Consider the following 144179-nt stretch of genomic DNA (forward strand, 5'->3'; position numbering starts at 1 on the left):
GGTTTAACATCAGTAACAAAATTCTTATCCCAAAACTTAACATTAATACCAAATTTTTTTTATCATAGATGGGTGTTTACAAGTATCTTTATAATACCACACCCTCTGTTCAGATACTGTAGTTTGAGGTTAGTTTGTTCATTACCCATGGTGTCCTCTGATTTTCTCCCATGTAATCAGTCACTGGCTTGTCTTTCCCTCCAGTGTTCCCATCTGTGTGACTCTTAATTTAATCATGTTTCTGGAATTTTGGTGCCTCAGGTCTGGCAAGATAGGTGTTCATGGGGATCCTTTGGGGAGCGGTCTCCCAACCCCAGAACTGTACATATGCAGAAAATCCAGCTGCCCTTTTAAGGTTACCCTGTGTTTTCCCCCTCCCAGCACTGAGACCTTCCCTGCCCCCTAGAGGGCTGTGATCTGTACTCTGTGGGCTAGGTGTGTTTACCTTTTGATCCAATTCACCTTTTCCCAGCAGCTTTCCCATAACTGCTCTCTGTGTCTCACCAGCCTGGGGGAAAACACCTCCTTCTCTGTCAGTTGGGTCACTTGTATTCTGGCAAACTACTACCACCTGGCAATTTCCTGGTCCCAACTCCCTTTTATTACAGGCATTGGGGCTGCATCTTGATTTAAAGAGACAGTTACATTCCAAAAACTTATCAGAAATAGCATCCTGAAAAATTGGGACCTGGATTTGGGTACCCTCCGCCACCCCTTTCTCTGTCCCTGAGAAGTCAGCTGTGTGACTGCTCCCCTCTAGAAGGTCAGTTACACAGTTCCTTCTCAAAACCTGGGTCACAGGCTGAGTGACCCAGTGCACAGATGCTGACCCAGCCATCCTCCTAGTGTCCTGGGCATTCTGCCCCAAGTGACTAGTGAGGAGACATTCCTGTACGCCCACTATTCCTTCCCCAGTTTCCTCCTCTGGCCCCCTCCTAAGACACATTTCTCTGTGCTCCCTAGGAAGGGTTCTATCCAGGGCCGGCTCTAGGTTTTTTGCAAAAAAAATTTTGGCTGCTCCCCCTGGCTTTTTTTTTTTTTTTTTTGGCTTTTACACATGTTTGCACTTTGCAGTTTTGATTTGACTGTTTGAAATTAAAAAAAATGAAAACAGAGAATTTGTAGTTAGTGAAATAAAACAATTTCCTACTAGTAAAAAGAACAGGAGTACTTGTGGCACCTTAGAGACTAACAAAGTTATTTCAGCATAAGCTTTCGTGGGCTACAGCCCACTTCATCGGATGAGCTGTAGCCCACAAAAGCTTATGCTGAAATAAATGTGTTAGTCTCTAAGGTGCCACAAGGACTCCTGTTCTTTTTGCGGATACAGACTAACATGGCTGCTACTCTGAAACCTTTCCTACTAGTAGTGCCGCCTTCCCCTCCAGTAGTCAGCCCCAACTGAGCAGCTCTGCAGGCTTTTATACCTGTTCTTCAGTTGGAGCATGCCCAGCAGAGCCTCAGGGGCGGGGCTTCCACTGCTAGGAAGGAAGGGTTAGCCCCTGCGTGCCGCTCCGCCCCGTCACACACCCTTCCCCTTAAAATGACCACCAGGGCCTGCTGATCATTGACTGTTCCCTCCCCTTCCTCTTCCCCGACTTGGGAAAAGAAGTCTGCATTCCCATGGACCTTCCCTCGCCGATGTACCACGTGGAAGGAATAGGGTTGTACCACAGCATGATCCGTGCATTCGTTTCCTTCATGCTATTAATTCATCTGAGGGGTGCATGGTCAGTCGCCAAGGAGAAGGGGTTCCCTAATACATAGTACCTCAGGGTGTCGACTGCTCATTTAACTGCAAGGCCCTCCCACTCTATGGTGGAATACCGGGCTTCTCGGGGGAACAGCTTGCGGCTTAGGTACAAAACGGAGTGCTCTTCTCCCGCCATTTCTTGCAATAGCACGGGTTCCAGCCCTACCTGTGAGGCATCAGTCTGGAGGATAAAGGGCTTTGTGAAGTCAGGCTGTGTCAGTATTGGCTCCTGGGTCAACCATTCCCGCAGGGTGCAGAAGGCATTCTCACAGTCTTCCGACCACTGGACCTTCCGTGGCTGGGAGCTTCTCATCAGGTCTGTCAAGGGGGCAGTGAGTGTAGCAAAATGGAAGTACAAATCATCGATAGTATTCGTCCAGCTCTATGAACTGCTGTACTTACCTTTTTGTCATGAGGGTAGGGTCATTCTTCAAGGGTTCCACCTTAACTACCAAAGGGCATAGTTTCCCCTGGCCCATGGTATGGCCCAGGTAGGTCACTTCCCGTTGGCCCAAGTGACATTTGGCTGGGTTTGCGGTGAGGCCTGCCTCACCCAGAGCTCGTAGCACATTGGCGAGGTGCCGAAGATGTTCCTCCTAGTTGGCACTGTAAATGACGATGTCATCAATGTATGCTGCGGTGTACGAACTGTGGGGGCTCAGCAGTTGATTCATGAGCTGCTGGAAGGTAGCTGCGGGCCCATGCAACCCAAAAGGCATCATTGTGAATTGGTAGAGGCCGAATGGTGTTGGAAAAGCTGTCTTTTCTCTGGAGGTGGGTGTCAAAGGTATTTGCCAATATCCCTTGGTTAGGTCTAGGGTGGAGATTAATTCTGCCTTGCATAGTTGCTCCAGCAGCTTGTCCACCCTCAGCATGGGATAGGCATCACAGCGAGAGATGGTGTTCACCTTATGGAAATCAATTCAGAACCTGACTGTTCTGTCTGGCTTTGGAACTAGCACTATTGGGCTCCACCATTCGCTCCTTGACTCTTCAACCACGCCCAGGGCCAACATCACCTCAAGCCCTTTCTGCACAGTCTCCCACATCTTCTTGGGGAGCAGGTGGTGGTTCTCCCTCACTTTGTGGCTGGGGATGGTGGCGTTATGATGGCTGGTCAACATGGTTTTCCCTGGCCGGGCTGACAAGACAGTGGGGAAGGGTGAGATCAACTGTCGTACCTGTTCCTGCTGTACCGGGCTGAGCGCTTGGCCTATGGCTGTCGCCTCTGGCTCCACCAGTTCACCGGCCAACGGCCCCAATTCAGGTTCTGGAGGCATAGGCGCCGACTCCATGGGTGCTCTGGGGCTGGAGCACCCATGGGGAAAAATTGATGGGTGCTCAGCACCCACCAGTAGCTCCCCGCCCAGTTCACCTCTGCCTTTGCTCCACCTCCTCCCCTGAGCTCGCCCTGTGCCCGCTTTTTCCCCCAGCTCCCAGCACTTGCGCCGTGAAACAGCTGTTTCATGTGGCTGGGAGGGAGGGGGGGAACGTGGCATGCTCAGGGAAGAGGCAGGGCTGGGATTTGGGGAAGGGGTCCAATAGGGGTAGGGAGGGGGTAGAGTTGAGGCGGGGATTTTGGTGAAGAGGTTGGAATGGGGGTGGGACAGGGGTGGGGAAAGGGTGCAGTCGGGGTGGGGCCGGGGGGGCGCCTATGTCTGGACGGTATGGGGCAATCATCAGGCCTTCCCGGTCTCTCCAGGCCTTCAGGAGGTTCACGTGGTATACCTGAGTGTCTTTCCTTCGCCCTGACACCTGAACTTCGTAGTTGACAGGCCCTATTCATCTGGTCACCTCAAAGGGACCTTGTCACTTTGCTAACAGCTTAGATTCGGAGGAAGGTAACAACAAAAGGACACGGTCCCCAGGCTCAAAACTCCTCATCTTCGCCCTTTATTATATTGAACCTCTTGATGACATTGGGCATGCACCAGGTTCTCTCGTGCCAAGGCTCCCAACTGCTGGAGCTGCTCTCGTAAGTGGAGGATATATTGAACAGATCCTCTGACCTGGTCTCCTGTTCTTCCCGTGTTTCTTTTAGGAGATCTAAGATTCCCCAGGGTTTCCTCCCGTAAATTAGTTAGAAGGTGGAAAACCCTGTGGAAGCCTGTGGCACCTCTCACATCACGAAGAGGAGCGCTGGGAGCAACTTACTCCAATGCCAAGGGTCATCTTCCATGAACTTTCTCAGCATGGCTTTTAGGGTGCTGTTAAATCTCTCTAACAACCCATCCATCTGAGGGTGGTAAACTGAGGTCTTTGGAGCGTGGTTATTTAACAACCGGCATAGCTCCACCATCAACCTAGAAGTTACATTAGTCCCTTGGTCCATCAGTATCTCCCGTGGCAGACCAACACGAACAAAGATCTGCAGAAGCTTGTTAGTGATGACCGGGGCTGTGGCGGTTCATAAAGGTACTGCCTCTGGGTACCGCGTGGCATAGCCTACCATGACTAGGATGTACTTGTGGCCCAAGCTGCTCTTTTCCAAAGGCCCTACCAAGTCCAGGCCAATCCGCTCGAAGGGCGTCCCAATCACTGGCAAGAGCACAAGGGGGGCTTTCAGTACCCCATTTGGGCTGGCCTTCTGGCACTCGGCCCAGTAATCCTGCACCTCTTGATGGATGCCTGGCCAGAAAAACCTCTGGGCCATCCATTGCAGCATTTTCTCCCTCCCCAGATGTCCAAGGCACTGAGTGAGCCAAGTGGAGTAAGTTCCGCTGGAACCACCACAGGACCAACAGTTGGTGCAGGTCTTCTTTTGTTTGTGATTCCTGGACCACCTGATAGAGTACGTCATTATGGATCTCAAAATGGGGGCCTTGCTGTCAGTGTCAGGGCAGGTCTTCCTCCTGCGGGGAGCCCATCACCTGCTCCCAGGTGTGGCTGAGGGTGGTGTCCCTCTTTTGCTCTTCTAGGAAATCAGCATCTACATCCAGCTATCCCTAGCCCTCCCTTGTCGGTGCCTTGGCCGGGGCTTGGCCTCCTTCGGCTATCTCAGGATTCTCCAGGAGGCCATCCAGTGCTGGCTGGCCTAGTAATCCATGCCTCTTGGCCCACACCCGCCTTTTCATCGCAGGCTCCTACAGGAGCTCAGTGAAGCCCGGCCAATTGCATCCCAGAATCACTGGGTAAGCTAACTTTAGGGCTATCACTACTAGGCACTGCCAGCCTTGCTGAGCAGCCTCAAGCTGCACCCAGATGGTGGGGTAGGGTTTCATGTCCCCATTAATACACCACAGGCATACGGGAGCCACGATGAGGCCGGTGGGTTCTACCAGCCCAGCCCAGATCACTGTCTGGCTACATCCTGAGTCCACTTTCACTGGCACAACTATCTTACCCGGCTCCCACTTCCAGGCATGTTGACTGGTGGCCCAAACCTATCCATAATTACAATCCAGGTATGGGCAATCCCTCTGGAAATGCCCTATCTGTCTGCACTCGTAACACTGGTCTCGCTTTCCTTCTCTGGGTGGGGTGTTTTGGGGTGTCTGCCTTCCCACCAAGTCTTCTTGGCCCTGCATGAGGTTTGCCCCTGTTGAGTCCCTTACACTGAGGGCTGGTGGGGTCCCTGATGGCAGGGTATATTCCCCCCTCTACCTTGCACGCCCCCCATGCTGGGGTTGGGTTCTGTTCACCCAAGTTCCCCAATTTGGAGCCAATCTCCTCCCCTCCCTCTGCTGCCATGTAATCCTCCATTAGAGAGGTCGTATCAGCAAGGGTCCTCGGGTGGTGCCGCTGCACCCACTCCTTCCCACTGGTAGGTAGGGTCTGGAGGAACTGCTCTAGGGCAACAGTCTCGGCTACTTGAACGCTTGTCTGGCATTCTGGTTCTAGCCACCTCCAACAGAGGTCGCAGATTCGCTGCGCCACGGCTTGTGGCCTGGCCCCCGGCGGGTACTGCTTTCGGCGGAGTCGTTGGTGATAAGTCTCAGGGTTGACGCCCATTTGGTCCAAGATGTCTGCCTTGACTTTAAAGTACTCCAGTGCCTCCTGTGGATTGAGGTTGCAATATGCAGATTGAGGGGACCAGTTAAGTTATGGGCTAAGATAGTGGCCCGATATGCGGTAGGCCATTGGATGGCGGTTGCAACACGCTCGAAAGTCACGAGAAAGGCCTCGGGGTCATCCCCAGGCCCTATCTTTGTTAGGTGTACTGGTAGTCCTCCGAGGCCATCCCCGGCCTGCCCCTGGCCGAGCCTGCGGGAGGACTTGGTGCGTGTCTTAGCAAAGTTGCCATCTGTTGAAATAGTTGCTCCTGATTTGCTTGTTGTTGGACAGTCAGCTCCTGAATCAGCTGCTGCTGCTGCTGTTCTTACTGCTGCGCCACCTGCAGTTCCTGTTGTGCTGCAAGCTGCTGGAACAACAGCAGTAGGAGCAACAACTTGCTCCTACTGCTGTTGGTTGTCCAGCAGCCATTTCAGGAGCTTCTGTGGCTCCATCTTGGGTGTCTGGGTCCTTCTTTCAGGCCCTGATTGTTGCCTGCATTCTCCACCAGTTGCAGCGGGCCTGGCACCTTACTACCCCCTTGGGGCAGAGGGGGAAATGGGGTGTCGGGACCTTGCCACTCCCAAGTTCGCAGGCTCATCTCTCTGTAGGTGGCCTGATGCGGACTGATGGCCTCCCTCCCCGCAATCACCCCTTGGTCAGGGTAGTGGGCCCTAGCGGCCGGAGTCCATATAACTCACTCCCAGTGTCGGAGCCGTGCGGCCCAGTGGCCAGAGTCCATATGAACCCCCCTCGAAGGCAGGGTAGCGTGGCCTCGTGGCCGGAGTCCATGGCTTGCCTCAAGCGTCAGGGCAGTGTGGTCCAATGGCCAGAGTCCATATAAATCGCCCCCAGCGTTTGAGTAGCATGGCCCAATAGCCAGAGTCCATATAATCCCCCTCGCAAGCAGGGTAGTGTGGCCTAGGAGCCGCAGTTCATATAATCACCCCTCACTGGTGGGGTAGCACGGCCTAGTGGCCAGAGTCCATATGATTCCCGTTCTGAACCACCTCCCTGACCTGGTGTTGGCCGAACACCAGGTCACTACCAAAGCCCCATCCTGCACCCTGAACCCCTCATCCCTGGCCTCCTCCTAGAGCCTGCAAACCCAGCCTGGAGCCCCCTCTCACACTCTGAACCCCTAATTTCTGGCCTCACTCTGAAGCCCACACCCCCAGCCAGAGCCCACACCCCCTCCTGTACCCCAACCTCTTACCCCATCCCAGAGTTCCCTCCCACACTCCAACCTCCTTGGCTCCACCCCAGAGCCCGCATCCCAACCCCCTGCCCCAGCCCTGTGAAAATGAGCAAGTGAGGGTAGGGGAGAGCGAGTGAAAGAGGGAGGGGGATGCAATGAGTGGGGGGAACAGCTCAGAGAAGAGGTGGGGACTCAGGGCAGGTGCTAGAACAAGGCTGTTCGGTTTTCTGCAATCAGAAAGTTGGCAACCCTATCAGGGCGCTTGTACCAGATGCAATCGTGATTTTAATCTCCGGGCTGTGCTGGGCACTGCCGGCAGTTTCCCAAGGGATAAGGTTGGTGTTGCAGACCAGCCAGGCCTCTCCTGCCAGCTGGAGGCCGGGGAAGGGCCTTGATACCCTTTACTAAAGATTACTTCCCCCCAGGCCCAGAACCAGGCCCTAGAACATTCCAGCTAACGGTTTCCTCATTTAATTTCACCCCCACGTGATCAATCCCATTTGGCCGGTCTTAGTGCCCGAATCCAAAATGGCCGCTGACGAGACCACTCCAGGACTGGGCAATCTGCCCGACTTCAAGATGGCAGTAAACGGGGGCTCGCTAGAGCGGTTCTAGCGGGGCCCGTACAAACGCAGCGCTCCTATAGGCTGGATGTGGCCTCTACTCTAGTCCTGTACTGTTCCTATTGGTCCTCTGAAAGTACAGGTCCCCTGTGATTGGCTGCGGCGTTGTCACTCCCCCATCCTTCTCCGCCCGGGGAGCTATTTCCCATTCGGTGGGGGTTCTGGACGGGGCTGCGCCGTCCCTGCGAGGCAGCGGGAGCCGGGTGGGCCCGGGAGCGGATGATGCTGGGGCCCCGGGAGGAGCCGGGACGGGGCTGAGATGCGCCGGCCCCGCCGCAGCTGAACGGTAGGAGTCTCCCGGCCGGGGCTTGGGCTCCCCCGGGCTGAGGAGCGGGGCGCTGGGGGCCTGCCCCGCTCCCGGCCGCAGAGAGGCGCCCCCACCCCCACCTCGCGGGCTCGCTCTCCTCGGCCTGTCGGAGGCCCGGTCCCCGCCAGGGGAGGCGGGGAGCAGCCGCGGCGGCCGTCTCCATTCCGCCGCGAGCAGTGAGAGCTCGGGGGAGCGGGGTGGGTGGGGGGGGGGGGGCGCGGGGCAAGGGGGCTGCAGGGGAGTGAGAGGAGACAGCGTGGGGTCAAGCGCCACTTCCAGGTACGGTGCCCAGCCCCGTCCGTGCGCGGAGGGGTTACTGCAGGGCGAGCGGATCCGGGAGGCGCCCTCAGAGCCCGGCGCTGACGGGAAGGGTACCTGGCTTGCAGCGTCTGCTGGAGGAAGAGGGGCCTGCTGGAAAATGTTATAGTTCAGAGAGTGGCCACTCTTGCAGAGGTGGGGAAACTCGGAATTGACACTTCCAGCGAAAACTCAGAGCATATCTTCTCTTGTCGTTAACTTTCAGATTAACCCACAAACTCAGTCAGACAAGAATGATATAACTCAAATTTTAAATGTCTAGGCAGAAAGGGAGAATTGACTTGCTAATACCATATTGTTAGATTTAGCATCATTTGGAAGCTAACTGATAGCATTTAGAAATTTTATATATATGTCTGTGTGTAATATATACACATATATTACACAATTTTGCAAAATTGTGTGTCTCGGATGTTTATTACAATCTACTTGCACGAATGGTTATAATGGGGGGAAAAAGATGGTTACTTGCCCCAGGCATGTGGATGAGAGAAATTTTGAAAGGCTGATTTATGTGTGCATTATTGTGAATACTCTCTTGGAATTAAAGAGGTAATAAATAGCTCTATTTCTGCTGTGACAAGCTTTGTAATTTAATACTTGAACTGAACCACAATAGCTTGCTCCTGTGGTGTACACTTGTATCTGTGCTGTCCATGTTTATTTCAGGGTTTTGTGTTTCAGCTAATCATTTATTTTATATATATAGATAGATAGATATTCATACATGTAACAGTCAAGGTGTGGGCAGTTTCATCCCATCATTCACTTAACTGCAGAAGGCTGCTCTTTTCATCTGTTCATTGAATTTTTTAATATGCTATGTTTCAGAGTAGCAGTCCTGTTAGTCTGTATCTGCAAAAAGAACAGGAGTACTTGTGGCACCTTAGAGACTAACAAATTTATTTGAGCATAAGCTTTTGTGGGCTACAGCTCACTTCATCAGATGCATGCAGTGGAAAATACAGTAGGAAGGGGTGTGTGTATTTTCTCCTACTGTATTTTCCACTGCATACATCCGATCGATATATATATATATATATATATATATATATATATATATATATATATATATATATATATATATACTATATATATATATATATACACACACACACACACAACAATGGGTGTTACCGTACACACTTTAAGGAGAGTGATCAGTTAAGGTGAGCTATTACCAGCAGGGGAGAGAGAGAATTTTTGTAGTGGTAATCAAAATGGTCCATTTGCAGCAGTTGACAAGAGGGTGTGAGGAACTGTGTGTGTGTGGGGTGGGGGGGGAATAAACATGGGGGAAATACCACGCGATCCATTGTCTACAGCCAAGCTCTGTGATACAATCACATTTGCTCCAACCCCTCAGACAGAGACAAACACCTACAAGATCTCTATCAAGCATTCTTACAACTACAGTACCCACCTGCTGAAGTGAAGAAACAGATTGACAGAGCCAGAAGAGTACCCAGAAGTCACCTACTACAGGACAGACCCAACAAAGAAAGTAACAGAACGCCACTAGCCATCACCTTCAGCCCCCAACTAAAACCTCTCCAGCGCATCATCAAGGATCTATAACCTATCCTAAAGGACGATCCATCACTCTCACAGATCTTGGGAGACAGGCCAGTCCTTGCTTACAGACAGCCCCCCCAACCTGAAGCAAATACTCACCAGCAACCACAGACCACACAACCAAAACACTAACCCATGAACCTATCCTTGCAACAAAGCCTGTTGCCAACTCTGCCCACATATCTTTTCGGGGGACACCATTGTAGGACCTAATCACATCAGCCACACTATCAGAGGCTCATTAACTTGCACATCTACCAATGTGATATATGCCGTCATGTGCCAGCAATGTCCCTCTGCCATGTACATTGGCCAAACTGGACAGTCTCTACACAAAAAAATAAATGGCCACAAATCGGATGTCAAGAATTATAACATTCAAAAACCAGTCAGAGAACACTTCAGTCTCCCTGGTCACTCAATTACAGACCTAAAAGTTGCAATATTACAACAAAAAAACTTCAAAAACAGACTCCAATGAGAGACTGCTGAATTGGAATTAATTTGCAAAATGGGCACCATTAAATTAGGCTTGCCTAAAGACTGGAAACTCTTTCCCCCCACCCACCTCCGACTGTTCCTCACACCTTCTTGTCAACTGCTTCAAATGGACCATTTTGATTACCACTGCAAAAATTTTTTTTCTCTCCTGCTGGTAATAGCTCACCTTAACTGATCACTGTCCTTAGAGTGTGTATGGTAACACCCATTGTTTCATGTTCTGTGTGTGTATGTATATTTATAATACATCTTCCTACTGTATTTTCCACTGCATGCATCCGATGAAGTGGGCTGTAGCCCACGAAAACTTATACTCAAATAAATTTGTTAGTCTCTAAGGTGCCAGAAGTACCCCTGTTCTTAATATGCTATGTAGCCTTTGAAGGAAATTGTAAACCTACAGATTAAATAACTGTTTTAATGGTAGATGATTTGAATGGAGAGTAACTTAATCTTGTATTTATGTAACTTTATTTTAAATATAAATAAATAAACCCCTGAAAAATTGCACAGATGGCTTGGTCTCATTTTTTACATTGATCCATGGAAGCCAGAAGCATGGTGAGCTAGGGATGTGCTCTGAATAGTGAAAAGAGTAGTGAAAGTCCTGTGACCTTTTTCATGACTTTTGAATGTAATACACAAAGCGTCATTTTCTACCTTGAGTTCTGCAAAGCCATAAAATGTATGTAAATATTATCTACTGTTCTTTAATTGATATTTAATCCTAGTTAAAGACAGCCTTTGTTAATTTCTTCTTTACAGTTGGCATGTTTAATTTAAACTCTCTACAAGACAAGTTCTGTGTATTTCTGGCATTCATCCTATAAGACCCACAGTTACATACAGTACCGTATTTCATTAGATTGGTAGCATTTGAAATGTACCATGTACAAAATATATAATTTTTTTCACTAATCAGATACATCTTAAGCTTGGAATTCTCTTCTGTTTATATATAGAGAAACCTTTTCTGATTTTTATTCTGCTGGTAGGAAAGGAGTGATTAAGATGTCAGTATTTCATTGTTTGTTTAAATGCTCAAAAATATACCTGGGACCTGAACCTGGAATGAAATATGCCTGGGCACAGGAATGCACTAGCATGAAACTCATTGCAGGATGAGGTTAAGCCATCTCCTAAAAAAACCTCAGAACTTGTGTGTGGGTTTTTTCTTAATATCAAGAGATTTTATAATCAGAACTATGGTTCTCACTTTCTTTTCATGTAAAATTAGTTACAGTCAAGTATAAGGACCTTGCATAAGATATAGTACTTGATAAAGCAAAAAGAGCCTTCTGGCCACCTTTTCTTTTCCCCTGCAATCTGTTTTCGCACAACATTGTCCTAGTAACTTACAGTCATCAAAATTTCTAAGTTGAACAACTTCTTGTTAGAAAGATACTCCTGGGAGCATTCTGTGCCAAAAAATTAAAAATTCTGTAAATTGTATTTGTCAAAATAACACTACATAATCATACCAGCTTCAATTTTTTTGGTAATTTATTTAAAAATACCAGTCAGCAACTATGTTTGTAACAATACAGACATGCACAAAAATCCCCCCATGAGTAGAGTTAAAGAAATCCCTGTGACAACCCAGTTCCTGTTTCTCTGCCCTCTCCCACACAGAGCCCAGTGGGGGGAGACACTCTTGCCTCATAGAATCTCAGGGTTGGAAGGGACCTCAGGAGGTGATCTAGTCCAACCCCCTGCTCAAAGCAGGACCAATTCCCAACTAAACCATCCCAGTCAGGGTTTTGTCAAGCCTGATCTTAAAAACCTCTAAGGAAGGAGATTCCACCACCTCCCTAGATAACCCATTCCAGTGCTTCATCCTCCTCCTAGTGAAAAAGTTTTTCCTAATATCCAACCTAAACCACCCCCATTGCAACTTGAGACCATTACTCCTTGTTCTGTCATCAGGTACCACTGAGAACAGTCTAGATCCATCCTCTTTGGAACCCCCTTTCAGGTAGTTAAAAGCAGCTATCAAATCCCCCCTCATTCTTCTCTTCTGCAGACTAAACAATCCCAGTTCCCTCAGCCTCTCCTCATAAGTCATGTGCTCCAGCCCCCTAATCATTTTTTGTTGCCCTTCGCTGGACACTCTCCAATTTTTCCACATCCTTCTTGTAGTATGGGGCCAAAAACTGGACACAGTACTCCAGATGAGGCCTCACCAGTGCTGAATAGAGGGGAATGATCACATCCCTTGATCTGCTGGCAATGCCCCTTCTTATACAGCCCAAAATGCCATTAGCCTTCTTAGCCTCCTTCCCCCAGAGGCCAGCTGTGTGGTCTGCCCAGCCCTGACCACTCCCAGCCCAGACACTGTCACTCCCTATAAGGTGACCAGATAGCAACTGTGGGGAAAAAATGGGATGGGGGTGGGGGGTAATAGGCACCTATATAAGGTTCAATTATTTTGGTAACTTATTTAAACTACAATACAGTGGATGGAGAATCGGAGTGGGGAGCATTGGAGGAAATCACCAAACCCCTTCTGCCTAATAGCAATGGAGCTAGGTTTGACCCTTTATTTCTATTATTAGTCAATAAATATTCAGCCATCTGCTCAGTGTTGCATCACAGGCAACTGAAGAGCAAGTGAGGGCTGGGGATTCAAACTCACAAATTTATACTGGCTACTGACCATCTCCAGGAAGGTCAGTAGCAAATAGTTCATGGAGCACATTTTGATAGGACATTTTTTCGGTCCAAACATCTAGACCTGTTCTAATCACTAAAGCACCATAAGCATTTTTAAGACCATACTGTCCTTTACAATAAGGCTCCTTTACACCACTCTGGCAATGTAAAGGAGCCTTAACTTTTGTATACTTCTGGGGGAATTCACTCAGAACAATGGGAACAATCCACTAAGCAGGCAGGCTGCTACATTCTCCTCCACCTGAGAGAACAGAGCCTGCCCTGTGCCTACCTCTTCAGAAACACCCCCCACCCCCACCCCATGCCAAGCATGCCACAATAGCTAGCAAGAGGGACAGCGTCTCTCACACTCATGACTTCCTAGTTCCTCCCCCTCCCCCACCCCGGCGATTTACATCTCTACCAGCTGCTCTGGGTGCCCAAACTGACCTGTCTGCACTGCCAGGAAGGAGGCACGTGACTGCTCTTGTGACTTTCCTTTGCTTTCCCATCAGAAGTCATTTTTCTGCGGTGAAACACAGAAATCTGCAGGGGCCATGTATTCTGTGCACATGTAATGACACAGAATTCCCCCAGGAGTAAGATATAGCCTGAGTAAAGCTGTCACAATGGAGTGTAAAGAGACAGCCTCCAGGTTAACTAGGCCCTAGCCCATTCAGGAGTGTATAGATAAACATCAGGACATTGAAATGAACCCAGAATTTCAGTGGTAACCTATGTGGGTCTTGACGCAATGGTGTAATGTGCTTTCTGATCTCATGGTAGGCTAGAAGGTAGAGTGTTGCATGTCCGTCTCTCAAGTTTCTGGATGCCTTCTTTGCACTCTGCTTTGGACTGACACAGAGCAGATTCTGGGGTATAACAGACTCAGCTGCTGAAATTCTGTGACTTTTGGCAAATTATACCCACAATGTTCTGTTCCATCTGGAAAACTCATCTTTTTTTTTTTTTAAAGAGGATTTCCCTGTAAACTACCTAGTACTGCTGAGTTTTGTTGGACAAATGTATTGAAAACATGAGAGATGACATCTGTGATCACAGCCTTTGGAGACATCAGTTACTAGGTATTCTAAGATCTTGCTCATCGTGGGTGCCAAAGATGTTGATTCGGGGACAGAAACTTAATGGACACAATTTTACCATGAATAAAAGTATTTAAATCACTAAATGTTACAGTTCTGCCCAGGGGCCTCACTCACACTGGGCACTGTTCAGACACCTAGAAGGCCTGGCTCCTGCCCCATAAAGCTTACAGTTTAAGAAACCAAGTGACATGAGCAACAACATTTAGGTTATTTGAAATGAAAGGGTAATGGGAGTTGCATACCATTGTTCATTATCAGAATGTGGCTCAATGTTTCAGCCATATATCTTTGACCAAAGTTTCTAAACAAATCTATAAACTTATCCTCAGCTTGCTTCGTTATGCTTTGGTATTGCAACACATATACAGTAGCAATAGCATCTTTGGATGAAATGACTTAACTTTCTAGAATTTGCTGTAATATCACTTTGTATTGTCAGTAATGCTGAGTAGAAGTCATTCTGCGCCACTGCACAATGCAGAATTTTTCAGAAATTAATGTGCACATAGAATTTCCTTTCACTCATAGAAATTGGCTGCAGTGCTGCTGGCTGCCACTAGGGGCCACTGGACCCAGCAGAGCCTAGCTCACACATAGAAGACATTGCCGTGGGGAAGGGAGGAAGCTAGAGGATTCCTGGCAGCTGCAGTTCCCTGCATGCCCTGAGGGAAGGAGACAGTGATGTGCAGGAAACTCCACACAAGCTCGAGACTCGGCATCACACTGTTTCTCCCTCTGGATCCCTGGGCTCTGACGGGTAGAGGGGTGGGTATCTGCGCAAGGGGGAGCCTGTGGCTGGGCTCTGGAGGACGGGTGTCTGGCCTTGGGGGCCACAGCTAGGCTCTGTGTGGGAGGGAACATAAGAATGGCCATACTGGTCAGACCAAAAGTCCATCTAGCCCAGTGTCCTGTCTGCCGACAGTGGCCAATGCCAGGTGCCCCAGAGGGAGTGAACCTAACAGGTAATGATCAAGTGCTCTCTCTCCTGCCATCCATCTCCACCCTCTGACAAACAGAGGCTAGGGACACCATTCTTACCCATCCTGGCTAATAGCCATTAATGGACTTAACCTCCATGAATTTATCCAGTTCTCTTTTAAACCCTGTTATAGTTCTAGCCTTTACAACCTCCTCAGGCAAGGAGTTTCACAGGTTGACTGTGCGCAAGTAGAGGCTGGGCTCTGGGGGGAGGGTGCAGTTATCTAGGCAAGTGGGGGCTGGGGGCCCTCGGCTGGGCGTGTGTGTGTGTGCATGCTGTTATCTGAGCTCAGGGGGACCCCGCAGCTGGGCTCTGAGGGGGTTTGGGTGTATTGGCTGAGGGGGGGGCCCTTTGGCTGGGTTATTGAGGGCGGGGAGAAGGGTTCTGGGTGTCTAGCCCCCGGGTTGGGCTCTGCAGGGGGCATGGAGGCAGAGGAACAGAACCTGGGGTGTCATAGGGATTTCTTTAACTCTCCTGGGGGGATTTTTGTATGTGTCTGTTTTGTTACAGACATACTTGCTGACAGGTATTTTGAAAAAAATTAGCAAAATAATTGAAACTGGTGTGATCGGGTAGTGTTGTTTTGACAAATACAATTTGCAGAATTTTAAAATATTGTGTGCAAAATGTTTAATTTTTTGGTGCAGAATGCTCCGCAGGAGCAAGAAGTTTAAAGTGAGTACAGTTTGCAAATATGATCAGAAACAAGCTTAATTCTGTGAAGCACTTACTTTTAGTAGCCTCCGGCTAAGGAAGTTTTGATTAACGTCAGAAGTGAGTAACACTTTAAGGGTCAGATTGTGCCACCCTTACACTGAGCAAGACTTTAACACCACAAATAACACCATTGAAATGCAGTGTATTGAAATGAGTGAGACTTCTTGTACTGGCAAGGCACTATTCAACATAAGGCTGGCACAAACAGGCCCTAATCAAGCATGTTTAAACATAAATACTAGGCATTTGGGTTTTGTTTTTTGTTTTTCCTTAAATGTAGAAACTAGCCTTGAGTTCTTTCCCCCTCTCTTCTCAGTAGAGGGTGTATGTGTCTGTCTCTCTCTGAGACAGACAGAGGCTATTAACCTGCCTTGAAAACAAATTTAATTTAAAACTGGAAAAAAAACTTTTGGGGATTCTGAAATCATAAACTTGGATGGATAATTGATACTTCATTTGCACAGCTCCCAATTTAAAGTATTGGCAACACTAAATGGCATTGAAGGGGGGGGGAGAGAGAGAGGGAAAAAAAACAACCACAAACACACACACTCTCTCTCTCTCTCTTTTGGAATTTTTTCGTGGGCACTGTTGTATAAAATATTGATGTAAACAGGTTAGAAATTATCTGTTGCTTGTTTACACTTAAAATTGTGTGTTGGAATAGTCATTGTGTAAATAAAACAGCTTCTCCGTATTTTCTAACTGGTCTAAATGTCTTAAATCTATTTTTTGTTTTCAGAATTGCAGTAGTAGTTTCGCTTCTTGGCATATCTAGTAGTGTACAACTGCTTATCATGGCTTCATACACCTGATGACATTAGATATGTGACTGTTCCAGTCCCTGGAGGGTTACCTAGGGTTTCACTGTTACAGCCATCTAATGGCTACAAGCACAGCTAAGAAGACCTGATCGGGGTAGGGAGCAGAGGGTTTGGAAGAAACCATTCCCTATTTGCAAGTTCCTGCATAACTGTCAATTATGGGTATTTTCACCTTTCTCTGAAACACTGCTACTTCTTGCTTTTGGTGACAGGATGTAGATGATCATTAATCTGGCGAGGTATAGTTGTTGCTATGTTCCTTTAACCCAGGGGTAGTCAATAGGTGGACTGTGGGCCAAATCCAGATTGCCAGATGCTTTTGAACAGACTGCAACATCTTAAATAAATAAATTTATTTATTGTGGTGTGAAAAATGTTTCTCCGGAGTCTGGACCTTGACTATACCTTGACCAAGAAATTTGGACCTTGACAAAAGACTACCCCTGCTTTAGCCTGTGAATAGTCCAGTTAACATTTTCTGATCTCATACATTCTATTTGGATTTTATGTAAGGTTCATATTTTATGTATCCCTAGTCAAAAGACTAAGAAAATGAGTATGAGGGTAGCTTACTGTGAATGATGCAATCCTATTAAAAGGAAAAGCCATAAATCTTGCTACCTCTGTCCATCATGCCCTGATACTTAGCTACTTAACGATCTGAAGTCTTTGAAGCTTTTGTCTGTGTCTTAGTTGATTTCATGTAGCTTTCACATAAGACAGAGGGCTTTTCTGCACTTAAAATGCTACAGTGGTGCAGTTGCGCCACTATAGCGCTTCAGCATAGATGCTGTCTTTGCCATTGGCATTGGTAACTTATCTCCCTGAGAGGCAGTAGCTAGATTGACAGAAGAATTCTTCCATCAACCTTGTGCTGCCTACCTGAGGACTCAGGTCAGCTTAACTATGTCACTTGGGTGTAGATTGTTTTACACCCCTGAGCAATGTAGCTGGCTTAACCTAATCATAATAGACCGGCCCATATGCAAATGTATTTGTCATCTGTTCTTCCACTTAATTATTAAACTGGTGAGGTTTACTTTTTTTTTTTTAATATGACTTTCCAGATAGTGGAGTGAAGCATCAAATCTAGAAGTTCTATTTCCCCCCCGGAAAGCTTGGAGTCACTTAAGTTCCTATGTCTGATAAGTAATTTTGGAGAATGATGAAAATAACACTTGACATACAGCTTGGTCATAAACTCCTAAAAACCTTGATTAATTGTACTAGGATTAATGGCTTCACAAATTCCTACTTACTAAGCAAATAGTCATAGCGTGGCATGATTAATACACATTTCTGCTTCACGCACTCCCCACCAGTGCTATGCTTGGTGTCTCTCTCCGCAAAGGTCAGTCTCTAAAAGAAAGATGACTCTTTTTTTTTTTTAATTACTTTGAATTACTATTGTAGTAGTGCCTAGAGACCTCAACTAGACCATGTGTCCTGTTGTTTGTTGTATAGTTTGAAGTACACCTCTACCTCGATATAACACAGTCCTCGGGAGCCAAAAAATTTTACTGCGTTATAGGTGAAACCACATTATATCAAACTTGATTTGCTCCACCGGAGTGCACATCCCCGCTCCCCCAGAGCACTGCTTTACCGCGTTATATCCTAATTTATGGTATATCAGGTCGCGTTATATCAAGGTAGAGGTGTACATCCTTTCTAAATATTTTAAGTGATATTGGCATGCACAGATTGTTCTCAAAGACTAGTTAGCAATGCTTCCCTGTCAAACTGAGGTTGTATCAAGTAGGATCCTAGAGAGGTCTGTCCTATATCTGGTACCATTTCATGTTTTCATTAATGATTAGGACGATGGAGTGGACAGCATACTAAAAATAAACAAACAAAAAAACTTGCAGGTGACACCAAACTGGGAGGGATTGCAAGCATTTTGGAGCACAGGATTAGAATGCCAAGTGCTCTGGATAAATTGGAAAATTGGTTTGAAATCAATAAAATGAAATTCAGTAAAAATATGTGCAAAGCTCTTTAGTTAGGAGGGAAAAATCAAACCCACAAATACAAAGGGGGGAAGTAATTGGCTAGGTGGAAAAGGATGGAGGTTGTAGCGGCTCACAAATTGAAGGAGTCAATAGTGTGATTCTGTTGCGCAAAAACAAAAAAAGTCAAGCTGCAATTCTGTGACCATTATATGTAAGACGTGGGAGGTAATTGTCCCTCTGTATTTGGCACTGAGGAGGCCTCAATTGTAGTAATGTATCCAGATTTGGGCACCACACTTTGAGAAGGATATGAAAAATTGGAGAACTCCATAGAAGAGCAACAAAAGCAAGAGGTTTGGAAAACCATGGCCTTTGAGGAGAGGCTGAAATAATTTGGCATATTTAATCAAGAGAGGGCTCAGGTTGGACATATTTCTTCAAATATGTGAAAGTTGTTATAAAGAGGACAGTGATCAATTGTTCTTCATATCCACTGAAGGTAAGATAAGCGTTAATCATCTCCGTTTGCAGCAAGAGAGATCTAGGTTGTATATTAGAAAACTTTTTTTCTAATTATAGTAATAGTTAAGCACTAGAACAGGTTACCCAGTGAGGCTGTGGAAACCACCTCATTGGAGGCTTTTAAGAATGGGTTATACAAATATCTAGCAGAAATTGTGCTGATATACTTAATCCTGCCTTAGCATACAGTGATAGACTAGATGACCTCTTGAGGTCCCACCCTGCCCTACATTTCTGTGATTCTGTTAACTGAGATGCATAACTCATGCATAACTGGAGGTATGTTTCTGTGATGGTATAGATGTGAGGGGGGGAAAAAAGCTTGCTTAGTACAGGAAGCTGAATTGTGACACGATGGTAGTATGTTTCGTGAACGTGTGTGTAATTTGGGTGGGGTTAAGTTATGGTATTAGAAGTTGCTGGAAGTTTTTATTACTTTCTGCTGGCAGATCGCTGTAGTTTGTTTACTGTAAGCTTTTCAAATAAAAAGAAATGGATAAAGTTTTAAGGATATCTATTTTAATAGAAGCAGCATTTTGACTTGTATACCTTATCTGAAAAGACATAGTGGTAAGTTCTCTAACAGTACCATGATGCACTATTAGCTTTCAGACTAACATGTCATTCTCCTGTTAAACTGAAAAATTAAAAGTGTGAATAGTTAAAATGGCTACTTTACTTTATGTAGAATTGCATTTTAAAGCATCCAACCTTCTGGTGAGATTTAAAGTATAAATAGCTTTAGGATAGTATTCAGTTATCTAATTTTGTGGCTTCAGTTATTGGATGGGTTGCTTTAGCTTTTGAGCTATATCTTGTTAAAATGTTACATTTGAAGTTTGGTAAATGCACACTATCCCTTCAGGAACTTACTCTTAACACTTGACAGCTGTATAAATTAATAGTGACAACTGCACACATCTTTCATCAGCTAGTGTAGGTGGTACCTGAGTGAAACAGAGAGAGAAATTATGTACACTGTGTGTAAAGCTGGACACTTGTAAATTTTTTTACAATACTGAAATTTTAACATTTTGGGTTTTAAAGCCTAGTGAATATGCTAATGAGTAACTCACTTAACATGCAGTTTAGTTTCAGGAAATATGAAATGACACACTAGCTTGATGGTTATAAGATTATGTAGACTTTTGAAAACCTCGGTGAGAAAATGTATGTAGTGTCTTTAATAGCTGGCCAAAACTCTGTGTAGCTTTACATCAGTGGTCCCCAACCTTTTTTGACTGGCAGGCGCCAGATGACAAGCCATGGAGGACTGTGGTGGTGGACGAGCATCTGCTGAAATGCTGCCAACGAGTGGCGTCATCCAGAGGCGTCGCCACTGAAATTTGGCGGCATTTCGGCGGCGACGCCTCTGGATGACGTTGTTTGTCAGCTCGTCCGCCGGCCAGTACGTGGGTGCGCTTAGATGCCCCGGGGCGCGCCATGGTGCCCGCAGGCACCACATTGGGGACCCCTGCTTTACAAATTCCTGTTAATTTCACGGTGGATTAAAATGGATAACTTTTAAAAATCAGATTTTTATTTTGTTTTAAATTATAATTTCTTATTAAAAATAAACCTCTTTAAAATGAAATCTGAATTTAATATAAAATATATTAAGGCCTAAACTTATTGTAATCTCTTAAAACATTTAAATAAAAAATGTGCTGAATCCATAAGCCTCTATCAAACTCGAAGTTAGCATTAAATGTTGCTTTTCTGAATAAAGAGAGATTCCTCCCCAAGCCCACCTAGAGTCTAACTTTTGAGATCAAGTTTTATAAGTATGGCACAATAGTTCAGCCTAAGTATCTTTGGGTATGCATACTCTAGAAATGCTGCGGCTTTCTTTCGTCGCTGTAATAAATCTACCTCTCCGAGAGGCAGTGACTAGATTGATGGACGAATTCTTCCATTGACCTAGCAGTGTCTACACCTGGGCTTAGGTTGGCTTAATTTACCCTCAGGGGAATTCTGCGCCACTGCACATGCAGATTTCTTTGCTTCCCTGCAGAAAAAGGGGGAAGGGGAAGCAAAGGGAAGCCACAAGAGCGGTCATGTGCCCCTCCCCAGCAGTATGTTTCAGGTGCCCAGGGCAGCCAGCAGAGAGGTAGATCACTGTGGGGCAGGGGTCTGGGGAAGACCTGGCTAGTGGCTCCAACCCTGCGCTGGGCTAGGCGAGGAGGATAGGACGACTTCTTCCCCGTACGGCATCCGGGACCAGGTCAGACCCACCTCCAGATTTCTCTCCCAGTTGTAGGAAGCTCTGCAAACTCCCCTCCCCACTATGCTTCCTGCACCCATTGTTCCTCAGATCCTGTACAGGGATCCCTGTACAGGTAGCTGTTCCCCCCCCATCCGCCCAACCCCCTTGCATCCAGACTCCCTCATACTCAGACCCCCCTGCTGAGCGTCCCCCCACACCCATACTACCCCCCCAATGAGCCACACTCCCCCTGCAGCATCCCAGTGAGCCACCTGTACCTGGATCCCCATCCCACTGAGCCCCAACCAGCTGCACCGGGATCCCTCACCCCACTGAGACCCACATTTTCAGCATCTGGACCCCCCAATCTGTCCACACCCAGACTCCCTCAGCTGAGCCCCAGCCACCTTCACTTGGACCCCCCCCCCGCAGAGTCCCATTACCATTGCACCCAGAACCCCCAATAAGCCCCATGCATCCAGATCCTCCCCCCCCCCACACACACACAGATCCCCCACTGAGTCACCCGCACCCAGATTGCCCCACACAGAACCCTCTCAACCCGCACCTGGATCCCCCCACGCTAAGCCCCTCCCTACTTGGATCCTGCCTTGCTTGTGTACCTGGCATAGAGGGGCAGGGCCCTGGTGTGTTTCTGGGGCAGGCCTGGTCCATGTGCTGTGTCAGGTTTGAGTTCAGCCTCACAGCTGAGTCCGTGTCTCAGACAGGAGCTGCACAGTGATCTTCCCACCTCTGTGCAGCCAGTGGCCTGTGCTCCCCAATGTCACGCTGGAGCCTCCACATTTATTTGACAAATAAAATCTGCAGAATTTTAAAATGTGTGCAGAATTTTTGTTTTTTGGTGCAGACTGCCCTCAGGAATACTTATGTTCCATGAAGTGTGAAATTTTTCACAGCCCGGAGCTATGTAGTTCAGCCAACCTAACTTTGTATAGTGTAGATAGCTGTTAAGAGAGTGTCTCATTTTCAAGAGACTTAGGCCTGGTCTGCACTACAAAGTAAGGTTCATATAAACTGCCTGGCGTTGAGCTAGTTGTGCATGTGTCTAGGATTACAATTTGTCCCCCACCAATGTAAGTCCCCTGATACGGTGATGCGGTAGCACCATCTTCCCGAATGGCATTGAACCATGCTTGATGATGTAGTGCAAGGGTAGACACTGTTACCTATGTTGACCCTAACAGTACTTCAGCAGATGTCCCACACTGCCAGACACTGACTGCTCTGGTCACAATTGTGAACTTCACTGCCCAGGGGTCCCGAAGACCAGAAGTGTGCCTTTTAGAACCCTGCAAAGTTTTGAAATGCCATTTCCTGACTGATCAGCTTGACGAGCATACCTAGCAGTTTTCCATTGTTATGTGCAACTGCCCAGCTGACCGTGCTGGCTATATGTTCCAGATGCGCTCTGGCTCAGAGTAGACAGGAGATGTTGGATCTCCTGGGCCTGAGGGTAGAAGAGGCTGTACAAACAGCGCTATGGACCAGCTGTAGAAATACAGACATCTGTGAGCAGATTGCATGGAGGATGCAGGAGAAGAGATATGACACTGATGAGCAGCAGTGTCACATGAAAGCAAAGGAACTGTGGTAGGCATACTAGCAGAATAGGGAGGTCAACAGTGAGTCCTGTGTCAAGCCAAAGACCTGCTGCTTTTACGAATAGCAGCACGCAACCTTAGAGACTGCAGCACCACCCCACAGACCACTGAGGATCCCTCTGAAGAGCCCAAGAGACAGACCACTAGTATGAACAGTAAGGTCGAGGAGGATGGGGGACATGTGCCCATAGGTCCAGCTAATGCTGCAAGCCAGAATCTTTTTGAGACTCCACTGCAGTCCAGTCAGTCAAGCATAAGCAAGCCCAATGCAGGGGAAGGAACCCCAGGTAAGTGTAAATATTTCCCATTACAATGAAGTACTGATTGTACACCCAACTTAGCAAGATGCACTTATTGTCTTTTTGTTACACTACCTCTTTTAGACAGTAAATTATCTGCTTTTCATTCACCTGTAGAGTTAAGCAGGGATGGACATGTGGAGCAGTTTATGTATCTAGAAGGGGATTCAAGGGACATCCCTGAGAGCCTGATGAAACATTCATGGAGGTACTCTACAATCTTTTCTTGAAGGTCGTTGGGGCTGGCAGCCTTATTTTTTTTTCCTTCACAGTAGGACACTTTCCCACGTCAGTCTGTGATAACTTTGGCAGGTACCATTGCAGAAAACAGGCTAGTGGTATATGGGCCCAAGCAGATTCAGCACACCAGCAGCAGCTGTGCTCTCTGGACCTTTTTTACCCTTAGAAGTGAGATATTGGCGAAAATCATCACTGCCTGTGGAAAATGGTGCCAGTATTCAGTGCCATTGCCTTACACTCATAGTTTCACACAACCAAGCAATTCCCTTCTCATTTCCCTTGCCCCTGGTGGGCCATACCCATTGGGTGGGCATCTTTCATTCTGGTGTCCCTGTACAGGAGGTCGGGGTGAACTCAGCACACAGGGATGTGGCCTTACGCATCTGAAAGTTCTGTAGCCACTTCTCGTCCCAAACTTATTTTACGATGTGATCCCATCAGTCAGTGCTCGTATCTCAGGCCCAGACATGGTTCTTCACCATCTGCAGGTGCTCTGTGAGCTCCAACAACAACCCTGAATTGCTTTGTGCTATGTCCCACAGCAGTCAGTCCTACACAAAATTGTCACATTCTCTGCTAATGCAGTTCTGCAAATACCAGAGGCTCGAGTGATGCATGCTTGCAATGTTCATGACAGTAGTGCAGAAATGTGCTGGTTCCATGCTTCTGCTAGAGATAATGGACACTGGGGTGGAGGGGCTCTGTGAGTTTGTGGGATTTTTTAAAAAAGATGCAGAAATGATCATATACAGATGACATGGGATGGAGTAAGTTGCATGCTGGGAATTTGACACCTTGCTCCCAGTCACTCCTGCATGATTCGTTTCTGCCCCACCATGTATTGCCACAACTTCCCAAAAGACAGTGCACTGGACAGTGGTGAGTTGCTTGCAGGGATAACCCTACCTGCAGGGATAATTCTATCACATTGTGCATCAACACAAGCACTTCTGGTGTGTGCGCACACTGCTGATGCAAGGAACCAGGTGTGCATGAGCAATATTCTAAATATGCCTGCCAGAGTGTTTGGTTTAGACATGGCCTTAGGCAAATAGGAACTCAAGTTCCAGCTTTTGCTTAAGCATATTTGAAAACTTTCCCTGGCTGATCACAAATAATCAGTTTAATTCACTGACTACAGTTAATCCCTCTGTTTAATAAGCCTTTTAGTTTTAAATGTGAAACATGTTTTGATAAGTATCCAAAACATTTGTTTTTGTTTTAATAAAAATATATTTTATATGGTATTTTGTGTTTTGTTTAAATTCCAGTTAGCTTGACCCCAAGTCATGGCTAAAAATTTAATTATTTAGTAAATAAGCAATATATCATTTACCATTTTCTAACATACTGAAAATGTACAACTAAAAATCTGAAAATATTAACCTGCATAATTGCTTCAATGAATGTATATAGTTATAGCGTATCCCTCAAGTAGCAAAAAGATGCACCAAATCTAGTGGAAGGGCTCTGTTTAGTTGTAAGTCAACCTGTTTTAAGGGTTATATTAGCCATTGCAGATTTCTTTAGAAACTAACTAAAGTGCAAATGGACAAGTTTATTAAAATGGATTTAAATCTAGGCTTTCCACTTGATGATTTAAATCAGTGAATTAAATCATCTTGACTTTTAAATCAATCCACCCTGTTTAGTGTGTATAGTTGAAACTCTCCTAAAGAGTCCTCAAAATATTATCTTTTTTCCCCAAAAAGACTGAATTGTTTGGTTTATCTGCAGTCAAGGGACTCCTGGTTCCCCAGCTGCTCCAGAATTCCTAAGTAACAGTAGCCACTGCTTTCCTGCCAGTACTTTTACCTAGCTAATGTCATTAAACTGGTCCAGCCTATAGCTTGAATAACTGCAAAGCGTTTTATTTTTGGGTCTACTTTTAAAAGTCCACTCTGAGGCTTCTGCTAGCTAAGAATAGGGGAGCTCTAAACTTAGCTTTAGAGGCCATATGAAATGTCTCATTCATTCTCTCTCTCACGCACACGCATGCATGCACGCACGCAACGGTACTCTAGCTAGAGATGGTGTCCCTTAGCCTCTGTTTGCCGGAAGCTGGGAATGAACGACAGGGAATGGATCACTTGATTACCTGTTCATTCCCTCTAGGGCACCTGGCATTGACCACTGTCAGAAGACAGGATACTGGGCTAGATGGACCTTTGGTCTGACCCAGTATGGTCATTCTTATGTACCAATAGGCATGTTGTTCAAGTTATTCTTAATCAATACAGCCATGTATGGTCTGGTCCTGACTTTTCTTCTGTCTGTTACCTCCGTGTGTACCACTTTGCTAGCTGATACTCCCTTGATTTGAATTTTTGGGATTGCACGATAGCTGGTGAAGGATCACCAATTCTGGAATCTGCTTTTCTTGTTGGGCTGCTAGAGGAAGAACTTAGATCTTTCACCATGCCTTGAAGCTCATCACTTTTTTTTTTAAAAGAGCTTCTTACCCTTTTTGAAGTTGGATGGAGGACAGCTGTCAGATATAACAGCATGCAGGCAGTGACTTCTTATAACTGATGGTTTTAATTATGTTTCATCTTTGGAAATGTACCCAGAGACTGCAATATGTGCATATTTATAAATTCTCAAATATTTTGAGGTTAAATACACAGGTCAGATTATGGGGAAAAAAATTTTTTTTTAATAATTCAGAGCTGAGCAAATGAAGGAGTGAATGGCAAACATGAGACTGTGTGGCCTTAATGGGCGGACAAGGATGGGCAGACCCCCAGTAGGGATCTATTTCCAGTGAGACTGCGTGAAACTGAGTCTGAGGGGGTTCTGTCCTTGGTAGATTGACAAGTCTCTATCTTGCTGAATACTTAGCAGAGATAGTGCTTAATCAGTGTCAAGCCAAAAGATCTGACCAGGCACCCCCCTTGGATATTCCTCAGCCGTCAGCTGCATGTTATTCTGTTGCTGCTGCTTGCCAGACTAAGACTACCGATTTCATAATCTCTCATAAAATTGGTGAGGGGGTCCTGCAGAGGTACAGACAGTATCTCCTATGGAATATTTTATAGGCCCTTGTACACCAGTTTCTACTTCTTCACTTTTGGGACAGGGGCTTATGGAGGATGACCTATCTGATGGACTTTGTCACCAGTACTACTGTAAGGCACTTGCCCTGCCCCAGTTTGAGCTCCTTGGATGAGTATGTGGCTCCAGTAACAAACAGCAATTGGTACAGTCTCTTCATGATGATGTGACTAATAGGTAGCCTGACTTCACATTTGTATGTGCGCCAAAAATGTGTTCTGTATTGCCCTTGTGATGGAGTGCACCCCTGTGTTCACACCCGATACACTATTGTAATAATTTTGGTACAAAACATGCGTTTTGCGGTATAATTTGAAAACTCATAACTTGCTGATCAGTATTCTCATGGTAAAATGCGTGTAGCGACATTGTGTAAAGTTATTAACAGAAGCTGAAATCATGCCTGAAGTGTTTCCCAATAAACCTGGAGAGTGGCTAAACCAATTTCTCAAAGACAAAGGGCAAGTTGATGCCCTGCCAGGTGTCAACAAAGCTGATGGGCCATTACCTATCAAGTAGTCATTCTTTAGCAAGAAAGGGGGCAGGGACAAAGATCTGCATCTTAGCATGAGGTCTCCTTCCTCCACCAGACCCTGTATCTCTTGGTTCTCAGCTGGAAATGTTTTTTCAAAAAGAGGAACTGCAACTATAAACTAGAGGGACAAACCAATGAGCTGGGAGCTGCCCCTTGGATAGAGGCAGCAGCAAACAGCTGCTCCCTCTCTAAGGGCTAGTCTACACTTACCTGCCGGGTCGACGCGGTGAGTTCGACTTCTCGGAGTTCAAACTATCGCGTCTAATCTGGACGCGATAGTTCGACCTCCCCACGCGCTCCGGTCGACTCCGGTACTCCACCACTGCAAACGGCGGTGGCGGAGTCGACCTTGGAGCCGCGGACTTTGATCCCGCGGCGTCTGGACGGGTAAGTAGTTCGAACTAGGGTACTTTGAGTTCAGCTACGCTATTCACGTAGCTGAACTTGCGTACCCTAGTTCGACCCCCGCCCTTAGTGTAGACCTGCCCTAAGGAACTAAAGCAGAAGCCCCTCCCTGCAGCTCCCACCTCTTTGCCACTGTCCCTCCAGGCAGAGCTAATACCTGGTTGCTGAAGGGAGGGGCTGTTGAGGGAAGGGTGGGGAGGAGTGCTTCCAAGAGACCCCCTATCTCCCTGCCCATCTCATTCTCCACACCTGAGAAGATAAAGGAAACAGCCATTGGACTCTGGCGGATGGGTCCTGACCTGAAAGTTTAGTTAGGAATGCTGTTGGAAGCATGTGGTGAGAAACTTAGCTTTGAATCCAAATAATTTGTTAAGCCAGGCACTAGAAAGTGTTTTTATCTGTATTTTCTTGTAACCATTTCTGACTTTTGTGCCTAATTGCTTGTACTCACTTAAAACTCTATCTTTGTAGTTAATAAACTAGTTTTGATCTAATCCAGTGTGTTTAAGGTAATGTCTGGTTAACTCTATTTGGGGTAACAAGCTAGAGCAGGGGTTGCCAAACTGTGGCTCGTGAGTCACATGCAGCTCTTTTACAGTTAAAGTGCAGCTCCAAGAGCCCCTTCCCCCATTCATAGCCTACTACACTGTGGGGGAGCTTGGTGCTCCTGCCCTGCAGCAGAGTGGTCGGGCTAGGGGCTTCAGTCATCTCTGGCAGGTGCCTGCTGAGAGTGGGGGCGGGGGGGTGCACAATTTAATGGTCTGCCTCCCCCCCCCCCAACAGTTTGAGTCACACTCACCCAGACACACTCCTCCCCGCCCTTCCCTCAACAGCCCCTCCCTTCAGCTACCAGGTATTAGCTCTGCCTGGAGAGACAGTGGCAAAGAGCTGGGAGCTGCAGGGAGGGGCTTCTGCTTTAGTTCCTTGGAGAGGGGGAGCAGCTGTTTGCTGCTGCCTCTATCCAAGGGGCAGCTCCCAGCTCACTGGCTCCAGCAGCTGCCATGGAGGGAGGAGGTCTGGTGACATCATGTGTCACCAGCAAACCCTGGAAAAAATCTGGGGGGAATGACACCCCATGTGTCCCCTCCACTCATTCCCTCTGGCTTCTGCCCAGTGTGGAGGGAGGTCTCAGAGCTTCAGCCCAGTGGGAGGTGCCTGCCAGAGCTTCAGCCCCATGGGGTGTTTGCACCAGGGCTCAGGGCTTCTGCAGGAACGGGACAAGCACCTCCCTGCAGGGCTGAACCCTGAGCCCAGGCAGGTGCCTCCCGGAGGGCTGAAGCCCTGAACCCCGGCAGGCGCTTCCTATCTCTCGAAGTTCTGAAGATTGTCGTATGCGACTCGGAGGGTCAGTAAGCTTGGCCACATCTGAGCTAGAGTATATCATTCCCTTAAAGGAATAACGGACTTGATATATTTGAACTCTCCCCTGATACATTTTTGTGGGGAAACCTGGGGCTGGGAGTGTTTTGGGATCACCCTGCAGTATAACCAAGGCTGGTAAGAGCCAGAGTGTAACCCAAGTGTGACTGGCAGGGTGCAGTTACTCAGACTTGCATTCTGGAAGGCTGTCTGTAAGCATCCCAGGTGGAAGCTAGTACCAACAAGGTATTGTAAGGCACCCAACGTTGCAAGGCCCAGGGAATGCAGCCCCCACTGGTCTAGATTGCATCCCAGTATGTCACACCCCTCCTCTTAGTTTATCATTGGAGCGTGTACTTTGTTGCCTTCAGTGTTTGACTCTACGGAAGTTAATGGAAATGGTGTTCAAAGACACTTCAAAAATCATGGAAACTTTTTATCATTTTAAGGTTGAGGTTATGTAGGGGTGGCTGGTCAGTCAATAGTTCCTCAAGATTTTGAGAGAAATTACCCCCTTTGTATCTGCTAACTCAAATAGAGTATTTGGTATTCCTTTGGATTCAGAAGAGCTGGACTATTCTCTGTTATGGTTCCACACCTAATGCAGAGTCTGGTATGGTGGTGGGCAACCTGCACCCCCCGCGGGCTGCACGTGGCCCGTCAGGGTAATCCGCTGGCAGGCTGCGAGACTATTTGTTTACATTGACTGTCCGCAAGCACGGCCGCCCGCAGCTCCTGGTGGCTGTGATTTGCCGTTCCCGGCCAATGGCCACCACGTCCCAGCAGCCCGTGCTGCTTCCTGCAGCTCCCATTGGCCGGGAATGCCAAACCGCTGCCACAGGGAGCTGCGGACGGTCAATGTAAACAAACTGTCTTGCAGCCCGCCAGTGGATTACCCTGATGGGCCGCAGGTTGTCCACCACTGGTATGTTCCAGAAAGGTAATCGGTACTCAGACCTCTTCTGCTATTGCCTCCCATACTTGTGAGGTTAGAGAGCAGCCTCATGTTTCCCCACAAGTTTTTCCAACCTTGTTTAATTGAAAGTATTATGGTGGTTTCAAGATTAAGGAATCCAAATCATATGGCCATATAATATATTATAGAATATAAATTTAAAATTATGACCACCTAACTCTCTTTTTTTTAAAAAAAAAAAATTGAAATGTATACTGATTTAAATCTGATTCTCTTTTAAATCAGATAGTGATGATCAACCCCTTCACCTGAACTTTTTGTTGGCTGCCACCTCTCTATGGGGTGATATAGGCTCAGGCAGACAGTGTTCCATCCCTGAACTTGAAGCTGTAATTTCAAGGCAAATTAGTGGAATCTTTAGTCAAGCTTAAAATTAAAGAGAAACCTGCCGCTAATGACCTGTTAGTCTTGAAGAACCACTACTGGACCTTAAGGATGCATTTCAGGTCCATATAATATATACTGGTTAATTTTTTATGATTATTATTATTATTATTTTATTTTTAAATTACAGGATGACTTGGCTACTGATGGGATATTTTCATTCCCCCCCCAATAATAATTTGGTATGATGTCGATTGTTTTGGTTATAAATAAGAGTTTTGGATTATGGCAAGGGCTGTTAGATATAAGGGTTCACCATATTTCACAAGGAAACTAGTTATTTTTGGAAAGAAGATCAAACAAATTGATAAATAAGAAAGTTTGATCATCAGAGCACCCCTGGGATGGAATTTGAACTTAGTGCTGCTTGGGAGAGAGGGGGGAGAGAGAACTTCTTATTTGGGAAGTTGGTGGTAATGGGCAATGGTAAGGTTTAATGTAGATAGATATTGAAGCTCTTACCCCAAATACTCCTGGGTGAGAGATTTTTTTTTTTTTTGCTCTTTATAATATTATAACCACGAGGTCAGTGGTATGGAATGTTCCAATAGACCAGGGGTCAGCAACCTTTCAGAAGTGGTCTGCTAAACCTTCATTTATTCACTCTGATTTAAGGTTTTGCGTGCCAGTAATACATTTTAACGTTTTTAGAAGGTCTCTTTCTATAAGTCTATAATATATAACTAAATGGTTATATGTAAAGTAACTAAGGTTTTTAAAATGTTTAAGTAGCTTCATTTAAAATTAAATTAAAATGCAGAGCCCCCTGGACTGGTGGCCAGGACCTAGGCAGTGTGAGTGCCACTGAGAATCAGCTTGCGTGCTGCCTTTGGCACGTGTGCCATAGGTTGCCTACCCCTGCAATAGTCTTTAGCTGTTGTGCTGTTGGTCATTCTGGAGGTTAAAACTTGAATAAATCAAAAACTTCAAAGCTTCTGGTGAAGACTTTATGCTACCAGAAGTTTTATCCTGAATTATTTAACTAATGAGGTTCTTTGGCTCTCCGTCTTCTGACAATACAGTCAGTGTATTTGGAAGGGAGGTATATTGGCACTGAAAGGAGTAACTGTTTATGTACATGAAGTTTTGGCCATGTTGAAGACTTGCCACAGTATGTACTGTCTTATAACTTTTTTAAAGAAGTAGTGGCTGTCTCTAATCTTAGAAGCCTTTTACCTCATTGGCTTAAAAATTAGAATATTTGTTATGTAGCCACAATGTTTTGGTTATACAGGCTGTTGCCGTTTGCCGGGGGCAAAAATAAGAAAAGAACTAGGTGAAATTAATTTTCTTTAACTTAAGTTGATTCATTTCTTAACTCTGCAACTTCATTTTTCACACTTTTTTAAAGTATAAATTGAGTTTAAGAGAAGGATTGACTGTTTTATCTCATTGTGGTTTTAAAACTTTGTACTTAACACATTGTCAACATCATATTTCAAAATATACCAAGTAAATTCTCTTAAATCAAACTCTGAGTTCTCAAGCAGCACTTTTCTTTCTTTACCTATCTATAAACTTCGATTTATCATAAATTGATTTTGTGTGTGTGTAGTGAAACTGATGTTTATTGACTTTTACTATTTAAAAACCTAATTGTTACTATGGCTAGGCTTGGCAGATTTCAATTTTTGTGTGTGTAATTTTGGCTATTCATTTTTATTTTATTTTATTTTTTTTAATTTTTAACTATTTTAACTTTTACAGTTGTGGGAAATTAAGGGGGTGTTGGGGTCAGGGTAGCATTTACAAATGGGCTGCAGGGAGTCCCTAGTGCTGTCAGTGGCTTTTGGGGACTGCCTCCATAGCCATGAGGCCCAAGATACCTAGGTGAAAGGTGTGGGGGAAGCTAGAGTCCTAGCCTGGTGGGGAGAGATGCCAGGCCAATACTTCAAGGTGGAGAACAAGCACCTGGTTGCAGGGGAGGCCACTGCATGGCCAGACAGTTCCTGCCTGGACACCACTCCTATGCTTCTGGCTGGTGGGGAAGTGAGCAGAGCCTTGACAGCGGAGTTGCAAAAGGTTCCATGGATGGCCACGGGGCAGCTAACACCTAATCCCTGCAGACACAAGGTGCAAAGGGAGACTACACTCCTACTGATTGTTAGAGCTTGTCTTCACTACCAGGAGATCGATGCTGCAACAATTGATGCAGTGGGTGTTGATTTAGCGGGTCTAGTGAAGACCTGCTAAATCGATGGCAGAGCGGTCTCGGGTTGAGTTGGTACTCCAGCTCCCCAAGAAGAGTAAGGTAAGTCAACCAGAGAGCGTCTTCCATCACAGTGAAGACACTGGGGTAAGTCAACCTGAGTTGCATCCACTCCAGTTACATTATTCACATAGCTGGAGTAGCGTAACTTAGGTCAATTTACTCTGGTAGTTGAAGATAAGCCCTTAGTGATGGATATTTTTTGTCTATTTTAGTGTGTCTGCTGAAATAGACATTTACTGACATCTATGGATTTAAATTAAATCCTGCTGAGCCTAACTATGCTATATACACATTTATTTAAACAACTATATAGCTTAACTTACAGTTGATTCAAATTCCTGTTTTTTACAATTAATATGTTAGAAAAAGGTGAATGATGCTTTTCTTATTTACTAGATTAACTTTTTTACTCCTGATTTGTGACAAGAACTATTTGGATGGAAATGGGAATTCAGTTTAAATTGCACAAACAGAATTTGAAATCTCTTTAATTAGTAAATTAAACCACCTTAAGGCTGGATACATAAGAAGACTTTTGCATTTAAAGCTAAGTTAATTTAACTAATTGTTTCTGATCACCATGTTCTTCAAGATTTTAGAACTAGAACATGTCATCCTCTTGCGCTTAGTTTTTTTTTCATAGCTTGGAAGAAGGAAAACAAATTCTCCTGCTGTTTCAATTTCCAGTTGGTTTCTTAACTTTGAGCAGTCATTGAACTGTATCAGCTGAATAAACTGTAATAAAGAAAATATTGTGTCTGCACCTGCAGAAGAAGCTACTGCCATGAGAAGATGGTTAAAACTTCCACAGACCGATTCCAAGTGCTCAGCCAGTGCCTTCCACCAATTCAGTGGTTAAACTTCCTTTAAAATTTGGCAGTAAACTTGTGTTGCTTAGTGTATTTATATTTAAATTAAACAGTTAACATATTAGAATAATTTAGGCATTAATGTAGGCTGTCCATTTCAAATTTAATTTTAAGTAGGTTTATTTAAAAAAAAATTTTATCATTGAATTTTATCCACCGTACAAAACAGTTACCCCATAAAACCTCTATTTTCACATGCGCTTAATTCTGAAGCAGTCATCTTTTTGACTGAAATGTACTTAAAACATTTCCTTTCAGGTACAGACTAATAGAAAACTGAGCAATATATCTAGTCACTCCTCAGTTATGAGAATACTTAACACTTTGTACAATTAAAATTATGTGCATATAGCAGTGGCTCCCAAACTTGTTCTGCTGCTTGTGCAGGGAAAGCCCCTGGCGGGCCGGGCTGGTTTGTTTACCTGCCATGTCTGCAGGTTCGGCCGATCGCGGCTCCCAGTGGCCGCGGTTTGCTGCTCCAAGCCAATGGAAGCTGCTGGAAGCAGCGCGGGCCGAGGGACGTACTGTCCCGCTGCTTCCAGAAGCTCCCATTGGCCTGGAGCAGCGAACCGCGGCCACTGGGAGCCACAACCATCCAAACCTGCGGACGCGGCAGGTAAACAGACCGGCCCAGCCCGCCAGGGGCTTTCCCTGCACAAGTGGTGGAACAAGTTTGGGAACCACTGGCATATAGGCTTAAACAAAACTGCTTAACTTTGAAAGTTGGCATGAATAAAGTCTTTGAGCACTAGTCCTTGGTTTGGTTTTAAGAACACGTGTTTTGACTTACTAGCCTTGAGCATTTGAAAGCTGGAAGCAAACACAATTAAAAATAAATAAATCCTGACGTACTGATATGCAGTTAGGTGCACATTTGTTGCTTTAAATGATGTACAAGTTCTGCCAGCAAAACTAACAAGCCGATTATCTCTGGACTCCTAAGTTATGTCTACACAGGGATTAAAAAAAAAAAAAACCTCTCAACTTGCCTGGGTCAGCTGATTCAGGCTCAGGGCTAAACAAAAATTGGTGTGTAGATGTTCAGGCTTGGGGGTCCCAGGTCTCTGGCTCCAGCCCAAGCCTGAATGTCTACACAGCAATTTTTAAAGCCTTGTAAGCCCGAGCCAGCTGACTTGGGCCAGCTGTGGCTGTGCCATGGGTCTTTTAGCCCTGAGTAGATATACCCGGAGTTGTCTTCTCTTAAAACCTAACACCTGCCCTCCCCAAACAAAAGCTCAAAGAAATGCACCTTGCATTAATACATAGAAACTTCCTCACTTGAATGCTTGATTTGCCACCAAATACTGAAGGGTGGTATTTTCAAAAGCACCTAAATGATTTAGGAGTACAAAGTCAATGGAACTTGCGCTTTTAACCCTCTTGAGTCTTCTGAATGGTCATTCCTATAATGTTAATTTAACTGTTTTCCATGTGTTTTCTATTCGTCTTCCTCTTGTTAAATGTGAACTATATCTTATTCTGGGTTATTCATTCTGGCACACTGCATATTCTGTATATTTTATATTGTGCATTACCATTTCCAGAGCAATTTCAGCTTCTCGAATTTCCCATCTTTAAGGCTTTAAAATGAAGCATTTGATTGTTGCATTGATGTTAGCTTACTCTTGTAATAGTGGGGTGGGTGTGGTTGGTGCTACAGTGTAAAATGAACCTGCTACAACAGGGTTTCGCTTGAGCACTGTGTACAAAACAGTAAAGTGCAGCTTCCTTTCAGCTGCAGTGTTCAAACATAGCGAAGAGTGCCTCTTGTATCTTCAGCTCTCTATAGTCTAGGACAGAGCTGCCTGCAGGTCAGAGTAAAGGCATGAAACAAGTTAGACCAGGTTGCAGCCTCCCAGCTCTTTCTTCCCTGCAGGATTTATATTCTTCTACCTAGCCATGCCACTCTGTGGAATGAGGTTGTGTTTGTCAATTAGTAAGGCAGCCAGAGCTGCTTCTGACAAGCTTGACTGCTCTTTGCTGTAGGTCTTCTGTCTCAGACAGGGTTTTAACCCCCTGTTTGCCAGGTAATATGCATGTTAAATTCCTAGTCTCATTCTAAAACCATTCAAACATCCTGCTATTTGATAGCATCATTAGACATGTGGTGTGTATGAGATGGCATTCAGCAGGAGAGAACTGATGATGGTTTGAGATCTGTCCAGTTGAGATCTCTCTAAGAATTGGTGCTCAGGCTTATGCTCCCCTGCCTTAAAAGTGTAGGGGTTATTGGAGGGGAAATTCTGAGAAACATTCTCAATTTAGGAGCTTGCATGTGGGCATGTGCACACACCTAGGAGGTCTGGTCCATCTGAGCCTGGATTTGTTAACTTTTCAGGCACACTGAAGCATTTAATTTTTAGCATTGAGGAGGGCATACCTGAGATTATTACGGGTAAATACAAACAGCTCACTGGATATATTTATATTTTTATATAAATGCACAGACCTTGAAGTGTTTACTAAAGTGAAATTTTCAGGAATTAAGTAACTTCTGCTGTATTGCATAATACATCCCTCCCCTGCCTCCCATCACTAAGGTTTTTCCCAAACTTTCATGCCAATAGTGTAGGAGGGTTTGCCATTTTTCAATGTGAAGAAATTGACAGTCTTCACTGATAGCATCTATTCTGTTCACTGTTATCTGTAAGACACTATTGGGTTTCTAGACTGCTCACAACACATAAGCAGAAGTTTCTGAACTGAAGAACTTTAACCATTGCTGTTTAAAGAGACAAATTGAACCTGTGTAATGGTTTTTGCGGATGTATGTTAATGTCGTGCTGTGTGTTACAAATGGTGACTGGTTTTAATTTTCATTACCTTGTTTTTGTGTTGTGATCGTATTGAAAAGTGAAAAAATAACAGCATTATTAAAAATGAAACTAAGCTCCACTTCACTGCATCCATCAGAACAGCTGAAATCTTACCGTTTTCTGACTGGAAAATGTTATTTAATTTTTCATATTTTTTTAAAGATGTGCTTACCAAACTTCTCATCTAAGAGTTTTCCCAAAGCTGTGCCCTGCACAATCCTGCTTCCTCGCAATCTTTTTAAATTTGTGCTAGCGGAAGGAAGTATTTCCTCATAATTCTGCAATCAGTATTACAGAAGAGGGACTAGATCAAATATCTGATTTGAAACTAGCTTTCTGTTGCCTTGTCAAAACATGTTATACCTCCATCGGGTTACTGACACATGTTAGCTAGTGGACCATTCTGACATTGAATAGAAGATTTCAGACACTTGTATGTAAAAGTTGACACTTCTACTGATCTAGTCCGTGAAATGCAATAGGAAGCTGACCTACTTCTTCCATTTCCCTTCTCACCCCCAACTCTGGGTTGTTAAGGAACAGGCATTAAGATATCTAGCCTCTTTTTTTGTGGGGGGGAGGACAGGGTAAGCAAGTTCTTGGATTTAATAAATATGAGCAAACCATTGTTGCAGATAACCTGAGGCAAAAAAAGTTATGAAACATATTTATATTTTATCTTCTCGGTAAAAGAATAAACTTTCTTGGTGACCTTAATGGAAATAGAATAAATTCTACCCTGCTATGAGAACTCCAGTAGATAGTTATCCTCAGAATAGTTGTGACTTTTGAAAAGGTCATCAAAAGGGCTTCCATACTTGATTTGCACTGTGTTCCCCCTCCCTCCCCTCGGCCCCAATTTTTTAAAAATTTGGCAGTTTAAATGCTAGGAAACCTTAAACATAGCAGTACACACAAAATTATTTGAGTCCTGTACCCCTCTTTTCCATATTAAGTACCTTACTATGCTCTACTGCATGATCCAATAAAAAATCATAACTAGCTGCAAAAACTGGTGCGTTAACACAATCACAGGATGTGAAACTTTTTGCTATGGTGTGTTTTTGATTGGCCTACTCCACCTGGCAGAAGGGTTACATTAGTACAGACTTAAGTGACTGCTTGCAGTAGACTGAGGTGCAGTGGTAAGAAGGACCTAGATAAAACACAAGAATTTCTTAGGAAAGTCTGTAGTGGCCAGAGATCATCCCCTGAACCATGATTAAGGCTATGATTTAGTCATGGATATTTTTAGTAAGTGTCCTGTCCAGGACTTATACTATAAATATCCTTGACTAAATCTTGGGGGCGGGTGAGGGGTGGCGCAAGAGGCCACAGAGTGGCTGCTCCTGCTGGAGGCCACCTGAACGGCGGCCGCTGCGAATGGCCCTGGGTATGCTCCAGCAGCAGCCAGTGTGGCTGGCTGTGGGGCCGCCCGAGAGGCTGGCAGCAGAGTCGCTCCAGCAGCAGCAGGTGGGGCTGTCCCTCACCGCACCCCACTCACTGTAGATGTCTTTGGTCAGTGAGGACCAACGGTTCAGAGGTGCATCTATGTGAGCTCAGCTCCCACCCAGGGAAGAAGGCACCTTGCTTGCTCCACTCTCTGTGCACTTTCTCTGGCCAGCTGCTCCACCGGCTGGCTGCTCGCTTGCTGCTCCTGCTGGTTGCCCTCTGCTGTCACCTGACTCTGACTTCTGCAAGTCAATCTCTTAAGATTCCACCCAGCTCTTAGTGATTGTCAGCTCTTGGGGGAACCTGAAGCAGGCTGGGCAGAAATGCTGTCCCACCACAAGTGATTTCAGCTCTAGTAAGCACTTAACATAACAAAAGACTCAAAAGATAGAGCTAAATGGCTAGGCTCTATTAGAACAGTGGGGAGGAACAGGTTAAACCAGACCAGGGACTCTTAGGCAGAGTCCACACCTTCTAGCTGAGACACCTGTCCCCACCCCTCTTACTTTCACAGGCATTCGAGCCCCTGGCTTATCAAAGTCTTTTCAGCTGAGGGTGACCTCAATCAGGACAGGTTAAACACCGTTTTGCTCTCCTTTAGTCATACAATAAAGACAACAATATTGATAACATTTCACTACTCCGGCATTCAGTATTAAAGTGATTTGTAACTCAACACCAGCCAAAGTTCATCACTTTGAGCAACTTAGTTCTAGCTGCTGGATATCTAAGCAGAGTAGGTGTGTTCATGTAAATATGGTTTGCTCCTGAAGGCTCTCCACCTCCCAGATAGCTGTCAGGGGAGAACTCACTCAGACCCTGCTTACACTAAAAAAAATCAATGGAGTCTCAAACTGGCCCTATAAGGCCCTCATGAAACCGCTGTAAGAACCTAAGACATCTCCCCTCTGTTTTATAGCAGCTATGGTTGGCTAGGAGAGTATGTGAGTTGGGAAATTTGTCGGTTTAAAGAACCCGATCTTCAGAGACTATTTTTGGTACAAAGTTTCACTTTTCAAGTAAACCAGAGAGTTCCTCTTAAAACAGGGGTCACCAACCAGTAGATCACAGACGACTGGTCAATTGTCGATCTCAGTCTAGGGTTGCCAACCTTCCTGTAGCTAAACTGGGAGATTGGCTGCTAACAGTCTTGTGGGACAGCGGGGCTAAGGCAAGCTCCCTGCCTGCCCTGGCCCCACGCCACTCCCAGAAGCAGCTGGCACATTCCTGCGGCCCCTGCAGGGGGAGACAGGAGGTCTCCACGTTCTGCCTTCATAGGCACCACCCCTGCAGCTCCCATTGCCCGGGAATGGGGATATGTGACCAATGGGAGCTATGGGGCTGCTGCCTGCAGACAGGGGCAGTGCATGATGCCACCTGCCCCCACACCCAGGAGCTGCTTTCAGACATGCTAGCTGCTTCTGGGAGTGGTGCAGGGCCAAGGCAGGCAGAGAGCCTGCCTTAGCCCCGTTGCCTGGGAGCCTCGTCAGGTAAGCGGCACCTGCACCCCAAACCCCTCCTGTGCCCCAGCCCTGAACTCCCCCCCATACGCAAACTCCCTCCCAGAGCCCACATCCCCTCCCAGAGCCTGCATCCTGCACTCAAACCCTGCTGCCCGAGCCCTGAGTCCCCTCCCAGAGCCTGCACCCTGAACCTCCTCCTCCCAACCCTCTTCCCCAGGCTCAGCCTGGAGCCCCTCCCACACTCCGAACCCCTCGGCCCCAGCCCAGAGCCTGCACCCCAACCCCCTGTCCCAGCCCGCTGAAAGTGAGTGAGGGTGGGGGAGAGTGAGCTATGGAGGGAGGGGGGATGGAGTGAGGGGAATGGGGCCTTGGAGAAGGGGTGGGGCAAGGTGTTTAGGTTTGTGTGATTACTGTTTCTGCATTTTCTTTGAGATGGATCCTGGGTTGCATTTAAATTCAAAAAGTGATCTTGTGCTTAAAAAGGTTGGAGATCACTGCTCTTAAAACAACCAATTCTTTGTTTTTGCATTTGTTTGTCATTGTATCACCAATATTGCAATAGTGATTAATTATTTTTGGAATTTGAGAGTGGGGAGGGAACTTGCTGCTTCATAAGTTTCAATTTCAGCCTCTTCCTCCTTTCTTCAGTCACACTTTGGGTACCCTTCTGTTTCTTCCTTTATTTACCTTTCTACTCTCCTGGTTACCCAAAGTTGGAGGGGTGCTTGAGACAAATCATGTGAAGGCTTTTTCAAGCAGCCTAGCCATACAGGCCAAAATTTTCTAAGTAAAGCGCCTAAATAAAAGTGGACTGATGCACACCGCCCACCCCGTGCTCCCCATCTTCCCCCCCCCCCAAAATAAAAAAAAGGCTTGAGTCCTAGATTGTTTCTTTCAGGTTTCTGCCATATGAATGCAATCAAGGTTTTGGTTGCAGCTTAATTTTTATACAATTGGGATACTGCCAAGGATAGCCATATAACTCCCATATAGTGCTTTATTTTTTTTTAAAAATCACACTGGATAAAGTAGGGAGCATGCTAATGCCTTTTCTCATTTCTTGACTGGGAATTTGCAAACTAAAGTAAAAATTTGGTAAAATTCTGCAAGGACTAATTTTTTAATCTGTATGAGGGAACAAAATCTGTGGTCATCTGCATTGTCTGCTATGGAAAAACTAAAGATGAAAGTAGTTAAGAAGGGAATTTTTATTTCATCTTGAATACTGAGCATTGACATTCTTTGTAGTGTCCCCAGTTCAGGCAAATCCTTGGGAAGTAATTGCGCACCAGCAATCTCCGAAGAGGTTAGCCCATTTTTCATATCTCAGATCTTACTGTGTGTGGTTTTTACTACTGGGTTTTTGAGTTCCTCCATATCAAACACTTTGCTTTGTTTTGGTATCATTATACTTTTTCAGCTATTACTTGTCAACACATTCACTGGGGAGCATAGTTGAGCCATACTATTTCATCCTTGCCTTGCCAACCCTAAAATGATTTTCTGTGGTGTAGTTAAGCATTTTACTCCACTTGGCATACTTTTGTATTGAACCATTTGAAAAAAGTACAATTTTTTTTGAAGATTAATTTTGCTGATGCAACAAAGCCATAAGAATCTGTCACTTGTAACCTGATCCATGTTTAGTGTAAATATAGATATGTTTTTAGGATTGACTTATGAAAAGTTGCTTTCCCAAAGTTTGAAATAGTTGTCATGTGACTAAGAAATACTAGAACTAAAACACTGCCTTTTTTCAATATGCACCGTTCTCTAATAAACCTATTTGGGGATTACATTGAGGTAAGTTATTTTGGCTTTTGTGGACATGATACAGTATACGACCTTAGTACTATCAGTTCAAATTTTACTTCTCATCTCAACTAATTTGAGTCAGATAAACTTGTTCTTCTTCGAGTGATTGCTCCTATGCATTCCAGTTAGGTGCGCGCGCTGCACGTGCACGGCTCTTCGGAAGATTTTTACCCTAGCAACACTCGGTGGGTCAGCTGGGCGCCCCCTGGAGTGGCGCCGCTATGGCGCAGGATATATACCCCTGCCGACCCATCCGCCCCTCAGTTCCTTCTTCCCGCCCGTGACGGCCGTTGGAACAGTGGAGCGCGGCTTAGCTGATCTCCACTTCCCTAGCTACTCGTAGTTTCTCTCGTTTAGTATATAGTTCAGATGTTTATAGTTGTAGTTTAACTTTGTTTGTTTGTAGTATAGTATTTATTTTCAGGGGTTCGAGGTTTATCCCCTTCCCCTCACCCGGTGCCGGGTCCGATGCCCGGTCCACAGGGTTTTACACTGCTCGGCCGGCCACAAGCCGATGCCGACACAAGATCCTCTCCTAAGTGCCTCGAGGAATCTCAACTAACAGATAATTGCCGCATTTGTGAGGCCTTTAATCCGAGAACAAAGGGGAGCGGGACTTTCGTCTCAAGCAGCTCCTGAGGGAGGCAGCTCTTGCTCCTCCGCTCTCGGCGCCGAGCGCTGGTTAGTCTTCAAGGAGCGCTCCCTCGGCACCGGATCGCCGGTACCGCCAAGGCCTCCTGGCACTGGCCCTTGCTGGCTCCGACGTCCACTCGGCATGGATCCCTCTCTTGGAGGATGAAGAGGCACAATATACTTGCTGCGTCCGAGCCGCCCGCTCCGCAGCCGAGCGCTATGCTCAGTCAGCGCGCCCGGCACCGATGTCTGCCGCGGTACCGACAATATCCGCACCATTAACTCCGGCCAGGCAAGAGCCGTTGAGTCCGGTGCTGGAAAGCTCCCCGGTACGAACCGTGGTCGAGCTCGCTTTTAAGTTGCGTCCGAGCCGCCTGCTCCGCAGCCCGAGCGCTCCACTACGTCGTGCTGCCCGGCACAGGTACCTGCTGCGGCACCGACAGTATCAGCACCGTAGACTCCGGACACGCAAGAGCCGTCGAGTCCAGCACCTGAACGCTCCCCGGTGCGAGCTGTGGTCGAGCTCGCTATTCCCTCCACGCTGGAAACATTTCCACAGCGAGGGAGTTGATGGCAAGGACAGAGCCTGCGCTGCTTTAACCCCCGACACCGCCGGTGCGGGTTATATTGTCTATCGGCGAGCCTGTCTTGTTCATGCCACCCTGCGTCGGTACCGCAGAGCGGCACCGTTCCCGATCGCGGTCCCGCAGACGTTCTCGGTCCCGTCACCGATCGAGGTTCCGACGCCGCTCGCAGTCTCGGCACCGTTCTCTATTTCGGTACCTTTAGTACTCGCGGCACCGGTCAGCGTCCCGTTCGCTGGCCCGGTACACTCGGCACTGATCCCGCTCCCGGCACCGCCCCAGGCACCGAGACTCCCGTAGCCACTCCTAAACATTGAGCCTCGCGTTCTCGGTCGACCGCCCGGCACAGCTCCGGTGGCAGGTCCCGTTCTTGGTACCGGTATGTCTCCCGGTACCGATCCCCGGTGCCGTGTCAAGCGACGTCAGTTAGAGAAGGAGACTCTACCAAAGGCTCTTCAGCTCCTTCAGGGCCATCCAGCCACGCATCAGTGTTGCCACGTGCGGACACTTCACATGCACAGTACTCTGTTTTCCGATGTGCTCTCCAGAGTCTTCCAGGAGACCTATCAGTGGTCCTTCTAGTCACCTTGGGCGTACTACCACTCCAGAGGCATACCGGTGCTCCCATCTCGCTCCGTTCCGTCGGAGCTCTGGGTGCCAGAGGCGACAATTAGCCGTTCCCCTCCGACCGGTACGGAGCAAGCCCCGGTTCAGCCACTGGGCTCCCAGATCCCACCGGATCAGGAGGTCATCCAGGAGCGCGAGCCCACCCAGGACCCGCTTGTCCCTGGCCTTTCTTCTGCCTCCTCCCCAGATGAGGCGGGGGCAGGAACATACTCCTCGGGCCCTCCTCTGATCGGAACGCAAGTACATGATATCATCCAGGGGGTACGAGTACCTATAGGTACATCTACCCCCCCCCCCCCCCCGGTCCCTTGTCATCCAGTCCCTTAATGGGATGGAATGCCATGGCCAGCAGGCACCAGCCCCTAAAGCCAAGGAGGCTAGGCGAATGGTCTTGCTGGGCCATAAGATGTACTCGGCGGGGGCCCTGCCACTTTGTGTAGCAAACTAGCAAGCCCTGCTTAGCCGCTACTATGGGTGGCGGTGGGCAAATGTACAGAGTCGGTTCTTCAGAACTCCTCTCATGAGTTCGATGCCCTCCTGGAACGAAGGAAGAAGCTGGCTAGAGCTTCCCTCCAGGCCTCGTTGGATGCAGCTGACTCCGCTGCCACGACCCTGGCCTCGGGTGTTGCCACGAGGCGCATTTCATGGCTCCAGTTATCGAGCCTTCCCTCGCAGCTGCTGTACACTATACAGGACTTGCCCTTCAATGGCAAAGGCCTGTTCTCTGGAAAAACGGGCCCTAGGCTGCAAAGCCTGAAGGGCAGCAGGGTCACTTTGCGTTCTCTCTCGGCATGCACACGCCGGTGCTTTAGCGCCGACCTTTCCGTTCCCAGCCTCACCGCTCTTACCCTGCGCCTAGACAAAGACAGGACTTTGCCAGCAGGCGTCACTTACGCGGTCGTAGGCGTCAATCAGGCCCCCAAAGGAGCCAAAATTAAGGTCCTTCTAACCACCAATGGGGCAAAAGCCTACCCATCTTCGTCCCTCTTAGGGACCCCTCTCACGAGCGATTCCTCTTGCAACAGGTGCAGACGCTCCTCTTCATTGGAGCTATACAGGAGGTACCTAAGGACGAAACCTAATCCCCTAGGCAAAGGGAGGTCTCAGACCTATCCTAGACCTGCGAGACCTCAACAAGTTCACGATGCAGATAAGTTCCGCATGGTACCCATGGGGACCGTCATCCCATCCTTGGATCCCGGAGACTGTATGCCGCCCTCGATATGAAGGGCGCGTATTTTCACGTCGCCATTTCTCTTCCACACAGAAGGTACCCCCGGTTGGGGGCCTACCGTCGTTTCCAGTATACGGCCCTCCCGGTTGGCCTCTATACAGCCCAAGTGTAGTCGAAGTGCATGGCTATAGTCGCCACCTCTCTTTTTGCCACCGTCAGATACACGTTCTAGACAATCTAGACAATTGGCCCATTCGAGGGACTCTCGGGCCCAAGTTACCAGTCATGTGGGCATCGACACGGACCTATTCCTGTGTCTAGGCCTGATGATCAATAGTAAAGTCCACTCTGGTTCCCACGCAGGGAATAGAATTCATTGGGGCCATCCTGGACTCCAGTCTCACCAGAGCCTGCTTACCTCAGCCTTGGTTTCATGCGATGGTAACAATTGTACAAGGTCTACGGACCTTCCCGACAACTTTGGCTCGCACTTGCCTAGGTTTCCTGGGTCACATGGCTGTCTGCACGTTTGTTTCCAAACATGCCACGCTTCGCCTCCGTCCACTTCAATCGTGGCTCACCTTGGTGTACCACCCGGGCAGATATAGCATACTCCTGGTCATCTCGTTCCCCTGACCATCCTAGGCTCCCTCGACCGGGAGTCAGCGCCCTCCCTGGTGTATCCAGGCAGGCTGTTCCATTAACCCCTCGGGGACCCTCATGACAGACACCCCATCTCTCGGCTGGGTGCTCACCTGAGTCAGTTTCGCACTCACGGCCTTCGGTCGGCTCAAGAGCTGGCCTTACACATCAATGTCCGAAGCTGAGAGCAGTCTGCCTTGTATACCAGGCGTTTCAGCTGGCGGATCACCTCAGCAGATTCTTCCTGTCTCACAAGTGTTCGTTTCCTCCGGACATTATCAATTCCGTTTTTTGGAAGTCGGTCTTTCCCCGCATAGCCCTCTTCGCTCCCGCGAGAGTGAAAAGAGAGAGAAGTTCTCCTCATTCCAAAGCCTCTCCCCGGGCTCAGTCTTGGAGGGGTTTTCTGCTGCCGTGGATGAGCCATCGGCTGTACGATTTCCCACCGTTCCCGCTGGTTCACAGGGTCCTGCTAAAACTCCGCAGGGACGGAGCGCACCTGATCATGATCGGTCCAGTGCAACCCAGGCAGCACTGGTACACCAGGTTGCTACCCCTGTCGGTAGCCAACCCTATTTCCCTACCTCTTTGCCCAGACCCCATAACGCGGGATCACGGCAAGCTTCACCACCCAGACTTGTAATCCCTGCACCTCACAGCATGGCTGCTGCGTGGCTAAACCGATCCGAATTACATTGTTCTGCCTCGGTTCTACAGGATTCTCCTGGGTGGTAGGAAATCTTCCACTCGGTTAACGTATCTGGCAGAGTGGAAGCGTTTCTCCTGCTGCTACGAAACGCACAATGTTTCTTCCGCCGAGGTCCTGATCCATTCCGTCTTGGACTACCTCTGGTCTCTCAAACAGCAGCACCTGGCGCGGTCCTCATTAAGGGCACTCTTGGCAGCCATCTCTCACTTCCACCCAGCGGAGAGTGGCCGCTCCGTATTCTTACACCTTGTGGTTTCTAGGTTCCTCAAGGGCTTGGAGCATTATACCCCCCCCCCCCCCGTTGGCCCCTGCCAAAACCTGGGTCTTCGACCTGGTTCTAACCAGTTTTATGATTGCCCATTTGAGCCACTGACGACATGCTCGCTGACATACCTGTCCTGGAAGACAGTTTTTCCTTGTAGCCTTTCCATCGGCCAGACGAGTCTCCGAGCTTCAAGCGCTCACGATGGAACCACGGTATACTGTGTCTCTCAAGGACAAGGGCAGTTGTGACCACGTCCGGCCTTCCTCCCTAAAGGTGGTGTCAGCCTCTCATATCATCCAGGATATCTTCCTTCCGGTCTTCTTTCCGAAGCCTCACTTATAGCAAGGAGAGCAACAATTGCCCTCCCTAGACATCCGTAGGGCATCCACAATCTATATCGAGCGGACAAAGCCCTTTCGTAACGCCCCCAATTCTTCGTCATGCTGGCGTGCCGGACGAGGGGCATGCCTGTCTCCTCCTAGAGGTTTTCGTCTTCGATGACGTCGTGCATCCGCACCTCCTCTGTTTTGGCCCATGTTCCATAGAGCCACCTTACTTCACATTCCACCAGGGCTCAGGCTTCTCTGCTGCCTTCCTGGCTCACGTACCCTTTCAGGGGATGTGTCGTGCAACTACGTGGCCCTCGGTCCACACCTTTGCCTCATTGGCCCAAGAGTCCTGAGATGAGGCAGCCTTTGGCTCAGCAGTTTTGCATTCTGCAACATCTAACTCCGACCCCACCGCCTACGTAAGGCTTGGGAATCACCTAACTGGAATGCATAGGAGCAATCACTCGAAGAAGAAAAGACAGTTACTCACCGTTGTAACTGTTGTTCTTCGAGATGTGTTGCTCCTATCCATTCCAGACCCGCCCTCCTTCCCCGCTGTCAGAGTAGCTGGCAAGAAGGAACTGAGGGGCGGATGGGTCGGCAGGGGTATATATCCTGCGCCATGGCGGCGCCACTCCAGGGGGCGCCCAGCCGACCCACCGAGTGTTGCTAGGGTAAAAATGTTCCGAAGAGCCGTGCACGCGCGGCGCGCACACCTAACTGGAATGGATAGGAGCAACACATCTCGAAGAACAACAGTTACAACGGTGAGTAACCGTCTTTTCCTCTCTGTCAGACAACGGGATAAACAAACTTAGCAGAGAATTTTCATAGTAGTAGGAAATCCTATATCAAAAAGTTCCAGCTGGTGCAGCAACTAATTACAGAAAAGGATTGTGAAAGAACTCAATCCATAAGAATTAGGACATGATCTGGTAGGCTCCTAACTTTTGTCTTTATTTACTGTTAACATTTGGGTGATGTTGAACTAATGGCTGTCCTAAACTTCACTAATTCTATGCGGAGTTTTCATCTCTCCAGGCGCTGTTATCACTCAGTACAATTGCATGTGAACCCCACACCCAGATACAGGGCCAGCTTTAGCAAGTGTGGGGCCCAATTCATACTCACCTGGTGGCGCTCTGGGTCTTTGGCGGTACTTCGGCTGCGGGTCCTTCACTCACTCCGGGTCTTCAGTGTCACTCAAGGACCCGCTGCCAAAATGCCGCCGAAGACCTGGAGCAAGTGAAAGGCCTGCTGCTGAAATGCCACTGAAGACCCCTCAGAGCGCCATCGGGTGAGTAAAAATTAAAAAGGCATTGGCGCGGGACCCTCTTAGGCGCCGGCGCGGGGCCCAATTCCAGGGAATCAGGCAAATTGGCCTAAAGCCGGCCCTGCCCAGCTATATTGCATGATTGCTCCCAGAGCCACTCATGACTCACATAAGGCAAGGCACCAGCCAAATCCCTCCCAGCACTGTACCTCAGGAATATACTGTCTTCCACTGCTCAAGATAGGCAATGCAAATCTATTAACTGGTTCACCACTTCATCAATGGAAAATAGATATACACCAGCCTTTTTACAAACCTGAGCAGTTTTGCCACACACTTCGTACAAACTCACTGGTAAAGATAAACAGTTAAACAAATATATTGACTTCAAAAGATAGATTTTAAGTGATTATAAGTGACAGGCAAAAAGTCAGTTAGTTACCAAAATAAAATAAAATAGAAGTACGCAGTCTAAACTCTCAACCCTATTAGACTGGGCAACATCTAGATTAAGCAGTTTTTCTCACCCCACTGCATATTGCAGTCCTTAATATTCAGGTTTTGTTCCTTAAACCTGGACCAATTTCTTCTGTTGGAGTCTTCAGTCTTCTTCTGAGAGTCTTGGTTGCTTGCAGCATAGGTGAGAGCAGGAGAAAGGCAAATCATGGGCCTGCTGTGTTCTGTTTTATACCCTTAGTCCATGTGCTTGGAGAATACAAGTCCAGGCATGTCACATGGGCATTGCTGAGTCCCAAGGCAAGGTTGAGCAATTCCCCTGGTGTAGTCTCATGCATGTGAGTCGTTGTATTGTAGCTCCCTTGCTGGACAATGGCTGGCGATGGGTTGTTTTGACACCCTGCCCGGGCGTTGGTTACTTTGTTGTTGCCTCTGGGAGAATCAGCCAGATATTAACTCCCAACTTACAGCATGTTTTAGTGACAACCATACAACACAATTCTCATAATTTCATATGCATTAATGATGTACATATATGGATAGAAAAATAACTTTCAGCACATCATAACCTTTCCCCTGATACCTCACATGGCCTGCTTTATGTACAAGATCACAATTTTTTATATAATATAATATAATATATATATATATATATATATATATATAATATGGGGGTTACAGGGCGCTCCCCCCAAGGTATAGAATGTCACACTTACATCTGTGTGCACTTGTGCAAAGTGGGAGTAAAACATGACATTACAGTGAAACATTATGATACTAGCATTTTACACTCACTGTGTGCTCATTTTACACAGGTGTAAATGACTACATGTAACAGGTAATGAAAACTCAAGAACGTTTAGTAGAAATAATTCTCTTGCTTATCTATTTTATAAAAGGTATTTGAGGGTTGTTTAAAAACTGTACTGCACTGCAGTGAAGATCACTGATAGCAAATACATTCCAGAACATTAGCAAATTCTGGCAAATTGTAGGGTGCTGTTTTACATCCACGCACAAAAACAAAAACAAAAACTACTGGCAATGTTAACTTTTTATGGAGATGGCTCTTGAGCTGCTGCAGAAGTAATCCATGTTTTGTCAATGTAGTGCCACCCCAAGAAACCCTGGAAACAGAAAACCTGTTGAACTTCAAGCATCTGAAATTATTTGAATCAGGCTTTAAATACTAATTTGAAAAATAATTTTGAGCCTTCTTCCAATATGGGACATAAAACTTTAACTCTGACAAGTGCTCGAGTTCCAAAAACTCTCTTCCATTAGCTAAGATGGGTTACCAAAGTAGCCATTCTGCATGGTGGTCTCAGAAAGGCTTGCATGCAGGCCTACATCAAAGCAGCTAATAGTGTTGACAAATTATAGGAAATGAGTTGCTTCTTCACTTTCTGGAGCAGGTTTGAAGAATGAAGGGGAGACAGGTAAGGTTTAAATAAAAATATTGTTAAATCGAAAGCTTCAAGATAAGATGCCATGCATTTTTTTTAGGTTTTAATGAATTAAAACAGCGTGTAATTAGCCTCTCTGCCAAATGTATTCAGTAGAGCAAATGTTTTAAGTAACATAGGACTTTCATTTGTGTAAGGCAGATATGCATTCCCTCTAAAAATCATAACCTGTCTAGCACTTTTTTGATAGTTTTATATTTAAACAGGTTTTCTGCCCCCCAGTTTAATCCAGGAGGGGTTGTTTTGGGGAAAGGATGTGTTGGAAAGCCTTTGATTTTCACTGGTGGCCTGACTTTCAGATGTGCTGAGCAACCTCAGTTCCCACTCAAGTAAATGGGAAGTGAAGATGCTTGGAGCTTTTGAAAATCAGGTCTTTTTAATCACTCTGGTCTTGTTCAGTAGCTCCATCTATGAATATTCATATCTTTTTTTTTTTTTTATTCCTTAGCTGTTATGCCACATTCCTTATTCTGAAAAATCTGCCTTTTAGTCACATAATTTCCTTGTAATTCAGTAACATTTCAAGCTCACTCTTACTACTACAGGCTGGGGGTTTGGGGTAAGGAAGCAGTAGATTAAATCATTCAATTGTTACTCCTGCCTGTTGCCATTAAAATTCTAACTAGCAGCTGAGAGAATTGTGAGTACTGTTTTCTCCTCCTGAAATTCTCTTACCTATTCTTGGATGCCTGAAATGAAACATATGCCATCATTTTGGAGAACCCACCCCTAAACTTTCATAGTATAGTGTGACCTCATCTTAAGTAGATTTTCTTGTGGCTAACCTTCCTTCCCATATTTTAAGTGCATGGGTCAACCCCCCCTCCCCCGCTTTACAACGAATAACACCCCTGTGGCAGCTACAGCAGTTGCTTACCTGGAAGTGTAATAGTAGGAAAATATATATTTTTAGCTGCCTTTTGATGTGATGTAGCAGCTGGAGATAAGGAGAGCCAGCATCAAGTGATCAGCTAGCTCTTCAGGCCACCAGTGCTTCTGCAGACCAGAGCTTGGAAACCACTGCTTTTAGATGTGAGACCAAATATATAGCAACATTTTCCACAAGGTCTATACAAGTATGTCCATAGCTTCAGCAGCCTCAAGGGATCCAGATGCTTCTCATCTTGATCTGTTTAAAAAGATCCATTTTGGGATCTTCTGCAAAGTCCTGTCTCACCGCCAGTATTAACAGACTTAAAAAAGGAAAAGCCTTCAAGGTTTTTGTTTGGTATGATAAACTGTCTGAACATAAACCATTGCATATATAAATTAAATATACTTTATTGTAAAGTCTCTTGATAGTCAGGTGGCAAATCTTAAATTTCTAGGTAAAGATATATATTTTAACTTACTAAAAATATCATTTAACTGTCTTTATTTTTATAGTAATCATGTTATCCGCAGCTTGGGAAAGGAGTCCAGAACATACATGGTGAGATACAGTCTCAAGACAGGACATAGTGGTTTATATGTCTTTTCTGAGTAAGACATATAAACACCACTATATTTATATTTAACACCACTTAGGGTACGTCTTCGCTACCCGCCGATACGGCGGGTAGCAATCGATTTCTCGGGGATCAATATATCGCGTCTTATCTAGATGTGATATATCGATCCCCGAATGTGCTCATGTCGACTCCGTAACTGCACCAACGCGAACGGCGGTAGCGGAGCCGACATGGGGAGCCGCGGACGTCGATCCCGCGCCATGAGGACGGTAAGTAATTCGATATCAGATACTTCGACTTCAGCTACGTTATTCACGTAGCTGAAGTTGCATATCTTATATCGATTTTCCCCCATAGTGTAAACCTGCCCTTAGAAGCAACTAATCTCTGGGCCTAATTCTCAGAGCACCAATTTAAAAGAGTACACTTTCTGCATACCTGCAATCACTTCAGGGATAGCTATAGGGAGGAACTTGCAGCCCACATACTAGTTACAAGAAATTTGAAACACATCAGACGTATCCATTTTAGTTTACATGACTTAACTAATAGCCTTACAGGAAGTAGAAGAGGTCACTCTCTAGGTCTGTATCGTTTTGAATCCTGGACAACATCCCATATGGTATCTTCGTAAATCAACTTGCTTAGAAAATGCAATTCTGAGTTCATTGCACCCTCATAAACATTTATTTTGTATGCTTGGCCTGAAGTTAAGGGAAAAAGCCTTGCTATTTTTAAAGGCTTTCCAAAAAGGGACCTATTCCCTCCTCTTTGTGTTTTATCCTGTTAAGCTTAAATAAGGGAAGAAGTTTTATAGGATTGTCTTTAGGTTAGGTTCCAAAGAGGATGGAGCTAGGCTGTTCTCAATGGTAGCAGATGACAGAACAAGGAGCAGTGGTCTCAAGTTGCAGTGAGGGAGTTCTAGGTTGGATATTAGGAAAAACTATTTCACTCGGAGGGTGGTGAAGCACTGGAATGGGTTACCTAGGGAGGTGGTGGAATCTCCGTCCTTGGAGATTTTTAAGGCCCGGCTTGACAAAGCCCTGGCTGGGATGATTTAGGTGGGAATTGGTCCTGCTTTGAGCCGGGGGTTGGACTAGATGACCTTCTGAGGTCTCTTCCAACCCTAATCTATGATTCTTAATAAACTTTCTCTTTGTTTTCCTAGCAGCTGCTAAAATTGTCATCCATGTCCATAATGATAAACAATAATATCTCTCCTTTCTCAGTGATCTTTGTTTTCTCTCCTTTTTTTAATCTTATATGCTCTTTTACTAGGTTGGATCTTTAGCACTGTGTAATTGCCAAGCATTGTGGACCCAGTGTTTTAGATAGTTTGGTCCAGCAATTTCAGGGAGCCTAATAAATATTAACATTTTAGCTCTAATTTGATTTTTCCAGAATCTCCACTCAATGCTTATATTTTTCTTTTTATGAAGTTGTATGAAGACTACTGGCTTGCTCTTTTTATTCCTTCTCAAGATGTTTTAGCAGAAGCTTCTGTTGCTTGGGACTCCCACAGCAACCAGTAGGGTGCTCCAAGTTTGTTACTCTGGAACTGTGACACAAGGTTAAACTATACATTTGATCCCTGACTCAATGTCTCTGTGAGCAACTCTTTCAAGTGGGAGGCCCATGCCTGCACTTCTCTGAGGAGAATCCCTTGACTCATCCCATTCTTAGACTGGGTCTCCAGGCAACAAACACCCCTGTTTACCAATCTTGTTACCTACTGGGTCCAATTGGATTTGGCTCCTGCTAAAGACTTCCCTCAGGGAGCTGTGAACAGTATCAAAATGTAGTGGCAGAGAGTGGCTTGTTTGCCAAGTTCCTATAGATTATTATCTTTTTAATGAGAGAGAGAGAGAGAGAGAGAGGTTTAAAACAACAAGCCTAAATACCCATTGACTTAGCTAAGTTTAGCATTTTCCTCAAAACGTAGGTAGGCCCAGCTTAGCATTTGTATAACAACTTCCCCTCTTTGCACCCCAAACCCCCAATTCTCTTGTGGACCAAGTTAGTCTTTCTCCGCAGACCCTGTGTCTCAAGGCTGCTATTTCTAGGACCTGGTCTACACTATACAGTTAGGTCGCTATAAAGCAGCTTACCTCGACCTAATTACATCAGAGTTTACGCTACAGTCTTGTCCCACCAATGTAAGTGCCCTACTACACAGACATCATAACTCCTCCTCCACAAGAGGGTTACATCTGTGTAGTTAGGGCCATGCAATGTCTGGGTGGACACAGTGTTACTTACTTTGGCTGTTAGCTTTCTTGTCAATTTCACAGCACCAGTGGAGCCCTGAAATTGACAAGAAAGCAAGCCAGGCAGGGAGAGCCCAGCTGCCCCCTGCTCCCCTGGAGAGTTGGACGGCCTGAATCTGCTTCTGGCGGGGAGCAGTAGGCAGCCCAAGCCAAGGAGGGTAATGTGGACATGCACTACCTGTAAGTCGACCTAATATAGGTCAACTTAAGTTTTTAGTGTAGACATACCCTAACAATTCTCAAGTCCTTTGTTCCCATTTTCTTCCACCTTGATTCCTCCTTTCCTTGAAGTCACCAGAGAGACTTGATACTTGTATTATCTTTTGAATAAAGCCATTGTCTTTCTGCCCAGTGTGGCAGAAATTAACTCTTTGGTAGCAAACAATACAATAGCAATCAAACTAGATGAACATATGATTCATTAAAATATTCCAGGCACTCCCATGTTCTTCGTGCCTTGATTCTAGGTTATCAAGTTTGGCTTTTAAAGCAGCAACTGCAGTGTGGATGCTGCTAATATTTGTATTAGTTTTTGACAATGTTTTGGAGAATGAGTGGCTGTGTCCTCTTGCTCCCTCTGCAGAGCTGGTTCTGTATAATGCTACAGGTAAAAACAGAAGTTCCATGGTCTTCCCCCTTGTTTTTGATTTTGTTTTTTTAAATAATCACTGAGAAATGTTGTTTTTTGTTAGGCATTTCATAGTTGAGGCTTTTCTTAAGAGTCAACTTCTAACTATAAGCTTTTGTGAGCATCTTACTGCTTCTCCTGGGAATTGACTCGTCAGCTTTGTATTCTTACTATCAAAACTTTGAATTTTGAAGTCTGAGTTCTCACGTCTGTTAAATACAGCTTGAAACTTTCTGTACCATGGCCTGACTTTTCAGTTTAGTTTGTGAATCTAACTATTTTTGCAGAGAGGGCCACTGCTCTTTCTGGGATGGAAAGTGTGTGTTTGCCTGATTTCATAACTGCTCTGCTGGAGTCTGCTCAATGGCTTTATCCTTAATTTTTCATTATTTGTTTTGCTACAGTTTCTTGGAAACTCCCTCAGGGAGACAATTACCTAATATATGACACTCAAAATGAAGACTTGGAAACTTTAAATATATTGTAATTAAAAAATGTAAATAACAAACTTTAGGTTTGAATACACAGTTAACCTCTGCAATAGTGGCTTTATATAGTTCTTTTATGGTTTTCTGTATGGATGTTTAAGTACCCATCAAATATAAATACCAAAATGGAAAACTTACCATTATGTTTGTTTCCTCCATTAATGCTTTTGTGGGCTTTTGGCTATTTTGTGGCGAGGTAGGGGGCCTTTTTGTAAGGTGAGATGTTATTTATTATATATATTTTTTGGAAACAAGTCACTTGTGCTTGACTGCATTCTTTTCTATGATTGTTTCCTAATATGTGAATACTGCAACACGTATAGCACCACAGAACTATGCAGGCACTATAATTTTCCTAGCTTTCAGCTAACTGTATCTTCTCCATACCTCTAACTTACTCATTTGAATATTTTTGTTTTAGTAATTGAATAAGTATCTTTATTTTTAATTTTTTTTAACTTTTTGATTAAAATCTCTTCATCCCCTCTTTGAATTTAGGTAACATAATCCATGGATCAAATGGGAAAGATGTGGAACAACTTCAAATACAGATGCCAGAATCTCTTCAATCATGAAGGTGGAAACCGAAATGAAAACATAGATGTAGACTCCACTCGATGTTCATCTGTTAAAGACAGAAGTATCCATGTACCCGATTTGGCTCCGCAGCAACCAAGCAGCCCTTTAAGAGAGAACATTGCCTTACAACTGGGTTTAAGTCCTTCAAAGAATTCAGTGAGGAGAAATCAGAATTGTGTCACTGACATCCCTCAGATTGTCGAAATAAGCATTGAGAAAGATAATGACTCGTGTGTTGCCACAGGAACGAGAGTTGCACAAAGGGATTCCTACTCTCGGCATGCTCCTTGGGGTGGGAAGAAGAAACATTCCTGTTCTACGAAAACCCAAAGCTCCTTGGATAATGATAAAAGATTTGGTCGAACACGAAGCGGCTTGCAAAGGCGGGAGCGAAGATATGGTGTGAGCTCCGTTCATGATACGGACAGCGTATCAAACAGGACTGTAGGTAGCCGTACTCTGCGACAGCGGCTTCAGGATACCGTTGGGTTATGTTTTCCCATGAGAACTTATAGCAAACAGTCCAAACCTCTCTTTTCTAATAAAAGAAAGATTCATCTCTCTGAATTAATGCTTGAGAAATGTCCTTTCCCTGCTGGATCTGATCTTGCCCAAAAGTGGCATCTGATTAAGCAACATACAGCTCCTGTGAGCCCTCATTCAACTTTTTTTGATACATTTGATCCTTCCTTGATTTCTGCAGAAGATGAAGAAGACCGACTTAGAGAGAGACGTAGGCTTAGTATTGAAGAAGGGGTTGATCCCCCTCCTAATGCCCAAATACATACTTTTGAAGCTACAGCACAGGTTAATCCATTATATAAACTGGGACCAAAGTTAGCCCCGGGCATGACTGAGCTGACTGGGGACAATAGTGCAACACTACAGGGAAACTGTGATTCTGAAGAGGACACAACAACCCTCTGCTTGCAGTCACGCAGGCAAAAGCAACGTCAGGTATCTGGAGAGAGCCATGGCCATAGCAGCAGACAAGGGGCTTGGAAAGTACATACTCAGATTGATTACATACACTGCCTTGTGCCAGACTTACTTCAAATAACAGGTAACCCATGTTATTGGGGTGTGATGGACCGTTATGAGGCAGAGGCACTTCTGGAAGGCAAACCTGAAGGCACTTTTTTGCTCAGGGATTCTGCACAAGAGGACTACCTCTTCTCTGTGAGCTTCCGTCGTTACAACAGATCCCTCCATGCACGTATTGAGCAATGGAATCACAATTTTAGTTTTGATGCTCATGATCCCTGTGTATTTCACTCCTCCACTGTTACAGGACTTCTAGAACACTATAAAGACCCTAGTTCTTGCATGTTTTTTGAACCATTACTTACTGTATCTCTGAACAGGACTTTTCCTTTTAGTCTGCAGTATATCTGCCGGGCAGTAATCTGCAGGTGCACTACGTATGATGGAATTGATGGCCTCCCTTTACCATCAATGTTGCAAGACTTTCTAAAGGAATATCACTATAAACAAAAAGTCAGGGTGCGATGGTTGGAACGGGAACCTATTAAGACAAAGTAAACAGAATCTAGAGTCCCCAGTAGGCTTACTAGGTTATGCATATTTTTTTGTGCATTAGTTTAACTCAGCAAGCACATCAGCTTTTTTGCAATACCGTATTTAATCTTGATGTTTAGTATCATGTCAGATGCTGTCTGCCGTTACATAAATCAAGTTGTGATGCCTCTTGAAACAATAAGCAGAGACAAAGCGACGTGTCTTTCATTAAGACGTACGTAAAAATTATTTGCTAACTTCTAAATGTTTTCCTTTTCCTTTTTTGTAACTGTAGTAATTGGATGAAGCAACTATGGGGCATTTCATCTAATGCTAAAGAACAAAAATAATTTTTTTTTATTGGTTGAACATTTTAATGATTTGAGTAGTGTTAAAAATTTTCAACAAAATCTTTCCTCCTTTGAAAAGTTTAATTATTCCTTTCAAACAAGTTTCCAAATGTTAATAAATAAAACATTTCAAAATGCATTTTTTTTAGCTGCATGGGAATCCTGTGTTCCATTAAGAGTTTTTTTTATACTAAAAATCAATCACAGTTAGTGCACCAGGTTTCCTAAAGATGAGGGCTTGAATATGTCTGATCAGAAGTGGACTTCTATTTAAAACATTCATGGGTTTAAGTGATATTATTAGCAAGATTAATACTATCTTGGACCGACAGTTAAATACCTGCTATTTGAAATTTAAAAAAAATGAAAACTTGCTTGAATTTGATTATTGCCATTAGTTAACCAGTCTGTAAACTTTGCTAAAAACTAAATATAAGAATTAGTGACCTGACAGCTACCTGTCACAGTTGCAAATGATGATGAGAAATGTTAATTTAAAACACTATTTAACATTGTTTATGCTGAAAGTGTTCATAGCTGAATTATAACTTAAATACCATTTCTAAAAAAATAAATAGCACGTTTCAAAGGTACTATTTTTATTCATAAATAACATTTTTCCATTTAGCACCTTTTCGTGATATTTAGACTATGTGCTGATACCGTTCAAACAAACTACTTAGAATTGAAATTCTAAGTTTGATTCCATTATTTAATATTGGACGGAAGTTTCCAATATTAAATAAGTGAATCAAACTTATTTTAATCAAACCATTTCCAACTGTTCTGTCCTTGACATTTTTGCACTAAAATGGTTTTGGAATCTCCAGTCACCTTTTTAAATGTATTTTGTACCACTTAAGTGCTCCCTAGTTTCTTTATCAGCTGCTACAGTATGTTGTTACTTTTCTATGGCAGTGACTGTGAGAGTTAGGAAACCTTTTGGCTGCAAATACAAGAAAATTTATTCTTGTATGCAACACTAACCCTTCTATCAGTGTATTTTTCTGCTTGCTGTGCCTTGTTATGGCTTTTTTGTGCTAATAAAGTACAGTATGTTCAGTGTTATACTTGTATATCTGATCTGTTTTATATTTGCATAGCTTCTCTTGTAGTAGTTAACTGAATTTTTTTAATAGCCTTTACCTAGTACATATTGTAGATGATGCACAAGTACATGCAGTTAAATATTGGTTCATCTTTGACTCTGTTAGGTGACTTTTCAGAATCCTAACAATGTTTCTATAGTCACTGCAAAATAATAGACTGGCTGAAGTTCAAGTATTTACAACATAAAAGATAAGTGATAGAAAAACAAGGTTTTTTCAGAAGTGTTATTGATCCCCTGTAGTAGTTGCAGATGCTGTCTCAGCCAATTATAGTTGATTACTAAATTAACTGAATATTTTGATTATTCCTCGCTAAATCAGGAATAGCTATTGAGTGCTGCAAATTGACAGTACATCAGTATCACCGAGACCACTTTTTGATAAACGCACATACATACAAAATGCCCCAACCATATTTTTACCAAAGAATGCTGTTAATGTCTTCATTTCTTCAGCAAAGTTAGGGTGGAGGATGGGATTTCTGTTGTATCAAATATTTATCCCCAACTAAGATTAAACCAAAGTATTTGAGAACTTCATCTGAACTTGTTAAAGTATTGTATGCAATTACGTTGATGGAGCATAAAAATTGTGTACTAGTAAGTTCATCGTTTTTGTGAATTGACAATGCACATGCAAATAGATAAGTAAATGATTAAAACAGTTTTGTAATGACTGAAAGAATGCTGCGTAAAATCATATTGAAAGGAGCTAATTTGAAATACCCAGAAAGTACTTTAAAATGTGTTTATGCTTGTGGAAAACTGTTCCCATTATGCATTTTTTGTAGTAGCTAATATGCTTTCATATGTTAAACTTCAACTGTTAAAATGAAACTTTGTTTGAACATGTAAATACTTCTCACTAAGGTTATGTAAGCATGTGTACAAATGTGCTAAGTCACTTACGTTCTGAGTCGTGTGTATCAATGAATATGCAACTTTTGGTTTAAAATCTGCTCTAAGACTAACTGCTTACATTAAACAAAAAATCACCAGCATGAAATTTCACCCAAGTGTACCTTCACTGTGTCTCTCTGTATTCCCTCATTTGGGTTTAGATTCCAGATGAGCTTACTTTATAGTTCTTGTAATAATAGAGTTCTAATGTTAAGTCCCATCCAAGTTTTGTTCCAAAATAGGGACCTGGTCTTTGCTTTATATCTACTGCAGTCTCTACATGCTGTGAATTTTAAAAACTAACATTGGAAAACTTGTCCTTACGTTTGTGTAAACGGTTGTTAGTGCTACCTGCATGGAGACGATTTATTGCGCCCCTTCTCTCCCCTCCCCCCAATAAATCATATTAGAGTGAGGGTTTTTTAAAGTACAGAATGGTTTATTTTATTGGAAATAAATGGCAGAGTTATTTCCAAACCTGAAGTTTCTAAAACAATCTTAAAATCAAGTTTAATTTTGAAGCGTTACAGTAGATTTAACTATTAACTATGCTCTGAAAAGTAGTCATGTTTCAAATTTTTCAGTAACATTGAGTTCCTTTATTTTCATTATAAAGGGGCAAAATATTTGATGCATTGAATGCTACAAAATTAGGCTGACTTTGTAGCTGACAAGTTAAATTAAAACGTAAGGATAAAAGTGCCTACTTGATCTTTAACTTTCTGGATTTTGTTTTTATAACTTTTTAAAATTTCCCTCTTTAAAGATGTGCACAACCTACTTCTGTAACATTAAAGAACATCTTTCTTTAGGTTAATAACATGCCCTGGCATAATTTCAGTCCTATTGGGCAGATATGTATTTGGGCCTCAATTCTGTAAAAAGATCCGCGCCTCTGAGACTAGTTGAAGGATTCATCCATGAGGTTTGCTTCTTAGGATCTTGGCCATAGTTGAAAAAGAACATGATAATGAAGCATTAGTGAAAATCTTTGAACATTTAAGAAGAATTCAGAGAGTGTGTAAAATATATTTGTCACAATTCTTCAATTATGTAAATTGGAATACTTCTAATGAGATTAGCATGTCTAACGTTTGAGAGATGGAAATTTTATAGTGAACACCACAGTGGTTACATATATAGAATATATAACATTTCTTATGAAAGATTGTTCCCTCTATGTTTAGCAACAATGTCTATTAAACAGAAATATATTAGCTGGCCTTCATGTTACACAATGTCAATGGATATGTCTACACTGCAACTAGATACCCACAGCTGGCCTGTGCCAGCCAGCTCAGGCTGCAGGGCTATTCCACTGCTGCGTAGACTTCCAGGCTCAGGTTGGAGCCAGGTCTTGCAGGGTCCTAGAGCACAGGCTCCAGCCCGAGCCGGGAAGTCCACACAACAGTGAAACAAACCTGCAGCCCATGCCTGAGTCAGTTGGGATGGGCCAGCCGTGGGTGTTCAGTGGCTGTGTAGACCTACCCAAAGTGGATAATTGCTTGCCGAATATCATTGCAGTCAGAACTTTCATGGCAAAAATAGTATTTAAACAATTTTAATTGTTCCGGTGTTTTGATTATGTATAACTTTCAGATTGACTTTCCATGAAGAACTCCTGAAAATACTCTTCTTGTAGAAAATATGGGACAAAGTGCTTCTATCAGAAGAAACTCCTTTTAGAACTTTATTTTTTTTTAAAGATGACTTGCTGATCATGTTTTGAAATTAATGTGCTTTAAACTCCAGTCATGTATATTTGAAGTGTTCCTATTACATGTTTCATGATAACAGGTAATGTTGCATATTTTTATTGTTTGCTGCATTAAGTTTTGAATTAAACATTTCAATGTTTCCTCCCATTTTTAGCAAATAACTAACATGTTTACTTGCCATCGTGTCATCTTTTTATTTAAATCAGTGGTCTCCAACCTTTTTACGCCCAAGATCACTTTTTGAATTTAAGGGCAACCCAGTATCTACCCTTCCCTGAGGCCCCACCCCACTTACTCCGTCCCCCTCTCCCGTCATTCCATCCCCCACCCTCACTCACTTTCACTGGGCTGGGGTAAGGAATTGTGGTTTGGGAGGGGGTGTGGGCTCTGGGCTGGAGTCGAAGGGTTCGCAGTGTGGGAGGAGGTTCTGGGCTGAGCCTGGGGCAGGGGGTTGGGGTGCAGGAGGGGGCTTCAGGCTGGGGCAGAATGTTGTGCAGGAGGGGATATGGGGTGCTGGCTCTGGGGGTGGGGCTGGGTTGGGGGGGTGCTGGCTCTGGGAGGGGGGTCAGGGCTGGGGTTTGGGGTGCAGGAGGGGACTTGGGGTGCTGGCTCTGGCTCCCTGCCTGCCCCACGCTGCTCCCGGAAGGCACCAATGCACCCCTGCAGCTCCCATTGGCCACAGCTCCTCATTCCCAGCCAATGGGAGCTGTGGGGCTGGTGCTTGCAGGTAGGAGCAGTGTGTGGAGGGAGACCCCTGTCTCCCCACCACCGGGGCCACATTGGCCACTTCTGGGAGTGGCATGGGGCCAAGGCAGACAGGGAGCCTGTCTTAGCAGCAGCCCCGCTGTGCTGCCGGAGATCGCAATTGACTGGTTGGTGACCGCTGTTTTAAATAGTAATTGCCAGTATTTAATAACTTCTTCAAGAAAATTTTAAGTGCTGTAAAGTCCACCATTTGGTTCCACATGGCTAGGGCTGTATTGCTAGTTGCTGTAATAGAGGCAACTGAAAGATCCAAATGGAGAACTCTTAATAGCAATTTAGACTATAATGGATGAATAGTGTCAAAGAGCTTGCCAAGTAATATTCTTTGATTTCAGAAGTAGTTCATCTTTTAAAAGGCCTACTTGTTTAATCTTACCATCTGGTAAGAGGAGTTGTTCAAGATAGCACTAAACATCATCCTGATCTGCATATACATAGATCATCAAATCAATATTTTAACTGTCTGATTCTGCACCATTTGGGAACAAGCAAAGATTCTGAATGTAGCTTCATGAATCAAGCTCTTCTTGGGTGCTTTATCCTCCTTCATGATTCTTATTAAGGATTTGCAGAAAATTTGGGAGCCTTTATCTGATATTAAACCTGCACATAGGGCTCAATCCTACAAGGTGCTGAGTAACTCCTAGATGTACTGAGCACTTTACAAGGTTGAACCCCTAGTGAGCATGCTTAGCTTAGGGGAAAAAAGTACCAGGTTCCATTATTAGTAGATAACTGCAAATTATTTATAATTTCATCTATAAAGGCCATGACTGCATATGCTTTAAGTCCACCACAAGACTGTGTCCCTTTTTATAATCCAAAATTTTAGACAACTCAAATTTAAGTTTTGAAAGTATGTGCTTTCGTTTTGGCTTGGGTTTCTCATTTCTCTAATTCTTTTAAAGTAAACCACAATGTTTGGCACAGCTGATTGTGAAAATCAAAATGGACCATATATAAACCAATCAGATGCTATCTACAAACAAGCTAGTACATAGAATAAGTTTCAAAAAAAGGCCAGTTTTAAGCCAGGCCCCTGTAGACTAGCAAAAGATTCCAGTATGTAACAGTCTCATCTCTTAACCTTGTCTTTTATTTCCCTTGATTCCCCACATTGACAAAATGGGGAGAGGAGACCATTTTATTTTATTGTAAGCTACAATTATGTTCTATAGGTAGTCGTTCTTTTGCTATGGCCAAATTTGTATCTTAACTAGTCTGTTTTCTGTCAATGATTATCAGAGAAATCTGAATGTGTTATAAAATGAATAATTTCACTACAGTGATTTAATAGTGTTGTAGGAATAATATATAAAAACAGTACTGCTGTGGTGATGCAGTATTTGGCACATGTCCAAAGAAGTGGCACCCATGTGGTCTTTTTGGACATAGTCCCAACATTCCAGCTGAAGGTTCCTACCACTGGAAACCTCATGTGGTGCTCCAGGAGTTGTCTAAAAAGTATGTAGTACATAGTTGGCTGGAGTTAGCCAGAGTCCTCGAATGCACTGCTCTAAGCCAATAATGGGACTTGCTTAATGCCAGAAGCCCGTAACTTCATGCCTTGTTAGTCTAAGATGTCACTGGCATCCATTGTTTTAACCCACTGCAGCTTAAATGTTTCTCTACCCTGACTACCTTTTGTATTTGTAACTGGCTGCCAAACTATATTTTGCAACTTAATAGAGTAAGGAAAATAATGACTGTTAGATCACATTGATTATGGCTATACAAGTGTCAGACACAACTACCCCATTTTAAGAAATGGTGGTGGATTGTGCCCTATTTTTTCTACATATTTTATATATCCTAATATTTGAACAAATTGTGTATTTTAAAGAGTTTGCCCCCAAATCAGTTTGGAAATATAATTGACATTCAGTTGGCAAACATTTTTATTTGAAGTAGATAACTACTTGGCTTTTTAAGCAGAGATTATCTAATTTACTGCAGATTTTTTACAACTATATTTAAAAATCTGTTGGGAAATCCAGTTCCCAGTAATCTGATTTATCCTATTTAGATACTTTATCATATTCTGAAATAATTGGGCATCTTTTGCCCTTGGAATTTAAGCTGAAACAGAAGGTTGGTATTGTGTCCATATCAGGATTGTGGACTGAATACACAACTTTATTTGCTATACCATCTTTCTTATAGGCTTCCCGCCACCCTCTCCCCCCATGCTTTAGGATACAGCATTTAAATAGCTTTGCCTACCTTATTTTAATGTTATCTTCCTCTGAATCATAATTTTTTTTCCTGCTGATAGTACCTATTTTTAGTATGTTTGGTGTCTTTTAAAAAGCCTAGAGCAGAGTAACTCGATCCTGGAGGCATGCATCTTGCTGAAGATCTGAATCAGTTGCTTTCCACCTGTCCTCAGTTTTCCTGTTGCCTAGAAAAAGTTGATACAAGCCCAAATTGAAATGACTGCCTTTTTTATTGCAATGAAGTGTTCTAAAAAGGCAGTGTGTAATTGTTTGTTTTCATTTTTCACTGATTTCTATATCAAGTTTTTACTTGGCAAATAGAAATTTGCTTGAATATTATTCAGCCTAGGTTCTGCTACTCAGTCTCTGTTAAATGCATCATCACCAGTAGAAGATACTGTGGATCAAATTATACCTTTAGCTATCTCTCTGCATATTTCTCCTCATATTTAGTGATTCGGACAAACTCACTAAAAGCTAATATAAGTGTACAGGGGTCTGTGAGGGCATAATTTGACCTACAGAAACTGTGTTGGGGGAGCAAAGTATGGGTTCTATCACTAGCCAATGTGAGTTGGGGAGCTGTGTTTTAGGCCTGGTCTACACTACGAGTTTATCTCGAATTTAGCAGCGTTAATCTGAATTAACCCTGCACCTGTCCACACAACGAAGCCCTTTACTTCGATATAAAGGGCTCTTAATATTGATATCTGTACTCCTCCCCGACGAGGGGAGCTGAAATCGGTATTGCCATTTCGAATTAGGGTTAGTGTGGCCGCAATTTGACGGTATTGGCCTCCGGGCGCTATCCCACAGTGCACCATTGTGACCGCTCTGGACAGCAATCTGAACTCGGATGCACTGGCCAGGTAGCTGGGAAAAGCCCCGCAAACTTTTGAATTTCATTTCCTATTTGCCCAGCATGGAGCGCTGTTCAGCACAGGTGACCATGCAGTCCTAGAATCAAAAAAGAGCTCCAGCATGGACTGTACGGGAGATACTGAATCTGATCTCTGTATGGGGAGATGAATCTGTTCTATCAGAACTCTGTTCCAAAAGACAAAATGCCAAAACGTTTGAAAAAATCTCCAAGGCCATGATGGACAGAGACCACAACAGGGGCTCAACACAGTGCTGCGTGAAACTTAAGGAGCTGAGACAAGCATACCAGAAAGCCAAAGAATTAAATGGACGCTCACGGAGGGAGGGGCGATTGACGACTGTAGCTATCCCACAGTTGCCCCACTCTCCAAAAACCATTTGAATTCTTGGCTGAGCTCCCAAAGCCTGAAGGGTCAAAAACATTGTCGTGGGTGGTTCAGGGTATATGTTATCAGCCCCCCATGCCGTGAAAGCAAAGGGAAAAAAATCGTTTCTTGCCTTTTTTTCAATGTCAGCGTATGTCTACTGGATGCTGCAGCGCTACACAGCAGTATCCCCTTGCCTTGCCTTGCCTTGCCTTGCGGATGGCAGACGGTACACTATGAGTGGTAGCCGTCATTGTCATCCAGTGGGTGCTCCTGGCTGGCCTTGGTGAGGTCGGTCAGGGGAGCCTGGGCAAAAAAGGGAATGACTCCAGGTCATGCCCGTCTTTAAGTTTTGTCTAATGGAGATTCAGTCCTGCCTGGAATATCATGGCAGCTGGAGGCTTCTGCCTCAGGCTGCTCTCTCAGTCAGCAGCACTGCGTGGTCATGCCTACCCCAGCCTACTCCTTGCCACCAGGGCTCACAATCAGATACTTGGACCTCTACATTTTGCTGCAAATAAAAAAATTAAGCTGCCATTTAGAACTGTGCCCCAACATACATATCCTGGGACATTTTGTATTTTACCAGTGTCAACCAAAAAGGCCCACACGCAAATGCAGATTCAGTCCTGCCTGTGCTTCTATCCTAGTGCTTCTATCGCAGATTCCCATTTTCAGCTATAGGCTGAGCAAGTGCAGAATGGTGGTTCACTCTACTTCACTGTAAGCCAACCACCCTCCCCACCCCCTTTGATCTCTGCTTGCAATAAAGTCAGTGTTGTTTTTTATTCATGCATTCTTTATTACTTCACACAAATGGGGGGATAACTGCCACAGTAGCCCAGGAGGGGTGGGGGAGGAGGAGGGAAACTGGGTGGGGTTATTGCTGGGGCACCCCCCTAGAATGGCATGCAGCTCATCATTTCTGTGGGATGTCTGGGGCTCTGACCCAGAGCAGCCATGTGCCTCTCTGGTTCTTTAGTAGGCTTGCCTGATATTCTAGGCAGGACTGACTCTCCATTAGACAAAACTTAAAGAAGGGAATGACCTGGGGAGTCATTCCCATTTTTGTCCATGCGCCCCCGGCTAACCTCACCGAGGCCAGCCAGGAGCACCCATGACAGCAGCAGACGGTACAATATGACTGGTAACCATCATTGCCAACTTGCAAAGCAGCAGACGGTACAGTATGGCTGGTACCCATCTTTGCTAACTTGCAAAAGGCAAGGGGATGCTGCTGTTTAGCACTGCAGTACCGCGTCTGTCAGCAGCATCCAGTAGACATACAGTGACAGTGGAAAAAAAGGCTGAATGGGCTCCATGGTTGCCGTGCTATGGCATCTGCCAGGGCAATCGAGGGAAAAGGGTGTGAAATGATTGTCTGCTGTTGCTTTCACGGAGGGAGAATTGACTGACATTTACTCATAACCACCCGTGACAAATTTTTGGCACCATCAGGCATTGGGATCTCAACCCAGAATTCCAGTGGGTGGGGGAGACTGCGGGAACTATGGGATAGCTACGCACAGTATAATGCTCTGGAAGTCCACGCTAGCCTCGGTACATGGACGCACACCACAGAATTAATGTGCTTAGTGTGGCCGCGTGCACTCGACTTTATACAATCTGTTTCCAAAAATCGATTTCTATAAAATCGGAATAATCCCATAGTGTAGACGTACCCATAGTAAAAATATCTCTATTTGCCAACTGCTGATGCTTTCAATGCTGATATCCTAGCCCTATAGTAGTGATTATGGGGTGCTTCTGCTCTTCAGTGTGCTTTAACAATGTAATCCTAAGGGTCTTGTGAGGAGTAAGAGGATGCATGATCTGCTGCATAGAGCACTGGACTGGTGTTCAGGTTCTGTTGTTAGCTCTGCTCTGTCTCTTTAGGGTGACCTTAGGCAAGTCACTTCCCTTTTTTGTGCCACAGTTTCTCAATCTGTTAAATACGGGTAGAGATACTGACCACATTGGTAAAGCACTTCGAGCGCTGCCATCAAACACTGCTCAATAAAAGTGTACAGGGAAGGGAGCTGACACAGATTTGTCAAAAGTCCATGGAGTGAGTCACTTACAACCAGGACAGGCATTCTGGAATACCTACTTCAGAAATCAATCATTCTACAGCAACTTTTGGGAAGTGCTTTAACATTCAAACAGGTGTGTTAAGTAAGATGGTCACCCAGGGGCTTTTCCTAAGTTATAGTTAAGTTAAATTGATGTATTTTGGTAAAATACATTCACTATGCATCTAATAAAACTTCCCTCCTCAAAAAACAATCGGTCCAGGTGAGAGATGGAGGTCTGGATGACCTAACCCAGCTGCAAGCAGAGCAAAAAGGAAAACATACTAGAGCATTGCTGACAATATACTCATTACTCTGCTACTGAAGCATACAATTTGCTTTCTCGGGACAAATGAACTAAAGCAACTGGTATGTCTCAAGAAGGCAGTGAGCCAGGATGGATTACCTTCCCTCTTACCAGGCAACTGCCTGTATCAGTAGAAAATTAGAACAACCTAGTCACCTTTACATTCTTTTGCATGTTCCTTATTGGCCTGGGCTTGAGAATAGCCTCATTCTCTCTATCCTCTATGTTAACATAAGAATGGCCATTGGGGTCAGACCAAAGGTCCATCTAGCCCAGTATCCTGTCTTCTGACAGTGCCCAATGTCAGGTCCTCCAGAGGGAATGAACAGCACAGGTAACCATCAAGTGATCCATTCCCTGCTGCTCGTTCCCAGCTTCTGGGAAACAGAAGCTAGGGACATCACCCCTGCCCATCCTGGCTGATAGCTATTGATGGACCTATCCTCCATGAACTGATCTAGTTCTTTTTTGAACCCTGTTATAGTCTTGGCCTTCACAACATCCTCTGGCAAAGAGTTCCACAGGTTGACTGTGCATTCTATGAAGAAATACTTCCTTGTGTTTGTTTTAAACCTGCTGCCTATTAATTTCATTTGATGACCCCTAGTTTTTGTATTATGAGGAGTAAATAATACTTACTTTCTCCACACCAGTCATAATTGTATAGACCACTATCATATCCCACCTTAGCTGCCTCTTTTCCAAGGTGATAAGTCCCAGTCTTATTAATCTCTCCTCATACGGAAGCCGTTCCATACCCCTATTGTTGCACTTTTCTGAACCTTTTCCAATTCCAATATATCTTTTTTGAGATAGGGCAACCACATCTGCACACAGTATTCAAGATTTGGCCATACCATGGATGTATATAGCGGCAATATGATATTTTCTGACTTATTTTCTAACCCTTTCTTAATGATTCCCCACATTCTGTTAGCTTTTTTGACTGCCGCTGCACAGTGAGTGGATGTTTTCAGAGAACTATCCATAATGACTCCAAGAGCTCTTTCTTGAGTGTTAAGAGCTAATTTAGACCCCATCATTTTGTCTGTATAGTTGGGATTATGTTTTCCAATGTGCATTACTTTGCATTTATCAACATGGAATTTCATCTGCCATTTGTTGCTCAGTCACCCAGTTTTGAGAGAACCTTTTGTAGCTCTTCGCAATCTGTCTGGGACTTAACTATCTTGGAGCCAGAAATGGTGGTAATATAGGAGCCATTAGGTTGGTCCTCTGCTACCTTGAGGGAATCCTCAATGTACCGTCCCTCAGATTAGTGCCTGTCCTATTGTTCCCAGGGAAAGAAGTCCATGAAGACTTCCTCCTTCACTGGGTTAGATTCCTCTGCTGCTGGGATGTGGAGACAATGCTTACCAGCTGCTCCCATACCTCCTTCCTTGAATGGTCTGGGATCGGACGGTTGGTGGTATAGAGCTACGTTGATGAAAACATTAACTCCCTTCCAGCTTCCTTGAAGTACACACACTCCCCATTAACATGGGAAACAAGGTGTCACTGGAATTAAATATAGATGGGGGGGTTAGGGAACATGTTGGTCCAATCTTCATAGCCCCATGAGCACAATGTGCACACATAATTTGTGCAAATATTGCATTTGGGCATGGCCCAATAGACATCTGACTGGCTATTTGCATATGTAGTATCCATAACTGCATATATATTAATAGCATATGCAAATTATGTGCAGTTACGGCTTTCTGGGTCTTAAAATCAAGCAGGAAACTTGAACAGGACACTCAACAGGCCATCATCCAAATGGAGTGGAAGAATCTTCTGTATCCACCCAGCACCTCCATTTTGCTCCCCATATCATTTGAAGGGATTGTGGGCGTGAACGAACCCTGCATAGCAGTGCCTCCTGGCTGCCTTTGTGGGAATGCTGGGAATTAAACTCCTTTTTCTGCAGCCCGAGCCTACAGAGGACTTCCAGGGATTGAAAACCCCCTCTCAGCTCTCCCTGTTCTCCTCTGTGGTACTCCTCCTCCCTGCACTCTGAAGAGGTTTACTGGCTGCTTCAGCCTCCTGTCAAGCCTACAGGGCTGGGTCCAGACACCAGCTTAGCAAGCAGGTGCTTGGGGCGGCCACTCCAGAGGGGGGCGGCATGTCCAGGTAATCGGCGGAGGGTTCCTCACTCCCACTCGGAGCGAAGGACCTCCTGCTGAATTGCCGCAGATCGCAATCGCTTTTTTTTGTTTTTGGCTGCTTGGGGCGGCAAAACCCCTGGAGCTGGCTCTGCAAGCCTAGTAAGGTTTGCAGAGTAGCTGATGTGGTTAAAGAACCTACTAAGGCTCCCAGAGCCTGGGGTATTGAGCACAGTGAAGGGGGAACTCTTTATGAGCTGGAGAGCAGGAGGCAGACAGGCACATTAAGTAGTGAACAGTGGCATGCCTGTTGGAAGGCATCCTGCATGCCTGTCAAGAGTATTCCCTAACTGCATTTTCCTGTATTGGCACTAGTGCCATTCCCGAAGCCATGCCCCTCCATTGGTTTTCCTCACACATGAGAGGTGGGTGAGTCAACTAGGAGACCGCATTTTTTAAATATATATTTGAATTTGAAATCACAGTTGCGGTCCAAGGTTCTCTCCGTTTCAATGGCATTTTTCACAATAGAAGCATCACCAGAAGCAGTTGTACAGACCAGATTTAAAAACAAACAAACTAGTCAACCTTCCAGTACAAGGTTATAATTCCAGCAGGGAGTTTTGTTGTTGTTGTACATTAGAAAGAGAGGGAACTGTCTGGTTTAAGGTATTGATAAATGATGCTTTTTGTAACTATGTTGCTGGTCTGAATCTAATCCAAGCTGCTAATGACTGAAAGTTATCAAATTACATCCATGATGGCTTCTGGGTTGAGTGTCCTGTTCAAGTTTCCTGCTTGATTTTTAAGACCCAGATAGCCATAACTACACATGATGTGCCTATGGGTCTTTTAGTACTTACTAGAGTTTTAACAAAGCAAGTGTTGGCCCTAATACATCACTTACATTTTATACAAACTTGTACAGTTGTTGTAATTAAAAAGTCAATATTTGCCAACCTTTGCCATGCAGTGGTATCAGAAATAACACATTTCCCCTTTCTATAACCAGAATATTAAATAATTATACCCTAGATCCAGATTGGAGACAGTTACTAAACACTGACTGTCAGTGACAGTAAATGTTATGCATAGTTCTATCTTTGAACAGTAGACGCTAGAAGTCATAAAATAGTGAAATCTGTACAAAGACAGCCCTTCTTCTGTCATAAAAGACTGTTGCAAAGTATCTTCAAATGCCCTCTGCTCCATCCTTAACAGGAAGACTACTGCAGTCCAGTGGCATAGCCAGATTCTAAGAGCAGGGGGAGTGAATACATAAAAAAAGGTGCCACCCGCTGCAAAGCAGCGAAGAGAAAAAAAGAAAAACAAAAGAAAAACCCAAGCCTTGCCGCCAAAGACTGAAGAACCAGCCGCTGAATTACCCACTGACCTAGTTGCCGCCGAAGACCCAGAGCGACTGAAGCACCCGCCGCCGAATTGCTGCCAAAGACCTGGAGCGACTGAAGAAACCTGCGGCTGAAGTGAGGGCCTGAGTGCCCCTGAAGACCCGGACATGCTGGGAAGTGCCCCTGAGTGAGTGCTCAGGGGAGTGGCAGCTCCCCCAGTAGCTATGCTACTGCTGCAGTCCCAACAGCTTATTTGACTATGAAAATGTGATAACTGTCTGCAAACAGGAAGCTAAGCACTCAGTTCTGTGCTTTAGCCTAAATTTTCCAGATGCCTTAAATTTTGGGTGCAACTTTGTAAAGGGGCCTGCTTTTTCAAAAGGCAGGGGAGTAATCAACAGTTTCTGAATATCAGGTCCCTTTAAGGTACCACAAATTTGATACCTAATAATTGAGGAACCCAAAAAACACTAGTTACTCTTCAAAATGTATGTCTTTTGCAATTACTTATTTGCATATGCAAAGATAGGTTTCTTCATGCACACCTCTGCATCACACACTCCACCCATGGCTGAAAACTTCAGCCAATAAGTCTTTCTGGACAATGAAATTTCATAAATCATAACAATATTGGAACCAATTCTCAGGTTTGTGCAGATGCAAAATATGTGCTTGTATTTTGACAGACAATTACTGTGGTGGCACATGCAGATTATACAGGTCTATATGCAGTTCTAGAAATCTACTGCAATTTCCAAAAGATCAGCAGGCAGGCAATACAGGAGGGCTTGCCTTTTTCTTTTTTTAACTTTTCATCTGAAAGTGATGCAGAACAGGATGTGGTTTCTCAGACAGAACAAGACATTCTTATAGCAAACGTGGGCAGAGACTGTCTTTTTACTTATTGACCATGGGGTTATTTATGTGCTTGTGTAAGACTCCATTCAAAAGCATATGAGAGCTTGCAGGTTCTCCACAATCCTTTTAGCTGAGACCAATCAACTTTAGCTATCCTTCAGTTACCTGGTTAAGTAATGAGCTTCATGTGAGCAGCAAGAATTAAGTGCAGGGTAGAAATTATACAAACTCAGAATCTGGGCCTGAGCTTGTGCCTCTGACTTTCAAATGGAGTGTACATCCTAGTACTTTAATGTTGCAAGGTAGTGCAGTCTGCTCTGTCTCAGATGTTATTTTTCTGTCTGATTAGAAATTGTATAGCAAATGGTGTGACAAGATCCTGTCCAGGACAAAAATGGGCTGCTGATGATTAACATTTTAAAATATCTATCAATCATCGTACTATTAAAAACATCTTGTTAAAGATGACTGCTCCCAAAGAAGGGAGGTTTTAATCTACCTCTCGGCTGTGTGATTTTCTTCCTCACGTTTCAGCCCAAGTACATGGTTCTGTGAGACGCATCAACGTTGTCACGTTGGGTAGTAGAGCACATATAAACCAAAAAGAATAACATTGACTAAAGATCTCCTATAAAAATCAGTGGTCAATTCTTGTTGAACCAGTCAATTTTATAGACATATAAAAGGGGGTTCAGGAGACCTGGATTCTACTCCCAGCTCTGACATGGGCCTGCTGGGTGACCTTGGAGAAAACACTTCACTTCTCTGTTCTTCAGTTCCCCCATCTGTAAAACAATACTGGCTTCCTTGCTAAAGCACTTTGAAATCTACTGATGAAAAAATGTTATATAAGAGCTAGTCATTACTAGGCAGCCTTTAGGCTCAGCTGTGTAAGGGCTTCACCAGCCCTAGGAGAGCCCGGAGGAAGAAATTGTGACAGAGGCATTTGTTCCTGAGAGGAAATAACTTACTGAAGCCTTTCACTTACTTTTCACTCTATTCTCATTGGTGCCCCTGATTCCCTGCCCACCTGCTCACAGGTATGCAGCACCTGCTCCTCCTTCCCGTTTACCTGAGCTGCAGTGCAAAGGGCGTAACGTGGGTGAACCGGGTGGCTTATTCCCCTGCATGTGTGAGGAGAGCTGAAGCATGACCTAGCCCATGAAGGTGTTATTTGATCACTTGCTTTGTTTCCTCACAGACTTACCCAACAGCCCTCACCTTCTCTAGTAGGAACTGCTCTTCTCACAAGGGAATGGAATATTTTACATGCTAACAGATTTCAGATCTGTTGCTGCCTTCACTCTCTAGGGTGGACAAACTTTTGAGAAAAATAAACAGGTAAGAAAATTTATTTTCCTCTCCTGCCTTATATCATGGCCAGCAGTCCTACTGTATGTAAGTGCCAGCAGTGACCCTTTAATAAAGGGGTGGAGTGAGATTAGATAACTATCCTTCCAAAGTGATAAAATATTTCAGCTATGTACACTGATGATCTATTTCTAATAAGAGATCCATCTGGGATGGACTCTGTGCCCAAACACTGTATCTCCAAGAAACGGTAGAAAATAGACATTTTGCAAGAGGTATCATCCTTCAGTCTATTCATAGATTCCAAGGCCAGAATGGCCTATTGTGATCTAGTCTGACCTCCTGTACATCATAGGTCATAGAACTTCCCCAAAATAATACCTACAGTATATTTTAGGTAAACAGCCAATCTTGATTTTAAAATTGCCAGTGATGGCGAATATACCACAACCCTTGGTCAATTGTTCCAAGGGTTGGTTATCCTCACTGTTAAACATTTATGCCTTGTTTCCAGTCAGAATTTGTCTCACATCAGCTTCCAGCTATTGGATTGGGATTGAAGAAGAAGAAATGGATTGCTTTACATATTTCCTCCTCTGATGATCAAACTCATTTGGCCTGTATTGATGCCATTGGTATGATGGGCTGTAATTCCTTCCAGAGGATGTACACCATTATTTGTATAACCCTCTGATATACATACTTATCCAACTGGAGACTGACTGATTTTCATGACCTGTCTTCATACTTGAGGATGAAAAATTACCGATACCCTACACCACTATCTAAAGTATAATACTTCTACTGTGTAACACATCTACCGATGTGATATATGCCATCATGTGCCAGCATGTTGGGAATGGGCCACATCCACCCTCATTGAATTGGCCTCATTAGCACTTGGTAAGGCAACTCCGATCTTTTCAGGTGCTGTATATTTATAGCTACCTACTGTATTTCTCACTCCTTGCATCTGATGAAGTGGGTTATAGCCCACAAAAGCTTATGCCCAAATAAGTATCAGAGGGGTAGCCGTGTTAGTCTGGTTCTGTAGAAGCAGCAAAGAATCCTGTGGCACCTTATAGACTAACAGATGTTTTGCAAACATGAGCTTTCGTGGGTGAATACCCACTTCTTCGGATGCAAGCCGAATTCACCCACGAAAGCTCATGTTTGCAAAACATCTGTTAGTCTATAAGGTGCCACAGGATTCTTTGCTGCTATGCCCAAATAAATTTGTTAATCTCTAAGGTGCCACAAGGACGCCTCATTTTTTAATAACCAGTATCTCCTTGGTGATGTGACTGATATAAGAAGGGCTGTTTGAATAACTGAATAAGAAAGTAAAACCAACTACATTAGTTCAAATGGATGTGTTTGTCAGTGATTTCAAAATGATGGCCCTGATTCTGCAGTGAAGTCAGAGAGTCTGACTGCATGGAGCTGTTTGCAGGGTCAGAAGCTATGTTCATATTTCTTTTAGGACATCTTTTTACATGAGTCAACGTTTGGAATCTAGCAACTTGATGATTAGAAATCTCTCCATTCTATATAGGTTCTTTGCAGTTATAGTGCTCATACACTGTTCAAATAATAGCCTTAAACCCTCTCAGAGCCAATAGTGAGATCCATGGCAGAGTCAGTCTTGCAGGAAGTATAGAATTGCAAAGTACAGTATCTTGGGATGCCTAATTGCCCTTTGTGCCTTTAAAATCTCCCCCTTAGTGTTTTGGGATTAAGGTCTGGTGTACACATTAAAGTTGTACTGGTATGTCAGTTACAGGTGTGATCTCTCCCCTCCAAAAATAGATATAGTGGTACCAGCTCTACTAAGGATAGATTTCAGAGTGGTAGCCGTGTTAATCTGTATCAGCAAAAAGAACAGGAGTACTCGTGGCACCTTAGAGACTAACAAATTTATTTGGGCATAAGCTTTTGTGGGCTACAGCCCACTTCATCGGATGCATGCAGTAGAAAATACAGTAGGAAGATATATATACACAGAGGACATGAAAAAATGGGTGTTGCCATACCAACTCTAATGAGACTAATCAATTAACGTGGACTATTATCAGCAGGAGAGAAAAAAAAACTTTTGTAGTGATAATCAGGATGGCCCATTTCCAACAGTTGACAAGAAGGTGTGAATAACAGTAGGAAATTCAAGCCTAATTTAATGGTGTCCAGTTTGCAAATTAATTCCAATTCTGCAATTTCTCATTTGTCTCTGTCTGAGGATTGTACCTACAAGATCTCTATCAAGCATTCTTAAAACTACAATACCCACTGCTGAAGTGAAGAAACAGATTGACAGAGCCAGAATACCACCCAGAAGTCACCTACTCCAGGACAGGCCCAACAAAGAAAGTAACAGAATGCCACTAGCCCCCAACTAAAACCTCTCCAGCGCATCATCAAGAATCTACAACCTATCCTGAAGGATGATCCATCACTCTCACAGATCTTGGGAGACAGGCCAGTCCTCACTTACAGACAACCTCCCAACTTGAAGCAAATACTCACCAGCAACCACACAACAAAAGCAATAACCCAGGAACCTATCCTTGCAACAAAGCCTGTTGCCAACTCTGTCTGCATATCTATTCAAGGGACACCGTCATAGGACCTAATCACATCAGCCACACCACCAGAGGCTCGTTCACCTGCACATCTGCCAATGTGATATATGCCATCATGTGCCAGCAATACCCCTCTGCCATGTTCATTGGCCAACCGATGTTCTTTTTACTAAGGATAGAGTTGCTTATTCCACTTTCTGTACAGGAATAGCTATATCACTATAAAGCACCCTTATACCAATATAACATATCCACACTAGGGGTTGTACTGTTTTAACTATACAGGTATAAGCAACAAAGAATCCTGTGGCACCTTATAGACTAACAGACGTTTTGCAGCATGAGCTTTCGTGGGTGAATACCCACTTCTTCGGATGCAAGTGGTGGAAATTTCCAGGGGCAGGTTTATATATGCAAGCAAGAAGCAAGCTAGAGATAACGAGGTTAGTTCAATCAGGGAGGATGAGGCCCTGTTCTAGCAGTTGAGGTGTGAAAACCAAGGGAGGAGAAACTGGTTCTGTAATTGGCAAGCCATTCACAGTCTTTGTTTAATCCTGAGCTGATGGTGTCAAATTTGCAGATGAACTGGAGCTCAGCAGTTTCTCTTTGAAGTCTGGTCCTGAAGTTTTTTTGCTGCAGGATGGCCACCTTAAGATCTGCTATTGTGTGGCCAGGGAGGTTGAAGTGTTCTCCTACAGGTTTTTGTATATTGCCATTCCTAATATCTGAACAGGTATAGTTATATCATATATATATCATAATATATCATATATTCCTAATAACTATACAGGTATAGTTATATCAGGCCAGCTTTCTAGAATAGACAAGACCCAAGTCTCCCACTCCTACTCTCCCCCTCTCACGCCCCCATGCACTAGTTTCAGAACCTTGGACATGTCACATATGACTGCTGGCCTCTATCCCTGCTGTGGGCGCATTTCAGCACTTTGGTATATATATATAAAGGCTGAAATGCTTATAGTTTGGACTGCTGTGTGTATCTGTGTTTTATTTCAAATGGCTGTGCTATTTAAGTTTTAAAGCTTATGCAATATAGCTGCTTTACATATCACTCCCTATCAGTTTTCTAGAACAATAGGAACACCATGGCACTTGCATAAGCACTTTTACTGTCTACAAAGGTGTAAATGTTCCTGTTTATTTGCACAGCGGTAGCCCATTGGGGCCTTGCTGAGGCCTCTAGGCTTTCACCAGTAATAAATTGATAGTAATTTGAGAATCCACTTACCTTCCTCTGGGGAGCAGTTCATTTCCTTGGAATTTGGACATGCATCTAACCCAGAACCCAACTACATTTTGTAAATAACATAAGGTGCATCTTTGTTCAGGCATTCTATCACCTCACTGCTCTGCCTAGCCTGCTTGCTATCCAGCTTCTCTATGTTCTTTAAGGTTAGTGAATGTTGTGCTGCAGACAGTTGTAGTGTACATGCTTCTTCAATGTGGAAAAATATTATTTGATTTTAACTTAAATAAGGTGAAGGGCACGCAGCAACTGGGGTGATGGGCAACTTATAAATCTATGTTGTAGTAATTTAACTGGAGGATATTAAAGCACTTTACAAGACTAAGCTTTTTGTGGCAGGGACTGTTTTTGTGTGTATACAATGCCTAGCACAATGGACCCCGATCCCTGAGGGGAACTAAGCACTACTGCAATACAAATAACTAATTAGTGCAAGAATTACAAACCAGCTTAATTGCTTATTTATTAAACCAATTCAAACGTATATAAGCTGAACTGCAGAATAACTAAATTACTTGTCAAAGGTCAAAGAGTCAGTAGCAGAGCAAATGAGAGAACCCAACAGTCCTAGCTCCCAGTTCTACGGTCTAGCTACTGGATAACACTTCTTTTCCTATACCAGGATTTATCTGTGCAGCATACATGTCATGCAAAATTCATTTGTCAGTGGAACTTTGTGTTAATATTCATATTGTAATGATGCCACTCGTCTCTTTACTGTAAATAGAGGCATCATTTGTCAACGTGTATTATTCCTCATGTGCAAATCCCTATTTGTCAGTGTAAAATAAAAATACACAACAGCTTGACAGTGATTCCCATTACATGTCAATCAAACAATGCTAAGGACTTCATTATCATTGTAGTATATATGAATACTCTGCTAGCCCAATATACCACAAAGTTATTGCCCCTTCCCTCCTCCCCTCCCCCAACACCTAACATAAATAGCCACTAACAGAATATGTCAAATAGTGGAGAGGGAAATTACTTTAACAGCGACGATAACCGAGTTCTCTTGCTTTTGTGGGTTGGAGACATTCCAAACGTAACTCACCACATTATGCTATTATATTACGGCATTTATGGTAGAGGAGATTGCATCAGAAACATGTAATGTACAAAATCATTTTCTAAAAAGAGGAGCTTGGTTCCGTGAAGATAGTTCTAGCAAGTTACAGACGATACAGCCACTTACGTGGCAAAACAAAATGAGACAGATAGGGCTACCTTGCCTGTTCATGTCACACTCCACTGCCCCACTGTATGCACCCCTCAAATCAGAAGCAGCCATTTAAACAGCAGGGAATCTTCTTTTGGAACATGGTTCTCTTTATACATTTTTTTGCCTTAAAAAGGATGGCTTTCTTCTTTTGCTACCACAGCTCCTTTTGAACATGTTCAATATTAATGGTCAGTTACCAGTGAGTTTTATTTTAAAACAAACTGAAAATCCTTTCATATCAAATGTACAGTAAAAATAATACTAATGCACTTTCAATGGCAGCTTAACCCCACTAGTAGCTGGGCTCCAAAGCTGTATTAGAGGATTGCCACATGTCCAGTTTTCGACCGGAACACCTGGTTGAAAAGGGACCCTGGTGGCTCTGGTCAGGCCATTAAAAGTCCTGTTGGCAGCATAGATGGGCTAAGGCAGGCTCTGCAGGGCTTCCGGAAGCAGCAGCATGTCCTACCTCCAGCTCCTGGGCATAGGGGCAGCCAGGGGGCACTGCGTGCTGCTCCACCCCCAAGCCTCTGTAGCTCCCATTGTACAGGAGCCATGGCCAATGGGAGCTGCGGGGGTGGGACCTGCGGATGGGGCAGGGTGCAGAGCCACCGGGCTGCCCCTTCACATAGGAGCTGGAGGGGGGACATGCCACTGCTTCTGGGAGCTGCTTGAGGTAAGTGCCGCCCAGAGCCTACACCCCTCATCCCCTCTGTGCCCCAACCTCCTGCCCTAGCCCTCATCCCCCTCCTGCCCTCCGAACCCCTCATCCCCAGCCTCTGGAGCCCCCTCCTGCACCCCAAACCCCTCCTCCCTAGCCCCACCCCAGAGCCTCTGCCCCCATCTGAAGCCCTCACACACCCGCAGGCCCCAACCTCCTGCCCCAGCCCTGATGCCCTTCCCGTCCTCTGAACCCCTCAGTCCCAGCCCAGTGCACCCTCCTGCACCCCAACCTCCTCATCCCCAGCCCCACACTAGAGTCTGCACCCACAGCCAGAGCCCTCACACACCCGAGAAGGTCAAATACTGTGTAGAGAACCTTTAATAAATAAGCACCACCCTAGCTGTTAACTGTCCAAGTAACCTAGCAGAATGGGAGCCCTTAATATAAAGGTCAAAATGTCCAAGCAGCCACTGATTGAGCGTTTAAGTTTGAGTGCTCAACTTGAGATGCCTAAAGCCTGACTTTCAGGGATGAGCACCCACAACTTCAGACGAAGTCAACTTGATCTAGCTGCAATCGACCGCAGAGGTGTTCCACGCTAATTAAGCTATAAAAGTTTTAGAACCAAAGAGATGAATGCCTACCTCATCTGGATCACTAATTGCTTGTGACATCCCTTTATTCTTTTTTAGTGGTCCGCATAGACTTAGCTTTTCAAGGCAGGGACCTTTTTTATTATTGCTAAAGCAGCTAGCATGACTTGCATGCTAAACAAATGATTAGAAGACTAGGAGTGCAAATCCTATTTTAAACTAGAGACACAGTACAGTACTTTAGCTAGCTGTTTGCCCACTCTCTGGTCAACAGCAGCTTCGGAGATTTGCAGTGTTAAAAGAACTCCTGGAGGAATCCCACATCGTTTGAGCACTACAAATTACAATCACATATCAGTTGCAGAATTTAAAATTAAAGGGCCCAGTCTTTGGCTGGAATGAATTACTGCAGCTCCACTGTCTTGGCACTATGCCAACTTAAACTCGTTGCAGATCTGGCCCAAGGTGTGTACTTTCTAGTTCACACTAAGATCAACATTCCTCAAATGCTGGGAGGTTTACTGTTTGCTAATTCAAAAGTAGATGAAAGGGTGAATGAAGAATCAGTTGAAGGAAAAGGAAAATCCTGTTCTCTGCATCTCCAGCAATCCTAATAGAATGAGTCACTGCACTGGATGGTGGCGCAAGTGCTGTCCAATAACACAAGTACTAGTAGTTAACATTGTCAGTGTGATGACCTAGATTCCTCCAGTTAAATCCCTTGGCAATACTCATTTCCTAACGAGGCTAGAATCTCTACCTTGAGCCTTGCTTGTATGTTCTTCTCTGCTCTCAACACACAACTACAATTGCTCTTGTGGGTTAATTATTAAAATTTAGGGGTTTATTTAATAAACTAAAGCTAAATGTGCCCTGTGGCTTGCCTGGTTACTATTTGCAGTGTAGAGCACCCAGGAGCCCCAGTAATGGACCAGGATCCTGCTGTGGTAAGCACGGTAAAAACAGAACAGAAAGACTGTCCCTGCCCCCACAAGAAAGCTGTTGTACTCTTGTGTTCTCTTTAATTGGGTTGTCCTCTCCCACCCCCCGTACAAACAGTGACTTGGTGATCATATATTAACATCAACACTAAATAGCTAGTTCAATTCACCCTCAGACTAATAAAACTTTCCGTTCCTACAGCTAGTGGATGTTCTGTATCCTATGTAAAATGAGTCTGTGGCCTTAGTCCAGATCCTAGTGGGTAAGCCAGAAAACCACCCCCAAAGTTAGCACTGTGTAGTGTCTTTGTTGGGGGACTTAGAGAGGCCAAGGACTGAATGACATTTTTGTAGTATTACTGTAGCACCTGGGAGGCCCCTAGCCCCATTGTGCTGGGCACTGTAAAAATATAGATAACAAAGATAGTATCTGTCTCCAGGAGCTTGTAATCCAAGTGTAAGCCCTGTGGCCTGAAGCTGTAAAGGGAGGGATCTCACTACTATTTTGGTAAGCAGGGAAAGGGTGGATAGAAGCTGGGGGAACAGGGAGAAGTGCAGCTAGAGAAGTGTATTTGCATAAGTTTCTACTCCAAAATCCTCCAGTGATACTTTGGGGAGACTGTACACAGACTCCACCTTGGTGGGGCGGTGAGAGTGAAGTGAGAAGAAAGGGCAAAGGGGCTCTCTCTACCTTGTGGCACAGAGCGCATCCCCAGTGGCAAGGGCTCTGCTCTAAGGTCCTATATGCCACTAATCACCCTCCACTGAAGATTTTGCCAAGAGACAAGGCAGAGGTGACTTTGTGATGAGGGAGACACTTTATAGTAAGAGGCCAGCCCCCCAGCTCTTCAGTGAAGCTGCAGAGCTGAGTGAATGCCAGCAAGTCCCAGCCTCCCAGCACTAATTGGCATCAAGTCAGCATTACAGGGGACATCACCTCTTGTACCCTCTGGTAGGCACCTCTTTAGCCATCATGTCCTGTCTCTGAGTCTTCTGTAGCCTGGCCTTCCAGCTAGGTCACTTACAAATTCTGTCACCTTTTGGGGTAACAAAAGGGGCCAGCCCCAAGTCCAAATAAATATCTAAACTGATCATTCTTCAGCTCCTCTTAGGCTACATTGAAGTTCTCTGCTTCCCAGGCCCTGCAGAGCTTTCTCATACACTGCTTCCTTTCAGCAGGTTTTCCCCCATTGCCTCTCTCAGGGGCTCAGGTACATTATAGTGTGATTTCTTCCAGCCTGACTTCTGCAGTCTCTCCAGAGTTTCTTTACCCTCAGTGCATTCAGCTCTGTTTAAGTAGTCCTCTCGCTGATCCTCTGCAGCAGGGGTCAGTCGTTCCAATTAAGTTCCATCATACCCAACTGGGATCACTAATTATGACTACTGCTAGATCACGGGCAAAACTGAGGGCTAGCTGCTAGGTCATAGGAAAGACTCAGCCCAGCTTGCATTGAAGAGCTAACCAGCCTGTGACGGTAGTGAACTGAGTTAAAGGTATGACCAAAGATACCATGGAGAAGAGGGTTTTATTTATTACTCATAGAGACATTGTTGATTTCTTGTTGCTGTGTACCCTTCCCTCCTGATAAAGTCTTTCCTTGTTCTAAATGCAGACTCGGTGCTTGTGAGTGAGGAAGTATTGCTGGCTAATGGTATCCCAGGAAAGTATTCGGTTTTCCCAGGTTTGGAGAGTTGAACCAGTGACATTTGTTAATTTCAAGGGGAAGCCCGAGATATCTCAAACTTGCCCTTGTTGCTGCTGACAAACTGGCAGAAATTAAAATCACGGAAACCTCAAGGGGTGGTTCCTTCAGGTCCAAGTTGAGTCATTTGAGCAAGAAAGCTTTTAATTGCAGCTTCCTGTGCTTTAGCTATTATGTGGATAGAGAGTAGACTTCTGGCAGCAAGGCATCTTTCACCTCATCTGGATCTCTTGTTTCTGCCCTGTAACTTTCCCTCCTCTGCCTTTGTTCCCCCATTTCATTGTCCCCTCTAATTAGCTGGGCTTTGTATTTTCTTTTGGCCCTTCTCCTTTTCGGGGGCAGATGTATTGTTTTTGCAGGCAGAACCCCTGTTGAGAGCTCTGCAGCATATTGGAGCCAAATAGGCCAGCAATTAAAAAGAGAGTGAAGCCAGAATCACACCACAGATTATAATGCGCTCACATATGTTTGCTTTCCAGGGAAAGTTATAGTCCCATAGTTCTGGAGTCTAGCTCAATGCTTTTCCATTTACATTTCTGATAACTAGTGCTAATGTGGCAAGGGTATAACTTCCATCAGGATTACTTTGTGGCAGAACTAAAATGTCCTACATCAAGCTATCCATTACTAGTGACAATGCCGTTAGTCAAAACAATGGCTCTGCTTTGTTTTCATTTTGTAAAATTGAAATCAATCAAGCAGAGTTAAGGATGCTGAAAGGACCAAAAACAAAGAAAAAAAGATTTTCTGTGAGCACTTTCCTCTGGGGTATTGTTTATTAAACTCCTACCCAACGTTTTAGCTCGTGCACATTGCTTCAGTGTGTTTGTGTGATGATGAAGAAACTGCAAACATTTATTATTGTTGTTGATTTGTATTGCAGTGGGGCCTAGATGCTTTAGTCATAGACTAGGACCACATTGTGCTAGGTGCTGTACAAACACAGAGCAAATCGAATAGCGTTTAAATGCCTAGTTTTAAAACTAGGTTGTGAGCAAAAGTCTTTTCACAAAGGGAGATTTTGACTCCTAAGCAACCCATTGCAAGAGAAGGGGGTGGGGAATATATTAAGTTAGACAGCTATTTGAGGGATGTACAGGTTCAAATCCTTAGCTGATGTTAATTGTGGTAATAGTACTGACTTCAGTGGGGCCATGCTGATTTACACCAGCTGAGAGTCTGGTCCATTGTGTCCCTAACGCCATCACCTGTGTGGGCAACCACACTTCTTTTGGTTGAGTATTTGTTTATATTTCTGCACCAAACTATTTATGTGACATCTATATAACCCATCCCCCTCAATATTGGGTTGTCTTAGGTAAGTACTAGTGTTGGAAGTAAGGTCATGTCTACACAAGCACTTACTGTGGGGGTGCAAATCTACATCACTCCAGCGAGCTGCACACTAACTCTTTGCGCAGACCATGCAGATGGGCACTAACAGTTTCCCAATGCACTTTGAAGCACTGCTGTTTTAAACCACAGTAGGTCAAAGCACACTGCAGAACTGTTAGTGCACATCAGCAGGGTCCATGCTGATGATTAGTGCAGGGTACTCAGGAGCACTATAGAGTTACTGTAGAGAGCCGTGCAGGGCATGCTAGTGTAGACATGGCCTAATATGTCAACTTCTATGGATTAGTTTTCATTGCCACTCACTTATCTTCATCTATCCTGCTGGAGTGGGGTTGTTTCCTTCTTTACTCTTTTTTTTTTTTTAATGTGACCTGACTGTGCACTTCCACTGTCTGGGAGAAGAAGCCATTCTGTATGACAGCTGCACTACAACTGGTGGCATTGTGGAGTCTTAGTGCATTTCCAGCCAGATGGAAGGCCCACGTTTCTTAGTTGGTGGTCTCTTCCGGATACATCAACTTTGTATGCATGGCCCATTGCTGTACATTTTCTTTTGTTGTGGGTTGTCATTTAGCCAAACATCAGTCTGACAGTGCTAGTTTGCTTTGTAGCAATAACTGTTTCTTGTATGCTTCATTATCACTGCTGTTTTACTCAGCAGCTTCAGTTTAGGGCAGACCATGGTGAGAGAACGAGTCTGGAAAGAAATGACAAAGCAGAATCAGGAGAGATGCAGCTAAGGGTACTGACAATGTCAGAGGCATATAGGACAGGAGAGAGCAGCACTGGAGCAGGCCTACTGGACTCCAGTACCCCGGACAGTGGGGGCACCAGTTCCCTCTCCGGATTTTCACCCTCTCCAGCTGTGTGGGACTGCAGCCCACCAAGATCCTCCCTCTGTGGCCCATTAGGCTGTTGGCCCCAGTGGGTATCAGTATTATGCCATATGATGGAATTTGTTTTGTTGTTTTTTAAAAACAGGAAATTCCACACACAAAACTACGTTAAAAGAACATTATTAGTTTGCAGAGTCAAGCACTCGGAAGTTAGGAAATGCCCAGATTAAGGTTTCATAGGCAACCTTAATTTGACCCCGTTGTGCGTATGTGTATGCTATAAACTTTAGGTTTTTTTCCCCCAGGATGGACCTGCTGTGGGGATGAATCAGGGGTGTGTGGTGAAGGAGGCTCTTGCTGTAGGACCTTGCTTCATTTGTTGAGGAAGTTGGCAGGTGTGTAGTGAATGAGGCAATGAGAAAGGAGGGTCTCATTGCCTAGGCACTTCAATGCTGCCCTGGAGAACTGGATTCTGTTCCTGCCTCTGCCACAGGGGTCCTATGTGATGTACGGCAAGTCTCACCCCATACCCTTGTTCCTTGTCCGCAGTCTCCATGCCCAGCTGGTCCCAGTTTCCCAGCTCTTCATCCAGTCTCTCTCCCTGCCACACACCCTGTCTTCCAGTCACCTTCCCATTCTGCCCACATTCCCAATTCCCACTGGCTCCCAGTCCCAAGCTCCTCCCCAGGCTCCTCTTCCAATCCGGGTTTCCCCTGCATCCCCCAGTCTAAGCTTCTAGTCCCAGCCAGCCCGTTCCCCCTCCCCTAAGGACAGCTGTGTGTAAGATCTGTCTCCCCTCCCCACTCCCCTCCTTCCATTCACCTGATTCTATTCCCATTGTCCTTGCCACCCAGCTCCCAGTCTCCTCAGCAAGCTCTTGGTCTGTCCCTTTGCCCTGCCAGTACCAGTCTCCCCCACCAACCTCCAGTCAGTTTCTCTCTCCCTCCCTCCTGCCAGTCTGCAGTCCTAGTTTCCTCCTCCCCAGGCTCCTTGTCCCAGTCTTCTCCCCTGACCCTCTCACGGGTCAGTCTCTTGTCCCCTCTGCATTTGAATCCGCAGCTTCTTCCTTCATGCTGCCTGGGCTGAGCAGGAGGTCCCTGAATGCAGGAGAGACAGGCTCCCTGCACTCAGTTCAGATGCTCCAACTGGACCTAGCCCACAACTACAATTGCTCAGCCCCAGGCTGGAGCATGCTCAGTGTGGACAGAATCTTCAGGGAATGTAGCTGCTAATATTTAAGAAGTCTCTGTTGAGCATAAATGAACTGTGATTTTTTTCAAAGGCTGGTCACTTGGTGAAATTTGGGAGGATTTTCACTGGGATGGCAAAAAGCACATCCCTGACACAATGACAATACCCTTGCCAAATTTCAATCCATGCTCCAAAACATGGGGCCACTGGAGCTTCTCAAATAAATGGTTGCTGGAATTATTTAACATGCACAAAAATATGTAATTTTCCCAGCCTTGTTCTTAGTAACAGCTGAACCATTTTGGCTGACTTTGCCTTTCTTCTTCCTCCCGGTCCCAAACAAAAAACGCTTGAGGCAGACACCTGGTGTGGAAAGTTTAAGCCCAAACTATTAAAGTTTGGCAAAGTTATAAGTAACTAAAACCAGAGACTTATAATGGGAAGTGTTGAGCAACCTTAATAATAGGTGGTGCTACCACTCCCACCTATCATTTATACTACAGTATAGCCCAGAGGCCCCAGCCAGGATCAGAACCTCATTGTACTAAGTGGTATACAGATAAATATGAAGACAGTCCCTGCCCTGAAGAGTTCACAATCTAAGAAACACCTGCCATGTCCCCAGGAAAATGAAATTAATTTTGTCAGGGCCAGGGGTGGCTCTACACATTTTGCCGCCCCAAGCATGGCGCCATGCCCTGGGGGGCGCTCTGCCGCTCGCCGGTCCCGTGGCTCCGGTGGACCTCCCGCAGGCGTGCCTGCGGAGGGTCCGCTGGTCCCGTGGCTTCGGTGGAGCCGCAGGACCAGCGGACCCTCCGCAGGCACGCCTGCGGGAGGTCCACTGAAGCTGCGGGACCGGCGACCGGCAGAGCGCCCCCCCATGGCATGCCGGCCTAAGCATGCGCTTGGCGTGCTGGGGCCTGGAGCCGCCCCTGGTCAGGGCCAAGGTAGCTTCCTTCAGTGAATGAAACCAGTAGTTGCAGAGCAGTGTGGAGGGCACACATGAGACAGCCTTCTCAAAACACAACACACTGATCACATACACTTCCCAGGTATGAGCTAGGGTCTGTTGTGGTCAGACAGGACTTCCTTCTACCTTAGTTGTAGTTTATTATTTATTTTATTTGTTGTATTGCAGGAGTGCTTAGAGGACTCAGTCAAGGCCCCATTGTGCTAGGTACTGTATGTATATACAATGAAAATCTGGTAACTGCCCCAAAGAACTTATAGTTTAAGCAAACTAGCATTATGGCCTCTCACTTTGCCAATGGCATTGCGGCTCCTGTCTGCTCTGAACTGACATCCGGAGCATGCAGGTAGAGAATTTTTGCCTGCTAATTGTCTTTCTGTATCTTCCATTCAGTACAGTCAACCCTGAGGAGTATCTAAATGTAGGTGTTTTATGTGGATTGATCAAGGCTCTTGAAGCACTCAGACCTCTGCATCTTATTTAGCAAGTTCTAAGTGAAAAAGCATTTTTTGGAAACATTTTATTTTAGAGAGAGCAAAGCTCTGGAAGCCTCAACTGGAGAAAATGAAATCCCAGAGAGAAACTAATAGAGGGCACTAAAAAGTCCCGCTTACTGATTGCTTGCTGCTATTGATCAAAATGGAGAGTATGAATTGGAATTTCTCTTTTCCAAACTGAAACATGGAAGAGCAAAAAGAGATAGTAAGTAATTCTCAGTTGAACTGCTTGGTAAACAACTGAAAGACATCTATTTATATTTTATATTTGCCTTTTATTGTCCCTTTATTACATATATTGATGACTGCGCAACCTTAATTCAACCTCCTTGCGCTTAGCCATTATGAGTAGGGCACTACCAAATTCACGGTCCATTTTGGTCAATTTCACAGTCATAGGATTTTTAAAAATCATAAATGTCATGATTTCCTCTATTTAAATCTGAAATGGCAGTGTTGTAATTGTAGGCAGCAGCGCAGAAGTAAGGGTGGCATGACATGGTATTGGCTTTTGGGTTGGGACCCCCAATTTGAGAAATGCTGGTCTCCCCCTTGAAATGTGGTCTTTTACGTACTTTTACCTTATACTATACAGATTACATGGGGGAGACTAGATTTCATGGCCTGTGACGCGTTTTTCCTAGCAGTGAATTTGGTAGGGCCCTCATGAGATTGTCTTTAATTACATGACACACACAGGAGCTGTGAGGGGTCAGAGCAGGCTCAATTCAGATAGAATATTCAGGAATGTAGCTGCCAGATTCCAACAAGGCTCTAATCTACTGAGCATGTGTGAACTGTGATTTGTTTTGTTTTTTAAAAGCTTGTAACTTAGCTGAATTTGAGTAAATATTCATGAGGATGGCAAAAGGCACATCTCTGACATCAGGGCAACCACCTGCCAAATTTCAAGTCCTTGCTCCAAAGCACGGGTACTAGAGCTTCTCAATAAAATGGTTGTATATTTTTTTAATGTGGGCAAACCAGTGTATTTTTCTATAATCTCATTCTCAGAAATGGCTGAGTCATTTCAGTTGAAATTTAATTTAATGGATTGATTGAGTTATTATTAGCCTGAGGCAGACACCCAGCCTGAAGTTTTAGCCCCAATGGCTAAAGTTTGATTAAAATTAGAAACAGCAGAAGGTAGGATATTCTAATGGGAACTGTATGGCTACCTTAATAATAGGTATCATGTACAGTGACTGCTATCAGCAGAGTTGGCAAGCTCATTGGCAGAGCTCTGGGTGTCATCTTGCCATCTGGTAATAAATACATTAATTTTTAAATGTATAATAACCAAATGCACCCAGAGGCGTTAAGTCTCGTGTCTAGTCGGTTATTTTCAGTATTGCATACATTTTCTTCAGTTTTACACAGCTTAAGCTTCATATTTGTTTTTGCCTTTGACTACATTTAAGAAACTGTAGTTTATTGGGACTGTGACAGGGGGGCCTTGTTTGTCAAGCCGGGCCGCCTCCGTTGGCCCAGTGCAGGATTGGTACATGCCATCACCCAGTTGTCAGGATTCCCTGTTAGATCAGGTAATTGCAGTATGGTGGGGTCCAGACCCCGGCGGGGCTGAGCAAACAAACAGTCAGTAACACCTGAGTCTCCGGGCCAGGGCTGACAACAACAGTTGGAGTTCTGGCCCTCTGGGTAGGATGGATAAATGGTCAGTCTGTAGCCCCTGAGCGGGGCTGGGCAAACAAATAGTCTATGGCCCCCAAGCCTCTTGGCCGGGGGAGGAAGTAGCAATTGGGGTTCTGGCCATCTGATTGGGACAGAACAAACAAACAGTTGATAGACCCTAAGCCTCCTGGCAGGCAGCAGCTGTTGGAGAATCAGCCCCTGGGACAGAGCAGAACAGCAATCAGCTGGTAGCCCCTGGGTGGGGCAGAACAAACAGCCAGTCTTTGGTCCCTGAGTCTCTGGGCTGGGAGCAAGAGCAAATAGCAGCCACACTTTGTGGGGTGTGGTGGGGGAACCTGACTCCTCCCACTCCATTGGGTTCCGACCCAGAGCCCTATGAACCCGAGGACTTCCCTGCCAAGAGTTTAGGCATTGGCTTCTACTACATTCCCTGGGTCATTTCCTACCACAAATTGCATCCCAGGCATCTCCTTGGCTGTCGATGGCTTGGTGTCCCCATCAGTCTCCGCAGTTGGTGAGTTGCCCACAGCGTAGTCCAAGTCCATGTGCTTTGCTGCTTGGAGCATCACCAGCCCTTCTGGCAGGGCCTGCAGGAGGAGGGATAGCTCAGTGGTTTGAGCCTTGCCCTGCTAAACCCAGGATTGTGAGCTCAATCCTGAGGGGGCCATTTAGGCATCTGGGGCAAAAATCTGTCTGGGGATTGGTCCTGCTTTGAGCAGGGGATTGGACTAGATGACCTCCTGAGGTCCCTTTGCTACCCAGAGTTCTTTCAACCCAAAGCTCTTGGTAACTTTTACTCTGTGCGAGGAGGTGTCAGGAAATAAATCAGGGGAGACACGGCCATCCGACTGATAGATGGCTGGCACAAACAGGACAACACAAGAGTGCTTTCACTTAAAGCTAAACTTTACTAGTCTCAAGTACTTACACAACAAGATTAGTAAAACACCCCCAACCCTTGATAATTACCAAAGCTGAGTGTGGCTTTCGAGTGACACAGTGGCAGCCCATCTCCCGGTGGGGAAAGACGATGCATTCAAAGGGAGAGACCAGTCCCGAAGAGTCCCCAAACAAGTCCCATTATCTCAAGCTTTTTCCCCTTATTTATACATTAGTAATAGAATGACGTGTTCCTTAAAGAAACCTTGTTAAGTAAGCATTTCAATGATCAAGCAAGAAGTTCCTTCTGATTATTGATTAACCAGGTGTGGGTTTTTCCAGAGTCTGCAGCCTTGAGACCCCACAGATATTCCTGGGGCACATCCTGCTCTTCTAAAATGTATCAGCAACTTCAACACAATTCTTATCAGGAAGGACGTGGGGTCAAGCTGCCCTTTCTGTGGCACCCAAAACCCCCTTCCCTTCAAGCTGTGATTGCTGAATGGCCAATTTACAGCTTGCTGACTAGGCCGCCTTTAACAATAAGCCATAGTGGTTTCAAGCACTTTACTGGTTTGCCAAAGTCTCCTCATACACCTTCCGACCTTGATATTCTATGATTCTATCCTTCCTCCTCCACAGCCAGCCCTGACTGAGCTGGGCTGCCTCCTTTTATCCAGCTGTTCCACCTGGAGCATGCACAGCAGGGGAAATTGGATGTGGCCTCCAGGGCGCACAGTGATTGGTCTGCCCCTGTTGGCTCAGTGTGAGGTTGGTACACCCTGTCACAGGAACCCTGATTCAGAAAAGCATCTCTATTCAAGAAAGAATTTAAGCACATATTTAAATTTCTTAATCTCACCATGAACCAATATTAAAAAAAATTGTGTGTTGGGTCAATTGAATTGTTTTATGATTTTGACTTTTTTCATTGTCTAGTATCTTTTATAGTATAAAACAAAAAAGTCGAAACAAAAAGTTGTCTTGAAGCAGAAAATTTTTAAAAGTCCCATTCCAAAAAGATTGAAGTGAAATTTTTCAACATTGTCAAACTCTTTTTTTTTTCAATTTCCATTTCTCAATTTTCAAAGGTAACATGGTTCCCTGAAATGTTGCACTTTTGACAAATCGACATTTTCTAGCCAGCTCTAATTAGTTGCCATACATAGAAAATTGTAGGAATTCTGAATCTGCAGAGGGTGTAGTATTCTTAGTTAATTAGTCTTCATTGTTGCACAATGTGATGATCATGAGCATTAGAATAGGCCAGCCTTAAACAAGCCTTTCAGGTCATTTGTGTCTATTTGTTGCATGTGCTTTATGGGGCACAATAAACTATCCATGATCAATTGACCTCTTCTCATTCCTCTCTCCATTTTGTGGGTCCGCCATGAAATCTTGTAACAATTTGTGATAAATTTACTTTTCAGTCAAGTAATTATGCACAATGGATAAAATGAATATTGCGGAAAAGAGTATCTCATTTTAAAATGAAAGTTTGTTCTTTGCATTTGGATGTATTTTTGGAAGGAAGGAAAGCACTGAGTAACAGATTTGGGACCCCTCAATTAGTAATCCATGCTATACGTATGTCCCAATTCTTATGGGACATCATAAAACCAGAATGGGGTATAATTTATTACCCATTCATGAGAAACCAGTCAGGGGAAATCAAGAATTTGTTGCCAGCACTGACCATGAATGTACCATATTTCTCTGATAAAGTGGTATCTATGTTTCCAGAGCACTGCAAATTTATAAACCCTTCTCACAGTGCCTGTATCATCCTGAACTCATTCTCCAGCTTCAAAAGACTTACAAATTATCTCCAATCATCAATGGGACAGACACAACTGAATAATGTAGCTGAGCTTAATGTGCATCAAGACAATACCAGGGAACTAGGTGTAAATAACATTGCTGACCATTTCATCCAGAAAGGTACAATGAGACATAATGTCTTTAAACTGGGACATTAGTGAAGATAGCTCATAGGTGATTGCAATGATTTTAATTCATGATATAATTATGTAGTTATAACAATTTAATCATTATTAAAATAGTAAAGATACCAGTGATAGACACATTCAATAACTAGAATATGAAAGAAGTATATAAATATGCTGAAAATAGCCTCCCCCAAAAAGTGGCAGAGTACCCCCTCCATCGCTCCACCAAACACGCACACCTCTTCAAAAGTACCCACTGGCAAAAACAAAAGTCAGCGCCTATGTCTATAACCTGTTTCATATAAAATGCTTACCTTTAAAATATGTGGCATTGTACATGCCTATTAGGGCAGGAATGCAAGGAGAGAGCAGAGCATCCAAGTAAACTCTTAAACCCAGTTAAGAGAGCATACATATGTCTTTCTTCTCCTCTGGGAGTCCCAAAGGTCCATGTATGTGTGATTTCTTATAGCTGTCTCATGTCCTTACTGTCTGAGTAGGCACTAAGGTTGCCAACCCACCAGGATTGTCCTGGAGTTTCCAGGAATTAAAGGTTAATCTTTAATTAAAGATTGTCATGTGATGAAACCTCCAGGAATACGTCCAACCAAAATTGGTAACCCTAGGCGCCTAGATGAGGAGATGGGTAAGGTATTACCCTAAAGACCTATTTCAATCAGGTCTTCTATTTTTGCTTAAGGTTTCCTTAGTTTATCAGGTTAACTATACTGGCATAAAGAACTTTATTAAATGACTGTCCTGGTTGCTAGGACAGTGGCACTTTTAATTTAATTGAATTCTCTCTCCTCCTTAAGACCCCGATTCAGCAAAGCACTGAAGCATGTGCCTAACTTCAGGTGCAAAAGTAGTCTTATTGGCACGGCCGGCTCCAGGCACCAGCTCAGCAAGCAGGTGCTTGGGGCGGCCAACAGAGAGGGGCGGCACGTCAGGTTCTTTGGCGGCGGGTCCCTCGCTCCCTCTACAAGCGAAGGACCTGCCGCCAAATAACAAAGCGGAGGCGGCAGTGCTGCAGATCGTGGTCGTGGGTTTTTTTTTTTTTTTTCTGCTTGGGGCGGCAAAAACCCTGGAGCCGGCCCTGCTTATTGGATTCAGTGGGACTATTCTAATGCTTAAACTTACATGTGTGCTTAAGTGTTTTACTGGATCAGGGCCTATGAAATGGTTCTTAGCTGTATTGTGGCAGACTTATTTGTTCATTGTCACCATGGCTACAACAGTCTCTCCTCCCTTCCTCCCCCATCGTTTTGTGTTGGGAGTTGGAAAGGATATTCAGATTCTCAAGAAGCATTTTTTAGACTATTCGAAGAGTGCTCTGTGGGAACAAAGATCACAGACGTTATTGAAATGTCCGTCTTTGAGTGGGCTGTGTCTGTGGATCCCGTCCATTTATATCCAGCCTTATCTTGACATTGAAAGAGCCAAGTGTATGTCATTGCTCTGAGTTTAATTGTTCTGCTTGATAAAGTGATTTCATGTGATAGAGGATATTTTTCATAGCTCTTAGGACCAAGCCATATATGCCTTGGGAGCATGCATATGGTATATGCAGTACTCCCAATTCTTATTAAAGATGCAGCTCAAAGGGGAAGATATAGCCTCTGGTACTGTAACCTTAGCAAACAGTGCAGTGTTCTGTCAGAGTGGAATATGAACGCACATCTGGAAGCAATTATTCCTTTAAAAAAATCTCTTCTGTGAAGTCAACATTGAAAATACACTCACCAGGAAAATGAAAACTAACAAACATCGAAATTTCCAGGTATCCCACAGCTTGGACAACCAGAATTGGAAACAAGGTATTATCTAGAGAGCCTGAGAGAGGTGGGCACGAAGCCCGCCTTGGAACCCAAAGCACTCCAATCTATGCTCTCATGAGGCCAAGCACCACTTTTTGTGTAAAAATCAAATGTCCGATGAGTATTTGCTTCTATTACATTACAGGAGGAAGAGAATAAAGCAAGAAAACTCGCCATGCTAAAAAGTTTGCACATCAAGAAATACTGTCGCTAGAATTACACAGATTTTGTAGATTTAGGGCCATATCCTCCTCTCCCCCCCCAATGTCAGAGTGGCACAAAGTGACCTTAAAGCTACTTTAAAAGGCTAGCTGGGAATCACGTCAGCCTGGGGAATCTTTGGCTTTACATTAGTCCATGGAGCTGGGGTGTAGAAGGAGCATGATGGGCTGTTACGGGCTGGAGTGCATTGTGTTCTGGTGATCCCTGCTGGTGTAGTGATGCATTGGCGGGTCTTTACAAGTAGGTGGAAGGTAGAGCAGCCCTTGGGCAGCTTTGGCTCTTGACAAGGGTGGTGTAACCAGTGCTTAATTGGTGCCAGGGCTGAGCCCCGGCACCTCTGGGCTTGGCAGTTCATAGCCCTTTTTCTGGTGATATCTGATTGTTTGCTTTTCTGGTACTATGACACTTTCTCTCTTTACTTCTTTACTCAATTTCAGGGCCTCATGTAGTCAGGAGGGCTAACATTAAAGTCACGGATGAGCTGAACTCCTGGGGTGAAATCCTGGTTCCTTTGAAGGCAAGGGCCAGGATATCACCCCTGAACATTAACACCTGATTTCAGAGTACCCTTTGCAAGGTGACAAAGAAGCAGGACTTTAAAAAGCACCAGAGAGGCGATCCAGCCTAAGGCTTTGTCTACACCAGCACTTTTGGTGGTAAAACTTTTGACAAAAGTGCCGGTGTGCACAGTGCTATGTGGGAGACACGCTCCTGCCGACATAGCTACCGCCGCTCGTTGAGGGTGGTTTCATTATGCTGGCAGGAGAGCTCTCTCCCACCGCCATTGAGCGGCTCCACAAAAGATGTTACAGCTGTATTCTCATTTGGGAAGTTGAACAGACCTTGACTGCAGTCAGACTGACTCAGTAACTTGCCCTGGCGCCCTCACCCCTGCCCTAGATAGAGCTCTCCTTCCTGTCCAGAGCTCTTCCCAACCTTGGTTTGCCCTCAGCCTCCTTTGGATTGGGCTCTTCTGGCTCTCCAGCCCAGTCAAGGGAAGGAATCCCCCAGTCGTGCTGCAGGGCCCAGTCACCTACCCCACGCCCTTGCTAACCTCATCTCTCACTCCTTTTCCCCCTCTTATTTATTTATTCTCTGTCACTCCCCCTCTCCTTGCCACTCTCATACTCATGAGCCTGCTACAGGCTCTGCTGGCCTGCCATCAGCTGCTAACAACACACAGCTCCCCACACCATTGAGGTTTCTTCCTTTCAGCAAAGTCCTCAGTGTAATAACATGGGTTGTAATCAGGCTTCTAGAACATGAATAGCACTATAGTCTACATGAATAAATGTCCATCCTAAAAGCATGGCCTCATTCTTCCGTAGCCTCACACTAACACGGAGAAGATAACAAATGTCTGCTGCACCCCGATGCTGGTAGCCCTGTCTGTAGGTATAAGTACATTGGAGCATTAGTCCTCTCTACTGGGTGACAGTCATTCTCAAGCCCTGTGCAAGCCAGCTCCCTTATTCATGAGGGTCATAAAGGATGGGACATAAACAGACAAGGAGCATCTGAGGAGATGCAAGCTTAAGTGCAGTGCACAGCCAGGGGTGCTGGAACAATTTGAATAGTGGGGGTGTTGAGAGCCATTGAACCAAACAGTAAACCCTGTATATAATGGAAAGCACTTGAAGCCAGGGGGTGCAGTAGCACCCCTAGTTCCAGCAACTATGTGCTTAGCTACATATTCTCCTCAGACCCCTTTCTCCTGCTTCTTGGCAGCTGGGATATTTCAGTCGTGGAGCAGCACACTCTTGTCCCTGTCCTCTTCAGCATTTTTTATTGTGAAACACTTCAAACCTGTGCTGTGCAGCATCAAAATCAGTGTTGCTTAGAGCCGGATTTTTCAAAGATGCTCCACAATTCCACCCAATGTCAGTGGGAGCTGCTGGTGCCTGGTGCCCCTGAAAAACAAGCCCTTACTGTGACTTAGCAGATGCCTGGGAAGCAAAACACCACAGGTCTAGTGTCAGCTCTGTCACTGATTTGCTGCATGGCCTTGAGCAAAACACTTAACTGTCCTGTTCCATTTTCCCCACAGGTAGGATAGGAATAACATTTACCTCCTGGATCTAGGTTAATTATTTAATGTTTGTACAGAGCTTTGAGCATCTAAATTTATGGTAGAAGGGCTACGTGATAGTATTAGTGAACATCTTTGTGCTGATAAATACGCTGCCCAATTCATATGCCAGTTGGATCATCTATTCATCTGCTACTCTTTTTGCAAACATAATTTTTTGTAGCATGAATGTGTTTCTGGCATACCCTACACAAGCGCATAAAGCCTGGCTGGTGTGTATATCTGAACAAGTCTCTCTTACAAAGTCAAATGGTTTGTACAAAGAAGCTGACTCTGTACCCAGTACAGTGGCCATTTCCTATTTCCTATGACTTTTTGATCCCTTCCTCACTACTTAGATTATGGCTGCATGTAAAGAGAGTCTTATGTCTCTGTGTGTATTAATAAAGGAAACAGTATTTTTTCTAGTTAGCCTGTGTCATGTTATAAATTGACTTTGATCCAGGGAAAAATTTCACTGCCAGGCAATAGACTATTTTCTTACTGCTTTGGGCACCAGTTCTTAGATTCTGTTCAAAGTTGAACCCAAAGCTCTGCATCCCCTAAAGCTGTTGTAAGGCATCACATTCAAATGTACAGACCAGGATACACTGCGCAGTGTAACACAGACTTTTATATAAGGAATATAAATAAAGGATCTTCACAGCAAGTTGTCCATAGTCACTAATCCAGGCAAGCATATAACGGTGGGCTAGAGGAAAAGGAAAGGCAGGTGGAACTGCAAGCTGGTAAAGAGGCCAGAGGGAATTCTAGCTGTCATGTGGTGAGGGGGTTGGGAATGGAACAATGCACTAAAGGCAAGAGAAAATTATGAAATTATTATTTGCATTACAGTAGCTCCTTGAGCCCCATTGTTCTTAGTGTGGTACAAATATGAAGTGAAAGACAGTCCCTGCCTCAGAGAGCTTTCAGTGTAATTAGACAAAATGCAGGCAAAACAGAGGGGGAGGAAGTGTTGCTCTTTTCAGAGAGGGAGCTGAGACAGAGAGATTAAGGACAAGAACTTAAAGGTATTGAGGCACCTAATTCCAACTGAAATCAATGGGAGTTGGATGCCTAAATAGGATATGGGCCTATGTGACTTGTCCAGGTCACACAGAAAGCCCATGGTAGAGCTGGGAATGGAACCCAGGGAGTTTCAGTGCGGTGCTTAACCACCAAGCTGTCCTTGTACCTTTGTCAGTTGAAGGGAAAGCTTTTAAAACAGCATTAAAAGATGAGTGGAAGTGATTCAGTTGCTCAGATGGAAGGAGTGAATCCCAGCAGCTGGGTGGCACAATGGAATGCCCTCCTTCCTCCTCACATGGCAAGGGTTAATGCAGGGTGGACGGAGAAGGGGGTGGAGCATCTTGTGCAGTCAAGGGAGTAGGTGCACGAACTACCAGAAAGGTGAGGGAGGTAAGTTCCTTGGAATTAGGAAAAACAGCAGGTTGTCCCTCTGCGTCAGTACTGAGGCACATTGATGGGGGCAGCTTAAACTGCGGCTGCTCAAGCTGTTTCCATTCTGTAAGTAAATGGAAGAATTCCAGTTTTTAGTGCTGTTGCGCCTGCTGTTTAAAAGAGCATCAAATTCTCACCATTTAAAAAAAATCAAAATTAGACACATACAAAAATCATAGAATACCAGGTTGGAAGGGACCTCAGGAGATCATCTAGTCCAACCCCCTGCTCAAAGCAGGACCAATCCCAGACAGTTTTTTGCCCTGATCCCTAATGGCCCTCTCAAGGATTGAACTCACAACCCTGGGTTTAGCAGGCCAATGCTCAAACCACTGAGCTAGCCCTTGGAGAAAACATCAGACAGTGTTGTAAACAGTATTGAAGTATTTGCAGGTTTCATATTTAATAGACACTGAGCCAAATTCTTTTGTATTCTTGCTTCTTTACCCTGCTCAGATGGGCCGTATTCTCATTGTAAATGGCCAGTTGAGAATTCCCCCAAAAGGAGAGGAGCTGTTCACTGGCATAACACACTGGAGATGGTTCTTGCTTTAGCTGCCCCTCACCCCCCATGAACCACCCCAGCATATGCAGTGGAGAAGACCTCCACTACACTGATCTTCCACTGGCGTAAGATCCTTAAGCTGCCTTTACCAATACCTGGGCCAGGGTAGCCCAGAATCAGGGAACCATATTCAATTTCCTAATAGACCTTTTCTCCCCAGAGCTCAGTGGAGTTTGCACACAGGGAAAACCAATGAACAAAGGTAGCTATTGCCAAACTTCATCAAAAGAATAATTCTAAAAGTCTGTGGAGAGGGTACTAAAAGGTGGGAGTCACTCAAAGTTGGAGGAGATGGGAAGAGGGGGTGAGAGAAGAATTCCAACATCTTAGAACTCATTGCAGCGGATTAGTGGACACAGTGGTCCAGAATTCAGTTTCCTTAGCTTTCTGAGGGAGAACCACAAGCGGATGAGCAGCCCTGAACTGAGTGGCAGCCATGCAAGAACAAGAGATTTCAGTCCAATCTGAACAGGTAGCAGCCAATCATAAAGCTGTCATAGAATTGTAGGACTGGAAGGGACCTCGAGAGGTCATCTAGTCCAGTCCCCTGCACTCATTCCAGGACTAAGCATTATCTAGACTATCTCTGACAGGTGTTTGTCTAATCTGTTCTTAAAAATCTCCCATGATAGAGATTCCACAACCTCCCTAGGCAATTTATTCCGGTGCTTAACCATCCTGACAGTTAGGAAGTTCCCCCTAATGTTTAACGTAAACCGCCCTTGCTGCAATGTCCTATCCTCAGAGGTTAAGGAGAACAATTTTTCTCCCTCCTCCTTGTAACAACTTTTTATGTACTTGAAAACTGTTATCATGTCCCCCCTCAGTGTTCTCCAAACTAAACAAACTCAATTTTTTCAATCTTCCCTCATAGGTCATGTTTTCTAGACCTTTTATCATTTTTGTTTCTCTTCTCTGGACTTTCTCCAGTTTGTCCACGTCATTCCTGAAATGTGGTGCCCAGAACTGGACACAGTACTCCATTTGTGATCTAATCGGCATGAAGTACAGCAAAATATCCTTGGCATCCCAAGGAATGCACATGCTGTTACATATTGTCCAGAAATAAAGTTTTGCACAATGTCTTCAAGGAACTCTAGCTCATGTCAGAAGTTCAGATTCAGATTGAATTCAGACTCCTGTCTGATGAATGAAGCCAGTCCTTGGGTATGTATGAGAAAAGCAGTTAATTTCTCTATCAGACTGGTGATAAAGGTAACACAAACTTATTTAAGTATGAGCTAAATTCTTGTTAGTTACTGTGCTAGTGTAACTGTACTCATCAGCATCTTCTCGGATGAGCCTGGTTTGAACATGCTGTTCAGCTGTGCCACCATTCTTCTGTGTGAGTAAGAATGAAAGTGTTCCCTTTCATTACACAAACAACCATTACAAAATTAGAGGAAGCTGCTCACTCTGGGTCAGATTTTCAAAAGTGGTCAGCTTTCATTTTGGTACTTTAATAATGGCCTGATTTTTAAAAAAATGTTCAGCACCCAGCAGCTTCCAGTGTGACACTTAGTGCCAGATTTCCAAAAGAGCTCAGCATGGGGCGGGATTTTGAGCATCTTTCAAACTCTGTCTACTTATGTTAGCACCTAAATGAGAGCTGAGCTCTTCTGAAAATCTGGCCCCAATTGTGATTATTGGACACTTCTGAAAATCTGTTCCTCTATTGTGTGGCTGGGAAAATGTTACATTGCAGAAATGCTTTCTTTCTCAATGCATACCCAACTCTGTATCAGTACTTCAGGTATCTTTTTTACTCTGTTCATAGTCAACTGCTTTGAGATTATCTCTTAAATATATTCCACGTACACCTTACTCTGCAACAGTAACTGGTGATGAAAGAACTTCTTATTTTGGTGCACTGATCTAAGTGATTCACTAAAATAATCCAATGGTGCCTAGAGGACATGATTAAATAGCAATGATGGATCAAGCTCTACATTATCTAGAGGCCTTTTCACACATTTTAATCCTGACCTTGGTGATAGTTTGTAGTCTACATTTTCCTTTGGTGTGTTTGCCAAAGTGCAAAAGGATATATCTGAGAAATGCTATGCTTGTATCGTTTTTTAGATTATGGCTGCAGTGGAGAAACAGCTCATCCAGTTCTAAATATACCTCCCTGAACAGACCTGTAATAAGTCCACTGATTAAAATAGCATCCTAGTTCCCAGTTCAAGATCTTACTGTATAACATCAGCATTTGGCTGCCCTTCTGATCAACTTGGAGAAGAACTGTTTTCCATTTTACTGCTTTGAAAACGAAGGACATTTGAGAATTGTCATCTAATAAAAATGTACTGATTCTTACCATTTCTAAACAAGGCCTCCTTTACAGTGACTGACAGTGCCAGATGAGATTTATGGTAAAATTATTTGGTTAAATGTAGCCTGAAGGAATAAAAATGAACAGCCAAAAAAAAATGTGTTGAATGTCTTGGCAACCAAATGAAGTTGCCTGATTTATGAGAAACAGTGAGTTATCTTTCTGCAAACAGACTTCTGAGAATTATTTCAAACCCACACGTTTTGGAGCCGGCAGCTTTTAATGAAATGAACATATGGCTTTTTTTAAGTTCTTATTAAAGACTGAGGGGCAGATCCTTTGCCCCTTTACACTGCTCTACAGCACAAAATGGATGTAAAGCTGCCCTCATAGGGCTGCTAGGGAATGATTCCTCTTGCTTATGCCTTCTTCCCCCTCACCTAGGGTGGTGTATTAAGGTAGAACGAGGCATGGCCAGAACACTACAGAGCTCTGCTGATCCTCAGCTGCTTTGTAGTTCCTTGGGAGGAGTTACTGGAGGGGTAAGCTAGAGAAATCCTGAGGCTGCCGTAACTTATGCAGAAGGCTGAACTGGCACCTGGCTGACCTCAGGCATGGAGAAGTTCATAGGTGACTAAAAGACATCTTTGCCCCTCCAGCCACCTGAGGTCCTGCACCAAATGCAGCATGGCTGGATCTCAGTGGCTAGGGTTAAGTGTAGAAACTACATCTCCTAGATGAAGGGTGACATTGTGGCTCCACTGAAGTCTGTGGAAAAACTTCCAGTTAAGTCTATAGGAGTTTTTCCATTGACTTCTGTGGGGCCAGGATTCCACTCACAATGGTTTTTGTAGTACATACTGTAATACATGTGTAGGGGTTCAATCTCTCTCTCTCACACCCACAACCACAGCTATATTTTCATCAGCTGAGCTGAGGTCCTGAGATGAAGTGCAGTTTTTTCTCACATTTGCAATTCAGTTAGGCATACAATTGTGACCACTTGCGTCCCCAGCTGCTGTATTTATGTCTGCCTGAAACTAGCAGTGTATAATCAGGGCTGATTACCATGAGGTGAACTGAGGCAGCCACCTCAGATGCCAGCCTGTGGGATGGCACCACTAGGACCCAGAGTGCAGAAAATTGTGTCTGCTGCTGGTGCATATGTATTCTCTCTGCTCTAGATTCACAGAGATGGTGGAGTGCTGCACTGGAGGAAGGAGGGCACAAGAGATATAACAGGCAGGCAGGAGAAAAGGGGAGAGGGAATAACAGAAAGCAGCAGGAGCTGCAGGGAGAGAGAGGAGGAGGAGCCTCTTATGTACCTCTCTAGCAACCCCAGAAGCCTGGACTGATTTAACACCAGCTTCTCAGGGAGCTTCCTGTTTCCTGCTGCTTCCCTGAACCCACTTGAGGAGAACAGGCAGTCAACTGAAGTAGTAGGAGCCAGTTAGGCCCTTAAGACGCTGATATCTTCCCTCACTCAGGCCCTGCTACCAGCCTGCTTATTTGTCTCCTTCAACTGAGTGTTGAGAGCCACTATAGCTGGCACAGAACAGCAATCATGGGTGAAAGAAGAAAACACCCCTCTGGGGCAGCATTCAGAAAAAGAAAGAAAGCAAAGGAAGCTTTTCTATGTAAGCAGGAAAGAGCTCTCCTGAGATACATAGACACAAATGTTCACGGTGATCCTTCCAGCCCCAGTGAGGATATGAGTGGTGAGGAGATGCCTGATCTTCCAGTTAGTCAGAGTGCAGTGACCTGGCAGTACTGCAGCATCCATATCTCCATCTCAAATGGATGTAACCATGCACATTCCTGAAGAAAAGTGTAGATCAGAGAAGAGTGTGGTGGAGGCGCAGAAAACAGCTGCTGCTGAGTTTAGTTCCTTAAGTCTAGATGATCCAGGACTATGGACCCACTTGAGCAGTAGCCTGAGGGACTTCCTTGTACTGCATGGGCCACAGCAAGTGAAAAACTTCATGTTCCCCAAAGACAATGAAAATAGAAGTTTCCATCCAACACATTACTGGCGTGAAATCCTCAATGGTGAGGAAGTGGAGAGGCCATGGCTTATGCACTCAAAACCCCAGAATGCTGCATACTGTTTTTGTTGCAGACTCTTCCAGTCTAATGTTCCAGCCACATTGGGTTCTACAGGAACAAAGGACTGGAAAAAATCTGGCTAGAAATCTGGCATGCCATGAGAAGGCAGCAAATCACAAGAGAGCATTCCATAGGTGAAAAGAGCTTGAGATGAGACTAAGGTTAAAGGCCACCATAGATGATCAGCATCAAGAGAAGATTGCATCAGAGTCTCTTTACCAGCAAAATGTTCTGAAAAGGCTCATTGCCATTGTGAGAATGCTTGCTACCCAAAACCTAGCACTGTGTGGCACTTCAGATCAGCTGTATGTGCCAAACAATGGAAACTCCCTTAAAATTGTGGAGCTGATGGCTGAGTTTGATGCTGTACTCCAGAAGCATCTAAGAAGAGTCACCATCCAAGAAATGTACACACACCACTACTTGGAAAAACAATTCAAAATGAGATCATACACTCATTGGCAACAAAAGTCAAACAGAAGATTGTGGCAGATCTGAAGTCAGCAAGATATTATTCTGGACTGCACACCTGACATCAGCCATATGGAACAAATTACTTTAATGGTGCATTTTGTGACAACAATAGAACCTAGTGAGAATGTCCCTGCAATGGTGACTGTCAGAGAGCATTTTCTAGAATTCATTGGTGTTGGTGATACTACAGGAGCTGGTATGACAAATTTGATTCTTAAAAAGCTGGAAGATACGGGAATTGCAATAGCTGACATGAGAGGTCAATGGTGCCAACATGAGAGGAAAGAAGAGAGGAGTGCAGACACGGATCTGAGAGTTTTTTTGTCCCATGCAGTTCTCATTCATTGAACCTGGTGGTCAGTGATGCAGCATCAGCTTCTAGTGAGGCTGCTGAATTTTTTAATGTATGGTAATTCAAAGCATCTATGTATTTTTCTCTGCACCGACTCATCAATGGCAAATTTTGAAGCAACATCTGGGAACATCCTCTCTGACACTGAGACCACTGAGTGCCACATGATGGGAAAGTCAAGGGGAGGCAATAAAGCCTATCAAACACCAAATTGGGAAGATAGATGATGCCATAGTTGCCATTATGGAGGATAATGCTATGACAGGAACTGTTCATGGGAGAACAGTGGCAGAGGGAAATGGAATCACCAGAAACATACATAACTTCAAATTTCTGTGTGGGGTAATGTTGTGGCATGACATACTGTATGAAATAAATGTTGAAAGCAAGACACTGCTAAGTGTTAACCTTGATATATCTGGAGCAATGGAACAACTGGACAAAGCAAAGTCATACCTACAGTCTTACCGGTCAGATGAGGGATTTCAAAACGTTCTGAAGAGTGCATAGAAGTTGGCAGAGGAAATTCACACTGAAGCTATTTTCCCACCAATTCAAGAATACAAGAGTCACTGAAGAAGAAGACATTTTGATTACGAAGCGCGAGATAATTCCATAAGAGACCCCAAACCAACAATTCAAAGTTGAATTCTTTAACCAGGTGCTAGATTGTGCAATACAGTCAGGTGAAGAATGTTTCATGCAGCTCAAGGAACACAGCAGTATATTTGGGATGTTGTATGATATTCCCAAACTCCTGACTATACCTGAAGAAGACCTACATCAGCAATGCAGGGCACTAGAGACAGTCTTGACACATGATGACATGCGCGATATTGATGTGAGTGATTTAGGTGATGAACTGAAAGCCCTTTCAAGATACATTTCAGCAGGATCAATGCCAAAGGCTGTTCTGGAATATATGTGCACAAATAAGATGACCACCCTCTTTCCAAATGCTTTTGTTGCTGTGCGCATACTTCTAATTCTTCCTGTAAAGTTGTCAATGGAGAACGCAGCTTCTCCAAGCTGAAGTCAATAAAAACACATCTACGCTCCACAATGACACAGGAGCAGCCACGGCTCCAGGCACCAGCGCTCCAAGTGCATGCCTGGGGCGGCAAGCTGCAGGGGGCAGCCTGCCGGTCCCTGCAAGGGTGGCAGTCAGGCAGCCTTTGGCGGCTTGTCTGTGGGAGGTCCACCGGTCCCGCGGATTTGGCGGCAATTCGGCGGCGGGTATGCCGAAGCTGCAGGACCGGCGGACCTCCCACAGGCATGCTGCCGAATCCACGGGACCGGGGACCTCCCCCAGGCATGCCAGCGAAGGCAGCCTGCCTGCCGTGCTTGAGGTGGCAGAAAAGCTAGAGCCGCCCCTGCACAGGAGAGGCTGATCGGCCTTGCAACCATCTCAATAGAGCATGAGCTGGCCCAGACTGTGGACCTTCAGGAAGCAGTTCAAATCTTTGCAACCAAGGCAGCATGGAAAGCACCACTTTGATTATTCAAACAGATAAAAATGCCAGTGTTTACTATGCAGACAAGAAAAGTTACATTTGCTGTTCAGGCATTTGAAAATTAAGTGTTACTTCAAATTTTTGAACAAGGCACTTTAAGTTGTTAGTGCTCCTTTCTTGGGGTAGGTAGCGCAGAGCAGTACCATGAGAGGAGTAGAACAGGAAGACGGCAGAATTGAGACTTTCCAAGTTTTGGCCCAAGTGAGGGAGCATAGGGCTCCCCTACTTGAGTTCCCCGCCTCAGAGGCCAAAATGTTGTGGGCCAGCCCTGTGTATAATACAGAAATGAAGATTTGTTGAATAAAATAAGACCCAAGCCATCACCTTACTGCACAGTCCAATCCCAAAATGAACATTTTTTTAAGCTCTGAAAAAGTTTGATTCTCTTTTTAAAGTGAATCTCGCTGCACTTCACTGGCTCCATCATACAAGCTGCTGTCCCCCATCTAGCAAAGCACTCAAGCAGGTGCTTTACTTAAAGTCAATGGGAGGACTACTCAGGTGCTTAAAGTTGAGCACATAGTTAAGTGCTCAGTTGTATCAGGGCAGAGTGCTCAGCCCCTTACAAGATCATGCCTTGCGTTTCTAGGAAGCTACACAGATTTGTATCAGCAGAAGATCTGGCCCTTTATTAAAAAATATATATATTTTTGTCTTTGCTTTGTGCCAGATGTGTTTGCAGGTAGTTCAGGATATTCCTGGGGGTGGGGATGCTACATTTAGGAAAATCTCATTTGAGTTGAGAGGTTTCTCTAAACCCGATTTCCTAATTATGATCAGCTAATGCTGACATCCTTGGTTCAAAGAAATGAAACACCATTATACAGTATAAACAAGTCAATGAAGCTTGGAGATGGACCCTGCTTTAACATAAGAAAACTAGAGATCCCCTGTGGCTTTTAACTCCCCTTTATTTCATTACTTAATTGAATCTGCACTTTCCTTCATTTGCAATTAATTATCTCACCAAAGAAAAGTAATGAAACTGAAAACTTCATTTTCTCTCTGGTGATTTTTATGGTTATCATGGATGTGCTTCTATTGCTTCCTTTTGTGACATAAACATTTTCCATGACTAAGGAAAAGGGAAATCAATGTTGTTTAACTGGGGGCTTTTACATGGTTGGAGGATTAAAATTCTAAGTCATGTGGCTGGTAACTCAGTTCAGACATTTCAGACTAAGAAATGCTCCGGCATTTTGTTTTCAAAGCTAGAGCTGCAAAGTTTAATGAGGGCCGGCTGCAAAGTTCACTAAACCAATGGGAGTTGTTCCACTAACTTCGATGTGCCCTAAAAACACATCTCATAAGTATTTTTAAAATGCATAATAATTAGTACATACTCAGCATACAAGGAAAACACACTGGGACTCTGGCTGATCTTTGAACAAGATACAGAAGGTTAAAGGGCAAGAGCAATACATTTCCCAGCTGTCTCCATTTTTAGTGGACTTCTTTAATGTAAAATCTGGAGTAAACACCCCAAGTCTATATTTCCTGTATGTTATTACTCTCATCTCTGGTGATAAGCATCACTTTTAAAAATTTCTTCATGAAGTTTGTACTCCCTCATTTTTCTGTGTTCCACGTTTATCTCTTCTACACTATTTGCTATTCACATCAGTTATCTTCAGCTGGGTCAGGGCCCAGAGGATAGCATTTCCACTGTGCCTCTAAACCACCTGGCCAACAATGCACCCAGCTCCCTTTTACCCCTGTCTGAATACATGACTTTGTTACCTCCATGGTGCATTTAGTCTTTGTTGGCTCATGGCCTGGAAACTCAAGTCTGAAAGTCTAAGTGGTTGCCAACTATTTACATATAGGTTTTTTTCCCCTTTTCTCCTTCTAACTGTTGCTCAGTTGAAACAATTTGAAAAATTACTATGTAACAACATGGATGTCCCAGTGTTGGCATAATATAAGCAGCTCTAGTCCATCAATTTATATACAAAATGCAAGAGCATATGTTAATGTAACAATGAGGTTCTAATTTTCAACACTTAAAAGTCAGGAAGCACAAAGTTAAGGGCCACTATTTTCAAAGTTATGATATCAGTTGCTTAAATGTTTGGGTGCCAAATCTGAGACACCTTAACAGGGACCTGATTTTCAAAGAGTGCTGAGCACCCACTCTTTGAAAAGAAGGACCCTATTATATGTTTCAGATTAAACATTCAAAATCCCTGGTCACTTCTGGAAATATGCTCAGGCTTAATTTGAAAGCCTGACATGAGCCCAGAGGATCAAGTCTTTTTCAGACCTAGCCTGAAACTTCCCCCCAGACTCGTGTCAGCGCCACCCCCTCATTCATGACGCTCAGCCTGGAGGGTGCTTCCTGCTGTTCTAGCCCTGTGCCCATGGTCTATCTCCAGCCATATCCTGCCTATGAGGTTGGTGTGGCAGTGGCTGTATGCCCCACTCCAATTGATCATCACCTCGAGCTGTGCTGTGTGTGCTGCAAGGTGAGGTACTGCTACTCATCAGTACACTCACTAATAAATCTGCGGGCATGGATGGGCTGACCATGGAGTTCTACCATGTGTTCTGGGATGTCCTCGGTCTGGACCTTGTCTCTGTCTGGGCCGAGTCCTTGTGGAGCAGGGTCCTCCCTCTGTCATGCAAGTGAGCCATGTTCGCCTTGCTATCCAAGAAGGGGGACCTCCACGACCTTCGGAACCCCTGTCTCGCTCCTCATCACAGAGCAGTGATTTCCCTACACACCCGGGGGTCACCTACTGAATTTCCTTTCCACCCCCCCCCCTTTTTTTTTAGTTTAGTTACACACAATTTAGTGACTGTTTGGAAATCTGAATTTAAACAACACTTAAATTAACTTTAAAGCTTATAGCTTATATATGATAAAATAATAAAAATATAAGAATAATAAAAAGTATGATATGACCCTAGACCAGATTTTTTTCCTTCTTTCTTTGTTTTATTTTTTTCATTTTGTTGATGTTTCATTTTCATGGATGTTGGCCAAATAATTTCAAATGATGATTTGTAAGCAAAGTCTCCTAAGCTGAGCTGGAGCTGACAGCTAGTGAGCTGCTGGGGGCTGGCTTCAGGAGCTTATTACATTCACACCTACCCTACCTACTCTACCAAACAGAAAGCAGCTGTGTTGTGTCCAGATTAGATTTTTTTGGGGGTTGGTTTACAAACCACTTGGGGTGTGGGGGGGGGGGGGGATGTGTTGTTGTTCTTGTTGTATAGTAAGGGCAGTAGAAGCCTGTGATGAGATGTGATTTTTGAAGGAGATCAAGAGAGCCTCTCCACTGTTGGAAGACCACTGTGTAAAGACAGAGCTGATTAGGATTTGTTAGTAGATCTTTTGTTCTGTTAAGACCACACTGACTGAAATCACACTGACAATCAATCCAGTCTGCTTAGTCCTGTTGTGGGGACAGTGTAAGAGACAAGTAGTGTTTTTTTGTTTGAGAGACCAAGAGTGCACTAGGCACAGCTGAGCCCACTGAGAGCTGTGAGCTGCTGAACTGAGAGCAGAGCTGAGAGTCACAGAGGTGGAGGTACAGAACAGCAGTGGGGTGGTCAGCAGAAGCAACAGGTGTGGTGTGTGGGCATGCAGCAACAGGGTGGTGGAGTGATGGCCACAGCAAACTGTGCCAACCCACCATTTTTTGTCTCCACCTGAAAACCCCCCACCCTCTCTGAAGCTTCTGAACTCTGAACTTCTGCTGAGAAAGTGAGTGGAGGGTGAAGGAGAGGCAGAGGAAAGAAACATTTGTTTGGGTGATTTAAATTTTGTTTGCTTTGTGCTTGTTTGTTTTTGATTTTTTTTAATTTGAAATAATGATATAAGAATGGAAATGAAACTTATAGATTTAAAATAATTTAAATATTAAGATATTTTTAATGCATTATTTAAAATTTATTGTTATTCATTATGTTGGGAGTTTGTGTACTAAACATTTATTTATATTTATTTTTTACAATTTTATGGTCATTAATTTTTTTAATTTTTTTCATATATATATCATCCCTGTCTCACAGTCAGTTACAATAGTGTGGTCAGAGGGAAAGAATAGAACAGGAATTCAATAGAGTCATCATGAGGGAATGATCAATCCAGCTTCTGGCAAATCCATCCCCATCCCCAGAGGCGGGCATTCCCTCTCCAGGCTCCTCTAATAGGCTACATCCTCTCTCTCCATCAATCTATCTAGCCACAGATAGTCATTTTCTCCAGGAATTTTCTTTTTTTGTTTTCCCTTTTCTGTTCTTTTTAAAACTATATTGAAAAGATTTCCTTACTTCCTTTTTTTTTTGTTTTTGTTTTATTTAAATTTCCTTTTATTTTTTTTTTTCTTGTGTTTTTTAATTTCATTAATTTTTTTTCTTTGTGTCTTTCTTTCTTTAAATAAAATTTTTATGTTTTTTTCTTTTACTTTCTTCTCAGATCTCTTTTTCTTTTTCATCATCCCCCTTAGTCCCATCTCTCATCCTGTTTTAAAAAACTCATCATTTCTCTGTGCCCTCCTCCTCCTTCTTCCCCTTTTCCAATATTTTTATTTGCCCATCTTGTACATTTTTTCACACTTATATATATTTTTAGGATGGGTGACATGATCATCACAACACACAATATTATCATTGGTACTATGGATGATTTATATTTCTAAATGATTATTTTTTCTTTTTTATCTATTTTTTGTTTTACATGGAGATTATTTTTTGTTTTTTTTTGAGTGACTGACTGATCTCTTCCTTGAGTGTTAATCAGAGAATTATCCACAATGACTCCAAGATCTATTTTGTATTGAATTTTAAATGTACATTTTTTGAATTTATATTTGTTTACATTTGTTTTGTACATTATTTCATTTACATCATCCAGTTTTTTTCATTTAATTTTTTTTCATCTCAGTTTTTTTTTCAGTCAGATTTATTTTTAATAATTTTTCTTCACCTCACTTTTTACCCTTTTTTGCCACCTTACCTTGACTGTTTTTTTTGCAAATTTTGCCACCTCACTTTTTCTCACTGTTTACCCCATATTATGAATCACTCTGTCTCCATTCTGAAACTCTTGGTTCCAGTCTATTTATCTGTTATTTATTTATTATTCTGAGAACTTTACTCAGTGACTGATCCATACTTTTTCTTCCCAGTTACTGATGATGGCTTTAATTTTCTTTTTTTTTTTTTTTTTTTTTTTTTTTTTTTTTTAGAAAATATTTTTTTTTAAATGTTTTTTTTTTATATTTTTTTAAAAATTTTTTTATTTGTTAAATAATTTATGTTTTTTATTTCTTTTATTATATTTTTAAATTTTCTTTTTATATATCTCACATATTTATTTTATTTATTTCAAATTCATTTTCATTATTCATATTGACAATGACAAAAGAAACAGGGGATACCCAAGTCAAAGAAAGACACAGAAAATTTCAGCACACCTCTTATACAGATTCATGAGCTTCTTCTTCTGCTTCTTCTTCTCTTCTTCTTTTTTCTTTCTTCTCTTCTTCTCTCTTCTTCTCTTCTTCTCTCTTCTTCAGTGCTCTTCTATTCTTTCATCTTTTGCTATTGTGCCACAGGATTCTACCAGTCTGATATTTCTTTGTTGCTAACACGGCTACCCCTCTGATACTGTCACAGAGGGCAAAGTTGTAGTGAAGGCCATCTTGCTGTGGCTGGGGTCTGTGCTGGTGGACATGGGCCACCTCAATCAGAACTACACCGTCCCTGGCCACTCCATCTTCAATAACCTGTATTTGGTCTGTGACCTTTTGGAGCTTGGGTGTAGGGCTGGGCTGTCGTTCGCCCTCCTGCCCCGGGACCAGGAGAAGGCGTTCAATAGGGTATCCCCTGGGCACTCTGTGGGCATTTGGCTTTGGGCCCCAGTTTGTGGGTTTTCTGCAGGTGCTGTACGCCTCCACAGAGTGTTTGGTCAGCTCAACTGGACCCTGACTGATACGGTCAGCTTTGGTAAGGGATACATCAGGGGTGTCCGCTGTCAGGCCAGATGTATACTCTAGTGATTGAGCCCTTCATCTGTCTCCTCCGTCAGAGGTTAACCGAGTTGGTGCTTTGGGAGCTGGAGTTGCAGCTGGTCCTGTTGGCATATGCCGATGATGTGCTCCTCATGGTCCAGGACCCGGGTGACCTGGGGCGGGTGGAGGCCTGCCAGAAAATCTATTTGGCAGCCTCCTCTGCCCGGGTCAACTGGGTCAAGAGCTCTGGTCTGGTGGTCGGGGATGGGTGGCAGGCAAGCTCCCTCCCACCCGCGCTTCAAGCCATTCAGTGCCTGCTCCAGTGCCTTTTCCCCAACTAGTCCTGTCCATGCTCTGGCACCGGCTCAACACTCTGAGCCTGGCCCCAGGGATCCTGGCCCGGATCCAGAGGGTAACTCTGGTGTTCTTCTGGCTGGCACTGCACTGGATCTCTGCAGGGCTTCTGAGTCTTCCCCTGGAGGAGGGAGGACAGGGTCTGGTCTACCTCCGCAGCCAGGTCCATGTCTTCTGCCTTCAGGCCCTGCAGAGACTCCTTTACAGTGCAGGGAGTCTGGCATGGAGCACGTTGGTACACGCCTTCCTCTGCCACCTCCAAGGGCTCTGATACAACCAGCAGCTCTTTTTTCTCCATCCACGAGGTCTTCCATGAGACCTCTCTGAACTGCCAGCCTTCTACCAGGATGTTCTCCAGACCTGGAAGCTGCTCTTGGCGACCAGGTCCATAGTAGCCACTGAGGGGGTGGATCTCCTTGCGGAGCCTCTGCTACACAACGCCTACCTTTGTGTGCAGGTGGTGGAATCCCCCTCAGTGCGCCGGAGGCTGGTCCTGGCAGAAACCACCAGAATCGGAGACCTCCTGGACTATAACGGGAGGTCTGGGTGGATCCCCAAGTGCTTGGTCGGTGCATGGGGCTCTCCACCCTTCAGACCCCCCTGCGTGTACATCAGGAGGTGGGGGCAGCCTTATCACCCACTTCTTGGGTTTTCTTGAACAGGTCCTGTGAAAGGTGGTCCCTGCCCTCCCCTCACTCCTGGCCCTCCAGACTTTTACATCAGGCCCCTGCCCCGTGAGCCCCTCCTCCCACCCTTCCACAACCCGAGTTGACTGTGTACCTTGCAGCTGGTTCACTTTCAAAACTGCACATAGAGAACAACTCTACATGCTCGTGTTCCATATGTTTCACTTCCTCACCCTCGAGTCCCGCCCTAATACCAAGTGGCAGGACCTACTACCACCTGTAGAGGGTGAAGAACCCTGGTGGGCCAGCCTCTATTCCACCCTGGTCCCATGGTCCTCTGGGATATTGATTCACAGCTCCTTCGTGGAGCCATGAGCACAGGCATATACCTGGCGCAGTTCACCCCAGTCCACGGTGCCTGCCCTTTTTGTAGTGTGAGGGAGAACCTGGTGCATGCTTATCCTGAATGCACCAGATTGTAGCCCCTATTCCAGCTCCTCTGTAACCTCCTGTTGAGGTTCTGGCTGCTTTTTTCCCAACACCTGTTTATATTTGCACACCCTGTCTATGGCTCCACAAAGTTACGAGACCTCCTTGTCAACCTTCTCCTGGCCCTGGCCAGTATGGCCATCTTCAACACCAGGAGAAGGATTCTGGATGGGGAGGTGCTTTGTGACTTTCCATTCCTCCCTGGTCTCACGCATCTGGGCAGAGTTCCTCTGGGCGGTGTCCGCTGGCTCCCTTTGAGGAGCAGTGGGTGCTATCCAGGGTTCTCTGCTTGGTGTCCCCCTCTGAATCCCTAGTTTTGAACCTGTGACCTCCACTCCCTGCCCTGTTATTTCTTAGTTGTCCCCCCACTATTTAGTCAAGTCCTGTGTCCAATGGCTCCTCCAAGATGGCTGGGGGAGGGGCCTTTAGATGCCCCATTATTTCAATAAGGCCTCACTACAGTGGTATATGGCCATTCAGGGGTAGTATGAGACAGGAGCACCATGTAGGCATTGGATTCATGGACATTATATAGGGATACAATAAGGTTTTAAGTTAGCCACATTTTCCTATTTCTGCACAGGGAGGATGTATTACTTCCACGTGCTTTATGAGGGACATGGGCAGTTGTTATATTTCCATTTTTCACTTAATAACTTTTATCTATGCTGTAAAAGAATCCCTAATTTTCAAAACGGGCCTCTATCTTGTGCATCTATGCCCACACAAAGGTAATTCATCTTAGGAAAATATCCTGTTGCCTGTGCAAAATGGTTAATTTCATATGCAGTTGGGTAATTGTTGCATACTTAGCTGTGTATTTGCACCTGTGTATTTGCAACTTAGGCTCCTAGTTTTGAAAATGTGGATCAAGGCACTATGTTAAAACTCAACTAATTTAATTGTACATTGTGATTGCCTGATCTGAATCATATAAACAGGTGTCATATCACATTAATTGTAAATAAACAACTTGCTGCACCACATATCTGATTGTATTAGCCAAAGTCAACAAATCATTTATTTAATAAGTCATGTCCTATGGCGTCTGCACTTTCTTCTGGAAATAGCTTAAGACAGTAATTCAGAGCCTTCATCTTTTCAGAAGAGATGTAAATCCTGTCACAGCTATGAACAGAAAGTGTGTCATGGGCATCATATGTGGTGGCAAACACAAGAAAGTTTTGTCCGTGCCTTGTTTGCTTTGTCATATTTTTCCACAACTTATAATTAATTTGGCTTTTCATTCCTTTCTCTGGCACTATTATCCAGAGTAGCAGTCTGTCAATACCATTCACCTTGAGATCCTCTGAAAAAGATAGCTCATCTCACCCAACCGCCGTTCAGTTATTACTCGACTCTTGCCAAAGACTGACCAGACCTGACCATTGTCACTTTTGGAAGTGCTGTGTGAATACCCGATCTTTTGGTTCACTGACAGTTCCAAAAAATTGAAAAAAAAAATTGGTTTGGGTCAAATCGTATCCAAAAATTCTGAAAAATATTGGTAAAATGGAAAAGTTGGTAAAAATGTAGTATTGGGTCAAATTAAAAGTTTAATTTGATCTGAAACTAACTGTTTCCTTTAGTTTCTGGACACTTTAATAAGGTAGGTGGTAACTCCTCTTCATCATTTTGTAAATCCAGCTCTTCATTTCCTGTGCATTCAGTGAGGTGTGATATACCCAAATTCAGTTCCCCTGCCCCACCGCTGCAGAGCAGGGATTTAAACAGGGGTCTCCACATTACAAGAGAGGGCTCTAACTACTGGACTATGGGGAATTCTGGCGGAGGAGTTTTCTCCGTCTCTCCTGGTAAAGCTGTTGCACCATATATAGAATACTTTACTAGTCATAGAGCCAGAGAACCAGTAGGGAATGACTCTACAGCCTGGTGATTAGGGCACTTATCTGGGAGGGTCTGACTCAAGCTCATGTCCCTCTTTGCCACTGAATACTTAGTTGTTCCACTGCGTATAAATAATTTCCACGGGAACAGCAAATAGGGCAGGCCAAAGAGATACAAAAGGAAGTAGTCAGCAAGGTAGGAGGACAACCAGGAAATTACAGGCACACAGCAGACTGGCGAGGAGGTAGAGGAGATTGTGTGTCAGGGGGGTTGGGGTAGCAGACAGATCAAGGTAGGAACAGAAGAAATATTCATTCAAACAAGGAAAAGGCAGTTGACCATCTTTGTGAGCATGATTCTGGAAGGGTGGAGGGGCTAGAAGGCACACTAGAGAGAATCAAGGAGAGAGAGACAGAGGAGAGGAAGACAGAGTAGTGGAAGCAGACAACATGCTCGAGGCTGAGGGCAGGAGATAGGACAGCAGATGGAGCTGAGGGAAGGTTTTTTTCAAGGCAAGGGATACTAGAGCATGCTTGTATGCATTCTTTGTTCTCTGCTGTGTGTAGCAGCACATGGGGTGATTTGAAGTGATACGCTGACTTCTCTTTCTTTCCAGCAGCCTGAGCGAATCACCTCTGAGTACCCTTCGCTTCAATGAATGGATGGCATTGTCCAGAGCTGAACACCCATCCACTGCATGGACCTGTAGCACACCACCCTTCTGCCACTGAGCCAATATTGTCTTGCTGACAGCGCTAACCCAGCAAATCTTCAGCCATGTACATCATTTCCAGTGTTACAAAGACCTTAAAGGTGCCACCAGACTCCTCGTTGTTTTTGTGGATACAGACTAACACGGCTACCCCTCTGATAAGTGTTGTAAAACTTTCCAGCACAAAGAATGATGGTTTGATATTCCACACCCATCATGAATTTCACTCACTGATGCATTAACTGGGTGAGGACATATTAAATCTGTATCAAAAGAAGCAAGATTAATTAAAGGAATGTTAATCTCATCTTCACATTAGTTCAATGCATACACAGTCTGGTGGGCATGAAAAACTGTACCCAACAGTGGAATCCTGGATCCTGAGCTGTCTGCCAAAACAGAGGGTTAGTAACAGTATAAATTCACACCCCTCCTCCATTGTCTCTTCCTGTGGCCAATCCCTTCCTTGATATATCATCACCAGATCTGAAACAAACTGCATGATTTTGTTTTCTTCTAGGTGGTTGAGTTGTAAAAGGGAACGTGGAGCTGTTTGGTTGAAAAAAGATCTGTGGCTATTGTGAAGGAGAGAAACTCATCAGCTGAGCCACCTGAACTAGATACAGTGTCAACGCTTAAGGCTTGTTCTTCTGTCAAAGGCCATGTGTAGCTCCTGATGGCATCTGTGCTCCAGTGCGGGTTACCTATACCATGCTGCAGGAAAATAGAGTCCCAGACATTTAAAAAAATATATGTACAGTCTCTGAAAGGGCCTGATCCTGTGGTGAGTAGAGTGCACTCAATCCCTTCTGAAGTTACTAATAGCCAAGGACACTCAGTACGTTACAGGAGTAGGCCAGGATGTGCAGTGATACCAAAGAAGGACATATTAGTACTGTACTCTCTTTGGGACAGAGACCATCTGTTCTGTGTTTGTCCAGCGCCTAGCACAGTGAGGCTCTGATCCATAACTGGAGCGCCAAGGGGCTACCACACTGAAATAATAATGATAATAATAGAGTATGAAGTAGTTAAAATGTTTTGAAATGAATTCCTAAAAATAATTCTGTAACCCCAGCAGGGGAGGGGACGCACACACACATTCAGCGTGCTGCCACGCACAGTCAGGCACACAGGGGGACACACACACACACTGTGGCTGGAGTGGAGCCGAAATCACCCAATTCAAGCTTTCATTCTGATTGGCTGGGAACAGGGGCAGGCCAGGGGCAGGAGCCAATCAAAAAGCAAGAAGCTACAAGCTATTATAAAAGCCCTGAAAGCCAAAAAGCTAGCCAACATGCCACGCATGAGCCAACTCAGCCTAAAACAAGCCCAATTTCTTCTTAGTTTTTGTGGATTTGGCCCCCAGCTCCCTCCTCCACCCAAATTCCCTCCCAAACCCCACACCCTTCATCCCCTCCCAACCCCCTGTCCCAGCCCTGAGCCCCTTCCCACATGCAAACTCCCACCCAGAACCTGCACCTTGAACCTCCTGCTGCACCCCAACCCCCTGTCCCATCCCTGGCCCCAACCCAGAGCCCACCCCCCCAGCTGGAGCTGCACCCCCTCCCATACCCCAATCCCCTGCCCCAGCCTTGAGCCCACTCCCACACTCCAAACCCCAAGGGGCCCCACAAAATCTACTAACCCCAGGCCCTCAGGAGAGTTAATCTGTTCCTGATTATGTCCATAATAAAATGAATATGAAATAAAGGTATGGTGCCTTTTAAGGTAAGCAGAGGCCTCAGTATGCTTTTGGCCATGAGTCTATGGAAACAAGGTCTGAGGAGGAAAGCTAGAGATCCTCTCCTAGAGCAAAGCTGAAAGCCTGCACTGAGTTCCATGTGTACTGCATTCTCTATAGTTAAAAGACCACACCCTCCTTCTCCGCTGTGGAGTTTGTGGTGGGGTTGTTAGTCCATCAGTACAATTCATCCCCCCTTGTCCTTCCTGCCTGTGAATGCAGTCCTTGATAAGCTGTACATTGTTGTAGAGCAATGCTTCACTCCCTGCTGATGTATTGCCTAACAGTTATCTAGCCTGCACGAGATGGTTGTTTTGGGTTTTTTATTTTTACTGATAGAAGGAATTTTGTTGGGAATTTGTATACAGAGACTCCGTTGGTAATGGAGATTCCAGGAAAGGAGATTCCACTCTTCTTGTACCACCAAGGTCAAGAGCTCTCCTTCTGCAGTTGTAGAAACTTGTTTTATTTTTAAAGGTCAATCCAGGATTAATGATGGCGAATTCCCTTAACACAGAGGTATAAATTCAGGACAGACATTCCCAGGGTAGCAGACTAGACAGGCCATTGGTCTGTCCTAGTATGGCAATTCCTGTATCCCAAAAGCTGCTTGTCCCGGGCTTTTCACTTACTTTAATAGCAGAATTTGAAATTAGAGGGCTCCACAATTAGTGGAACAGTTTGACATCTTGCCACTACTTCCTCCTATTCTATATTACTCTTCCAAGCAGACATGTAGAACTGTCTGTTTAAAGATAAGCATCAAAGTTAGTTTACCCTTCAGACTTAATTGAGTCTCTCTCCAGAGCACATTCCTTTCTTCCTTTGCTGGCCTAAATTTTATAAATACTCATTTTTTACTTATACTGTCATAGTCTGGAATTCTCCTTCGAGTTAATGTTATTAGTCAATGTCTGTACAGTGATTTGAAAAATATGAAGTGCTGCCGAAGTGTTGAGTTCTGTTGTTAAGTTCTTTTCTTTTCCCTCCAATACTATTTCCAAATTATTGATTTGATCACTGTTTCCACTCAACACAAATTATTCTATGCCATTTCAGTGCTGTATCATTAAAAGTGCATTGTGTAATTGCTGATAGTTAAATGCTAATTTTTCATTGGTTGATGTTGGCCATGTGTCTGTTTATAAAAGCCAAGATGTATCCAATGCATCTCTTTCATAGGTATAACATCAAGACAATTACAACTTTGCTGATGGATGATGACATGTTCAGAGACTCAGCTTGATTTTACACTGCATGATATTGTCCTTTGCCCTGTACAGTTTGTGTGGGTTGGTGTAAGTATAGAATACAGATGGCTTACTACAGGAGACTGAAAGTACTCCATGTTAAGAAAAAAGGGATTAAATAAGGAGAGGAAATCAGCTGAGAGAGAGAAAGGTTACATTTCAAGACTTAAAAAGAATTGTTTTTCACAGCATAACTGGGCATGCTTTTACCAATATCCTGCTGAGAAATTTTTGTCTCTAGAGCCTTATTTACAGATCATCAGCATTAGGGATATCTATTGCCCTCTTCACTGTCATATATGAGTGACTCCCAAAATCCGAATGCGTACACATTCAGATATATTTCTTCCTCTTCTTGGCTATTATCAGTAGGAACTGGACTTTGTTAATGGTGTGGGGTTTTTTATGTCAGTTTGTTCACTTCAGGTGGTGGTGTTGAGGAGCAGCTGGGTCAAAGAAGTAGAGTTTGCACATTGCTGGTAAGGCGCTGAGGTTTGTGCTCACTGGGATATTGCAGGTTCCTGAGTTGGTTGCTCAGAAGGCTCTGATTGGTTTCCTGTTCCCACACGGAAAACACCAACCAACTGGGGGGAGAGGTAGATACGCTAGGCTGTTCTAAGTGGTGGCAGATGACAGAACAAGAAGCAATGGTCTCAAGTTGTAGAGGGAAAGGCCTAGGTTGAATATTAGGAAACACTATTTCACTAGGAGGGTGGTGAAGCGCTGGAAGGGGTTACCTAGGGAGGTGGTGGAATCTCCATCCTTAGAGGTTTTTAAGACCTGGCTTGACAAAGTCCTGGCTGGGATGATTTAGTTGGGGTTGGTCCTGCTTTGAGCAGGAGGTTGGACTAGTTGACCTACTGAGGTTTCTTCCAACCCTAATCTTCTATGATTTATGGTTAAGGTAGGTTTTGTAGTAAATAAATTGACAGCAGTCTATGGGCCTAATTTAAAGCCTGTTGGAGTCAATTGGAAAGGCTCCCATTGAATCCAGTGGGCTTTGGATCAGGCCTCAGCTGAGGAGAGGGTAACATTTAAGGAATACCTGGTCTAGTGGGCTCACCTTGCTTGAGATTATTCTGCATTTGGAAATCGTCTCAGTTAATTTGCGAGATTTCTCTGGTTTTCATTACACTTTATTAGCTCACTTTGCCTCATATTTTTTAACCTGTTCTATGAACTATATATACCATAGTAGTCCAGTCTGATGGACTATTTGAATGTGATTAAAAGATTGCAAGCACCATACACAAATATTGCCAATGTCAGCTAAACCTTCTGAAGTTTGAGTCAAACTTGGGCTTAATTTTTCCTACCTTCCTTATTCTAGTTTTCACTCTATTTTCCTCACCACTGTAAGTAAAACCAATCTGCGGTGCCTGCTTGGTAAAACAACCTGATCATTAAGCTGTAATTTTGGCTTCAGTTTGATTGATAACAAACACAAGAAAGTTCTGAATTCTTGGACTAAAAGACACACCTAGTTAAGTCGCTCAGCTAGTTTGTTACAGGTATTTCTTTTGCAGCTGTCATGCAGACCAGACCTTCCAAGCGACCGAAGAAAATTAAATGAAAAATTGCAGTTGGTGTATCGATAAGGCCAATAAAACACTTGATGTTTTGGAATCATGAATGCACACATTCTGAGTGAAGTTCAGCCAACGCTACAGCTGCAGCTGTCTTCCTCTACAGCCGTGGTTCTCAACCAGGGATCCGGGGGCCCCTGGAGGGCCGCAAGCAGGGTTCAGAGGATCCCCAAGCATGGCCAGCATTAAACTCAGTAGGGCCCAGGGCAGAAAGCCGAAGCCCTGCTGTGCAGGACTGCAGCCCAGGGCCCCGAGCCAAAACCTGGGGCTGAAGCTGAAGCCTGAGCAACTTAGCTTCATGGTGTCCCCTGTGGCATGGTGCCCCGGGGATCTGTCCTGCTTGTTACCCCTTAATGCCGGCCCTGGCTTTTATATGGCGAAAAACAGTTGTTGTGGCACAGGTGGGCCATGGAGTTTTTATAGCATGTTGGGTGGGCCTCAGAAAGAAAGAGGCTGAGAACCCCTGCCCTACAGGCTTATAGGAACTGATGGGGCAGACTGGTAGGACTCCCAGTCTGGCTGTCTAGATTATTATTTTTCGCAGAGCTCCAGATTAATACCTCTTGTGCGGCTGAATGTGAAAGAGGTGTCAAAGCAATGTTACCAGCAAAGCATGGCTTTCAGATGCCGCTATAAAAATTCCATTAATGCTGGTAAGGATGGGACATTCTGAAGCATCAAATGTTTATGGGGTTTGGGAGAACAAGGACAGGTTTGGCCTTTAGTGCCAGCATATCACCCACTCACTGTCAGTGATTCAAGTGAGTCCCCACATCTACTAGTACATGCAGCGCTGTGTCATGCGCTGGTTCGTTAATGGCTGCAGAGCATATATAAGATATAAGCCTTAATATTACTACAGGTAATAGACATTTTCCTTTAGCTCAAGTGTTAGGGCCTGGGTTTTGGAGCAGCATGTCTTTGATTTTAATAATGTCTGTAATGTCTTGGCGGGTGTGGTATAACTGTAATCTGTGACATCTGTGCAGGCACAGAGGAATTAGCACAAGGGAGAGTGTTTCTACATAAGGTTTCCTCTTTGCATCAGAAGCCTGTCTGGTGGGAGGGAGGAGGAGAGAGAAAGGCAAATGGAAAACAAAGAAAAGCCCAGTGACCTGCCATCTGATTTTAGAGAGGAAGGGTGGTCTTGTGGCTCAGGCCCTGCACTGAGGCTCAGGAGATATGGATTCTATACCCAACTCCACCAAAGAGCTCCTGTGTGACATTGGCATGCCCCTGAACCTCTCTGTGCCTCAGTTCTCCCTCTGTTAAATGGGGGTAACAATACTTCCTTTTTCTGCCCTTTGGGATGTAAGTTTTGCAGGGGCAAGAACTGCCTCTTACTTTGTGTTTGTACAGTGCCTAGCACAATGAGGCCCTGATCTCAGCTGAGGCCACTAGGCACTGCCCTAATATAAATAAATAATGTATTATTTTTATTGCAGTAGCACCTACCATGTGCTAAGCTTTACCCCTCAAGTTGGAAGACACAATTCCTGCCCCCCAGAACTAACAATGTAAGAAGACAATCAACAAATATGAGGTGAGGGAGAGGGATAAATTGTGCAGTGTGTTTTCCCCGTACATCTAGCACTGGCCCCCACTGGCTCTCAACCAAGCTATTATTAGTTGTCTGATTTCTGGTAGGAGTTGCAGCGGAAGTGGGTGCTGCAAAGGAACATTAATGAAGAGTGAGGTGTGAGCCCAGGGAACAACATTCAGTCACTTTAGTTTACTGGGGCATTGGTGGGGGAAACTGCTACGGGAGTTGCTAGTCTTCAAGTGTAAATCACAGTTAACCATCCAATGTTTGTCTTTTAATATTATTAATGAAGGGAAAAAAAGTGAAAGCGAAGAGTGGGTGGATACTTGGGCTAGAGGGGAAGATAGAATGTGGAGTTTTTAATCGTAACAGACTTCTTCAAACTCCTTGTCAAAACGCACTTCTACCATCATATCTAAAGAGAATCACCAGCTAACAGTGACCAGGAGTGGAGCCATTGGGATTTTGCATATTTAATTGTATTTAAATGATTCAGAACCCTCAAGTTGTGTGTTTGGTTAACCTGTGTGCACACACGCTCCTAGCATTGACTCTCATCCTCCCCTCTCTTATTTGTCACACACTGGCCTTACCTATACTCACCTATACTCACAATTGCACTAGTGGGGACAAGCTCTTACTTCTTGCATATTTAATCATAAGCTCTTTAGGGCAGGGACTCTGTGTGTGTGTGTGTGTGTGTGTGTGTGTGCGTGCGTGCATGCGTGCGCGCGAGCAGTGCCTAGCACAATGCGGCCCTAAATGGAATCTTCAGGTGCAACTGGAATACAAATAATAAATCACAATGAATGGATGAAATCACGAGAAGTTTCATGTCTCCACCCCTATGTCTTTGTGATCAAATGATAAAGTAACTCAGAGAAATGCAGAGGAGACTGCTTTACCCCTGGCATGCCCTGATTGCGGTGAGCACACATTTTAAATAACAATTCTACAACTTATTTATAGAGAGCTAAATGTCATATGTTTAAAACTAATAGGTTGGTTCACTTTGAAAAATCCTTCCCCAAGGGCTGGTCTACACTATGGGAGGGGGGATCGATCTAAGAATGCAACTTCAGCTACAAGAATAGTGTAGCTGAAGTCAATGTATCTTAGATTGACTTAGAATCACTTACTTCACATCCTCGTGGCACGGGATCGATGGCCGCTGCTCCCCTGTCAACTTTGCTTCCGCCTCTCGCCGAGCTGGAGTTCAGCAGTCGGCAGGAGAGCGATCAGGGATCGATTTATTGCATCTACACTACACGCGATAAATCGATCCCTGATAGATCAATCGCTACCCGTGAATCCGGCGGGTAGGGTAGACATACCCTAAGTGATTAATTAATGGAAGTAATGTCATTCTTAGCATAGCAGCCAGCTAATATTATCCCAGGACCACTCATGAAGTCAATTTCCTGTTGGAAAAGTCTATTTACTCTCCTAAGGCCTGATCCACACTGGGGGGCAGTGTCGAGGTAAGATACGCAACTTCAACTACGGGAATACCGTAGCTGAAGTCGAAGTATCTTATCCCAACTTACCTCCCGTCCTCACCGCTTGGGATCGACGTCTGCGGCTCCCCCGTCGACTCCGCTACTGCCACTCGCTCCGGTGGAGTTCCAGAGTCGATGGGAGCGCGTTCGGGGATTGATATATCGCGTCTAGATGAGACGCGATATATCAATCCCCGCAAAATCGATCGCTACCCGCCGATTCGGCGGGTAGTCTGGACGTACCCTAAGTCTGTCCAAGTTCAACATCTAGAAATAATGAAGCAAAGATTTTGATCATGGAACAGTAAGCTTCTTCATAATTGCTCTTATTTCCCATATTGTACTGTGCCAGTCAGATTCCAAGATAACTGATAGTTATTCACAGATAAAGGTTGAAAACAATAGAGTATAGTCCTAAACAAGCTTTAAAATATACACCCTCAGCTTCCTGACAGACTGCAACAGGCAAAAAGTTAGTTCTGCGACTCCTTGAGAATGAACAGTGCAATAATAATAATAATTAATAATAATAAAGCCCTTGATTTTCCTCTCACTCACACCAGTTTAAATCAGAAGCAACTCCACTGAAATCACTGGTGTTACACCAGTGTCTGAGGAGAATCAGGCCCATAGTGAGGTCTGCTGCAGGATCATCCACCTAATCACTATGATTAAGGGTAAAAATTTCAAAAACGCCCAGATGATTTAGAAGCCTAAGTCCCATTCATTGACTTTTGAAAACACGACTTTAAATCTAATTTGGAGCGTAAGAGCACTGCGGGCTTCGTATAAGTGGCTTTTTATTATTTAAAAAATCCTAGCAAGAACAGTCCACTGTACTAAAGCGGTGTAGATGTTCTGGCTCAGGCTGCAGCCTAAGCTCTTGGACCTTCCCACCTCACACGATCCTAGAGCACAGTCTCCAGCCCAGGCCCAGATGTCTACACTGCAGGACATTAAACAGCCCTGCAATTAAACAGCCCTGCCACCTGAGCCCCATGAGCCCGAATCAATGGGCCAGTGTCTAAGTGCAGTGTAGACATACCTTTATGCGGTGGCAAAGCCAGGACTTAAAAGGACACAGGGTATCATTCACAGAGATACTTAGGTGCCTAAGTCCTGTTTTTAGGCACCTCTGCAATCCACAAAACTCCTGCCCGGCTGTTGTTTAAATCTGTAGGTGCCTAAACTTACTTGGCGCCTACGTTTTTTGTCTCTGGGCAAGTACATTGTTGCCTACTTCTAGGTACCTGGGCACCTATCTCCCACCTGATCATGAGCACTGCCAGGGCCGGTGCAAGGATGTTTCGCGCCCTAGGCGAAACGTCCACCTTGCGCCCTCCCTCATCCCCGAGCCCTATGGCAGCTCCCTGCCCCCCCCAGCCCTAAGGCGCCCCCCCCTCCCGTGGCAGTTCCCCACCCTGAGGCACACCCCCCCGCAGCAGCTCCAACCTACTCTGGGGGAGAGGGATTGGCTCACTGGGCTATGGATTGCAGCTCCACCCACCCACCCACACCCACAGCCAGCCCTCAAAGCAGCCTAGCATGTTGGGGTGGAGGGAACCCCTGCAGGGGTCAGCTACATTCAGGCTTTTCCATAGCCATGGAGAGGGTTCAGGACCTGCCCCTCACTGATGATATAGGTCATCCCCTGGCCTGTCGCATTAGAATTCAAAGTTTGATTGTTGTCATAGTGAACAGTCAATGGGCAGCGGTGTGCAAAACTTCATTTCATCTGGTAGCCTAAGTATGTCTTTGTGAGGGAGCATATAGAAACCAGGGGCCAGAGCCTGCCTTTTGAGAAGGGTGCCAAGCTGCCCTAACTAGTGAAAAGATTCTTAAAACCTTCTTACCAGGGGCATAAGGGGAGCCTCAGGTGGGGTGACACAGCCACTGCTGTTCCTATACACCCCCCATGCACTGGGAGTGGCATAGGGGATATGGCCAGGGCTCCCCTCTGCTCTGGCAATCTCTGGCTGTTACAACAGTCCTCTGGGGTTGTGGGCAGTGGTGTAAGTTGGAACAACCTTCAGGATGCTCCAACTGGCTTCAGAGGATCAACGCAGCCCTAGGACTGAGGTGTGCAAAACTGGCCTAGAGTCACATTTGCAATCTCTCCTCGACCTGCTGTGCTGAATGCTCTTTGGCCACAGGTTATCATCTGGCTCCAAGTGTCTGGGGATTCAAAGTTCCTGCGGCAGTAGCTAGTAAGAAGTCTATACAGTATGTATGAAAATAGGGGAAAAAAATTAAATGGCATATGCTGGATTTGCATGGATTAGAAACAAAACCTTCCCACATGATGCTTGGCCACCACCTTTATTATAACACTTTATTATAACAGCCACCATATAAGGCATTACACTCCATCAATTCAGACCTGCTCACATGCTACTGCTTGCTTGGGAGCCAACTGACCTCAGTTGGGCAGGGCATACTGCATCCAAACCCTCAGTGCACAGCCCTCCTTTACAGTGCCACAGTCCCAGGCCACAAATAATATCCTTGCCCAGTCTAGTGTGGAGAACGTGGTGAGATTGAGGCATCTCGGAATAGCATTCACGCAACTCCCTGTGATGCTGCTATCCTTCTGGTGGCCTGGGGGAGCCCTGAGGTGTCTGACAGACCGGAATGAGGCCATATCTAGACCAGGGTAAATAACAGTTTTCTTTTGTACCTGGCTTAACAAATACAAGGATAGAATATGGGAGAGAAGGTACCACATAAACTCCAGCTAAGGCATAATATAAGGAGGGACATAAACAACCAAAGCAGAGATGAAATGATTGATGAGGGTCAGATCCTTCTCTTCCTCCACCCTTTCCCCCCACCCTCTATGGGTTTGATAGGGCCCAAACCCATTGCCACTCTGTCCAGCCAGTCCAGGTTCCTGACAGAAAAGGGAGGAACCTTCTCGAGTTCTGCTTCTAGCCAAAACACTGGAGAGCTACTGGATCCCCAGAATGTAGAAGCAGTGCTTAATTTGTGCCAGGGCTTGCCAGGGCTGAGCCCCGGCATCTCTTGGATTGGCACCTCTGGGCTTGTTGCATCAGTTATGAATGTAAAAAAATTGCTTGAGTCACTACAGATCCCACGGTGGGGGATCCTTTATGGAGTTATGCTTCTGATGCTGTCTGGACTGTAGGCAAGCAGCTAGTGGAAAGGCAATTAGTGGTCATGAGTCCTCTGGGAGGATGTCATGCTTCCCCAACCACCTACAACATCCATCTGGCCAAAATAACACCAAGGGCCCACAAACCAATAAGTAATGATTTGGAGGTGTTTGTGTTTAAATGGACAACATTTGACTGTTTCAGTGTCCCACTGCCAAGGGGCTGAGGTTGTCTCCCTAACTGCTTCCACGTCTGTGGTGAGAGGTACACCTCCAGTGAAACTAAAATTTCTTCAAACTTGGGTTCTTTGGCGAAGCTGCTGGAAGACTGAACGTTATTGGAATGCTGGCTGCTCTGAATTCACCTTGGTTAGGCCTCAGGTGAAACCCAGAGGGCTGCAGCTTTATTTTGTATGGCCACTGCATTTCCACAGGTGCTGAGGAATTCTGTCTGCAGTACAGCACCTCGAGAGGATTCAACTACTGCAGTGTTAGGCAGCAGAGCTGATAAAAAATCTTAGGATGTCAAAAAATTGACAATTTCAAAATCTGAAATTGTCAAAATCATCTCAATTTTTTCCTCTTTGACCAACTAAGGTATTTGCAAAATAATTTCAAATTTCAAAAACAAAATGTGAAGGATTTTGTTAAAATGTTTGATTTCCCTGGCCCCCGCTACCTTTTTCTTTTCTTTTCTTTTTTTCTGAACAGCTCTGGTACAGACAGTTCTGAGCACACAGGGCAGCCCCAGGGGCATCCCTGAAGCTCTTTCCCAGAAGTATAGGCTAAGATGTGAATTTAAGCTGCTATCGTTTTTGTACTAGTATAACCCACATGTGGATACTCTTATTCTGGAATGAGACTGTCTTTGTAGGTTTAGCGTGTGTCGCTTTGGAAAGGGTTTAATCGAAATTCTGGAATAAAAAGGTCCAGGGTGGGGATTTTACTGATATAACTATAGCTGTTTAATTATATCAGAATAACTGTACTGGTATAAATAATAAAAAAAAATGCCATGTAAACAAACCTGGACACAGGTTGGTGTCTATTGGCTAGATTCAAGCTAAGAGGGAGAAATAGGTGGAATTGCAAAAGGAGATTGCAGTGTGAAAAAGATTGAAAACTACTGTCCTAAGGGAAAATCTGAAAGGGCTTGCCTACAAGGGGAAATTACCAGCATAGTTATTCTGGACTAGCTCCCTGTGTGGATATTCTATTTCAGAATAAAAGTGAAGTTATTCCAGAATAATTAATCTTCTCAAAATTGGATCTTTTTCTATTTATGGCACCTTTTAACTTTTTAGGAGTCACTGGAACTCTTGTAGTTATTTCCATTGCAACCTGTTACGGAGGAGACACACCCACAATGTGTTCTCTCACTAAGACTTTACTTTTGCCTTTTCTTATTTTGGAGTTTGTCCTCTAATATAAAATTCCTCTGTGACACTGAGCCAGTGAGGGTTAAGCAACCAGGGGTGGTGCATAATGGAGGGTAGGGAAGGCTAAGCCTCCCCAAACCTACTGCTGCTGGGGGTATGTGTGCAGTAGTTGATTCCTGATGGGCCCATGGGGCTCATGCCCAGAGGCCCCAGACAATTTGGGGGCCCCAGAAAAAGTTCCTCCCATCATGACCTGAGACCAATAAAGCTGGAAGAGCCAGGGCTGAAAGCTCCATCGTGGTCCCAGATAGGGCTGTGAGTGTGACCCCAGCTCTCATCCCCTACCCTACCCCGGCTGGGCCACCAGGGGGCTGAGAGCAGCGAGGAGGCATGGCTTCAGCCAGAATAGGTGGGCCTTGGCCGGAAGAGGTGGGGCAGGGGGACAGCCCCCCAAAGGGAAGCTTCACCCGCCACCCATGTGAGTGACATAAAAGGAACTCTTAAGGACATATTAGAAGAATATTGAAATAATAAACAGGGCCATTCCTTGAACATAGTTATCAAAGCCATGTTATATAGACTAGAATCCTTGTGTTTACCTATATCTTGTTAAAAGTTTAATCATGTGATCTAGTTAGCTTGTAGATGCTGAACTTCTGTTCCTGTCTATGTTTCATTATATTCATTCTATTGATTCAGAGATCAAAAGGGGATATTATCATTTAGATGGGACTTGTGGTATCATAATGTTATTGACTTTGTTTCTCTTTGAAATTTATAGTAAAACTACCTGTGCACTGTGTGATGGTTAATTGCCTTATAGTAATGAATACAACTAGTTACTGGTGCACTCCTAGGAAATAGAGATTAACTTCAAAGCAACAATGTACATAACCTGTTCTTCATCCAGGGAAGCCCTGCTGTGATCATTTGCTGCCAAGAGACTTATCCACTGAACTTCAGCTATAGAGAAAGTTTCTGACCTGATCCTTTTTATCGCAGATCTGCTTAAACTTTTGACAGGGAAAGACTCAGCCCACAAGACCGAGGTCTCTAGGTCTACGCTGGATTAACCCTGCAATTCTCGTGAAACAATCTGAACAAACTCTGCTTATGGACTGCCTATCAGACTATCAATTTTAAATTGATTCCAGAAGAATTTTTACAAATCATCAGCCTCACCATCTCTGATATGAAACTGACCTAAGAACTTTAGTCATATCTGTATGTATATTGATCTTTTAACCATAGCAACTCTTTTTTTCTTTTTGCTTTTTATTAATAAATCTTAGATTTAGTTAATAAGGATAGGCTTTAACCCTGTATTGAGTAAGATCTGAAATATTTATTGACCTGGTGAGTAATGTGTCTTGGGATTGGTAGAACTTTATGTATGGTGAATAAGGTTTTTAGTACCCCTTATTATATTAGACTTGGCTGTCTGGGTGGGAACCAAAGGCTGGATTCCTTAAAAGGGACTATATTTTGGCTTCTTGGTAACCAGTAAGGTATTACAGAAGCTGTTTGGTTACCGGCTTGGGAATCTAATTATAGAATAACCACTAGTTTGGGGGATTGTCTACCTTATTTTTTGTAGTTTGCCCTGAATAAGTATTCTCGGTGTGGCCTCTGCAGGCACCACAACCCCATTTAGGCCTCAATGCAGTAAAGACTTAAAGCATGTGGTATATTTAAAGATGAATAGTCCTGTTGAAGTCAATGAAATTACTTTCATGCTTGAATTTAAGCATGCGCTGAAGTGCTTTGCTGGATCAGAGTCTTAGACTGAAAGTATATGGCTGCTCTTTGTATAGTGGGAAACAACAGAGATCTCACATGAGTAAGGACAACAGAATTTTATTGATCAATTTTGAAATGTTTAGTTCTTTCATTGTCAAGATATTTTGGGGTAAGAGATGTGAGGGGAGGAGGAAGTATGTTTCCTTGTTTGAGACACCATTTCATGTTAATGTCTCAAGGTGATTCTTGATGATAAGATTTAATTGGTCTTGGTTTATAAAAATGTCTGAGCTAGTTTCATACCTTAATGCAGGTGTACTAAATACATACACTAGAATATGGCTCTGCAGTTGTTCTGCCCTATTGCACCCCCCGCATGGCGTATTTATTTAAAAAAAAACATAATGACAGATATTTATTTAGCTGACAGACCAGAACAGGTCCAATGAAGTTGTTCCAGTCTCTGAATTAAATTAAATGCATCTTGCAAAACTGTCTAGTTACATATTTATCCAAGGAGCTGTTCTCACTTGAGGGTAAATAAAGCACAATTTATAGAAATTGATGAAAGTTTTTTTCCATTTTACGTAGATATCCAAGTTGTGACAGAGGCTGGCAAGAGCATAGCCAGGAAATTCAGAGCTAAGACTGACAATATGTCCTCAGTACATAGAATTGTACCTCTTTCCACTAGAAAAATCAGTGTGTGCCAGATAGCAACTTAAAGTTGCCCAAGGGAGTGGGGGACCGGGGGTCTTTTATTTAAATAAGAGGTTTTGGAATTAAAATGTAATATATTATTGGCTTTCCTATATGTCAATTACATTTTCGAGCATTCTTTTCATGGGACGATATATAACTATGGAATATCTGTAAGGATTGTGTGTGTGTGTGTGTGTGTGGTTAAGGTGGGTGGGAGGGCAAGGTGCCATGAAGAGATGCAGCTGAGGAAGCAAAGTTACTGGATATGGATGGGTGAGGTAGGAGTCCAGGAAACTCTGAGGTGGGGATAGGGCCTTGCTGGAAGAGCTTGGAAGACCAGGGAGGTTTGTGCATGTTCAATATTTTCAATTCTCATTTCTACCAGTCAAAATCTGGAATAAATCTCTTGACATCAACAGATTTACTCTGATTTATATGCTGCATCTGAGATCACAATCTGGCCCAGTCTGACTAAAGGAGGATTTCTGTGGCATGCTCAAGATTTTCCTTGAGTAAACATGTTGGGGCCATTTCTGCTTTCTTATTATACCAGTGCAAATAATTGACTCACATTAGTGTGAAAGAATGAATTTATTTGGTTGCTTACTAAAGGAAAGAAAAGCTAAACAAAGCTGTCTTCAGAAAGTTGCCTAGTAAATGATTCCACATGCATTAATTCACCAGCACTAAAGATCCTTAACACTTGAGGATAGAACCTTAGCAACAAAATGGATCATTACTCAGACAAGGAAGAAAGATGACTGAAAAACATAAAAAGCATGTGCTGTGCAGTAACCATAAAATGAGAAAAATGCTATAGGGATTTCTGTGATTTATGATGTTCCATAAATCTGGGCCTGTCTCTGATGTGAATGGAGAGGGTGGAGGGTTGGCAAAGAGCTTCCTCAGTTTTCACTTGTCCATTTTTTATCATGTACAAAAATTTACTTGTCAGATATTACTTGTTTTGCAACCTTGTTTCTAAAATGTACAGTGAAGACCAGCCACATTGATTATAATCTATAAATACTTATGTGGGGAACAAATATTTAATAATGGGCTCTTCAACTGAGCAAAGAAAGCTATAATATGATCCAATGGTTTGAAGTTCAAGCTAGAGAAATTCAGACTGGAAATAAGGTGTAAAATTTAACAGTGAGAGTAAATTAACCATTGGAACAATTTACCAAGGGTCATGATGGATTCTCCATCACTGACAATTTTAAAATCAAGATTGGATGTTTTTCTAAAAGAGATGGTCTAGGAACTATTTTTGGGGAAGTTTTATGGCCTGTGCTATAGAGGAGGTCAGACTAGATGATCACAAAGGTCTCTTCTGGTCTTGAAATCCATGAAATATATTTAGGGATACAGTAACATGCATTGCCCTGTGAGCTAGGGGAAATACTATCTGTAAAAGGGGGAAACTGGCAGTAAATAATTTAGAAGTCATCTTCAAACATGAGTGCTGTAAAGTGAGTAGTCAGGCACTAAAGAGTTAATAATGTATTGCTTTTGTAACCCGTTCCCTAAGTCACACACAGGCTTCTTCCCTGCCACACTCAACCTGTACTAGCAGCAGACAGTAAAGCAAACCCTGAAACTGTGTGTGTTTGTATGCCCACAGTCATTCCTGAGCTGTAAACACAACAGGTGCCTAAAGTTATCCATAGACATATGCTTTAAAATTAGACACCCTATAAGCCCCTCATTGTGCAGTTAGACACCTAATTTTAGGCTTCTAGGTCTGGAAATTGCAGCCTACTGATAAGTCACTTGTCTGAGTTTGTGCCATATGAACAGGTTTTCAAAGGTAATTGGGTGCCTAAAGATGCAGATTGGTGCCTAGTGGGATTTTCAAAAGTGTCTAAACAGATTAGGTGCCTAACTCACTTTTGAAAATCCCCAAAGGTGCCCACCTGCATCATTAGGTGCCTACATACCTATGAAAACCTGGTTCTAAGTTCATTTTGCAGAGCTAGACAAAGAACACAGGATTTCTGACCATTCCCTTTTCTAACAGCTCCTGTTGTTTACTGGGCTATTTAATAATCCAGTTGATTTATCTTTAGGCTTGTCATGAATCTTGTTTTAAAAACAGCAAAATAACTATACATTTTCCAGGATAGAAGGGCTACTGAACTATTAAACAGAGCAGTTGATTTCACTTTTTATGCTCTATAATAAAGTGGGTTGGCCTTGGCCTAGCAAACCACAGGCTTATTTTAAGCACATACCCAAGAGAGTGCTCACGTATCAATGAATTTATTGATCACCCATAATGTTGTTCTGTAGCTGTTTTGGCTGACAAACTGATAGCACAAGATGGCTTTGGTTGTTTATATCAGTGAATATATTCCATCAATCTGCTAGAGTTACCAACTGTGAATGACAAACCGTGTGTCACTCAGAAACTCCTTTTTAGTGCAGCAAATGCCCACTCTCTCTTCACTCAACTCCCTTCTTTCATTAAGCCTTTCGATAATAATCCACCAGATAAAGAAACAGATACACTGGGATATGGTGAAAGTTTTTGTTTATTATATTTTGTTTTTGGTCCTCTTTCTATTTCATCTTACAATGTGTTTTGTCTGTCTAAAGGTATGTCTTCACTAGAAATGTAAGTTGACGTATATTGGGGTGACTTACAGCCACCACAGTAATTACTGATGTGGTGCATGTCCACAAGACCCTCCTTGGGTCGGTGGTGCACATCCTCACCAGGAGCATTTCCACCAACCTAAGTAGTATAAAGGGACTACCATCAATCAAACGTAGGCTGTGCCCCTGACCCTTCTGGCCCCACCCATCTGTCACAATAAGGCCCGCCCCTTAGTGGTAATTAATTCCGAGATCGAGATGGACACATGACCAGAAAGAAAGGGTGTCATGTGACCCCTCTAAGAACTCCTCCCACCACCCTCTACCAATCAGGATGGGCTTCACCCCCTGTAGGACCGCCCTGAGAGGAGATCTGACCAATCCATGTGTGTTCCAGGGTGGGGTGACCCACCAGGAAGAGGGTCATGTGAGCCCTCTAAAAGCTCTGCCTACTGTCCTCTATCAATCAGAGTGCAGCACCACACTGGGAAGTCCCTGCGCCATGTGGAAGAGGCCATTTCATTCCAAGAACCCGTGTTTTAGAAACAGTGGAAAGGCTGAGAGGAAACATGGACTCATTCACCACCCCCGTGAGAACTTCAGACTTCATTTTAGCTCTGAGGGCCTTCGACCGCCCGCAGAGAAAGCGCTACATCAGCTACAGTTCCAAGGAGGGAGCGGACGAGGGGAGCCCTTTGGCCCAGCCATTCATGGACATACCAGAACCTGACTCCAAAACCCAACTGCTCGTGAGGAAGACCACTCCTATGGAGGAAGGTGACCATGGCTCATGGGAGTCACCAGTGGACAAGGTGAATGGAAAACACGTCGCTCCGGTAAATGAACGATTAAGAAGTGACAGTGAAGGATGGAGTGTAATGGGGTTAGGAACCAACCCGGGGTTGCATAAATCTAAAAAAGTGGGGGCTTACAGTTTGTTTCTTTTCTGAAAATCTCTCAACAGCTCAATGATGCCTTTCTGGAGGACCCAGAGGCCTTGGACAGTGTTGCATCAGACAGCGAAGATGAAATGGGCCTGCCTTGTTTTTGCTCAACACCAGTACAAAGCATTGATGAGGACACCGAGGATGACAGCTACATGGATTTAAGGAGGAGGCTTGGCATGGAACTAACTGAGCCAGTGCCATGTCGTGAGCATAAAAAAGTCATGCTTTCTATTGTACGTGTTGCTGTTTATGCTGTCCTTAACCACGTCTTAGAGGAAAGCTTTTTGAAGATTGTGAGGGCTGTGTCATAGACGCACCAGCCCAATGGCACCATAACTGTGTGAGTCGAACTTCGGCGGATATAAACTGCAAGCTCTGGGACCTGTGTGCTGATCTGTGTTTGGAAAGCTTATTAAACACAGTTATTGCCATAGGTTATGCTTTGCAATGTCTGATTCCTAACCCAGGAATGGTGAGCGCTGATTAATATTAAACGAAATAAAACCTCAGGAGTTCGTAGACCCTATTGGACAGTTTAAATATAACCCCAGGAGTTGGTCAAACACTATGGGTCACTCTTTCTAGCAACTCAAAGTCATTAAAATAATATAGTTACAAAATTAAACAAGGATCTAACCCCAAACTGAAATGTTTCAAGGGTTCACAAATCTCCACTTTTATAGAACAAGTATTTGCTATAAAAACTTTTAAAAGCTATTGGTATTTGTAGGGTGTTTACTAGGGTTGTGATACATCCATTTTATTTCAAGACAACCCAAAGCTTTAAGCATGAAAGAAACATGTTTTAAAAAAACAACCAAGACATTCATTGATATCAGTAGCATTAAGGATTGTTGTGTATGGTAATTTACTGTTTAATACTGTAAGAAGGCCCTACAGTGCTCTGTTATTTCACTGAAACAGAAAAATGTATTTTAACTTAAAAAAAAACAGCCCAGTTGTGCAGACAACTTAATTCCCCCACCCCTCAGATCACAAAATGGAACTTTGGGGAGGGGTGCCTAATTTCCTTAAGTTGAATCAACTTGCTAACTACAGACTCTGAAACAAAGTGTTAGGATGGTATAAAAACCTCAGATTTTTGGAAACTGTCCTCTTTCAGCAGAAACTATCTTGAACAGAATAGCTACTGGAATGCAAGACTAGGTATGCTGCTTGTTTTTAACTCTTACAATTTATATTTTATAATGTCACTCTTTGTCCATGCTGTTGTTACTATATAATGGTACCTATCTTTATTGCAGTGTGATCTGTTTAGCATGTAACTAGCAACTTCAAGATGCTTTTCACCAGGACCAGGTAAAACCCAATTTTTAACTATAGTTGTGCTTAATACTGTTAAATTAAAAAACACCAGGTATAACACAGATTGCATAGGGATTTGATAGCAATTGGGGAACAATACTAACTAAACATTTTGTTTATTCTTTAATCCAAAGGCCCAAATACACATGGAAGAAAACAGAATAACCATGTGCCAGCATCTCTTTACCCTGTGGTGGAAGGTAACTTTCTGCAATTGGTTTTTAAAAGAGAGAGAGAGAGAGAGAGAGAGAGAGAGTGTGTTTTAAAATGTTTTTTAATTAGTTAGTGTTTAAATTGTTGTTGGTGATTCAGGGGGCCAATACTAGAGATAGGTGTGGGTTTTTAAAAGTATTTGGTTGCAAACTGTTGATTTGGTGTGTTTAAAACTGCTGGGTTGTGTGTGTGTGTGTGTGTGATTCAGGGAGCCTATGCTAGAGATAAGTGTGCGGGTGTGTCGCTCTGTACCTCGGGGGAACACCCAGCACCCCCATTTTCTTCCTTATAATATGATTGTGTGGTATCCAATGCAAAGTTTGTTATTTCGGGTGTCTTCGGAAGGCTCATGATGCACTGAGCATCTTGTTATATTAATATTATAGGTTGTAATGTCATGTATGTGAGGCTGAAAATGTGTCCTCATGGCTTAAAACAAGCCCAGGCAAAAACTCTCCAAGAGCAGAGAGGCAGTTCACACCTCATCAGGGCATGTATGGGACAAACCCAGCCCAGCCTCACAGGAACAAAGGACACTGGCCTAGGCAGCAACAAAGGACCTGTTGGACTCTCAAGTGAGTCACCCCCCTTCCTTTGGTCAGTTTGGCACTGCCATGAGGTAATGCTCACCTGACTCTGACGGGGGAGGGGGCAAAGCCAAGAGGGAAGAAAGAACATGATAAAAGGGAGAGACATTGGCCATGCTTTTCCTCTCTCTTCCATCTCCATCTCCAGACACCACCACCAAGCGACTGGAGTGCTGATCAAAGGGGAGAGCCTGGCTGAAGGGCAACCAGCCAGCCTGTGGTGAGAAACATCCACATTTGTAAAGGCATTGAAAGTGTTAAGATCAGCTTAGAATGTGTTTTGCTTTTATTTTCATTTGACCAAATCCAACTTGTTATGCTTTGATTTATAATCACTGTGGCAAACCCAGGACAAATGGCTACAAAGGGAGGGGTAGTAATTAGTCCCAGGCGGGTTAAAAGGCCTCTCCCTATCCACTGAGGAGAGATAGCCATGGGGAAATAAGGTTCAGCTGGAAAAGGAGTTCCCAGGGAACTAATTAGGTTCAGCTGGCCCCAACTGCTGGAGACCTTTTTAAACCCTCCCTGGCGTGGAAGCAGAGGGGAGAGTGAGAGCAGTAGAGAAGCTGCCAGCAAGTTAGGTGCAGCAAGGCTCTGAACCCTTCCAGCAAGGAAGAGTGCACTCTGTCCCCAGAAGGGGAGAAACCCAGCACAAGGGACTGACTAAGGGAGGGATCAGCCAGACCCTGTACAACCTGGAAGGATTTTGCTTTGCCCAAGCCTGTGTCTCCAAGGCTAAAAAGGACTGAGCCTGCTGAGGAGAAGCAGGTACTTTGCCACATCACTTAAAATCTATCTTTGTAGTTAATAAATCTGTTTGTTTATTCTACCTGAAGCAGTCTGTTTGGTTTGAAGCGTATCAGAGACTCGCCTTGGGATAACAAGCCTGGTGCATATCAATTTTTGTTAAACTGATACACTCATATAAGCTTGCAGCGTCCAGCGGGCACAACTGGACACTGCAAATGGAGGTTCCTAGGGTTGTGTTTGGGACCAGAGATATTAGCTAGTGTCATTCGTTTGCACAATCCAAGCAGCGGCTGGCCACGTAGCTTGGAGCAGCTTAGGCCTGGTCTACACTAGGCATTTAAATCGGTTTTAGGAGCGTAAAACCGATTTAACACCACAACCGTCCACACTAGGAGGCACCTTATATCGATTTTAATGGCTCTTTAAATCGGTTTCTGTACTCCTCCCCGACGAGAGGAGTAGCGCTAATATCGGTATTAACATATCGGAATAGGGTTAGTGTGGCCGCAAATCGACGGTATTGGCCTCTGGGCGGTATCCCACAGTGCACCAGTGACCGCTCTGGACAGCAATCTGAACTCGGATGCACTGGCCAGGTAGACAGGAAAAGCCCCGCGAACTTTTGAAATTCATTTCCTGCTTCCCCAGCGTGGAGAGCTCATCAGCACAGGTGACCACGCACAGCTCATCAGCACAGGTAACAATGCAGTCTCCTGAGAATCGAAAAAGAGCCCCAGCATGGACTGCACGGGAGGTACTGGATCTGATCGCTATATGGGGAGAGGATTCAGTGCTAACAGAACTGCGTTCCAAAAGATGAAATGAAAAAGTATTTGAAAGAATTTCTAAGGCTATGACGGATAAAGGCCACAGCAGGGACTCAGTGCAGTGCAGAGTGAAAGTTAAGGAGCTCAGACAAGCCTACCAGAAAACCAAAGAAGCAAACGGAAGGTCCGGGGCAGGTCGAAAAACATGCTGCTTCTATGCTGAGCTGCATGCAATTTTAGGGGGCTGCGCCACAAGTACCCCACCCCTGATCGTGGATTCCAAGGTGGGGGTTGTAATCTCTGCCATGGCTGAGGATTATGCAGACGGGGAAGATGAAGATGAAGAAGAGGAGGAAGACATAGCAGAGAGCACACAGCACTCCATGAGCCTCAGCAGCCAGGAGCTTTTTATCACCCTGACGGAATTACCGTCCTCCCAGCCCTCACAAGCCACTATCCCAGACAATGACGCCATGGAAGGGAGCTCTGGTGAGTGTACCTTTGCAAATAGCAAACATTGTTTTTTAAGCAAGCCTTTTTTAATGATTGATTTGCCCTGAGGACTTGGGATGCATTCGCAGACAGTATAGTTACTTAGAAAAGTTTGTTAACATGTCCGGGGATTGAGAGGAAATCCTCCAGGGACATCTCGATGAAGCGCTCCTGTAGGTACTCCAGAAGCCTTTGCAGAAGGTTTCTGGGCAAGGCAGCCTTGTTCCGCCCACCATGGTAGGACACTTTACCACGCCATGCATGTAGCAAGTAATCAGGTATCATTGCGTGGCAAAGCATAGCAGCGTATGGTCCCGGTGACTGCTGGCATTCAAGAAGCATCCGCTCTTTATCTTGTTGTGTTATCCTCAGCAAAGTGATATCGTTCAGGATAACCTGGTTAAAAATCAGGAATTTAAGTAAGGGGGGTGGCCATTTTTCTACTGGGGTCGTGGACTGCTGCAGCTTAAAAAGCTTTCCTGCACGAGCGGCGGGGAGGGGAGGAGTGAAATGCCGATGATCTTTTTGTGTTTGCTCACCGCGATCTTCCCCAGGCTACCAGCCACGCAGTGGGTGGGGGGGTGGGAAGGTTGTTGATTAGCAGGGAGCTAGCGTGGTATTAGCCATGCGTTGGGGGGGAGGGGTAAATCACTACAGAAGCCGAAAGACAGTGGCTTACCATGGCCGCATGCAAGCTGAATTCTGATGCCTGGACCTGTGTCTGTGAGATCTGTAACTCCAGGGTTGCAAGCACTCACTATTAAGATGAAAAATGCGACCTTGTAGGGAAATCACATGTGCTAGGTGAATAGTGCTGTTCACTGTGAAAGAGTATAACCATTGTTCTGTAAAATGTATCTTTCTAAATATTTATCTCCCTCATGCAGCTGCAAATTTTTCAACCATCCCTCCTCCATCCCAAAGGCTAGCACAGATAAGGCGGAGGAAAAAGAAGATGCGAGATGAGATGTTCTCGGATATTATGGAAGTTACACGCAATGAAAGAGCTCATCTGAATGAGTGGAAGGACGTGGTATCAAATTACAGGAAAGAGGCCAGTGAACGTGAGAACAGGAGGGATGAACGTGAGGACAGGAGGGACAATCGAGATGAGAGGTGGCGGCAGGAAGACCGGCAGGAAAATCAGCGGTGGCGGCAGGAAGATCAGCGGTGGCGGGATGCAACTCTGGGGCTGCTGCGTGATCAAACTGACATGCTCCGTCGTCTGGTGGAGCTTCAGGAATGGCAGCAGGATCACAGAGTGCCACTGCAGCCCCTGTATAACCACCCTCAACCCTCACCATGTTCCACATCCTCCTCACCCAGACGTGTAAGAACTCCGTGCACCCGCCCACTCCACCCCCGTGGACAGCCCAACCAGAAGGCTGTCGTTACTGTGAATTTTTATTAATGGCCTTCTCCATCCCTCCTATCCTCCTCCCAAACCACACCCTTACTTCTCTCCCTCTTTTTATAATGAATTAATAAAGAATTCATGCTTTTTAAATGAGAGTGACTTTATTTGCATAAGTAAGCTGTACTCGAAGGGGGAGGGGGAGTTGCTTACAGGGACTGAGTCAATCAAGGGGGTTGGGTGTTCATCAACAAACACAACAGTCACACTGTACCCTGGCCATTGATGAAGCTCGTTTTCAAAGCTTCTCTGATGCGCACCGCTTCCTGGTGTGCTCTTCTAATCTCCCTGGTGTCTGGCTGCGCGTAATCAGTGGCCAGGTGATTTGCCTCAGCCTCCCACCCCGCCATAAAGGTCTCCCCCTTACTCTCACAGAGATTGTGGAGAATACAGCAAGCAGTAATAACATAGGGGACATTGGTTTGGCTGAGGTCTGAGCGAGTCAGTAATGTCCGCCAGCGTGCCTTTAAACGGCCAAATGCACATTCCACCACCATTCTGCACTTGCTCAGCCTGTAATTGAACAGATCCTGACCACTGTCCAGGCTGCCTGTGTATGGCTTCATGAGCCATGGCATCAAGAGGTAGGCTGGGTCCCCCAGGATAACGACAGGCATTTCAACATCCCCAACTGTTATTTTCTGGTCTGGGAAGTAATTCCCTTGCTGCAGCCGTTTAAACAGAGTAGTGCTTCTGAAGACGCGAGCATCATGAACCTTCTCTGGCCATCCCACGTGGATGTTTGTGAAACGTCCCTTGTGATCTACCAGTGCTTGCAGCACCATTGAAAAGTACCCCTTCCGGTTTACGTACTGGGTGCCCTGGCGCTGCGGTGCCAAGATAGGAATATGGGTTCCATCTATCGCCCCCCCACAGTTAGGGAATCCCAGTGCAGCAAAGCCATCCACTATGGCCTGCACGTTTCCCAGAGTCACAACCTTTCATAGCAGCAGCTTAGTGATTGCTTTGGCTACTTGCATCACAGCAGCCCCCACAGTAGATTTTCCAACTCCAAATTGATTCCCGACTGACCGGTAGCTGTCTGGCGTTGCAAGCTTCCACAGGGCTCTCGCCACTCGCTTCTCTACTGTGAGGGCTGCTCTCATCTTGGTATTATGGCGTTTCAGGGCAGGGGCAAGCAAGTCACAAAGTTCCATGAAAGTGCCCTTACGCATGCGAAAGTTTCGCAGCCACTGGGAATCGTCCCACACCTGCAACACAATGCGGTCCCACCAGTCAGTGCTTGTTTCCCGGGCCCAAAATCGGCGTTCAATGGATAGAATCTGCCCCATTACCATCAGGATCTCCAAAGCGCAGGGGCCCGCGGTTTGAGAGAATTCTGTGTCTACGTCCTCATCACTGTCATCACCGCACTGCCGTATCCGCCTCCTCCTCGCCTCGGTTTGAAGGTCCTGGTTCACCATAGACTGCATGAGAGTGTGCGAGGTGTTTAAAACATTCACGATTGCGGTATTGAGCTGAGCAGGGTCCATGCTTGCTGTGCTATGGCGTCTGCACAGTTCACCAAGCAAAAAAGGCGCAAAACGGTTGTCTGCTGCTCAGGGAGGGAGAGGTGAGGCTGTACCCAGAACCACCCGCGACAATGATTTTTGCCCCATCAGGCACTGGGATCTCAACCCAGAAATGCCAAGGGGCGGGGGAGGCTGCGGGAACTATGGGATAGCTACGGGATAGCTACCCACAGTGCAACGCTCCAGAAATCGACGCTAGCCACGGACCATGGACGCACACCACCGATTTAATGTGTTTAGTGTGGCCGCGCGCACTTGATTTTATACAATCTGTTTTGCAAAACCGGTTTATGTAAATTCGGAATAATCCCGTAGTGTAGACGTACCCATACATGCCAGAGGCTGTGCGTGAACGTCCCAGGAGTGGGGGTTCTCATAGCAGAGCAGGGTAAGGCTGGCTCCCAGAGTCGAGAATTGGAGTGGCCTAGCAGATCACTGCTCCAGATAACACCAGGGGAATGTTACGGAGGGATTTTACAGTATTTTGTTTCAAAACAGTTTGGTTTTTACTCTGCAAAATGTGATGTGTTATTAAAATGGGTTGTTTTAAAATTAGTGTGTGTTAAATTGTTATTGGTGATTTAGGGGGCCTATGCAAGACATAGTTATGGAGGGGGATTAAAAAAGTATTTATTTGCACACTTTGTTTTTGGGTGCATGGTGGAAACATGTGCTTGTATTAAAAAAAGTCTAGGTTTTAGAGAAACAAACAAAAATAAACCAAAACCTGTGTTTGTTGTACAGCCTGAAATGGATTATTTTGTTTTAAATCTATGACTTTTTAAATAGAAAAACACCCTAATGAGTATTTTATTTTTTAAGTTTGCAAGACAGTTTCATGTATTTTATAATAATAATGTTGTCTGCTCCACAGTACCATGAAAAAATGAGAGATCCTTAAACTAAAAGGTAAACAAACTCAAAAGAAAAAGGAAAGAGACAGCTGAAAAGGAAAATTCACCAGCATCAATGGCTGATAGATGGATGAAGCCCGGTAAATATGTTTTGCTTATTGGTTTGGTTATTTTATGAGGTTTTATATTTTAAGCAAATACATCGGTGTGGGTAAGAAAGATGGTAAAGTAAAGTTTTGTAAAATGTTTATTTGACGCTAAATTGGAACATTTCTGTTTTTCTTAATCAGGCATGGGTAGCTCTCCTGACAATGCTGTAGTCAGAGCTACAGAGACACCTCCACCAGGACCACCAAAGAACCAGAAGTCTGCTCTGAGACCTTTAACAACAACAGCGCCAACACAAAACAGTGCAGATGAAGCATCAGGGCAGTCCAAAGCTCATATACGTCAAACCCAAGGACAAAACAAAAGACTCTGGTAAAAAGCAACCAGGCAAACACAACTCCAGTTCCTCAGCAGTCAGCAAAACACCAAACCCTGAGAAAACTGTGAGTGAAAACACACATTCACAAACTTGGAGCATGTGCTTTAGGGGTTGTGAATGTAATGGAGCCACACACATTCACAAACCTTGAGCATGCGCTTTAGGGGTTGTGAATAGAAAACCAAGGACTGAAAGCTCCTGCAATATTGGGGTATTGCCACTATGCAAACACAACTCCAGTTCCTCAGCGGCCATCATCACACCAAGCCCTGAGAAAACTGTGAGTGAAAACACACATTCACAAACCCAGAGAACTTGCTTTAGGGGTTGTGAATAAAAAAACAAGGACTGAAACCCAAGCATCACAGGAGCTATCTCGTTATGAAGTATCTGAAAATTATTATGAACCATTCTCCGAACACAATAAGCTAGGGACAGTGCTTCGGTATTCTAAAAAGATTTGGGAAAAATATGATGCTTCCTTCAGAAAGCTGATGGATGCTGTATCCTCAGGGGTTCTAAAAGAAAGGAGGACTGGAAACTACATCAAAAATGCAAAAGCTCTTGCGGTGGCTTTTTGAAAAATACTTCAGTTTTTCCAGAGGGTGGTTCTGAGCAGGCGTGACTAGTTGTGGAAAGGGGCCTGGGTAAAGCGGGCATCCTCAAGGGTACACATCAGCTAAGGCATAAACAAAAGGGGGAACGGCATTTGGGGGATAAACGGATGGCTGCCCAAAAGTTACGGGCCAGGGTCACTGTAACATTTTTTTAAAAGGCTAAAGAGGTGATGAGGAGAAAAAAACAAAAAGAGATGCCCCCTATTGGAGGCTCTCAGATTGATGTGTGGAATCTGAACTGCGGGGTAGTGGTGACTCTCAAACAGTCTGATTTAGAAAATTCCCCAGAAGGCCCTCTAGATGGGTCCCTGTCTACTCCTGATGATCCTCGTGGTGGCCCCTCAGAGGCTGACTCTCAAATAGCGTCTGACAAGGAAGACGCAGCTGATGGTCTCATAGAGGAATGTCCCAGTAACCCTGAAAATGCAGATACAGACCCCCAAACAGACGTGTATATGGAGCGAGTGAGAAGTTGGCAATGGGAACTACCTAGATTTGCGGGTTTGATGTATTGTGAGGAATTTTGTAATTTAACCAACCCTTTATTTTCGGTAAGAAGAACTAGGGATGAGCTGTCTGCTGAAGACTTCTTAAATCAGACCTCAAAGCTGTTACAGAGTAATAGAGAGATGCATGTCGACGGGACATTGTGCCTCATTGTGACAATTGTAAAAAACATGGGCGGGGGTGGCCGTAGAGTTTGTAATTCTATCCTCAGAAATCTAATCATCCATAAAATAGACAGTGTTTAGTAGACCTGACTGACGCCGGTATCAACCTGTGTTTTGCGGGCGGGCTCTGCCGTCATGTCCGACTGTAAACCCACAGACGCAGAATTGTTAGATGGGGTGAGAAAGTTGCATGAGACACTGGGGTGGTCAGATTAAAAAAAAAAGATTATGATCAGCGACGTAGCGGCGTTTGAACAGCATTTAGGAGTCAACATACAGGTGGCGCTTTATGTGGCGAAAGGTTGAAACGGGAGGCCCAGTGTACCCCAAGACTTTTCATTCTGTTGCATGATGAGCATTATTATGGGGTTCTGTATGTGAAAAAGTCATTCAGTGTGAAAAATTATTGTGAGTTTTGTCACATGTTGTTGTACTGTCACGATCACTCTTGCAGGTATCATGCTGCCTCTGCTTGAGTGCGACGTGCTCAAAGTGTAGGCGTGCAGCTGAGATGTCCTAGCTGTAGACTGTATTGTCACTCCAAAGAGTGTTTAGACAGACACATCGGCTGTGCATAGAAAAAACAAGTCGAATGCCTGTCTAAAACTTTGTGTAATCAAGGCCGCCCAGAGGATTCAGAGGGCCCGGGGCAAAGCGAGGGAACTGCGGTGCTTGTACTCACCCGGCGGCGGTCCGGGTCTTCAGCGGCATTTCAGCGGCAGGGGGCCCTTCAGTCGCTCCGCATCTTGGGCAGCACTGAAGGGCCCCCACTGCTGAAATGCCGCCGAAGACCCAGAGCGACTGAAGGGACCCCCGATGCTGAAATGCCGCTGAAGACCCGGACTGCCGCCAGGCCAGGGTTCGCAGGGCATTTCGGCGGCAGGGGGCCCTTCAGTTGCTCCGTGTCTTCGGCAGCACTGAAGAGCCCTCCCACCGCCGAAATGCCGCCGAAGACCCAGGCTGCCGCCAGGTCAGGACTCGCAGGGCCCAGGGCCTGGGGCAAATTGCCCCACTTGCCCCCCCCCCCGGGTGGCCCTGTGTGTGATAAGTGTGAGTCTTACGTGGATAAGGGGCACAGGTGTAAAGGGAGGCGTTGTAAGCAGTGTCAGGGTTTGATCACTGCTGATGTAGACAGCCACTAGTCTTTTATGGACAGCATTAGAAAGCCCGAATAATTGGAAAAGTATATTTTTGATGATTTTGAATGCACATAAGAGATGGGGTTGCATGTGCCAAAATACATTTTTGCTATGTCCCTACAGCCGGAAAAATCCTGGGAATTTCAGAGCGGTGAGTGTCTTTCTACCTTTGTTAAGATCTTTATTGGAAAAAAGTTCCAGGACTACACATTCCTAGCGCACACTTCCAAAGGTTACGATGTGTACTTCGTCATTAGACAGTTACTGAAGGGAAAGATCTGCATAGAACTGATCAGGGTAGTAAACTAATGTGGGTGGAAGTTAAGGCCCTGGAAATTCGTTTTATCGACTCTTTAAACTTCTTGCCCATGAAGCTTAGCAAGCTCCTACAGGCGAGGGGGTTTGAAGGTTGCAAAGGGTATTTCCCATATTTTTTTAACACTTTATAAAACCAAAATGACATGGGGCGTATGCCTGGGTGGAGCACTATGGTGTAGACAGCAGGATGCCCAGGGAGAAAGCAGAATTTCTTGACTGGTATCGGGACAACAGATATGAGACGTTTGACTTGCAGAAAAAGCTCAGCAGGATGTCAACATTTTGAGACGGGCCTGTATCCTGTACAGAGAAGAGATCGTGAAAATGACAGACGGGGGATATTGTAGAGAGAGGACCTGGTAAATTCACAGAGGTAAAATTGTGTATAGATCCTTTCCAGTACATAGCCATGCAGACAGATGCCAGCGTTATGTACAGGTTTATGTTTTTGCAGCCTAACACAGTAGCTCTTCTCCCTCCAGACAACTATCACAGGCAGAAAGAGATATTCAACCCCCTCTATTTAGTGGCTGCTGTATACCTCTCACAAAGAAAATATACAGGTACGGCATGCTTTATGGGGATGGAAATTACAGGTAAGCCCCTACTTTGATGGTTACGCCATTGTTGATGGCCTTTGAGTTTAACGGGTGTTTTTTCCACAGCTGTGTCACCTATTATTGTGAAAAAGCACAGCACTCTATGACGGGGACAACTTTTGGGTTTCTTTATTACAAGATGCAGCTCAAGATCGACTATCTGAAAAGACTTAGTTATGTAGTGAGGAGTCTCTAGGAGCACGAGGGAGAAACGATAGTAGAAACAGACAGGGAGCTTGCAGATTTCTTACATAAAGCCCAGCTGCCTCAGTCTCTGGTGCCTAGTGATGCTCTTTTTGGCGGGAGGACAAACACTATCCGTCTATATTACAAACCTAACCCCGGTGAAGAAATCCACTATTATGATTTTACCAGCCTGTACCCTTTCGTAAACAAAACCAATCAGACACCCAGCTATAGTTCGTGACAAATTTGGACCCCTCATGAATTATTTTGGAATTGAGAAAGTTAAAGGGTACCCCCCGCAAGGCCTCTTTTTCCCATTGTTACCTGTCAGAGTGGGTGGCAAACTTATGTTCCCACTATGCCGAACCTGTGTGGAAACCGAGCAGTGGGAGATGTGTGCCCATACTGACAAGGAGAGGGCCATTCTGGGGACTTGGGGCACGGTGGAATTGACCGCGGCCATAGTGAAGGGGTACGCAGTGGCTAAAATCTATGAAATCTGGCATTTTGAAGAAAAATCTGACACTCTTTTCAGAGTACATAAAATTACACCTCTGCCAAAAACAAGAGGTTTCAGGGTATCCCATCTGGTGCACAGATGAAGAAAAACAAAAGAAGTATGTTAACAACTTCTACCAGAAAGGCATGCGTTTACGCCAACACGAGCTCATGTTGAACCCCACTAAGCTCTAAATCGCTAAACAGTTTTTAAATGCTCTCTTGGGTTAATTCAGCCAAAGAACAAACCTACCCAATACCAGCATCATGAGAGACACTGATGAACTCTTTCAGTTCCTGTTTTCCCCCAATTACGAGGTTTCATCCTGCAAGTTTGTTGATGATGAAACAGCGTACG

At 44.6% G+C, this 144179-nt stretch overlaps 1 protein-coding gene across 4 annotated transcripts; it reads left to right on the forward strand.

Annotated features, from left to right (window-relative positions):
• Window positions 1-7703: 7703 nt before the first annotated feature.
• SOCS5 (suppressor of cytokine signaling 5) lies at window positions 7704-114693 on the forward strand. Of its 4 annotated transcripts, XR_005596292.1 has the most exons (5): window positions 7704-7850; window positions 54215-56048; window positions 72010-72149; window positions 113170-113669; window positions 113786-114693. XR_005596292.1 is itself a non-coding variant. In XM_039530710.1 (3 exons), the coding sequence occupies exon 3, from the start codon at window positions 54227-54229 to the stop codon at window positions 55835-55837; it is 1611 nt and encodes a 536-aa protein (XP_039386644.1). In that variant the 5' UTR covers window positions 7704-7850; window positions 23265-23355; window positions 54215-54226; the 3' UTR covers window positions 55838-58282. The 4 variants fall into 4 exon arrangements, 3 of the variants coding, with proteins under 3 accessions (XP_039386644.1, XP_039386643.1, XP_039386645.1); XM_039530710.1 differs by lacking the exons at window positions 72010-72149; window positions 113170-113669; window positions 113786-114693 and adding an exon at window positions 23265-23355 and having other exon boundaries at window positions 54215-58282; XM_039530709.1 differs by lacking the exons at window positions 72010-72149; window positions 113170-113669; window positions 113786-114693 and having other exon boundaries at window positions 54215-58282.
• Window positions 114694-144179: the final 29486 nt, after the last annotated feature.

This window comes from Mauremys reevesii, linkage group 3 (assembly GCF_016161935.1).
Source record: "Mauremys reevesii isolate NIE-2019 linkage group 3, ASM1616193v1, whole genome shotgun sequence".
Lineage (NCBI taxonomy): Eukaryota > Metazoa > Chordata > Testudines > Geoemydidae > Mauremys > Mauremys reevesii.

Excerpts from the sequence above, each read along its gene's own strand:
- SOCS5 (XM_039530710.1), top strand. The coding sequence starts at position 54,227 with ATGGATCAAATGGGAAAGATGTGGAACAACTTCAAATACAGATGCCAG.